This window comes from Tauraco erythrolophus, chromosome 2 (genome assembly GCF_009769465.1).
Source record: "Tauraco erythrolophus isolate bTauEry1 chromosome 2, bTauEry1.pri, whole genome shotgun sequence".
Lineage (NCBI taxonomy): Eukaryota > Metazoa > Chordata > Aves > Musophagiformes > Musophagidae > Tauraco > Tauraco erythrolophus.
In genome coordinates, this window is record NC_141466.1 from 16,049,176 (window position 1) to 16,150,205 (window position 101,030).

Below are 101,030 nucleotides of genomic sequence, written 5' to 3' on the forward strand. Positions count from 1 at the left end.
TCATTTTATGAAAGCTATAAGAGCTTCATTACTAGCATCATAAGATGTCCAGTGGAAGTTGAGGATATTGTGGACAGATAAAGTAAGATTTGTTCATCCCTAAACACGCATGCAGCTCTAGATACATCTTCAATGTAATCACTTAAAACTTTAAATAATAAACTATGCTGTATTGACAATGGCTTTGTAGAAGGCTGAAACTTCCTCTCGCAGCATGCCCTCTCCATTTCTCAGGGACAAATTAATTCATCTCTTAATTTCAACATCCAATCTGTGCAATCTGTGCTACCAGTACCCATCACTTTTCTTCTGTGAGCTTATCCAGTTCACTGAAGGATTTTATGTCAAGTGCCGTTTGAGCTTGGCTTTGGTGTGTGAGCAAGACACAGTAAAGATGGATCCAATAGTGGGCAGGCAAGAAACAGGAGAAGGAGAGCACAGGTGGTCTGGCTGACGAGGGCCTGATCAGTTACTGGCTGCATGGCCACAGTCCCGAACCAGGTGGGCTGAAGTTGGAGCGAGTCTTTCCATTGACTTCATCTCAGAGTGTGGACCGAGACCTGTTGCTGAGGATGTGGCTAGATGTTTCTTGTTGAAATACATTATCTTAATTTCTTAGCAAGAGTTTCACATTAATTTTCATTTGCCACAAAAATGTGTTTTCCTCCTGAGATTAATGCATAATGACATCCATCCAAAGAATGCTTAAGTATTCACACTTCAGAGAAACTGACCTTTAAGCCACACTTAGTGAAAGTAAGCTAAAATCAGTATTGCATTCTTGTTACCAAGGACACTCATAATCATCTTCTTAATTGTCCTTGACAATCTTATCATTAAAGATCTTGGCATTAATTAACTATATAATGTCCTTTGCTTGACAAAATCAGCCTTGCTGGCACAATAGGCATTGTATTCCCCTGGCATTCTTTGCAGGGACTGTATCTATAGCAGAGGTCGTCCGTGCTACTAATGTTGCCCGGATGGCGCACAAACATTTGGAGCACTTAATTGTCTGAGAAGTGAGCTGAATGAAGGCAGCGGTGACGCTGTAAAATATGTTTCAACTCAGTGTTTCTTAAGGGAGCTTTTATGCCAAGATTAGTATCAGTGTTTAATTGACAGCCTCTTCACTTAGTTAATTACCTGGGCTATTGTAGCAGAAAGAGAGAAATGGACAAAGGCATTTGTGATATGAATCACTACCAATACAGAAACAAATCTGTGAGTGCTGTGAAGACCGACAGGAAAAATACTGAGTCTCATCTTTCTCCTGCTGGAGTATGATCTTCTTTCAGCATTTTCAAAGGAAAACCTGAATCACCACAATAACATTGGTAGTTCAAAGGTGGTCAGGTTCAATGCTTTTATAGTTTTCAGGTGACTGTTAGTAAAGATTGCAAGTTGAAGGCTGAAAGTTCAATCTGTGTGTCATATATCAAAACACAGTCAGGCAGAAATTGCATGTAATTCTGTATCTGCACACACACAAAGTAAGTGTAATTAACAATACAGCCCCACTTTCATAAATTGGAATAATCTTTAAATAATAAAAGACTTGGAAGACCTTTTGTGCTTTCTTAAAGCACAATACCTAGCTGAATGATACTCAGGCTATCTCAGATATCAGAAAGATTTTTTTGTAGTATATGGTTGAAGTGTTTATGCAACCACCATTTTCCATTTAAAAAAAATAGGCTAAAATTTTGAATGGGGTCTGTAAATCTCTCACACCTTAATGCACTGACTCTGTTTATGCTTAAAATGTGAGCACGCACAAGATCTTTCAAACGCAAATGTGGAAATACAGCAGTCCTATTGAGAATGCGTTCCGGAAGGTATAGTCACAGTCATCCCTGTGTCTCACCTTAGCCCCTTGGGTGCTCATGCAATAGCCACCTCCAGCTGTGCCACCAGCAGACACCAGCCAAAAGCATATGGCTGCTGAAGGGAAGCAGTTTCTAGGATGGTCTTATACGGGACTGAGACCGCCAGTCCTTAGAAGAACAAATTTCTCCTTCTGTTCTGTAGTCCTAAAATGGATGAATTAGGGACATTGCCCATAAACAGAGGGAACCAACAAACTTATCAGGTTTGGCAGCAGTGATCTTAGGACACTGTGTTGACTTCCTACCAATGGCCATGGCAGAAATCTTCATAACTGCCAGTGAAAAAATCCCTGTCCTCCCCTCTGAGCAGAACTATAGGAGGCAAGACTAGAAATGCTCCTCACATGATTGGATGCCTGGCCTGTTCTGGTTCTTTGTTCTCTGGTGTTCCATAACCTATTTCCTACCCAAAGGTTATATATCACCACAAAACCCCAAAGAACTTAAGAAGTGAGATGGGAAGGGCTGTGAAACCTCCTCCCTCCACCAGTGCCACTATACCTCCACACTGAGCAATGAGGGCATGATGAAACTTTTTGAGCATGAACTCTAAAATCACTTTGGACCATCCTCAAAAGATTGGGGATCCAGTGCTGGGCCACCAAAACAAACAAGATTTTAACAAAGCTAGTTAGCACTAGCAATTCTCTAAATCGTACCAAAAGCAATGGTCGTTATCAATTTTAACTGGCGACCGTGGCATGAACGCTACTGCTGTGAGCAGCTACAGCTCAGTCCCATTACGCGTCTTCTATTTCCAAGCACAAAGTGATCACTTCCCCATATCATGTTATAACGGGTAGCTCTGGGGTGCAGTTTCACTATCAACTTACGTTATGAGCTACTGATGGAGAAAGAGGCCAGCTCTCCTCTCTGGTCCAGATTACATGTCCTCTCTCTGGTGGCCCCTATCTAGCTGCTGCACAGCCAAGCCAAGCCATCTGGTCTGGCTGCTCTGGCTAGAAGCTAGCCATGAAGAAGGGCAAAGCAGTCAATGGATGAAGTGATGTGGCTTGCTGAACCAATATATGGAATGGGGCAGGATGCACAGACAGAGGATCAGAGACAACAAAACTATCCTTCTAAGGGAGAGCCAGCATCTAGGTTGGCCTCAGCACATCATGAATCCATGGGTTTGTGGTGTATGTGATGTGTTGGAATGCAGAAAGGCCCAGTCAGTAGTTTTCATGAGTGTTCAATTGCAAGAATTGTGGTTAATTTTGAGCAGACACCTTTTGACTGTGTGCCTGTCAGACTGTATTTGTCTATCAGCATTTTTCCCATCAAGTTCCTTAGGTACAGTTGTTAATATGGAAAGTAACATTGTTTATGAAAATGAGCAGACCTTTATTGCACACTGTCTCCTTTGATGATTCTTCTGGAAAGATATCATTTCCCACTAAGGAAACTGGGAGCAGGTGCTGGGCAGAGGGAGACGAAGCCCCATTACTGCTGCCACTGGGATTGAACTGGATGCAGAGATCTGCAGGTATATCCTGTGAATCTCTGAAATGCTCATGCCCCTTAAAGCATCAGGACATGCAATTTTTCCATACAGAGTGTTAATTTGCTTTTTCCTGCTCTGATGGAAAAAATCAGAGATTCCTAGGTTCAAACAGATTTTTTCTTACCTGGCTCTGTTTTCACTTTGCACCTTTCTTTTTTTTTTTTCCTAGAGACTTCCTGTCACCTCTCACTAACTGTTTAGCACAACAGATTTCACAAACATTGCGTATTCCAAGGCAAACAAAAAGAGCTGCAAAAATTTGGATTCTCCAGCATTCCCTTCCAGACCCCTGCAAGTGTTTACTTTTCTCTCTCATTCCCATTTTTCACAAGACAATTATGAATGCAGGTGAATGTGTTGGAGAAATCTCATAGCTGAATAGATGTCAAGACTTATGTGCCAGTGAAATTCAGCAGTAGAGTCAAAAGCTCACTCCAAAGCTTCTGCATTCGAATCTGAACAAGGACTGAACAGGGATCCTGAAGGCTGGTGGTGCTTGAACGTTCACTTGCTGTAGGCTGAAACATGCCTTCCAGTTCATTCAGAGGCAGGGCTATATTTCATGGTGTTGGATACAGCTTACAAGCTTCCATCATCCTTAGTCTCTGGTGGATACATAGCTGAGACCAGCTTCCTGTTATTTCAAGTCACTGTCACATCATTGGCCTTTAGATGCTACGTTTTCGTAAGTTTGAGGAATGCTACATTCACTGTCTCAACAGTTAGTTTTGCCCTGACTGCTCATTTTGGAAGTCGTCTCATGTGTCATAAAAGTATATCAAACAAATGGGATGGGGTGGATGAGCTGAAACCAAAGACTGGGTGTATAAGAATGTGACTTTAGACGATTGCACGTGACATGTAGGAGTAAGCACAGCCAACCTAACATCCCATTATGCATCAAGTACATTCAGATTGTTTGTTATATTGTAGTATATAAAGAAACCATTTTTCCTGCCTTTCCTCCTACTATTTACTTTCAAGTTGTAGGGAATGATGAGAGAAGAAACAGGATCAATAAAACGAAGAAACATTCTCCTGGAGAAACTGAATGCTCATGGCTCAGCTGAGCATACGCTTTGATGGGTAAAAAACTTGCTGGATGGCCAGACACAAAGAGTTGTGGTGAATGGGGTCAAATTCAGTTGGCAGCTGGTTACAAGTGGTGTTCCCCAGGGCTCAGTATTGGGGCCAGTTCTGTTTAATATTTTTATCAATGATCTCGATGAGGGGATCAAGTGCACCCTCAGTAAGTTTGCAGACAACATCAACTTGGGTATGAGTGTTGATCTGCTTGAGGGTAGGAAGGCTCCACAGAGGGATCTGGACAGGCTGGATCAACAGGCCAAGGCCAACTGTATGAGGTTCAACAAGGCTAAGTGCCAGGTCCTGCACTTGGGTCACAGCAACCCCACACAAAGCTACAGGCTTGGGGAAGAGTGGCTGGAAAGATGCCTGGTGGAAAAGGTCCTGGATGTCTTGGTCAACAGCTGGCTGAATATGAGCCAGCAGTGTGCCCAGGTGACCAAGAAGGTCAATAGCATCCTGGCTTGTATCAGCAACAGTGTGACCAGCAGGACTAGGGAAGTGATCGTCAGCACTGATAAGGTTACACCTCAAATACTGTGTTCAGTTTTGGGCCCCTCACTACAAGAAAGACATTGAGGTGCTGGAGCATGTCCAAAGAAGGGCAACAAAGCTGGTGAAGGGTCTACAGCACAAGTCTTATGAGGAACAGCTGAGGGATCTGGGGTTGTTTAACTTGGAGAAAAGGAGGCTCAGGGAAGACCTTATCACTCTCTACAACTATCCGAAAGGAGGTTGTCGTCAGGTGAGTGTTGGTCTCTTCTCCCAAGTAACAAGTGATAGGATGAGAGGAAATGGCCTCAAGTTGCACCAGGGGAGGTTTCGACTGGATATTAGGAAGAAATTTCTTGACTGAAAGGGTTGTCAAACATTGGAACAGGCTGCCCAGGAAAGTGGTTGAGATACCATCCCTGTAGGTATTTAAAGACACATAGATGTGATGCTTAGGGACATGGTTTAGTGGTGGACTGGGCAGTGTTAGGTTAACAGTTGGATTTGATGATCTTCAAGGTCTTTTGCACCTACATTATTCAATGATTCTCTTTTAATTTCATAAAAGTTCAAAGACACAAAAATAAACAAAGTATTTTGAAATGACATGCATCCAGGAAAGAAAGAAACTTTGAAAGAAGGAGTCTGAGATAAGAATAAGCTGGGTTTTGGGACTGATGTTCAGACAAGCAAGGCATGATGAGGCAGTCCAAGTCTTCGTTACTTGTTGTCCCTGTAGACACAACCACTGGTAGAACTGAGTGTTCATTTCTCTCCAAAAGCTTGACCTGGTAACTTACTGCAGTTGGATCTTGATTGCCTCAATGCCTACTGACACAGGAAAATCCTGTAAGAAAATCATAGAATCATAGAATCATAGAATCGTTAGGGCTGGAAGGGACCTTCAAAGGTCATCTAGTCCAACCGCCCTGCAAGGATCTCCAACTAGATCAGGTTGCTCAGGGCCTCATCCAACCTGGCCTTGAACGTCTCCAAGGATGGAGCATTCACCACCTCTCTGGGCAACCTGTTCCAGTGTTCTACAACTCTCATGGTAAAAATTTTTTTCCTAATACCCAACCTGAATCTACCTCCCTCTATTTTAAAACCATTACACCTTGTCCTATCACAACTGGCCCTCCTGAACAGCCTCTCCCCATCTTTCTTGTAGGCCCCCTTGAGGTACTGGAAGACCGCTATAAGGTCACCCCGGAGCCTCCTCTTCTCCAGGCTGAACAGCCCCAACTCTTTCAGCCTGTCCCCATAGGAAAGGTTCTCCAGTCCTCTTATCATCTTCGTGGCCCTCCTCTGGACCCTCTCCAACTGGTCCATGTCCTTCTTATGTTGGGGGCTCCAGAACTGGACGCAATACTCCAAGTGAGGTCTCACAAGGGCAGAGTAGAGGGGCAGAATCACCTCTCTCGACCTGCTGGCCACGCTCCTCTTGATGCAGCCCAGGATGCGGTTGGCCTTCTGGGCCGCAAGAGCACATTGCCGGCTCATATTGAGCTTCTCGTCCACCAGTACTCCCAAGTCCTTCTCTTATTGCTCTGTGAGTCAAATTATACCAAACCTTCTGCTTGTTCTCACTGTAGAAGTAAACAAAATGAAGCTTTTTTTGTGAAAACTTGTGACTCGTAGAGAAAAGGTGACAGTATGCCACACCTGGCTGCTGCCTTCACCAAAAAAATCTTTCCTTTGCTTGGTCCTTCTACAAGCATTAGCTCTTCCTGTGTCCTTTTCTTTAGTCCTCCATTCTCCATCTTGCAGAACTTTTGCTGTTATTTCCTCTGGCAACTTACTAGAGACTTGGAGTAACTGAAAAAATTAACACAGGGAAAAGACTAGACTGGAAAAAAACAAACTTTATGGAAAAGTGCATCTATTAGTCTCTGGAATAGTCTTCACAGGCAGACTCTGCGAACTGTATATTTCCAACAGAACCAGTCGCTGGGCAAGAACGGTCCAGAAATTATTGGAAGAAGATAGATAATTTTAAGAGATTTTTCTTCATCTTGTCTAGCCCTGTTTGCAGGCCAGTGTCACTCGAGGCAGTTGCAATGACAGTCACCATTGCATTGCTAGCACTGGGATCCCAGAATTAGTTTCCCATAAGACTAGTCAGTTGGAGCATATATTTTTGGCATGCTAGCTGTAATTTTAAACAAAACAACACAGATACATGTTTTTCAGATTTGTTCTGAAACCTAGACTTTTATAAAAACCGAAATGTACAAATTGCTGAATACGATCAAGTCTCCAAAAGCATACTGGAATTACCTTCTTTGTTTTCTGAATTACTTAAATTGCCCTTCTATAAAATGCTGAAGACATTAATTAAAATTAACTATCATTACCAGGTAAAATGTACACAAAGTCCTTATTTAGTTTCAGATTACGTGTGTCATAATATCATTGAACAGTTTGATGCAATACAGCTCTTTGGGCAGTCACTGCTGCAAGATGAGACTTGGATAAAATAATACACTTTAAAAATAATTTTAAATTAAAATTTGAAACAATAATTTATCATTTGTGCGTTGAAAGCCACAACAGGTACCCACAAGACACTGTATGCTGCCTACATAGGAAAAGCACTATTAGTGCAAGCACCAACATAAAGTGGCATGCAACAAGCCTGGGGGACTGACAGAGGGAGCAGGAAGGGAAAAGGTGAATAAAAGTGCAGCTTTTATTCAGTTTACTTCTGATAGCTATTCTTTGCTAGTTGAATGATATGACTACTTCTCTATGTAAGAGATCTCCTGATGTCCAGTGGACATACTTGGTCCATAGTCAGCACACATGTGTGATGCCAACTGCCCATCTGCAAATAAATGGTCTGCTATGCAGGAGGCTTGAGAGCCACAGCGTAGGGATCGGTGTGCTAATCAAGAGGGAGACTTTTCAAAAGTGGAAAGGACAACAGAGCTTTCAGCTCGCCCTGATGCTTTTAAAAGTCTTCCACAAATCTGGTGTCTTAGAGTGAAGGCATGCCTGCCAGGTTTTGTGCAGTTGCCTGCTCCTTTGCCTTTGCGATGAGCTAAGCAGTCGCAGGCCAGAAGAAGCTGAGATACCGTGTAACTATGTCAATATGCTGTTGAGCATGGTCTAATAAGCCCTGCTGAGAGGTAGCATCTGTTGCCTCAATCTCTGTTTAGTGCTAACAAGGATACATCTGCTGCCTTATATCTGGCTGGCTTGGTACCTGAGATGAATGACTGTCAACGTCTGATCATTTACATCTTGAAGGAGGATTTTATTCAGCCCAAATCTACATTACTAATTCTTTTATAAAGCATTAAGTTGTTTCTCTCATTCTTAAAATAAAGAACTAATTTAGAAAAGTCTTAATATAAGAAAAATGTTTTCATTCAATTTGATGCACTGCAGAACCGGTAGACGTCCCCAGTTACCACATGGTGCTCTATATGAGGATGAAAACTGCTTAGACCTCAAACCCAGCAGCTTCAAATAGGATCAATATAAAGTAGCAGAGACTACTAACCATCTTCTGAAGGCCAAACATTTACGGACGATAGCTGTAAGTGAATGTCATCTACTCCAAGGCAAGCCGAAAGCTTGAACGTCTGCCAAGGATGAGCCAAGCCAAGGGACATGACTTGGCTCTCCCTTTCAGAGTCTTGACAGGGGCCAAGGGAACTTGCTCAACACATATGGCAAAGCATATAAATTAATTTTTTTTTGACGGTGGCCACCAGAAAGCAGTGTCAGCATCCTGTCACTTGGCTCTGCTGTAGCCCTGCCTCACAGGCTGCAGCAAGCAGCTCAGGGTGAAGGGCACAACTGGCTGGATTACGTCTGAATCCACCCACATGTATTGCAGGTCACCAGTCCCCTTTGGTACAGCGAGGGATAAGAACAGAAAAAGCCTTCATTTCTCAGTCCAGGCTTTTATTTTGCCAACTACTGGCAACTAACCACGGAAGAAAACACGATGTCTTTTTTCACTTGTTGCTTTGTTTTCAAAGGAGCAGTTTCCAGTGCAATCGAGAGTGTGTGAGGACGAGAAAAATGAGGTATCAGCATTGGCCTTTGTGAATAACTAGCCACCAGCAGCGCTGTTTAACATTTCACACGACAAATCTGTTTGAATCGGAGACAAGTCTAAATCCCATGGAACAAGAGGCATGATCATGCTGGGATTAGTGAGCACACTCTGTTAATATACATCCGAACTTTTGGAATCCATAGCTTTAATAATATTTACACAAAAAGAAAAATAAATGATACCGCTCATTTGAAACTAATGGCAGCTGAATGTACCATAATTTGTCTCTAAGTTATAGCTGAGCATAAGATTTACAGCACCAAAAATGCAGAGAGATTTCCCAGATATTTACCACCAATGAGAGAAATGTCTGTAATGCCTGATGGTGAAGTCAGCATGCACCGCTGCAGCGCCCACGGCTCTGCTCAGGTTGGGAGGCATGTGCTGGAGGCAAGTGGGTTTGGGATCCGTCAGCCACTGTAGAGATCAGAATACACTTTCACTGCTGAATCACATGGTACTTCTCCACATTTTCTAGCTTATATCGCTCAATAAATAGATTAGGTGAAGGACAAATATGTGAAATAGAGCTATGCTATTTACCTCTAGGTGTAAAAAACAAATGAGTGGAAAGGGGACACATTGTACTAACATTTTAATGCAAGCACTAATGGACACTAATGTGGGCTGGATGCCCACAAGTCTATGGGGCCTGATGGTATCCACCCGAGAGTCCTGAGAGAGCTGGCGGATGTCATTGCCAAACCCCTGTCCATTATCTTTGGGCGGTCTTGGCTCACTGGGGAAGTTCCGCTGGACTGGAGGCTGGCGGATGTTACCCCCATTTACAAAAAAGGGCGGAAGGAGGATCCGGGGAACTACAGGCCTGTCAGTTTGACCTCGGTGACGGGCAAAGTCATGGAACAGGTTATCTTGAGTGCTATTAATGAGCACATACAGGTTAACCGGGTGATCAGGCCCAGTCAACATGGGTTTATGAAAGGCAGGTCTTGCCAATCAAACCTGATCACCTTCTATGACAGGGTGACCCGCCTAGTTGACAAGAGAAGGGCTGTGGATGTAGTTTTCCTAGACCTCAGTAAAGCCTTTGATACAGTTTCTCATAGTGTTCTGGTTGAGAAACTGATAACTGCTGGCCTGGATAGGCACACCCTTCTTTGGGTTAAAAACTGGCTGGACGGCCGGGCCCAAAGAGTGGACGTAAATGGGGCTAAAGCTGGCTGGAGGCCGGTCACCAGTGGGGTTCCCCAGGGCTCAGTGCTGGGTCCAGTTCTGTTTAACATCTTTATCAATGACCTGGATGAGGGAATTGAATGTACCCTCAGTAAATTTGCGGACGACACCAAGCTGGGAGGCTGTGTCGATCTGCTCGAGGGTAGGGAGGCCCTTCAGAGGGATTTGAACAGACTGGATCGTTGGGCTGAGGCCAATGGCATGAGCTTTAATAAGGCCAAGTGCAGAGTCCCTCACTTGGGGTATAAAAACCCCAAGCATCGCTATAGGCTCGGGGAAGAGTGGCTGGAGAGCTGCCTGGCGGAGAAGGACCTGGGGGTGTTGGTTGACTACCGGCTTGATATGAGCCAGCAGTGTGCCCAGGTGGCCAAAAAGGCCAATGGGATACTGGCATGTATCAAGAATAGTGTGACCAGCAGGAGCAGGGAAGTGATCCTGCCCCTGTACTCGGCACTGGTGAGGCCACACCTGGAATATTGTGTCCAGTATAAGAATCCTTGTGATTCTGTATTTGTAGACAATACCACTGTAAAAAAAGAAACTGCTCAAATATTTGCATTTGTAATTTTACCAAAATTATAGGATACGACTTTAACTATTCACCTTGTGTCATAACCTATAAATTGCTACGGTCATACTACACGTCGTATCAAGATATGCTACTTACCCCTATTGGAGTGAACCTCACATCAGTGAGAAAACTATTGCAACACGATGACCTAAATTAATTCCTAAACCAAATTCAAAATAAAGGACAAAAAACCCTGATTACCTTCCATCATGATGCAGAAGAGATACACCATATCCTAGAAAGAGTGAAGAAAGACGCAGAACACCACTGGCGGAAAATCCTTTTTGGATGGTCTCCAATAGCAACTGGGACTCTAAAACTAATGCTACCCGCCATTGTAGTTTTATTGGCTCTTGTTACACTGTGTTTCCTACTGAACATTGTTGTATAGATCAAAGCTTGGAAGATGACAAAACAAATTATGCTATTACAAGAACCTCCTCATGTATATACTGTTATTTAATCCCATTTGATGAAACAACAGATATGTTTTAATGGTTATAGAGGTTAACTTAATGCAAAATTTTCTCTCAAATTACAACAAAATGCCACAAAATATTCTTTCAAACTGAAATGCAGAATTATCTATTGCATAGAGGCAAGAGGTGACCACACCACCACTCTGGAGAAGATAGATTGACTTTGGTCATGGAGTGGAATATGGTGGTGCAGACTCTCCCTGGGCCACATTGCAGTGTCAACACCAGCCAATATTGTTCTTGTTTTAATTGCAAGTGCAGTGGGCTGGGATCATCTGACACTTTCTTTCTCATCTCTTCTACTGGAGCAGTGAGTTGATACAGTCCAGTACTTTCTTGTCCTAGATACAAGTACAGTGACTTGGGACAATTAGGTGCTCCCTGACTCCACCTGGAACTCCTATGGCCTGAGGAATGTACCCAAGACTCCTCCTGCCTGAACCACAGCCCACTGAAAGTTGCCAAGGTTACCCGATAATAATTATGGCCACAATGGCCAAAGGACTGACCAAAGTCAATCACCTTGTGACCCTATAAACACTGATTCTAAAAGAGCCCTTTAGAGCTCTCTGGGATCACAGCAGGCTGCTATCCTGTATCCCTTTTTTTCTGTTACCCACCGCTCCTGCCCCGAGTTGGGACACCTCTCAGGGCAGACTGTCAGCTAACTGAAGCTGACGAAGGGTAGCACCATCCACTAATAAAGCTGATGAAGAGAAAAACCATCTGCTAACCAAAGCCAATGAAGTGAAAGAGTGAGTAATTCACTGTCTTTTGATTTCACAACATTTTAAGATCATTTTGGTATGAAAATTTATTATAATCTGCACAGAAACATCTTGATCATAGGTTAACCTCTATATCTGTGTGTGTGTTTTAAAACTTCGTTGAATCTTTAACTCTGTGTCTTAATTAATCATAATAGATTGTTGATTATGGATTGATTAAGTGTTTTTAGAATATCATGCAATTTAATCTTGTGATTTATTTTAATAGTGTTAATGAATCTGAAGTTGTGGCTACCTCATAGTCACATAAGACTCACAACAACATGTTAAAACACTGCTGCTGAAATCCCTATGCCTAATTCCTTTAGACATAAACCATTGACCAAGTCTGGGACTAGAAGTGGACTCAGCCATGCCTAGACTGCCCTCTGAAAAGGAGTTTAGAAAGCAAGGGGAGTCCTTTCTGAACCTCACGACTCAATGGGAGGGCCTCCATTATCTTTTTTCCCTGATCCCTGTGCAAATCATTCCAACTCAATTCCGGTTTGATTTACTCAAATCTCTGTAAAAATAATTTTCCCCAATCCCTGTGTAAATCATTTAACCTGACTCTGATGTAATTTCTCTTTTGTATACTCCTTCTATGTAATAAGTAATACAGTGAACTTTGCCATGGAACTCTCTTAAGTCACACTTCTACAAATTCATATTAAAATCATGTTTGTTCATATTAAAATCATGTTTAATATCTTTGATGGTGACTCTTTAAGTGACCTAAACTACTCACCTCTGTGTCAACCTAGATCTGGGAGTGAGTATCGATCTCATCCTGCATTTGAAGATGTTTTAATCAGGAATTTTAATGTTGGCCCAAAGAGCTGAGCATCATTTTTACCAAAGTAAGCTATAGCAAGTGATTCAGGTTTAAGAATAAATGACAGTAAGTATTAGTGTTCAGAAAACATCATGGGATCATTTAATCAGCTTTCTTATTCAACTGAGTTATCTTCTTTTCACTCATTTACCTTCTTCACTGAATCTAATATCTTTATAGATAGCCCTAACCTCTCAGAAATAATGTTCAGGAGACTGTGCTTTTTTAGACAAGGAACTTAGATCTTGAAAAAAAAAATCAATAAAACATTTGATCATCCTAGACCACATTAGCATTTGATCTGGAAGCTGAGGATACTAACTCAATCATTTCACATGAAATGCATCTCTTTAAATTAAGGAGACACATCTCACCCCGAGTGGTTGTCTAGAACAGGTCTGACGAATCGACCTCTGGAGGAAGGAGTGCAGGAGGCCTACAAAGGCTAAATAATTAGGATTTCTGACTTTTAAACTTAATGAAATGAATCCTGTGCTGGGCAACTGTAGTTTGTAGCATAGCATGAAAAAGTCCATGCATTAAAGTCTATGTACAAAATTGGGTATTTTAAATGTCCCTTCATCATCTCATCAGGATCAGCTGAAATGCATGTTGGGGCAGGGGTGAGGCAGCTCACGGTGATGTACTTCAAGGCTGTGCTGCAATGCCTAGGTACAATGAAGGAGAGTTAAGATTGTGCAGGCAATTTCATGTTTTAATTGAAAACATGAAGTCATTGGCTTACATTGGATTTCCCCTAGTATAACACTCAGACTGTAGAAGAACTTAAATTATTTTTTAATGAACTCCATCTTCTCTGGTGACCCACGAAACAGTTTGCAGTGTACAAACTGGTGTTACTGACATGCTTAGCAAAGCTGCTATTTTCACAGGCTGCTCAAGAAAACACTTATAGCAGAAAAGGTTGCCACAGAAGATCGCTTCCTCAAACAGTTCACTTACAAAGTACTTTTTCTTCTAGATTTTGCACACTGGATGATATAGCTCAAAAAATCTTACTCTAGTTTCCTCCCCACCCCCACACGGCTTCAGTTCAGGGCAGAAAGCTCTCCCTAAATTGCTAGTGAAGCATATCCCCAAATGTCCTATTTCCTTAACAGGTGATAATGTTCTACTGGAAGTGACAACTAGCTCCAGCTGTTGAAACATTCTGAAGACTGATTGTACTGATGAAGGGTTACTTCATGTGATGAAACTCCCATCAGTAATCCAAATACAAGATTACTTCTAGCCCCTTTGTTTTGAGAACTGCTTCACTTGGGCTTAAGCATACTGAGGGATTTTCCCTTTACAGGCATCAGTTTGGTAGATCATTTGCAGGATTGATAGTTTTGTAAACTCAAAGCAGCAATGGACCTGAAAGGATCAGTGATAGCAGAGCTGCATGCTAAAGGTATGCAAAAATAAAGGCATAACAGGGAAAAATGTCTGTAACTAAGTCTTCATTGTCAAAGAAAAAAAACAGAAATCTGGTGTTTTCCTCTTGCAAGTTCCTTGTCTGAGCCTCTGACTTCTTTATCTTCTCTATCTTATGGAAACTAAATTGTTTTGCTGGAACAGAGGAGGGCCATGAAGATGATCCGAGGGCTGGAGCACCTCTCCTATGGGGACAGGCTGAGAGAGTTGGGGTTGTTCAGCCTGGAGAAGAGAAGGCTCCGGGGTGATCTTCTAGCAGCTTTCCAGTACTTAAAGGGGGCCTACAGGAAGTCTGGAGAGGGACTTTTTACAAGGGCATGTAGTGATAGGACAAGGGGCAATGGATTTAAATGGAAAGAGGGTAGATCTAGATTAGATATAAGGCAGAAATTTTTCACTCAGAGGGTGGTGAGGCACTGGAACAGATTGCCCAGAGAAGTTGTGGATGCCCCATCCCTGGAAGTGTTCAAGGCCAGGTTGGATGAGGCTTTGAGCAACCTGGTGTAGTGGAGGGTGTCCCTGCCCAGGGCAGGGGGATTGGAACTATCTGGTCTTTGAGGTCCCTTCCCACACAAACCATTCTATGATTCTATGATTCTACAAAACAGAAAACCCTTCATGCAAGCAGAATTCTTAGGATTGTTTACAAATACCATATATGCCTGAACTGGTGTGATTAATGTTCTGAGGCCAATTGTATGAGGTTCAACAAGGCTCAGTGCCAAGTCCTGCACTTGGGTCACAACAACCTCAAGCAACACTACAGGCTTGGGGAAGAGTGTCTGGAAAGCTGCCCAGTGGAAAAGGACCTGGGGCTCCTGGTCAGCACCCGGCTGAATATGAGCCAGTAGTGGGCACAGGTGGCCAAGAAGACCAATACCATCCTGGCTTGTATCAGCAATAGTGTGACCAGCAGCATGAGGGAATTGATTGTCCCCCTGTACTGCAGCATCAAAGTTTATGCACTTTATTAATCGAGAGCAGCCCTGAGGAGAAGGACTTGGGAGTACTGGTGGACGAGAAGCTCAATATGAGCCGGCAATGTGCTCTTGCGGCCCAGAAGGCCAACCGCATCTTGGGCTGCATCAAGAGGAGCATGGCCAGCAGGTCGAGAGAGGTGATTCTTCCCCTCTACTCTGCCCTCGTGAGAGACCTCACCTGGAGTACTGCGTCCAGTTCTGGAGCCCCCAACATAAGAAGGACATGGACCAGTTGGAGAGGGTCCAGAGGAGGGCCACGAAGATGATAAGAGGGCTGGAGCACCTTTCCTATGAGGACAGGCTGAAAGAGTTGGGGCTGTTCAGCCTGGAGAAGAGGAGGCTCCGGGGTGACCTTATAGCGGTCTTCCAGTACCTCAATGGGGCCTACAGGAAAGATGGGGAGAGGCTGTTCAGGAGGGCCTGTTGTGACAGGACAAGGGGTAATGGTTTTAAAATAGAGGGAGGTAGATTCAGATTGGATATTAGGAAAAAAATTTTTACCATGAGAGTTGTAGAACACTGGAACAGGTTGCCCAGAGAGGTGGTGGATGCTCCATCCCTGGAGACGTTCAAGGCCAGGTTGGACGAGGCCCTGAGCAACCTGATCTAGTTGGAGATATCCCTGTTCCTTGCAGGGGGGTTGGACTAGATGACCTTTGAAGGTCCCTTCCAGCCCTAACCATTCTATGATTCTATGATTCTATCATTATGTAGCATCAAAATTTTGGCACAGAGAATCATTTATTTAGGTACAACAGCACTTCGCTAACATATTCTGCGTAAAAGAAGAAAGCACAAACATCACACGTGCATGATATGAATGCATATATACATAGCATAAGTTTGTTCATCTGTAAATTACTAGGGAACTAGTAATAAATGCTCTAATTAAAAATGTTTTATATTAGGGTTGCCATAGTGCTTTTAACTCACCCTGCTATGCCATAAGAATTTTAACCTACAGTTTATTAGCTGCTGTATGACTATTGCATTCCTAATTCTTATCTTTGGTTCATATAGGACTGCATAATAAACTTTCTTATAATTCATTTCAGGAAAGACGTTAAGGAGGTGAAAATGCAGTGAATATTTTTTCAAGAGACTTTATGGTTAACTGTTTATTTCCTGTTATCATTTTTTTCTTGATAATAAGTTTCTTTTTGGTTCAGGAGGAGAAGTGATACAAAGGACTGTGGAAAGCATATATGTTACTAGGGATTTTGCATTAAGGTCAGTTTAGCTGGGTTGTCAATTAGAGGCATTGCTAGTTGAAAGTGTGTCTTGAATTTACCCTGAAAGACAGCGAAAATAATATGCATCTTATGACACCTGTGGTTGTAGCATAGATAATCAAAGCACAGGTATGTGAATGCAGAAATCTGAAGTCCTTAATTCTATTACCTCCAATGGTGTTTTTTATTTTCTCTCTGCTTCTGTCATGGTTTGATGTGGAGGGGGGGGTGGTTCTGGTGGCAGGAGAGGGGTTTTGCTCCCTGCGACCTCCCCGGTTTTGGAACCGGGTTAGGCTTAGTTCTGGCCACCAGATCAGACTGCCATCCCCCTCGGGATTGAGCCAATAGGGCACCTCTGCGAATTGCCCTATTTAAGTCAGGACAAAGGAACCGGAAAAGGTGCTTTGCCCAGGAGCGCAGAGAAGGGAGGAGGGCACTGCCCCCGCTCCCTGGCTCCCGGCCGGGCAGCTGCCTGCGTCGGGCCGGCGCCACCCACTGAGAATGGCGGCGGCGGAGCCAGCTGGGGAACTCGGGGGCACCCCACTCCCGGGGTGCCCACTGGGCTGAGTTCACCTGGAGAGGACTGAGATCTGAGAGAAACAGCCGCATCGACAGCAGGTCAGTGAAGATGGAGCGGGAGGAGGTGTGCCGGAGCCAAGTTTCCCCTGCGGCTGATGGTGAGATAGCAGGCGGCCCCCCTGCAACCAGGACGGCCTCGGTGGAGTAGAGACCCACTCGCAGTCTGTGGGGAGAAGATGCCTGAGCCTGAGGATGGTCGTGTTGGGGTGCACGACAAGGCAGAGAGGCATCTGGAGTCTGCGTGACGACCCACGCCGGAGCAAGTGGCTACAACTCCCTAAGTACCCGAGACTGTGGTAAAGCCCACACCGGAGCAATCTGTGGGGAAGGATTGTTTCCAGTGGGCTGGACTCACGCTGGAGAAGTTTGTGGATTTTTCCTCGTGGGTAGGGGATCCATTGGAGCAGGGGAAAAGGGTGTAAGGACTCCTCCTCCTTTAAGAAAGAAGCAGCAGTAACAGCACGGAATGAACTGACCTGCACTCCCCCAGTCCCTGCCCGCTGCGCTGCTGGGGGGAGGAGGTAGAGCCGGGAGGAAAAGGAAGGTGGGGGGGAAGGTGTCGGTTTTAAGATCTGGTTTTGTTTCTTTCTGTCCTCTCGAGTAATCGGTTTTGTTTCCCTTTGTCCTTCTAAGTAATCATTAATAAACTGTTTTGCTTTGAGAAAGCCCTGTCTGTTTTGCCCAGGACCATGGTTGGTGGGTGCTCCCTCTGTTCTTGTCTCAACCCTCAGTCCCTTTGGTTTTTTTCTCTCCTTTCTACTTTACTGGAGAAGGAGAGACTGTGTGAGTTTTAGTTGCTGGATCAGCCTAAAACCACAACAGCCTCCTACAAAGAAGTCTCCTCTGTTGTGTTTGCAGTTTACATTCTTCTTCCGTTCTTTGACTCTGTTCTAGGTAAAATCAAGAACCAGGACGAATAAGGTTTATGTGTACACATCTTTGCTCATCTTCCTCCTACACATTTCAAAAGCGTAAACAAATTTATTGAAAGTGCATGAAAATGTGCCCCAGTTTTTTTCTATTATTTATCTATTCTGCTGTTTTGTAAAAAATGAGGATTTCAGCAGGCAACAAGGGAAGAAAAGATTTTAAGGGAAAGGACCTTGCTAAGTGTCACTGACAAACAGGGAGAAGCGGGGGAGATATACTCCAAGTATATCTTGGAGATTTGGGTTAGGAGATTGGCACTACTGTAACAATGTAATTTGAATGATGAAAAATAACTAATTATGGTTTTTCAAGGTGTTCAAGGAGTTACACTAGAATTCGTTTTTACTTGCATTTCTATCTTAACAAAGGAAACTATCATATGGTATTAGAAGAAATGAGCACAAAATTAAAGTCTTACCATAAATGAGAGAGATGTTAAGATAGGTCTTAGAAACACATTCCTAAATTGAATTTGATCTTAAGTCTATACAGGCAAGAGGGTCACAAGCAAAAAGAACACAAAGCTCAAGCTAAGGTTAGTGAGATACTTTTGAGCTTTGTAGTACATCCCCTAGTAAAAAAATTATGCCTGAAAACATCTCTTCGGTATTACACAGCCCCTGCAAGATAAAGATGTGCTAGCTATTCCATTAACTCTTCCATATTACCTCTATGGCTATTTTAACAAAAACCCTGAAACTGATTAAAAAAAAAGAAAGTTCAAGACTGAAAGTCATCATAAAAAGCTTAATCATTAGGCACGAGCCAGCATGCCCAGAGAACAGCTGACAGTTGCCCATCTCCCTGGAAGGTATTCAGCAGGTAGCGGTCAATCCTTTGCAGACCGGTGAGCCTTGAGGGCAAAATGGGAATCCAGGACCCCGTCCTGCGGAGCGGGCTGGAGGACACACAGACAGTAAGGGAGGCATTGCTGCGATGCTCTGCACCGACATCGTGTGGGATGTTCAGCAGAGGGCGAGAGGAACGTCCTTCTGCAGGGAGAGGTGGAGCGAGCAGGGCAGCTGGGAGGTGGTAGGGCTCCGAGTGGGGGGAGATGAAAGGAGGAGAAACTGAAAACAAGTATGCACGCCTCCGGGTCTCCAAAGGCTAAAGCTGTTAAACTTTGGAACCACACTAGCTCCAGGAAATAGCTGAAGTTCACATCCTATCCCCACAGTCTGCATTTAGCTGCACATTTACTCTAAAGTTTATTTTTAATTTTATGGCCAGTCCACATGCCACTGGTTGGCCTATTCTCCTGGCCCTGCCATATTTACTTGGGAGATTCAAATAATTCTCTTGGTTTTGTGTTTTGTTTTGTTTTGTTTTTTCAGTACAATGCTAAACCAAATGGAAACTAAGTTCCACATTCCCCAACTTTCCTTAACTCTTAATGATAATTTTTTTCAGATTTCCAAAGTAACTTTTACTTTAGGAATATACAAGAAGGCAATCTAAACAAGATGGTTAAAAATTTAATTAAGGTTGTTAAATAACAATAACACAGGAATCCTTTGCATCATTAACAAAATGAAGTGTTTCAAATCATTATGAATCCAGGACCTGAGGAATTAGACACTTGACCAAGTAGTCAAGTCCCAGCCCTTCCTAAACCTCATTTGGCACATGTGGATCCTGCCCACCCTGCATGCAGCAGGGATCCGGCCAGGGCAGGCCAGCGCAGAGGCTTTGTCATCTCCTCTCCTAGGGGCTGAAGGAGGAGGAAGAGGTGGCAGGAGGTGTCCAAGATGTCCAGCCTCTTAGCATTGCACCACAGAAGGATGAAGAGCAAAGGAGAACCCATCAGCGGATGCTCCCTTAGGCTTTCCTGACCCACAATGGGACTAGAGGAGAAAACCCATCACCGAAGGGAACATCTGTAGCAGATGGATTTTCCTCACAAACACTAGAGGAATCTGAAAACCCACAGTAGCTGTAATGATGGCAGTTCTGACAATAATATTCATCTTGGCTGAGGTCAGGGACACACTTCTCTGAATGTGGAACATTCACAAGGAGTTAGTCATATAAACCCAGACGGCAAAGCCAGCCACAGCATGGAAGATTTTGCTATAGATCAAGGTTGGAGCTATGATGAACTCATAATGTGTTCTAAAGAAAATGTCTTTAGAGAAGCTCAGATTAGTACTTACATAATGCTCAAAGCTTTTGCACATTCGGTAGAGGCTTTTTTTCATTTTTAAATTGATAAGTCATGTTTCCATCCAGCAGAAAATTTTGTGATGGTTGGATGTGATTTCAGGAGCAGTTTTAAAAGAAGTGTCCTAGTCCAGCTCTTTCAAGGATCCTGTGTTATGTGTATAGGAAACTCTCACACATTCACCTCTGTCGTTAGCGCTAACACCTCTCGCCAAACCCCTGCATACAGTGCCCTGCCTGTGTGAAATCGACTGTGCCAATTTCTGCTGGATTTTGTAAAGCACCTAAGTATGTGGTAGAAATCTGGCAGATAGCGGGGGAAAATGAAGGTTTAACTGGCACCACAGCAGTGCTAAAAGGGGGATTAGTATTAGCATGTGCTTTGAATTCAGAGTAATAGAAGTAAAACCAGACACGTTTTGTTTGGCATCTATTTCATGTCCCAGTGAAACTGGCATACCAGCATTTGATCAGGCACGAAGCCATCCCAACAGATGGTCCCCAGCAGCAGCAGCCAAGAGACCATGTATGAACATCAAATGTGTTTGCGAAGGGCAGGACTCCAGGCTGCCAATGTCAAAATTGTTTTCCATTCCCAGCTTCCGTGCTGATGGCTAGCGGGGCTACGCAGCCGCTCTGCTGACCCGGGGACCAACTCAGCGCCGTGGGGAGGGTGCACGGTCAGGAGTATGGTCAGACCTTTTGTCCCCACCTACCTCTGGCCTTTTGGAGGAGGCTGTCATCACGTCAGCTTAAAAACACTCCTGGACACACCATTTGGGTTTAAATAAAAAGATGGAAAAAGCGTGGGCTTCTGCTCCATGATTTTCTCAGGACCTGTGTAGGCATAAGGGCACCAAAAGTGCTTACAGAATGGGGGCATCTGGGCAGCAATGAGACATTTCTTTAAGGCTCAAAAGAGCACAGACGAGCACGTTACTGTGCCAGTCACTACGTGTTGCAAGGAGAGATTTTTTCAGTTCCCAATCAGCTGGCTGCTGAGCAAATCTGTTGCTCGTGTTCCTGAGTTGTAGCCTATATAGGTTGTGAGTTTGGTTTGCAGACGTTTAGTTAGTCCACTGAGGATCGGAATGAGTCCCAGCTCTTCCTTCTCCTGGTCATCACACCTTTATGTGCCAGAGTAAATGTCATTCAGGCCCTGCTGAGCCCTTGCAATCACCAAGTACCTTCCCCTTGTAGTATTTGTAGTATTTGTGCAAGCATGTTCTTCAGTTCCCAGAAAAGACTGGAGCACTGACAGCCAAAGTCTCTGCTTCTCCTTCTCTTTTCTCATCCTGCTCCAAAACAGAAGATATTTATGCTGCCAGGCCCATTGATCCCCCTCTATCACACGGCAGAAGGAAGAAGGAGACAAGCAAGCCTAAAACCTCGGAAGAATGACTGTAACGCCAGTTCAGTGTGCTCCCCGCGGTGCCCACCAGTGCCTCGCCTGGGCAGACCCACAGGCACAGAGCAGAGGTGGTGGCAGGACCTGGCTCCTGTCAGCTCCTCGTGATCGTCTCTTGCTGCTCAAAGAGAGGAGACCCCTGAGGTGACTGGGCTCCAAGGGGTGATCCCCGCACCGCACGATATGCGAGGGTCGCTGGCTGTGGAGAGGATTTTTCACCTCTTCTTCATCTTCTACATATTTTTCTGCTCTACAGGAGCCTTTACTCTTTCGAATCACAAAAATACTCTAAAGTTCCTTTGGAGTTCACAGGCCTGAGGATCAACCTCTCTTCACTCAGGTTCATGGCTTAATTGCCATCCACTGTGCATCATGGTGTTGTCCATCAAGGAGCTTCCTAGAGCTTAACAAGCCAGACACGTAAGCTTCACAAGCATGCAAATATAGATATATGTATTCCAAATAACTTCTCTCATTGCTGAAGTGTAGCCACCCCGCCATGAATTGTGGCAAATTTTCAACAATGTGCAGCTGCATTACAAAACCGTGCAGGATAGGAAGCGGAGGATACCTCACTTCAAGGAAACCCAGGAGGAATCTGAGGTTGGCTCCATCAAATTAATCCCATGTGAATTTGTCTCCTGACCAGGTTAAATAGTTGGCAAGTGGAAAGGAAACGAGAACATATTTCATTAATACTGGGGCTTTAATTTGCTTATATTTGAACTCTTTTGTGTGTATGAACCTTGAAAATAGCTTGTGATTCAATATCAAATGCTTTTGTGCAATTGTCCTGCCAAGTGAAACTTGTTTGAGCTCCATTGATGTTCCAATACCAACAATTGATACAATCTGGCTAAACCCTAAATTTCCATTTGTTATGCTCTTTGAATGTTTCCAATGCTAAATAAAGTGTCAAAAAATGAGATGGATCTATGAGTATGTTGGAGAAGAAAAAAAAGGTGTTACATGCACTGATTTGTATATTCAGTGAATATCAAAAGGTCTTGAATACCAAAAGGTCTTGCATCTGGCTAGGGTGCCAGAATTGGTGCCAAACTAACTCCAAACAGCTTTTCCAATAGCATCTCCCCTCATTAAGGTCTCAGGTGGACCAGCTCTAGAAAATGCTGACATGATCAACACGACGGCACTTCCAGCAAAGTCTTTCAGCACTACCTAATGAATTGCAAGGTTTTTTCCTGGCAACACCTGCAGGTCTGTGGGAATTCCTCACTCACAGATTGAGTCTGGGGTAAGAGAGCAAAATACAGGGCTTGAAAATAATACCCCTGCCGGCAGCTTCTGACTGAAAGCTTCATCAAGGAATAAGTCAGAAACAGCCCACTTGTAGTGACTTCAGTTTTGCTCAGGTTTGTGCACGTTAGCAACAGGCTCACTACAGGCACTTTGTGTTTTCTACCGATGTTTTTTGTTTCCCTGTTTTGGAATGAAATAAGCAAAGATTATAGCAAAACTGCATGACCTCTGCGTGCATCAAGCAGTAGATTCTTTGCAGGTCTGACATAAAACCCTGCTTATCACATTGGAAGAAATTTTAAATCATCTTTTTCACCCATTTAAAGCAAATACTGGAACACAGGGAAGAGAAATTTCACAATTTTATCTTTCTATTAAGAATTTTACGGTTCTGTCCATGATACGTGCATACTTCCATATAAACTGGTAGCAGCACTGAAGCAACAAAGTCTCCAGTGGTATCTCCACTCGCTCTTCTCTTGAGGGATTTTTTTCTTTTGTGCCAGATAGATTGCAACATTTAGGAGAAGAGTGTGCTGTCTGCATGGTGCTTAAGGACTCCTATGATGTGCAGCAGCAGTTTCAGTTTTGATCTTTAACTGAGTTCTTTGCAATTCGGTTCCAATACTTACTGGACACATGCGTGGTTTTCCCTTTTAAATTCCTCTTCCAGTGGGCCCAGGGGTGCTCTTTTTCCCTGAGCCTCCTGCGGTTTGCTAACAGGGAGCCTTGATGGGGGAGTTTTTCGAGCTTTCCAAGACTGTGCTGCCATCTCCTGATCAAACCTGAGGCTTCCCCTGATGCAAGGCAGCCGGAACGAAGGCTAGAAACCTTTTTCCTTCTCTTTTCAGGAACGATAGTTTATGGCCTTTGAACTTTAGTCATGCAGGTACCTGCTCTGCAAGGAACTGAGTCCCTTTCCTCCTGCCTGCTCTGTTTGGCAGGATTTTTTTTTTTGCAGAAGACGCCCGGGAGCAGCTCTAACGCTTTGCCCAGTCTGGGAAGGTGAAGAACGTTTTCTGAACTGAAGTTTTTAGGCAATTCAACCTAGATTTTCAGGAAGGCCTTTTTTTTTTCCTTTTTTTTTTTTTTTTTGACACGTCCAAAACGCACCTTTCTTGATGCACTCGCTATTTGCCCACCTCCAGGTACAACTCCAGGGCCTGAGGGTTTTTGTTCAATCTCTTCCCCTCCACTCCAGTGCTGAGATTTTCATCTTTCTCTCTGCGACTTTCGTCGTTCTCTCTTCCCTGCAGCTGCACGACGCTGCACCAGCCGCCTCCCTGCCCCTTGTGCTCCTCTTTCCTTTGCGTAGAGCAACCGCCTCACTGCATCCCTCTTCCCATGACGCCAAAGGCGCTTTTCGAGCTCCCCCCCACCCTGCAGGAACAACACTGGGAGGTCCCTTCGGGGAGATGGCAGGCACCGGCACCCGGGGGCCATAAACGCCTCTCCCGCCAGCGGGGAACCGTTCTCAGAGCGGATTAGACAAACCGCTGCCAACCGTGAGCCCGCCCGCCGCCGCGCCGGCGGCTCCTCCGTGCCCGCCCCGCGCCCGCCGGGGGCCGCCAGCGCCGCGCCGCGCCCGAAGGGGGCGCCCCAGGGCCGAGGCAGCACCGTCCGCCCCGGCGGCCTGCGGGGCCGGCGCTCAGTTGCCTTTAATCGGTTTGCTTTATTTTACCCCTCCTTCCCTTCCCTTCCCTTCCCTTCCCTTCCCTTCCCTTCCCTTCCCTTCCCTTCCCTTCCCTTCCCTTCCCTTCCCTTCCCTTCCCTTCCCTTCCCTTCCCTTCCCTTCCCTTCCCTTCCTTCACCTTCCCTTTCCTTCCCTTTTCCCTTTCCTTTCCCGTTCCCTTCCCTGTTCCCTTTCCCTTTCCCTTTCCCTTCCCTTTCCATTTCCCCTTTCTCCCTTTCCTGATTTTTTTTTCCCTTTCCTTTTTTTCACCTTTCCCTTCTTTTTTACCCTTTCCCTTTTTTTTTTTCCCTTCTTTTCCCCTTTCCCTTCTTTTTTTCCACTTTCCCTTTTTTCCCTTTACCTTTTTTCACTTTCCTTTTTTTTTTCCCTTTCCCTTTTTTCCCTTACCTTTTTTTTCCACCCCCCCCCACTTTCCCTGTTTTCCCCTTTACCTTTTTTTTTCCCTTTCCCTTTTTTCACTTTCCCGTTTTTTTTTTTTTTTTTTCTTTTTTTTTTTTTTTCTTTTTTTTTTTTTTCCCTTTTCCTTTTTTTTTTCCCTTCCCTTTTTTTTCCCTTTCCCTTTTTTTTTTTCCCTTTCCCTTTTTTTTTTCCCTTCCATTTTTTTTTTTTTTCCCTTTCCCTTTTTTTTTTTTCCCCTTCCCTTTTTTTTTTCCCTTTTTTTTTTCCCTTTCCTTTTTTCTTTTCTTTTTTTTGTCCCTTTCCCTTTTTTTTCCCTTTTTTTCCCTTTCCTTTTTTTTTTTTTTTTTTCCCTTTCCCTTTTTTTCCCTTTCCCTTTTTTTTCCCTTTCCCTTTTTTTTTTTTCCCTTATTTTTCCTTCCCTTTTTTTTTTCCTTTCCCTTTTTTTTTTTTTTTTTTTTCCCTTTCCCTTTTTTCTTTTTTTTTTTTTTCCCTTTTTTTTTTCCTTTTTTTTCCCTTTCCTTTTTTTCCCTTTCCCTTTTTTTTCCCTTTCCCTTTTTTCCCTTTCCCTTTTTTTCCCTTTCCCTTTTTTTCCTTTCCCTTTTTTTTCCCTTTCCCTTTTTTCCCTTTCCCTTTTTTTCCCTTTCCCTTTTTTTCCCGGCAAAACACCCCTACCTACATCTAGTAGGTCTAAGAGCGTACTTTGCAGTCATGATTTAAGGGATACACTTATAGCTTGAAAGCAGCAAGTAAAACGTTAACTGCCTCTCTGTACATTTATAATGGCAAAGTATTTCTCTCTCAGATGTTCATTAGCTCTCTTGTATCCAAAATCATAGTGATATTTCTTCTTTAGCCCCTACTGTTCTTATTTATTCAGATTTATTTATCTCAATAAGTAAGCCATTATTGGAAAATCTTTTTAGCAATAAGATATGAATTTGCTACTGTGTTTCTTCTAATACAAGAGTAAAAATTTAACGGTAACATACCACCTCTCTTACAGTATGTTTTCTGTCACTAAAGTAATGGCAAGTGGAATAAGAGACAGGTGGTGGTATCTATAAACTGCTAATGGCCCCATCAACGTATGTTTAATGCGTTCTAAACTATACTTCACATCCTACTGTTGCTAGTACATTTCCTCTGGCACCTCTTCTCAACAAAGAAATTTGGAGAGGAAAGGAAATATTAATAAACCCAAAGTGTTTAATTTAAAAGCGGATATAAAGTTTAACACTGCTCATAAGTAGTCTTATTTGACAAGAGATCAGCTCATTATAGACCTCAATAATTTTGTTGCCAGCATTAGTGAAACGCTCTGACAAAGCAAAGGCTTTTTAGATATAGTTATGGCCTTTCTGCTGCGTTTGGTGTTTGATCATGTCATGAAACAGCATCACTTTCTAATGGATTATGAAAGTCGACCAGTCATGAGACAACCCTGGGTAAATGTTTGTTGGGAGAAAAAAAGGTCAAATCTACAACAAAAGATTTTCCACTGCTTGGCTTTTAAAAATATATCTTTCTCTATTAAAAATGCATGTTATTTTTTAATGCACAGGTATATTTCAGGCTTAATTCAGATCCTGTGCTTTTCAATGAGACCTTGAACAGGACTGTGCTGCTGTTTCACTTCTAAACTTTCAGAGGGTGAGCTTTGGGTGATGACAACTTGCCTTCCTCCTCCTCCTCCCTCACCAGCACAGCAGGGCCGTAATCCCCAGCAGCGTCACTGAGTGCTTTGAGAGCACTGATAACAGTGATGACGGCACTGATAGTCCTTGTGTTGGCAGTACATATCCAAAGCCTTGAGAATGAATTCGGAGTGAAATCAGCTGTCTTCAGAGGGCAGAGCTCCCACAAAGAATTACTGCTGCAGGAACAGTCTCCTGGGAGCATGTGGAAGTCAAGACTCTGGTCATTAGAATCAAATTCTGCCTGACTTACTCATGAAATCCCTACTGAAATCAACATTTAGTGTGGCAGAGAAAGGCAGAATTTGGATGCCGTGGTTTTCAGTTGATCCACAGAGGTTATCCTGAATGCTCACCATGTGAAACAGCTACTGTTGGGCAGCCTGGCCTAATAGCATTATAACACTTGATCACCAGGAGCACTTTCTTCCAAAAAGAGTTTTGTTTCTTGAAAAACATTGTAACTGCTATGTTACAGCACACTTTTCCTGGTGGTGTGCTTATCTAGCCAAAATTCCCAGCTGAACTGCTGTATTCATAGGGTGCCTCTGAATAGCAGTATCTAAGCTGAAATCACTCAAATCAACCAATTTTCTCATATCCTCCTCAGGGTACGAGGCCCTTTTCAAAAAGTGGGCACTTGACGTGATATTGGTGTGAAGAAAGAGTCAGATGTAAAGTGCTAGTGCAGGAGAGATGAGGAGCACTTAGGTACCAAACCCCAGCTAGACTTTTGGTACCCAAACTCCTATGTATCTCTATGTATGTCAACTACCTAACGTACACCTGTAGGAATCGACTCCTCCTCACAGAAGGCAACCTCTATCCTCAGCTTCTGTTGGGGCTCAGGAGGAGAAGAAGGTGGTGCTTTCACTTCACAGCTTCTCCCTCAAGATATCTGCCTGGGCAAGGGGGCCCAGGGTAAACTTCCTCTCCTCGTGGAGAAGAATCTTGCTCCCAGAACTGGGTGCTGAGCATCAGGCCCAGTGGTTCTGGGTGAGAGCAGTCATTAAAGAGTTACTACCATAAATACAGAATTATCCCGAAAGTAGACATGGTAATTGTGTGCCACATGCGCTATGGGGAGAGGCTCAGATCTGACACAAACTTGTGAGTTCTGCCCTGGGCTGAGATTCTCTAAAACGCTGTAACCATGCCTTATTTCTCTGGATTGATTACACAGTTATGAGTACAGGCTTAGGGTAATAAAGGCAGGTAAGCATGAGAAGAAAAGATATTACTAGAAATTCAGAAGACCTCTACAATATGCTCTAAAGGGCTTTTTGTTATTACAGACAATAACAAAACCATTTATTGTCATATTCGGGAAAAGTACAAATATTTTCTATTCATATAAAGAAATAATTCGAATTGCTTTTGTGCTGTCAGTGTTATACCAAAGTCAGGCTATAATTTCCAACAAAATGTTAGTTTATGTTTTGTTCTGTTGTTACAAAGGATCAGTTCCGCACTAATGAAATGAAGCACTTCAGCTTGCACTTAGTCTTAATTGAAAGTCAATAAATCTACTCATATACGTAAAGTTAATTTAATAAAAGCAGGACTGGAACGTGCAGCAATCTGCAGAATCAGGCCCTAGGAATGTTTCTTCTTTTCTCTTATTGATTAAAGAGGATTTTCCTTTAGATTCACTAGGTTGTTCATTCTTCCGCCCCCCGCCGCCCCTTCTTTCAGCCAGTCCTGGATGCTGTTATTTATTAAGAATTCCATGGAAAGAGATCAGCTTCTGGAAACTCTTATTTGACTAAATCTCAGACACTCCAAGTTACTCTTCATCTCTCAAACTCTGTAAAAAAATTATAAAGGAGTAACACAATTGTGAGAACTCCTCCATGTTGTAGTGACACCGTTGGAGCCCATTTTCCCTCTTGCTTTAGGTTCTGATTTCGCTTAGGGGTCAGTGAGGGTCAGTGGTGAAAAGAGGTGTTGAAGACGATCTCCCGTTTGTCTATTTTTGCTTTTACTTTCATGAGTCCGTATCTCTTGCGACCAGGTTGCCAGACCCTGCTTTCTCCCATCCAGCTTTGCAGCAGAGCAGTGCCTCGCAGCGCTTCGTGTGCAGCATGGATGGTGGGTATCTCATGCTGTGTCATGACGGAAGTGGATGGGACTGAGTTTTAGCATACTGCTAATGAGGCAGAGCCAGACTTTCTCTGACTCTTTCAGCTCCATGTTTGACTTGTTCTTTCTAAGGGGTGTAAGTCAACAGAGGGAGGGTTTGTTGCTATTAAAGAATATGTAGAATTCGTACACACTTGGTAAAGACCAAGACTAAGGCTGTCAACTACAAGAGCACAGCTTAGTGACATGTTCCTACAACATGCTGTGTAGACTTGTTGCTCTCCCTGCACGTAAAAGATCAAATTTGTGCCATTTGAAATCATCCCCAAATTTTCCTTTCCCTGTGCCTTCCCATGTCCTGTTATTTTTTTCTACAAAATGCATACTCTAAAATAAAACATAGATTATTTCACCAAATTTTATTTGCATTTTACATATAAAAAACTTTACCTGCTCATCTTTTTTACCTCTGTATTAATTCCTGGTAAGGTACTAATAATTGCCTCAGTTGTGCGCTGCAACATGGGCCTTCACATACACGCCTTGCTGAGCCTCAGCTTGACGTATAGTATTGCAGTTCGTTTGTGGCTCTCTCACAGCCACCCATTGATACTGAAGCAGAGATGGTTAACAAATACAAGCTGGGAAAATCAGTTGATCTTCCGTTTGCTGAAGGCCTGATGGAGAGCTGTACTGCAGTAGCTAATGCAAAGTTCTGGTTAAATATTGTCCCACCGTTTGCACTATACCGTCTGTTGTTTTTACGCTAAAGGCTTAGCAGAGGTTGGAGGCAGTATTGACTTTGTAATTAAACTATTTTAACTTCAGGATTTTGTAATCACTGTACTTAAACCATCTGTTACGGTACATGGGCGATTTCCCCACCCTTCGCTCCACCCCTCCTGTCCGGGAACAAAACTCCATCATGTTTTTAATCGCAAAACCCTTCTCACGATGCGAGTAGAAAGGGAAAATAAGGATAATTTCCTTTTTCTAAGACAATGTGCAAAAGCTCATGGAGCTTTCGCTCCTTGCTAGGAGAGGTGCATGTAGGACTTCCACTCCTGGCTCGTCCTGGCTCCTGGTCCCAGGGACGGAGTAGAAGGTTTCTTAGTGAGGCACCTCCCTGTCTGGACTGACTATTCAGGCCTCACTGGGGACTTCCACTGGGAGAAGTAAGGAAACGGGATGGAGGCTGAGCTCTTCCAGAGTAGAGCCTGGCAAGTGAGCTTTCTCCTCTGGGGAACCACTGAGTTCTTTTTGCCTTCAGGGAAAGAAAACAGAAGAAAGAGTTAAGGTAGAAGGCGGAGCAACAGATTCTGTGAAGCTGTTTGTGTCTGTTGACCTACCTGTGTACCTCCCTTGCTGACCAGGACATCCAACACCTTGTATCTGAAGTTCTCAATGCTGCTCAAACAGTAGCACTGCTGCCTGTATAGTCTTGGACAAATCCCTCAGGATTTGCCTACTCCTGCAACTTGCACAAAGTCAGTATGCAGAAAGTCTTAGCAAATCGTCCTGGGGTATAATGAGTTGGTATTCCCAGCAAAATAAGCATTAGCACTTGGCAAGACCATATTCTAGACTTTCACGTGTAACTAAGTCAATGCAAAAAATATGATTTTAGCTGAAACAGCTATGACAGTAATACTGCTAGGTATTAAAACCTGGGCTGTCTTTCTCTGCATCAGTAAAACAAATTAACAGCATCTTGTCCATTCTCCTAGTTGTGTGGGATTCTTCTGTTTTATTTTGTTTCACTGGGTTGGTTTGGTCTGCAGTTTTAGCAAATCCAAATGCATGCTGAATGTGTGCTGAGACAAAGTAGGGAATTTCCTATTTTACACATATAAAGTCAATCAGAAGTCTGGATTCTTGATTCATAGTTTGCTGCTCTGAATTTAAATCACTAGGTCAGACGTTGTTCACTCCTTAGTTAAAAATATCTCTTAATTTTGCTTCATCTTGCTTCAGATTTGTGTGTTCACTTACGTTTTCTTACTGACAGAGCTCTTTTGACCAGTGCGTGAGAGAAATGCACTCTCACATTTTATCAAGTACACCTGAAGTATTGAAAAAGAAGAGAGATACAAGTGGCACGGAATCTTCCTAGTTGTGTTGAGCAGAATTCACTTTTTTTCTCTGGTTCTAGTTTGCCAAACAAGGAAGAATTTTCTGTCAGGACAGATGAAAGTGCTAAATCAGATGGCAAATGCTCTACATATCTGAATATCAGATCCAATTGTTCTCCCACGTATTGTGCCCGTCACACAAGTTGTGTAGACTTGCGCTTTCATCTTGGTCCAAGTCTATTTGGCATTGTAGCTTCTGAATCTCTTTTTGGGGACAGCAGGTAAAGCCATGCCTGAGAGAGGCAGATTTTTGCTGTTAAGCGGTGTAAGTGCACGACTCCTGAGGCTGCCTTTGCACGCATAGGTAGAGCACGGGTCACCCTTTAGTGTGTCTTATATGGGCTGCCCCACCGACTCGTTTCAGAAGCCTGTCTCAGGAAAATGGCAGTTACTTCAAAACTCCTGGAGGCTGAAAGAAAATTGATCAATGCAGCATGATGGTAGGTGAGTGAGAAATTCCCTTTAATCGAATCCTGTCTGACAGCAATAACCACTGTTACCAGTGATACTGAGTTTTACTAATTTCCATCTCCCCCTTGTAAAGACATGGCATGTTTCTATTTAGTTTCTTTCTTAAACAAGGATCCTTGTACCATGCTGTAGCTGTTGTGAAGAAGTGTAGTATTTTACTCAGTGCTGCTACAGGCCAGTGACATGAGGCAAGACTGGTCCCTCCACCCCCATGCCCACCCCCACTCTGTGAATTTTGTTTGTATCTCTGTGGCTCTTCAGCAGGCACTTGCCTGCCACAGCCATTTCATTAATGCCAGTCAGCAGGAACTGCTGAGTGGACAACACTTCAGAAGAACTGTTTGCTTGCTTGAGAAATTAAATGCAGATGTGGAAGCCTTACCTTACCTTTTGAATTGGCAGTAATCTGAAAGAACAGAGGCTAGCATTTTCAAACATTGGACCTGCAGTCTCCTGGGTTTTTTACATGTTTTCATATGTTGTTCTGCTCAGCATTGCAAGGGTGAAGATCTGTCTCTTCAAATATAGATAGGTAAGAATTGTTACAGAAGTAAGTTTTCCATAAATTAGATGCCTGGATATATTTAGAAGATATCTTCTATTACTTACAAGATCAAGGATTAGATCCTCATATCTATCTAAAGCTCTCTGCACCCATCAGTGTTAATAAAGCTAAACTCCAAACTCCATTTTCAAAAATGCTTAGCCACTTGTTAGCTTATGTGTCCAGTCACCTCTCAGCTTAGTCCCCAGGACATGTGACACATAGCCAGATGTTTATTAAACATACCTTCTTTGCTGCACACTATCTAGATATCATCCAATTTCAGCTGAGATACCGTGTGATGCCCAGTTCAATCTGCTCTACTAAGTGACCAGTATTTCTTGGAGGCTGGTGTTAACTCTCATCAATTGTGTTGCAGCACTGCAGCCAGTCTGGGGCTGGGGCTCACCACATAGCCCAAGCAGGTGGGCAAACATCTCGCTCTGACCTCACAGACTGCACTGAGACTTTCCAGGGCCAATAGCCTTGAAGGGACTTAAAGCTTGTCATGTACCCTACTGCATAACTTCCACCTGTCCTGTTGCCAACCAGTCTTCTCGACCTCAACTGAGGCATCTAGGATCCCCATAGGATGCTTGGAGAGGCTCATGTTTCACATGGAGATCATGTGAGCCACAACTCTAATAATCTGTGTGAGTAACAAGTGCTAAGCAAAGGGATTTGCTGAGCAAAAGCATTCCTCAGAGACAGCTATCTGCCAAACTCTATTTTGCTTGGAGGTAGACAAGAGAGGGACACAGGTCCAGGCCTAAATAGTTCTGCTTTGCTTGTGCCTGAGTTGTCTGGGACTCAGGGGCATGTTACTAACCAATGATAGATCGTGCTTTGACTGCTGGCAGAAGTAGCGTGAACCTTAATCTGAGCTCTTTGAAGAGAGCAGGAGACCTGTGAGGCTACTCTTGGAAGACTGTGAAGGTCTGGGGAGGAAAATCTTGTTCACATCAATGATGTAGAGTAGATGTGAACCTTAGAGTAGACAAACTTTTGAATTATACTATTTTCCTGCAGAGGGAACTGCTTGGCTTGAGGGTGAAGCCAGGGTGTATTCCAGCAATTATACTGGATGGACTATATAATAAAGACCATGCCGCAAAACTGAGGAGCAAACCAAGCTGACTGTATAGATACGTCTTTAGTTTCTTCTGATAACACCATTCCATTTCATGTAATCTCTCAAGCAGGATCAGAGAAGTGATTTTCTTCTAAACGAGCAAACACCATGATCAGCTGAAATAGCTCAATATGAAACTTAATCTGTGGCTTGGTTAATATTTATTTATTTAAGCAAAGTGTTACATCCCCAGTACAATGGACCGAGCCCATTTCAGTCTCATCCTCAATATTCTACTCTTTAAAAGATTAATTTCCATAGAATTTTCCACATACCTTTCATTTAGAATGAAATTCACCTTCAGTTTTAGAAGGAACATAATAATGTGAGTAACTTTATGTATTATCTTCTAAAATTCTTTAAAAATTACCCATACTATCAATGATACAATGACGAGCATGTTGGTAGTTTCAGAAATGAAACTGCAAGAGAACTGTTACATATAAGGAACTGAAGGTAATTCATCAGCTCTTTTTCAGGAGCCAGAAGCTGGATAACTGCTATCTTTAGCATGCCTGGAGATTGGCCATGTGATCTCTCAAATTAGAGTACATACCAAGAAAAGAAAGCTGGGGGCTGTCAGAAACTTGTAGCCTCTGAGGGCATGGAGGAGGACAGATCCAGTATACCAGTCAATGGATGGCACACCTACTTGTGAAAAAAACATGTAGAGTCAAAGTAAAGATGCTGTCAGAGAATGCCGTATGTCTGGGCTAGTTTTTGAAGGCTGATCATACATTGAAGATGAAGCGTGGTATTAACGAGAAAGGAAGGGCTGTTTATTGTCCACCTCTGTATTACATACAGTTGGTATTTTTACTGTAGTGGAGATTCTCTAAAACATGTCATTTTAATTAAATTTTGAGTGATCTTTATGTTTCTTGATGTGAAACAGGTGACTAATCAATAAAGTCAGCTTCAGATCAAAACTGAATGATATGAGAAAATTAAATATGACAAGAATCAAAAAGGCATATAATATCAAACTCTAAATGTACAATTTCACTGTATGTCTCTTTTTACTGTAGCAACCAGGGCACAAGGGCAGTATGAACATGTGGCCCTTTATTTGATCAAGGATAATAATCAACTAAGCCAAAAGGAAGGGAAGTAGGTTTTCCTAGTTCAGCCGCTAATATAATCTTTTACGTGTTTCCAATTGTGTAACCATTGCTCCACGCAGCATTGTAACATGCAGCCATTGTTAAATGGGAAAAAACTGGGCAAATAACAAAGGATCTAAAATGTAGAGAAATGGTATCTAGTGTCACTAATTTGCAACGGGCATAATATTTTGCCTCCATCCATTTTGGATCCCAGTCCTGTTTTACTCCTCTTTCGCCTGCTCATGCCTCCATTGGCAGGCTCAGGTCCTGGTGAGAAGTGATTCTGTTGAGTTTTGTAATTGCTGCAAATGTCTGGTGACCATGGAAGCAGTATAGTCTAGGTAGAATGTCCTGCTTTCCCGAGCTTTCACCATCTTAGTAACGTTGATTACTTGAGGCCTTATCATTAGCAATGATGCAGCATCTCTCTAGAGGCTGCAGATACCAACAGTCCTTCCATTAAGCATATCATTCTCTTCTTAGACTTGAAAGATGCATCTCTTTTCCATCTGAGAAGCTTCACCTCATGACCACTTAGATGTGCATTGATCCTGGTATACACCATTTGTGACCTAGTCCTAGCTTTTTATTCCAACTCTTAGCTGAAGCTAATGACTATGTCAGTGATTCTTACTGATTTCAATAATGAGCACAGATCCTTGCAGGTCTTAAATCCGTAATTAGTTCAGATTCATTGCTTCATGTTGGTCTGAACCCAGCCATGACTTTAAATTCCTCAATGCCAGCCTCAGAAGTATGATTGACAATGTGATCTCCATTACTTAAAACCTGAATTCTCATTCGTTTCTTCTAGACCTGGCTTTAACCTAAATGTCTCATCTTCTTTGATTTCCAAATGTAAATTTCAAAACAATTGTAAGTCTACCCTTAAGGCTAGATCTTGAAGGAATCATATCTAGATCACCTGGACTGGCAGTAGGATTCATATAAGCTCAACAAGCTCTGCTAAATGCAGAAACAACCCACTTTCACCAGTTCCTGCCCAAGTAAATCTTAACTTTGATTCTGACTATAATATTAATCGATATTGGTTTCCCTACATTCTGTTTTATCTATAACTAAGCATAGAAGTAAGCAGCAGCATTAAGCTGAGTTTGACAGCCACTTCTAAATCCAGTATTGACTCACAGTCTCAGCTTCATATTGACCCAACTCTGAAGTTAACCCTAATGAAAAAGCTGACTCAGATTTAAGATTCGCTCTGAGTATATCACTAAGAAGAAAGCAGCAGACTTTCCTGAATTATCTATGTTAAGTTAAACACACCATGCAGGTCCTGCTGGCAAGAGCCATTAAGTCAAGCTCGGGCATTATGCAGGCTCATCCAACATACTAGCCTGAAGCCAGACCTGTAAGCCGAGTTATAACTATTCTCTATTCTCAAATCCTACAGAATTCATCCTAAAAACTAGACCTGTGACTTACTCCAAACAGGCAATTTAGTGTAGCTCTACAGTCCCTTATTTGCAACAATCGTAAGGTCTGTATTAACCAGCCCACCCCTTCCGCACTCTATTCCCAAGGCTAATAAATTTAATCCAATTCTTGAAGTGATTCTAGCTAAACTGTAGCCCAAAACTATTCATATAAAAGGCTGTTACTTACATCCTCGTGCATATCAGCTCTAAAACTAACTCTAAGCTATCTCTTCCCAGTTATCAAAACCAAGCAAGGCCTCCTGCATTACCTAGATTTAATCACTACCAGGCAGGCTCAATAATTTTAAGTTTAACTTGATGGCCCCTTTTATTTTAGCACAGTGCTATTGGCTGCTGTGGGACTCCCTGCACATAGCATTACATCTTTTTCCAAAGGTATGACATCAATGGCCTGTATTGCTACTGTCTGGCTTCTACAGATTCTTGTATTTCTCTGCCTGATCTTTGATTCTCTTTCTAACAAATTTAGTTTCTTTAGCATCAAATATATTTTTTTCCAAGGGTGACAATGTCTCTATAGTTTTTCTTTAAGTGCTCTAAAAGCAAGGGGGTTTGGTCATTGTTTCTCCTCAGGACCACTAGATCCGTAAGCCCGAAGTCCACTCAGTTCTGATCCCACGCTGAGGGAAACAGCACTGTGCTATGTCATAGAAAGCATCTGTTCTCATTCGGCATATCTGCAATGAGTCTGTGATCTTCTAACAGTCTGCCTTAAACACAAGGTTCTTCTAAATGGCTCATCTCTACCCACTGCACTGCAGGCTCCCGTCCTCTCTGTGACCACTGACCACTCATGTACTAGATGGAGACAGCTGGCAGGATGCTGATCAGACCAGTAAGATACATTTGGCATGTGGGATGATTTCATAGATTTCTAGGTTGGAAAAGACCTTAGAGATCATCCAGTCCAACCATCCCTAATCCCCCATTAAACCATATCCCTAAGTAGTTCATCCACCCTTTTCTTAAACACATTCAGGGATGGGGACTCAACCACCTCCCTGGGCAGCCTATTCCAGTGGCTGACAACCGTTTCAGAGAAGATGGTACGACACACAGGTTTACTTTTTACAAGTAATTTCACTACATTTTTTACTACACATTAAAAGTAAAGGCAAACTTTCTTTTGCTGATCTTGAGTCTAGAGCAAAATTCCCATAGTCCTAATTGCCTTCAGAGAGGAAGGACGGCACTTCTCCTCCAGCACAAACTACATAAGTTTCCCTGTTGCTTGCTAGGTACAGGCAATGGAACACAGGACAATCAGTTCTTCTCCAATATTGCTCCATCTTGGCTGATGTAATTTCTTTTAGAATCAGTTTTACTTTAGAAGTAGAAACAGATTTGACCTGTTCATCCACCTCTTTTACCTTTTCTAGCACCAGTGCAAATTCATAGATGTTGGCAAATAGATCAAAAGGATTTAATTTTTCATCTTTCTTTCTCAGAAAAAAATAAAGATTTTTTTCCTTTTCTTTAGACAACATTCATTTGACAATGATTGTACTCAATATCTGCAATTTTTTATCACAGATTTTCTGGAATATATATATTAAAACCAACACATTAATGCATCCACAAAAATGTGACTGAACTGAGTAATACAAGACCACCAAGTGGCGATTCCATTGATTCTTCAAGTTATTCACTGTAATGCTGCTACACTACCAGAGGCAAAAATCTTCCCATGGGCTATCCACAAAAGCCATGAATGATTTCATTTCCCACAGACGAAACTTACTGAATACATCAAACCACATATTTGACTGAACTAATGGGTCATAAAATGGAAATTTCTTATTTGGTTTTGCTAGTTACAATTATGAGTTTGTTTTGTTCTGCAACACTATGAGAGATTCCTCTTAACTGGCTATTTGAATATTAGAATATTTTTTTTTATTGCTCTTTGCTCTTGGCAATGAACTGCAATTTACAACAGTGTGATACTTCATGCTACTCTGCATTTTGCAGTCATCACGAGAATCTGCACATTTAATGATATAATATTGTTTCTTATCTCAGATAAAGTGCAGATAAAGTAATTTACACTAAAAAAAACCCCCAACAATTCAAATGGTTCACATGAAAAAAGAAACTGACTGGAAATGATGCATATAAATCACATATGAGTCACTATGTACCATGAACTGTGCTTTTTATGTAGGGCCTGATGGACTAACACCCTGTCTGCTAGTGGCTGCTTACTTCCTCTAAATTCTACATATTGCTTTCACATAAGTTCAACAATCTGGAAGTTTCCAGCTTAAAGTATTTATTTGTGCCATGCCATTTGTCAGTAGAAGAAGCCAAGCATTTCAGGATAGTGATATATCCCTCACCTTCATACTCTCTTTCCCCATCTTGTTTCACTTGGAATGGAAGGGATCTACCTCTCTTCACTGACTATAGAGGCGACCTGCTCAGATAGAGAATCTGACTTTTATAGGACTAATTTTTGGAGAAAATATATCCTGTCCTGAATAATCATGAAGAAAGAACTCATTTTGCAGTATTTACTTCCCTTGATGTAAAGCATTGCCCCATAAATACTTGTTTGAGCAGCCTGTATTACCACTACAGGTCATCGGGAATTCTTGTTGAATGCAAAACTTTCATGCATCATTATGGCACTTTTGGTCATAACACCAGCCTTCACCCTGAATCAGGAAGCAATTGAGCTGGAGTCTTCTACATCTCAATTACTGAACTACAGTGTCTCAATTCTGAATAAAGCATTTCATATCAGGAATTATTCATGAGCTAGCCCAGTCAATGCTCCTTATTACTTTTCTGCTGCAGTCAGACTTCTCATGATAGAAAACACTAAGGGTAGTTATATAGGATTAGAAATAAAAATTTCATCATATTATCATCCATTTTCTTCCCCCAAATACCCTACTATCTAATTGCATAATATCCAGCCTATATTCAATGAACCGAATGGAAATATGAACAGCGAATAGCCTCAAAAAATTCAGAAAAATGGATTAAAATCTAAATCTGAATCTGATGGTAGGACAATCTGATTATAAAACAACATCTGTTCTTTCATGAATGTGTAGCAAGAAACTTGTTTTGTAAGTGTGTTCTCTTCTCTGTCCTCTTTTTGTCCTCATTAGTGAAAATTCTTCACTTGGTTTCTCCAGAAACACATATAAATGCATATTTACATACTGGATATCATGGCACTTGTAAATATTTTTTTATTATAATTGCTGATTGGGGAGGTTGTAATATTTTTCATCATCTTTACTACTTTTGGTATCAATATATACAGTTGTCCTAAGCCCATGAAAAATGATGGACATCTTTTTTGTGGATTTCCACCAGTAGAAATTTTGGGCTCACACCACAAGTTTCATTTGTTTCAGTTATCCAGCTACAGTAGCAGGCTACTTCCACTATTTAGCTTATGACATTTTCCTCAGAGGCTGGTATTGGGACTGGTGCTGTTTAACATCTTTGGTGATGACACAGACAGTGAGATTTTAGAGCACTCTCAGCAAGTTCGCTGACGACACCAAGCTGTGTGGGGTGGTGGACATGCTGGAGAGAAGGGATGCCATCCAGTGGGACCTTGACAGGCTGGAGAGGTTGGCCTGTGAGAAACTAATGAAGTTCAACAAGGCCAAGTGCAAGGTCCTGCACATGGGTCAGGGCAATCCTAAGCACAAGTACAGGCTGGGCGGTGAATGGATTGAGAGCAGCCCTGAGGAAAAGGACTTGGGGGTGTTGGTTGATGAGAAGCTCAACATCAGCTGGTAATGTGCGCTGGCAGCCCAGAAAGCCAACCGTATCCTGAGCTGTATCAAAAGAAGCGTGGCCAGCAGGTCGAGGGAGGTGATTCTCCCCCTCTACTCTGCCCTTGTGAGACCTCACCTGGAGTATTGCGTCCAGTTCTGGAGTCCCCAACACAACAGGGACATGGACCAGTTGGAGAGGGTCCAGAGGAGGGCCACGAAGATGATAAGAGGGCTGGAGAACCTTTCCTATGAGGACAGGCTGAAAGAGTTGGGGCTATTCAGCCTGGAGAAGAGGAGGCTCCGGGGTGACCTTATAGCGGTCTTCCAGTACCTCAAGGGGGCCTACAAGAAAGATGGGGAGAGGCTGTTCAGGAGGGCCAGTTGTGATAGGACAAGGGGTAATGGTTTTAAAATAGAGGGAGGTAGATTCAGGTTGGATATTAGGAAAAAATTTTTTACCATGAGAGTTGTAGAACACTGGAACAGGTTGCCCAGAGAGGTGGTGGATGCTCCATCCCTGGAGACGTTCAAGGCCAGGTTGGACAAGGCCCTGAGCAACCTGATCTAGTTGGAGATATCCCTGTTCCTTGCAGGGGGGTTGGACTAGATGACCTTTGAAGGTCCCTTCCAGCCCTAACCATTCTATGATTCTATGATTCTATGATTCTATGATTCTGCCCCTCTACTCTGCTCTTGTGAGACCCCACCCAGAATACTGCATTCAGCTCTGAGGCCCTCAACAGAAGAAGGACACAGACCTGTTGGAGAGAGTCCAGAGGAGGGCCACGAAGATGATCCAAAGGCTGGAGCACCTCTCCTATGAAGACAGGCTGAGAGAGTTGGGGTTGTTCAGCCTGGAGAAGAGAAGGCTCCGGGGTGATCTTATTGCAGCCTTCCAGTACCTGAAGGGGACCTACAGGAAAGCTGGAGAGGGACTTTATACAAGAGCGTGTAGTGATAGGACAAGGGGCAATGGCTTTAAACTGAAAGAGGAGAGATTTAGATTAGATATAAGGCAGAAATTCTTCACTCTGAGGGTGTTGAGGCACTGGAACAGGTTTCCCAGAGAAGTTGTGGATGCCCCATCCCTGGAAGTGTTCAAGGCCAGGTTGGATGAGGCTTTGAGCAAGCTGATCTTGTGGAAGGTGTCGTTGCCCATGGCAGGGGAGTTGGAAGTAGATGATCTTTAATGTCCTTTCCAACCCAAGCCATTCTATGATTCTATGATTTGCGTGTTTTGTTGCTTTTATTTTAAGAGAAAGTGGTTTATTTTGAAAGAAAAAAAATCCCCACAATATGTTTTATTTATTTCCTGAGGACTTTCACTTTTGCAAGTAGGCACTAAACATTTGAAATTTACTTTCTAGAGCACAACTGTAAAAAAAAAAAAGTAAGAATTTTGTTTAGTTTCATTTAAAACAGTAAAAATTAACTTTGTAAACATTTCCATAGGAGGTAGGATACATACATTTGACAATCTGTCAATAAGAGAAAGTAAACAGTTACTCTGTGATCCTAATAAATAATGAGCAACACAGATATTAAATAAACATTTTTATACAAAAAGATACACGTGATAGACTAAAATAGCACTTTTAATAATAAATTAGGAATAGATGTAATAATTTCTTTACAACTTAGTCTTGCTTGTGAGAATCACCATCTCTTTCTGCTCAACCTGAATTGCTGACTGAAAAGCCGTAATAGTGAGAACAATCCTGAGTGATTCACAAGCAGGACCCAATCTGAAGATTGCTATTTTTTTGTGTGAAGGGCAGCTAATATCTCTAAAATGGCTCGTTTGGCACCTATTTGTAATACTTTTCTATTCCACCAACTTGAAGGGGATTGTCATCATAGCCTTACTGTCTGGATTTGGAAAGCAAGCTTAAGACACTGACATGTCTCTCCCAGTTCAGGTTCCTCCAGCAGCTGCTCCCATGAAGACAGTGTTGATTGGTGGCAAAGATGACACCATATCTCTACTCGGTGGGTCGTGGGAATCCAGATTTTCCTGAGAAGGGAACTGACCAGATGTTCCATACATACACTGGGAAGAAGATGTGGCTTGCATGGTTGAAGCTGTGGGGAAAAAAAGGTTACCATCATTGCAAGTTTTCTATCTATTGAATTTAACAAAAAACACAACGCAATTTCATCTGATGGAAACCCCTATCTACCAGGCACACCATCTGAAGGACAGAAATGTGAATACTTCTGTACTTCACCCAATTTACCTTTACTTCGATAACTTTTATTCAGTGGCTCCTCATGCCACAGGGAGAATAGGTCAAAACTCATGTATACGTGAACTCTGTTAAAAATCCAGCTATAGGCCTGAAGCTTACAGCTTGTATATGAGCCACCTTCTTGTGCAAAGCTATTTATGTGTGCTACGCTCATCTGTCCATACCTTGCACCACTCAGGTCCATACTCACTGATGGTACCACTGCCACCACCTGGCATATATCAACATATAATACAGAATACACCCTATGGGCATAATCCCTGTGTGGTGGTGCTGTTTTTTTTCCCCCCTCTTTAGCATCCTTTAAATGAGCCTTCTTTAATGAGGCAGGTAATGCCTGATCTTCTGCGTAAGGTTAAAAGGTAAGTAGTAGGAAGAGGTAATCTTGTGAAGAAAAAAACGGTGCCCTAGTTTATATCTTCCATGCAACTCTTTTTACAATGTAAGACTAAACTCAGCTGTCATTTGTTTAATGCGTATACCAAAACGAACCCTTTGAGGTTGGTTAACTTCACTTAAAATTCACTCTTAGTGAGAGTTTTGCCTGGTACACACAGTTGTTGAAGAACAGGACAGGAAGGGACTATACTACAGAAAGTATATATCTAGATACCCCTGACCCGGGATTTATTTGATCTATTTGACAGTGAGGATCCTTAAGAGCACTTAGAAGACCCCAGTCCATTATTAGTTCACTTGACAGATAGATAGGGTTTTATAATAATGTTTTTTTCTGCAATTCAGGCCAGTCATTCCACTCCTCATGGACAATGGATCATAGCCCTCTCATGGGAGCGAAGAGTTATTAAACCCACTCTCCTGCAATTTTAAGGAAAACACATCTTATGATGCATCCTAGGTATTGAGTTATTTTATATTGTATCTCATATACTACATATGTGAGCTACAGTTTAATACTCAGCACTTATTAGGATGCTAAAAAGTTCATAGCTCTTCCTCAGTTGTTGGCTATACTCACGCATAGGAGTCCGACAGACAATTGAAGGTGAGGACTCTGTGTAGTATGACCCTGTTTGTTTTCTTCCACTGTCGTCCAAGATATTCAGTGGATCATGTATCTCACTGTACGATGGCAATGATCGAATGCTGCTTACACTGCTGATTACAGAAACATGTTGATCCACCATTGTTCCAAGTCTGTGAGATTCTGGAAAATTTATGTTGTTTCCATAATATCCTATTGACAGGAGATGGGGAAAAAAGCAGAGTGAAACTACTGTTGAAGAGAAAGGGTAGGGTAGGAGCCTGTGCTAACCTAAGACGAAAGGTAATTGTTACTGGCCAAATCCCTTTAGAAGATTATTTATGAAAGAAGGCAGATTTAGATTAGATATAAGGAAGAAGTTTTTCACTCAGAGGGTGGTGAGGCACTGGAACAGGTTGCCCAGAGAAGTTGTAGATGCCCCATCCCTGGAAGTGTTCAAGGCCAGGTTGGATGAGGCTTTCAGCAACCTGGTGTAGTGGAGGGTTTCCCTGTCTGGAAATCCCCTGGCAGGGGGATTGGAACTAGATGATCTTTGAGGTCCCCTCCAACCCTAACCATTCTATGATTCTATGATTCTATGTACACATACAGCCTAGTAACACTAGTAACATATGCAGTGACTGACTCAAACATGAGTGGTAACAAGGGAGCAAAAAGTTGCTAAGAGTTCAGTCATGCCTTCAGTACTGAACGGCCCTTCCATTCTAAGTTCAGAATCAAACAGTAGTCTGCAATCAGTGGCCATAAGAGACACCATGGGAACTCCTCTCCACAGTTCAGTGCTCCCTTCTGAAGTTCACAATCAAGGAAAGCATACCTGGAAAGAAAATCTGCATGGTAATACATGCTTACTACATACACAAATCCATACAAAATCAAGATTTCCACTGTGTCTTTCCTCCAGAAGAGGGAAATATTTTTGCTAACTATATCTCTGAAGCAAATTGTGACAATAACTTTACGTTTGAAATATGAGAAATATTAGGGTCAAAGTCTCAAACTAACGCTAATGCACATCTTCATACTTTGTTTCACCATCCTGACCCTGTTGACTAGGTGATCACTGTAATGATCCATTATGGTGATCCCAGAGGTAAACTATCTTATGCCTGTTCTATTTCATAGTAGATGCTTTGGGGGCTTTTCAAGAGATCGTTAAGTCACAAAGTCATCCTGGTTTTGCTTCCTTTGTGCAAGACATGGCGACGGTGCCGAAGGAGGATTAGCATAGGCGCAGCAGATGCATTTGAGGTCAACTGAGGATTCACCAGTGGAAAATAAATCCTTAAGTAGCTTGTTAAGCTGTAGAGGTTGTAAAATCTCTGTGTTATCAGAGAAGTGGAAAACAGGAAGGTATAAATAAAAGCTGAAAAACATCTTCTATAGAAAAAAAGCAGAGAAAAAGTGTTTTGCTCCAGAAAGGAAAGACAAACAGAAGGGAAAAAGAAAACATGTATCAATACCGTTGGAAGCATTAGCAGGATATGCTGCTCCTGGGCACGTAGACACTGAGTTGCTCAAGAAATTGAAACTCCCAGTATTCAGAAACTGAATATTATGTGTGTCCTGAGACATGGATGAGGGACCATAGCTGGAAGGGGATCTGGCATTGTATGGAGACACAGCACAACTGTTGCTGAAGTAGTCTCTGGAGAACTGCTGTTCACTCAAGGCATTGAATCGGCTGTGCTCTGCTCTGTGATGGTAAACTCCTGTGGTGGAATGGGCCTGAGTTCTGAACATGGCCTGGTAATTGGAATTGTTTCCGTAGTAATTCTGATTAGTTTGTGACAAAGTCTGATAAAGGGGTTCTGAGTAGGAAGAGCACTGTGAATGTGTGGATAACACTGGACCTACACTTGGAGGTCTCACAGCCATTGGCCCCTGGTTGATAACACTTCCTCGGCTGACCATGGCTGGTGAAATGGGTGGAGTCATCAGATGACCAGTGCTTTGAGACAGCTCCATCTGACCTGAAATAAACAAGCATTAGCCATGATTAGCGTTCATACTGCAGTACTGCTGAATAGAGGAAATCTGTTGAAACACTAACCCCCTAGAGAAGAGTACATCACCATTTGAAACGCTTACAAAGGATATGCCTTGGCGCCACCTACGCAACACACATTATTTAATCCATGGCTTCAGGCTCTAAAGCTTCCCACTTTCACTCTCCAGTTTGGAGGTTGCCACAGTTCAGTGGGAAATTCCAGCAGTTACCAGCCTCGTGTTTCAGGTGTTACCGTCTCCTCACAAGAACCTCACCAAGTCAAGAGATATAGGATAGTTTTACCACTGTTCCAAGAGGATCTATTATTGGCAGGGCTCTACAACTGCTGCCTTCTGTAAACCAGCACAGACAGCGAGCTCATGAAACATTACTTACTAGAGGGCATTATAAATGTATATAGTCACCGTTCCTCTTACAGCAACGTGTTGCTCTAGACTGTGGACTGAAAGACTAACAAGCAAATAAGAGAAGGAGAAACTAGAACTGATACTTACCTGCCAGCTGCATATTCTCACTGTCTCCTGTGGCGAAGGGGTTCAGACCAGAAGGTACACTGCTGGGCTGGCTAGCTGGCAAGGACACGTAGGTTTGCTCTGCTAGACACTCATTTTTGACTGAAGTGTCACTGGGCAGAGGAGCAGCTTTGTTACGATTTGCTAGGAAGCAAGAGCTTGGTGATGCAGTAAAGGTGGCTTTGCTTGCATCTGGAAGATTAAGTGAAAACTCTTGGTGGCTGTTAGGTATGCTCATTACACATAAATTCACCACTAGTATATAGACAGCATATGAGCTGTCTGATTTGTTCATATCTTTGGTTGCTTATTTATAACCCAGTGAAGTCTCTATGTTTTGCATGTAGCCAATGAATACAAATACTGCTCTATGTTTGATCTTCCCAGTGGAACTGTATCATAGTCCCTGACCACAGATCTACATCATAGAGTATCAGCTCCTTAGTGAAACCATCATAGTGAAGGTAAGAATCAGATTTATTCTCTTGAAGTAAATGTCAGCAATGAGGTCCAGTAAATTGCACTAAACGTGAATCAGGCTCATGACACTTCATCCTCAAGAAATAACAACGGGAATTTTAGAATGCTTGAACTCTATTTTCATACTGATATGTAAAGAAAAGCATTTGATATGCTCAGTAGTTCTTCAGTTTCAGCAGACTATTGATAAATTCAGTGGAAGTTTTGCTGTTCTTCAGTGGAAACCATGACTTTACCTTACGGTTTCAAATACTTCACCTAAACATCCAAGGGTAAGGCAACTGTTACCTAGGACAAGTTTTTTTCCTGAAGGCTGAATTTAAAAAAAATCTGCAGCACCTACCAGCAGACAAATTCTATGCAAGTTTCTTGCAGTAAAGTGCAAATTCAGAGTAAGAACAACCGAAAAGTTAAAGATTAATTGCTGGTGCTAATGTTAATAAAAAAATAATTCAGTAGAACCCAGTCAAGTTTCACTGGATTTTTAGGGATTAACTTGGACCAGAATTTGATTCAAATAAATCTGCATTCATTTTATAGCAAAGGACCTGGAAGATACGACTTCAAATTGTCTAACCTTGAAGAAGCCTGGTACATGAAAAATGTTAAGGATATTGTTTTAAATTAATTGTGTTTCTCTTCCACATATTAATACTTCAGCCAGATGCTAAATAGGGCTCCAAACTTGTGTTCCAACCTTGCAAGAATATTTGTATTTTGGTAACATTTAATACATTCTTAGTTCAAGGTGTAACTACATGTCTGAGATTTGGCAGGAAAATCAGATTAGGAATTCCTGCCCTTTCTGCTACTTATACCTCTTTTCACACTTCAGCTTGTGGCCCTTCAGATGCACCTACAAGTGCTTGTTTCATCCAAGATAATTTCAGTGATCCAGTGTATTCATGTTCCCACAAAATGTTATTAAATGAACTATGGTAAGAAGGTGGGAATGAAATGCTGACTGAACGGTCACAAGGTTTTTGGGTGAATTTGACAATGTTGCATATAACTACACCTTCAGGAGAAGACAGTAAACCTGCTTCTGTTTAAACTTAAAAAATATGTAAATTTCTAAAAATACAGGAGTACATTCAAAAGAACCAAGCTCTAGTTACCTAAATTCTTCATGTATTTGTCCAGTAGATTCTGGAGTTCTTGTTCTTTGTCATTGTTGAACTGTGTCTCCATGGCAAGCAGGATGTACTCATCTAGTAGCATGCGGATCAAATGAAAAGAACCTTTTGGAAGAGAAAGAGAGAGAGTAGCTGAGTTATCTTTGTGACCATCTTTCACCACTCTACAAGAAACGAGTGAAACAAACAAATAATTGTGGACTTTAAATGACCTGGCAAGACCAACAAGGCATAGTGCCTAACTTCTGGCTCTAATCTCTCTTTGCACTGGCCCACCTAGCTCAATTGTTTACTGTCCTGTAGGCTATTTGACCACTAATTACATCAAAGAAAAATACTGATGAAAGTGAGACATGCTTTATACTTGAAGAGGGCACACAGTGGAGCTAGATAAGGCTAAAGTCTGCTAGAATGCCTCTGCTCTATTTCTGTTTGCCTTGTGCTAAATAACCAGACAATAACTGGTGAAGTCTTTGACCTTATTTCAAGGATGTATCACATTAAAAACCTGTGTCTCCTCACAGATATTTCAAATACCCTCTGAATTTTAGGTAACAAGGTACCTACAACTAAACTTAGGAAATTATGTACTAGATTTAAAGTGAGTTTCACTTGCTCTACCATCTTCTACTTTATAAAAGGTTCTTTCTGAGAGCTCCCCAAAATGTAAATATTTCTAAAGATGGACATGTGATCCTTAATTTTTAAATCCACAAACACTGTTGAATTGACTGTCTGCTGAACCCAGAATTAAATGAGTGGTGATCTGCCAAATTCCTTTCACTTTTATGAAAACACCCCATGCACAAGAACTTCTACACAGCAGTAATTTTTTACTAAACTGATCGACATGTAAAACTAATAATTTAAGTCTTCTGACTCTTATACTAAGATATGCAGTTACACTTCCATTGTCATATAAAAAACCCAGAGCTTCTAGATCTTAGATGGCAAAGCAGTACCAAAGAGCAATTCAAAAGAAAAAGAACTTTGAAAAATGAACATGTGACACAGGTCACCAACAAAATATTGCTAGCATTTACTGTGAAATGTTAGTTTGAAAAACAAGTTACACAGCATTTGTGGCTTTAATCAAAGAATCTTTAGATTAGGACAGGTTCCTCTGCTGAGGAAATGGCGGAAAGCTGGTAAGTGCTAGCACATATGTACAAAATATGAGTGTTTTTATGAAGTCCAGGTACCAAAACTTGACGCGTTGTTTAGAGTTAGGTTATGCATCACTCGAGCACCAAAAAAACTCCATTTGAGAAGGAAGTCTTGAGCTCTCTTCTTTAAAGACCTCCCATTTTGCTTGCTTGCCTGAAAGAGAATAGTAAGATACTGTTAAGTATGCTAACTTGCTTTCTGCACACAGGAGAAAAGAAAGAAGTGAATATGCTTGAGAGTTCAAGGAGTCCTTGAACTGCCTGATTCAAAGTGTCTTCATAATTTGTATCCTAAAGCGATAAAGAAGAGCAACATTCACCCTTGTCAGCGTGACCAGAGTAGAGCTCTGACAATGTTAGATAAAGCAAACTGCTTACTGCTTGGGCTCTGCTGTGCCCTGAAGGTATATAAATCAGCTCATATTCTAGTATTAAAGGTGCCAAATTATTCTGTAAATATGCAGATGTGCAGGTCAGTAAGGAAAAAAACACACCCTCTGGCATTATGTTATTCCACATAAACTGGGAACAGATACTAGTCTTTGTACTTTAAAGTAATCTGTATAATACTGGCCAGACTTTCTCTTACAAAATGGTATGTTTACTATCGTAACATTGACGCTTTTAATGCTGCTCATTTCATACTGTCAGTTTGCTCTGGCAGTGATTCGTTCGTGTGGTAACGTATGCCCTGTTGCTTTCTCAAACAGCAAGCAGAAAGCAGCTGTTGTGTGAGTTTGACAGTAATCACACTTCAGCATGAACAGAAGGCAGACAGCAAGGGAAGGATTACATGTCCTGTAAATTATTAGCTTCTACTTAGTTGACCTAGCTGCATATCAGCACTTGTAGGTATTTCTTACCTCAAACTAAAGGAAAACAATGCTAGGAACCGTACCTGTTAACTTTAATAATACAGTATCACATAGTAGATGCTGAATGGGAGAGTGCTTCACCTTTTCTGCCTGGCTTGTTTACCAGGAATCGTCTTCTGAAATTGTGGAATCAATTTTAGACCATAATCATTCAGTTCTAAAGTAAGTTGTGACTTCTCAGCTTCAGTGGGAGTTTTGTGTCTAGGTAAGTGTGTATGAGGACTTGCTTTGGCTCTGCTGCCCTGAATCATCCAAAGCTCCTCACTGTGCTGTTCACATATGACAGCAAATGATAGGAAACTTAAATGCTTTAAAAAGAAAGAAATTATGACTATCTCCACTGAAATTTGGGAAAACAAGTGAAGAAAGGAAAAATGACATGCCCATGGTTATTCTGTAAGTGGCAGTCTCCTCTGCAAGCCAGTCAAAGCTAACTGCACTGTCTCCTCCTCTTGCATCCATTCATATCAAGATGCTCCCTTAAATGATGGATAAGATGTTGCATTTTCAGATAGAACATGACCTGATGAGAAGAGCGGTGTTCAGCTACTAGAAAGCAATGTGTAACATTTTGTTCTGACAGTTTGCATTCATTAGAGTCATCAATTGGGTAAATATCTCTTACTTGAGCTACAACTCAGAACTCAATTATTTTGTTCTGAACTATAGTGTAATCATTCCTGTATAACTACCTGTGTATAAAATACTTGTAATTATAAAACATAAATCAAGCAGGGGAGAAATCCATCAAAACCATCAATTACTGAGTTAAGCACATTATAAAGCTATAAAACTGTATTTTCCATCCTGGTCTGTAGAAATCCTTCTACAGGTTAGCTACTTCTGAATCCTACACTAATCTGAATGCTACATTAACTTATACCATAATACAGTACCCTCTGAATACCATGAAAGAAAGAATTGCTTCTCTAAGGAGCAACTTTTGTTCACCTTGCTCACTGGACAATACCCCTGTCATTCTGTATGCACAGATAAGCTGGATGGTTTTCTTTCATGTACAGTTTATGATAGTGATGACTTTTAATGTTGTAGTTAAGACACTTCTTAGTTTGTTGCACACATAATTCTGTTCAACAGCACTCAGCACTCAACATAATTAATTACAACTAATGGCACTGGAACCTTTCACATCCAATGAAGAACTCTCCTGTTACAACAAGCAGCTGTGAGCAGAGATGAGAATCCCATGTGGGAAACCAATGGGACTGCGTAAGTAAGAGACTGTGTAAAGAATATGGGGAGTAGGATTTGGTCTTGAGTCAGGCATAACATTTGAAAGGTACCTTGATAACCCTTTGCTCAACCACAGTATCCAACCATTCAATAAATGATTCCACAGTGGCATTCTTCTTTAGAAGGTCCTTCAGTTCTTGAAACACTGTAATAGAGTCATCTACCATGTAAAAAGGAGAACATATCATTGCATGCTATCCTGAACATGAGAAAAAGCCACTCACCAGCCATATGATAATATTGTAGCATGGAAAGGAAAAGCAAAGAATTAGAGCAGTGAAGAAATGAACAATTCACCAGCAAAGCAAGCAGACACACATCCATCACACATATATTTTAATTACTTAAGCATTACAATGATACAGGTTGTAAGCCAATGAAGTTTGACAAGAAAAAAAATCTGAGATTTTCCATTCATTTTAAGATTCAGCCTTGAAAACCTTTCTATTGCTAAGTTTAGCAGCAAAGCTTTATCTGTAATGTGGCAGACTTAAATACTGCCTTAGGTTTCCCTTATACAAATTTCTCACAATATAATGTAAAGCTAACTTTCTCAATTCCCATTTTTTGAAAAAGTGCCTGAATGAGCATCTATTTCTTTTCTCCTTTTCTTTTTTTAACCAGTGTGAAGGAAGACAAAGAACAAGATGGAAAACAATTACATAAAAAGTAGGAGATGGCAACTCAAATTAAGATGTGAGCAGGATTGTGAACCATTAAAGAGAACAAACTTTCATGATCAAAGTAACAATATTTAAAGAAAAGACATTGCTATTGCTTTCCTCTCAGCTCTCCAAACTCTGATCAACATGATTCCTATGACAAAAGCTCTCTTTTTAATAGAGAAAATGGCTATATCTTTTTTCAACAGGTATGTATATGAAAATTAACACCCTCAAAATCTGTATTTTACTCCACTCTATTCTGTGTATCAAAATAGCTGTTACACTTTATAGAAAATCATGTACTTTTTTAAAGATCAAATTTCAGGAAAAAAAAACCACCTCCAATCACACACACACACACAAAAAGTAAACTAGCTCAAATATCCACTAAATTAAGCCATAATGATATGGAATTTTTGAGGCATCTTTCAAGAACTGATCTGTGTTAATATCTCCATATGTTTAAGATAAAACTTCAAAAGAGATGTTATTACATTTAGCAACTGACATGTAAACTATTTTTTCAACCATTTAAAGTCATCTAGCTGGAATGACTTCCCAGCTCAAGCTTCTGTTCTTGTAGGACATGCTAGGGCAATCATAGAATCATAGAATGGCATAGGCTGGAAGGGACCTCAGAGATCATCTAATCCAACCTCCCTGTCATGGGCAGGGACGCCTCTCAACTAGATCAGGCTACTCAAGGCTCTGTCCAACTTGGCCTTGAACACCTCCAGGGAGGGGACATCCACAACTTCTCTGGGCAATTTATTCAATTGGTTTTCTTAAAGCTACTGAAATTAACATTGAGCTAGATTAAAGAATGTAGTGTCTACTTGTGCCTTTTCTTAGTCCATCTCCAAGTAGACTAGTGTGGCATGGAATGAAAGAGTGAATTACTTCTAATGACACAAATGTATCACCATGGACTTACATTCACTGTAGACCTCCCCTTCAGAGTCTGTGCTCCCTGAGACTGCAAGGAGTGCCTGAGAGCCAATACTATTCAAATCAACTTTTTCAATATCTGACACCATGGAATTGACTACATGCTGATCAAAAAGGGCTGGCCGAGCAATCTGTAAGAGAAGACAAGGTAAAATGCTGAGACCTGTTGTGGTTTACTCCAGCTGGCAACTAAACCCTACACAGCCGCTCATTCACTCCCCAGTCTCCTGTGGGATGAGGGAGAAAATCAGAAGTGTAAAAATAAGAAAACTCACAGGTTGAGATAAAACCGTTTAATAAAAAAAAAAAAATCAATTAATAATAAATTGTAAGTAGAAGGGGAAAAATAACAGATAGAAAAATACAACTGAAGAAAGACAAGTGAAGCAAATGAAAACAATTGCTCACTACCAACTGACCAATGCCCAGGCAGTCCTCGAGCAGTGGCCCCCCTGCCAACCTCCCCCCTACTTTTATTGCTGAGCATGATGTCATACAGTATGGAATATCCCTTTGGTCAGGTGGGATCAGTTGTCCCAGCTGTGTCCCCTCTCAACTTCTTGTGCACCCTGAGCCTACTTGTTGGTGGGCAGTGTGAGAAATAGTAAAAGCCTTGACTCTGTATAAGCGCTGCTCAGCAGTAACAAAAACACTCCTGTGTTATCAACACTGTTTCCAGCACAAATCCAAAACACAGCCACATACTAGCTATTGTGAAGAAAATTTAACTCTATCCCAATGAAAACTAGCACAGACTCACACTTGGGGATCATCTGAATAACTCCTCAGAGAAGAATCATACTAAGCTTAATTTTCTTATCATGGCTGGGTTTTTCATAGATCAGACGAGACAACGTTCCCCTTTCATTAGACTTCTAATGCTCTTCTACTGTGCCTTCCTTTGAGATCATCTTCACAATGTCACCCACGTGCTACTTCTGTCTTAATACTTATGAAAGAGAAAACTAGGTCAAGACTAATGTATGGTGCATCTACAGTTATTCATGAGGACTACCACCTCAAAGCCCAAGCTGTTAGTACTTAAGTTCCCTGAAAGGCATTGTATGCTTTTGTATAATCTACCAGACCATCACATGGAGGTGCCTCCTAATTGCAGATACCTGTATCCTGCCAATACAGCCTTGGAGCCCTCAGCTACCTGTCACTCACATGTTCTCCTTTCAGTCAAAACTCAGAAAGAAATAAGCTCACTAAAGGATATCATGGACGACTAAACAGTGAACCTTTGCTAGGCAAGAAGGAGCATCTGATATTTTCTGTTTTGGAACTAAAATTCCAAAATCCATAAATTCCACTTCATCATTTGATTGCCAAAAGTTCCCATGATAGTAGTTCATTATAATCATGGTCTTTTCTCTCTTTTCTATTATAAAAGTTTAAAGTTTTGGTCAGATTTATTTATGGCTGCTTCCTTCTTGCATGTTTACAACTACAAGATATAAATCTTCCATGGCTGAAGTTGAACCTTGAAAAAATAACGCATTATATCTCATAGCCAGTAAGATGCACTGAATGTAATTGACAATTGTTTGGATGCATAGTCTTATTCTATTTACCTGTGCTAGATGTAGGAATGACGTCTGTCGTTTCAGAGAGGAAACAAATCTTCGTGCAATAGGCAGTTTTTTATCTGTCAAGTTTTCTGGTAGATTTTCCAAAGAGGAAGCAACCCACGGTTCCCAGTTTTTTGCAAAATTTCTTATATCTGCCAGTAAACTATAGGAAAAAAAAAGTGTTTTAGAGAAATATCAATAAAAATTGTCTTGTGTTAGTTTAAATAATTTGATTTCAATCTATGATTAATAGACTCCTGGACATATCTGTGAATTACTTCTCAGGTGTCACCAAAAGGAAAGAGGAAATGGTCGATCATCAAAAAGCTAAAATTGACTATATATTGATCTATCCCTCCCCTGAGAAAAATTTTAAACTATCTGTCAATTGAAATAGGTTGAAAAACAATAGCTTTAAGAAAAACCATAAGAAACCCAAGAACCATTAGACATATCTGAAGCTAAAGGCCTTAGTCAGACATAAAACCCCAAACAAGGTGTCCTTCAAGGGAAAGAAAAAATAAGAAGATTCAGCAGTAACTTATAATAACCCTCCTATTAATGTCCTGGTGAGAAAATTACTAGATATTATGGTGATGCATAGGATACAAACCTGAAAAGTATTTTGTAAAAAGGTAAAAATTCTTTTTCCTGAAACAACACAAGTACATTTTTTTCTTTTTTGATCTTCTAGAGTTTTAGTTTAGAAGAAACCTATTTCAAAATATCCAGTAAGCTAGTAAAATGGGACTTTAAAATACTGCTCAGAACTGCCAGCATTTAGCCTTCATACTCCACTGTTCTAAAAATGAGCACAAATATTGTGAGAAAATGTCTCTAGGATACAGAATTTCTGCTATTTACCTGGAATATGCCTAACAAATAGAATGTGGCATTATTATTAAGTGTCAAATACCTACCTTTCTGGCATTTCTTGCATTGTGGCAGGGATGAGTACATCTGTAAGTACCTTCAAAAAGGTAACAGAAAAGGATATCAAGCTTCCACTAGCCATTTATTCATTTATGTCTGTCTTGTCTACTTAGATTTCAAAATGATGAGGACAGCAAATTTGTACAGAATAAAGCCATTCGGGCTATTGTCCAGATATTTATATACCTAGATTTCTCCCATCACTATTAAATAGGAACATACGAGATATTTATACACCTAGATAGCTCCCACTCTTAATGTATGCCAGCATGCCAGTAAAACAAGAAAGTGCTATCACTCATGTCTTACAGTAGGGAAACTGGTAGAAGTGAGATGCATAAATGCTTTGTCTTTTCTAGAATCACCATGAGTCTCAGTAAAGCAGATACTCAAACGTCTCCCAAGTCCTCAAGTGCTATTGGCCACTTGACTCTTCTTTCTGCCATACTGCATGTGGCACTGAGGGTGTTCAGAGTTTAGGACAAATCTCCTCCAGCTAAGTGTGGTGTGGAACTGTTTTGGCAAAAAACTGTGCCTTCTGGCATGCCTTCTGGGGCATGTTATTGTGGAGAGTAAAGTTGTCAGTCTATATCTCAAAATCTGTTTCCACTACTAATGTAAATGATTTGATAACAAGGCAATAAAATTCCTCCTTCTTTCTGGCAGCTGTGCCAGTTATAATCTAACATGATTATAAGTGAGAAATGGTGAGAGACAAAGAAGAGAAACAACAGTGAATTTATGAACTTTAGAGAAATTCTGTCTTATTCAATTTCTAACTTAGTGCTCCTGTAGTGTTTATTTTTCTGCCACATTAAACATTTATTACAAATAAAATTAACATTGGATCTACTGGGACAGCATGTTTAGAGCAGGAAAAAACTCAGAAACTCAAGGTAACCTCTACAAGTAAATGAGGCTTAATGGCTCATCCCTAGTGTAGTAATTATGATCTTTGATGCTAATCACCCTTACTTCTCTCTGCTAACTAAAAAACCTCTTCTTACTTTACAGCTTGATATGCTTCTAAGAAATACCTATTTTCATTTCTTCTGGATTTTTCCCCATATTTTCGTATGGTAAAGAATGACAAATAGATAACAACAAGGCACTCTGTGCTAAACAGCCCCAAGTCTCTTGCTTTGATCGCTCGGTGTTTACTGTTAATGCCAATAGTTATTTCTTCCCATTGATATGCGGTTGTGGAATGTGTTAGAGAGAGGATGACAATCCTTTTCTATTTATATGGCACATCTTATCAGAGGAACTTAAAGTACTTTGCAGCTGTTAATTAATGATCCAATCCGACTTTCCAAATTAAAAACTCATTAAACTTTGAGGGCATCACTTTTTTTTTTTTTTCTCCAGTGCTCTATTGCTTAATCCTGACCTTGCAATACCCCTTAGTTTCATTTAGTTTCAACTATTTGTGTGATCATGCTGTGAACTAGACCAAAGAACACATATGGCACAAAACCTCTGCAAAACAAATGTTTCTTAGATATTTTCTTAAACCCAAATCAGTTCAGAGTGCAGCAGTTTTGCTGGTACGTCTAGCAGCACAGGAACAGAAATGAAGTGTAGCAGGCAGGAGAGGCAGGAATATCTTAACCCAGTATTGTTCCAGCTCTGTAACATTAAACCATGGCCTGACATAACCTGTGAGTAGCAGATTCGCATGTGGAATCACCTTGCTGATCTGTCACAGACTCTCTTTGCTGGTAGAAATTGCAAAAATCTTTTAAGTAAAAAGAGTTTAAGTAAAAAAAGTTTTTTGGCTTCAGTTTTCATCCAGGCTTAACTTAGCCTTGTCATTCAATCAAGTAAGTCAAGATTTCACCATTAGTGTGCTGCCTATAGTCACACATCAAGCGTGCTGCAGAGTTGAGACTGGAGTTCAGCTGTTGCATGTGTCAGTTTTATGTTCTTGATTTCAATGGAGTCCTTGCTGATTTACGCAGGCAAGAGGCAGAAAGTAGCAATAGCAACCTGTTATTCTAACTTCAGTGTCGTTTTTACATAAGCAAAAGCAGTATCATGGTTGAGATTATCCAGGTAGCTAAAGGCTTAACTTACCTTATACAGTATTGAGTCACAAACACAGAAGATGTCAACAATGATGGGATTTTCAAGCAGGGGAAGAAGATGGTCAGGCATTCCTTGCCAAAAATGTAATAAGAAATGCTGAATCTAAAGGAGTAGGAACCAGATTCATGGACATAAATAATGCTTTCTTGGCTCCCTGTGCATATATACCAAGAGTGTGTGTTCAAACAATCTTACCTCTTCAAAGTTCCCATTAATTGCATTGTCAAGGACACACTGACAGTGTGTTTTGTACATCATGATAAGAGTATCTACCTATTTCGGAAGAAAGAAAGATTAAACAGCGTTTCTTAGCTCTCTCCTTTACTGCTATAGCGATCTAGGTTTCTGCTTTCTGTAGCTAGTATTTAAATATAGAATATAAACACTATTACAATGCATATTTACAAATACGCAGTCTGTATATGCAGAAGTGACAAGGAGGTCACTCATCTCTATTTTTATCGACATCTTTAAGTCTCAATGCTGTTTGTTGTCATAAACGTAGCATCTGAATCTACACGCTGTGAAAATGAGGATGTCAAAGCAAGGCAATAGCTAGGTTAGCCAGGCAGATGGTAAAGTAAATTCACTTTTCTGAAGCTAAGATTAATCCCAAAGAGTGGTGCAAGTTAATCATTAGGCTACTATAGGCGTCTATGAGTGTTCTGAAACATCATCTAGTTGGACAAATGAGAAAATAGCTGCCAGTCATTTGGTCAAAGTTTAATCACAGCCTTACATGAAGTGAACTTTAAAAAGCAGAGCTCCCTTTCATGTCATCGGGTTAATTTATCTGAGTGGAATGTTCCCTTATTTTAATAACTGTGCAGAGGTATTAGAAGACTTTGCAAAAAAAATGGTAGTGAATTTTTAAATTTGTAAATTTAAAATTTTAAATTAAAAAGGAATAATTTTGTAAAGTATTTTAAGGAAAGAAAAATGCTAGCAAAACCATTTCCACGGTCCAGAATCACAGAAAGCTTGTTACAGCTTGTGACCTTCTCCAGCAAACCAATATCAGGTTTCGAATGAATCTAGTGTCACCTTATTGAAATAAGTTTAGCATACAGATTTCTTTGAAAATGGACCTTGTTGTTTTCAGAGCTGCTTCTGTAAGTACATATCTTTGAAAAACAATGGCAAAGGATAAGATTCAAGAACTTTTTAAAGAGTTTGTTTGGAAGAGGTTGATAGAGGTTTAAAGTTTGTGAAAGTTTTCTTCAGAAACATAAAACGCAGAAATTATCAATGTGTTTTAGTGCAGATTTAGTGTGGATTCTACAGAGATTTAAGTTGCATGCAATTTCTTAGGAGTCAAATCACATGTTTGGGCTCTCTTCAACAGAGTACCTAAATATCTTAGGTTCAGTAACCCTTGGCCAGATAAGCTGAAGGAGGGGAAAGGAAAGAAAACGGGAAACAAGAGAACAAGGAAAGGTGAAAGAGCATCAAGGAAAGAGAGAGAAGGACACAAAGAGAAACCAATCTCTCTTCCTACAGTCTTCTCATAATTCCATGAGTCTGTCCCCAGAGTCACTCACAAAGCCCTGCTGGGCCCTCCCATTATCTGGTCCCATCATTAGAGCAATTGTGTGCTCTGACCCAAGAATGAAGAGAAAATGAGTTGCATCTTTTTCTTCATTGTTGGAGTGGTAAAATTCAGGTTTGCTTACACTGCTGTGTTGGATCTGCAAGGAACCTTAAATGCTCTTTAGATTTAAATGTTATGAGAATGCTGTATATATGAGAGACATCAATTCACTGATGGAGGCTATAGCAGCAGGTGATGCGTGCTGCTGAGTACACTAGTTCTTGGGCTTTGCTTAGGAACTGTAAGATTTCCAGCTAAGATCTCTGTACTACAGGTGGCTCCTTTTGTTTAGCTGCTCCCTACAGGAATCCTAGACTGCACTACTTTCCCCTAACAAATTTATGAGGAAGGGCTCGTAAAACAAAAAGCTATAAAGGAACATATCTCAAGACAGCCACCATCATGACCTGTACTGGAGGCAAAACTGGAGAGTGTGTACCAAAAGGTTTCTAGCACAGTTCAGGGATGTAGCAGTCTGTAATGTGATCAGAATCAACACAGGTGTAACACACAAGCAAGTAGTCAAAGACATAAAACATATGCCAGCAATACCTCTAACTGAACAGTTACCCTCAGGATAAGCAATACTGAATGTCGACTCGAGGAATATGATTTTACTAATTTTTTTTTTTTAAAAAAGTTCAAATTTTCACAGTCATTTTCAAATAATTAATGAAAAAGAGTAAAGTTCATCTAATTATTTGTCGTCAATTATTTGTTCTGATCTAATCAGAACAAAATTTACCTTAAATCCAAAGGCATTTGGAAGGAATACAACTCTCAGTTATTTGTTTGGTTTGCTCTCCTCGTCTTACATACCATCAGTTTGTAAAATACTAGGTCAGTTAATAGGTAAATAATTCAACCACCTTTCCAGTGGAAAGCCAGTTAATTGGTGTTAGTAAAGGTTTGCCCTCTCTATAAATCAGTCACCTCTGTTTGATTATGGACATTTCTGGCTCTTTCATGTCAATACCTCAAAGGCTAAGATATGAAGAAACATTCTGTGACAATTTTTGATCTGTAAGTTGGAAGAGAAGTAGCTCACATTTTACCTTGTCTTTAGAAATGCACCCTTGAAGCAAAAGGTGTTGAGCACTTGGAAACTCTGGGAGGAGAGTTCCAGTTTTGGAACTCAGAGAATATTTACGAGTGAAACCACCCTGAAATGAAAGGGAAAAAAACAGGAACATTTAAATAGCTAATATAGATTCAACTTAAACGAACAATTCATGCTAAACTTGTGTATTATCTCATGAGTCTCTCGATGTTTCAGAATATTTACATTCAGATAATCCTTTCAAAATATTGATGCTTATCCAAATCTGGATTCCAGCTCAGGAAGGTAACTAAATATGTGCCTAGATCTAAACTCCACCAAATGCAGTTTTCAGAATCATGCAGCCTTTGAGCCACATTACTTCATGGAATTCTACAAGCTTGGAATCTGAGTTTAAAAACTAAAGTAGAATACCATCTGTTGCTCTCCTCTACAGTGTGGATTGTTATGTCCTCAAGGAGACCCTAAGTTTTATTTACTATGTACCTTTCTAGTGCAAGGATCTGGGGTACTGGCAATATTATTCTTCTCCCTTGCTCTCTTCCTGCTCCGATACTATGGCAATAGTGATTTCTGCTGTTTTATTATGGTAATCGTTATTTTAGTTTATCATAAAGTTTGATAATATTTTATAGCATTATGGATGTCATGGTATGTAGGGTCTATGGACACTTCTGTATGTACTTTTTATATAGTTCTCTGTGACTTTGGCAGACTTGACATGAAGGCCCTGAAAATATTTTCCACTTCTGTGTTCTGCTGTATTAAAGAGGATATGCACATAAACACATAAAACTATGCTGGGTAGCACAGGCACATACAGTCACAGATCTACACAATATAAAAAATCCTGTACAGAAGCTCAGTCCCAAAATTCCAAGTCCAAGATCACAGACTGAGCCTGGAAAAAGGAAATGTAGTTTCAAAGGGACTTACAGGAAGGGAATAAATATTTTTTCTCTTGCTAACTCTTCAGAAAAAAAAAAAAAAGGAAATTAAAATGCATCTATTGATATGATCATAATTTCATATCTCAATAAGAATGATATTCCCAGCCATTTAGGATTCTCTAGTTACTTTGTTGAGACACAGTCAATGATGATCTGGAAGCAAGATGAATTTCTCTTGAATTATACCAAATTCTGCTATTCTGAGAGTTCCTTGCAGTTCTTAGAGTTCTTAAGTCTCTTTAGCTTGAAACACCTGAAATATCGTAGACACAACTTGTACTAGTTACAGACTGAGAACATATATTGAATAATCATTAGATGCTAGCCTTTGGAGTGATGGGACTGAAGGATGAAACAACAAGCAGCCTCATATGTGTGGATAAAGGCCAGGAAGCAATATATGGTAAATCAACCCTTGTTTAAACGTCTAACTTAATACTCTCACAAAATTTGATTTAGTCTACTCATTGAAGCTGAACAGTAACATTCTGTAGTGATACAGTGTTACTATGCTCATATGTATAATGCACACAACATTACGCTTATTAAGCTCTCAAATGATATAACTGAGATGAAATCTTCATCCTCAAGAGAAGCAATAAAACCTGTATTATGATTCTGTCCTTACTGACTGAATTGTACTTATTCTCACAGGATTGCATTCAAACCTAGAGAAGCCTATTTGGCTGAAACCCTTTGTTCCATTTAAGCCCATCCAGTCCTTATGTCAAGGCAGAGTTCAGAGCCTTGAGCAGATCTTCTGCATATTCCTGAGGTAAATCCATTACTTCTGTGCAGATTCTCTTTGTACTAATGGATGGAATTTATGACCATGCACTAGGCATTTGAATGACACTTGAGGTGGCCTTTTCCTACCCTTTTGCACACAGTCAGATACCACTGAAGTGGGAATAGTAAGTATATAGTATAACACATAATGTGAAAGTGTAAAAGGAGTATTTTCCTATATATGTTGCCTCAACAATCGAAGGACACTTTCAAGTGAAATTCTCTCAAATACTGAATTCAGAAAACAACAGCTGCAACTGACTTATTCACCATATATATATATCCCTATTTTTATAGGATGAAATATCTGCCAAAACAGACAACAAGGAATGAAAGCATACATTATGCAAATGCACTTTGCCTGTGTTTTCTACTATTCAAATACATATACACCTCTAAGTTAAAGAAATTACAGAAATTTAGAAACATTAGTACTTCTTTGTGTCAATACTTTTGCGGTTTATAATTGCCTGTCAGTATCAGGAGGTTTGGGGTTTTTTTAATAACAGGAGTAATCTCAATGATTTTATTACGCAATTACCCATGAAATATATTAAAAGCTCTGATTAAAAGGGATTAATTCATTTAAAAGAAGGCAGTGATCGTGGTGGAAGGCTTAAGAGAAGATAATCTGCAATGTTTTTTACCTTGCTAATGGACTTATATGACTGTGCCTCAGTTCTAGACTTAATATTTTAACACACTGCCACTTGCCCTTTCAATTTAATGCCATCTGTTTCTAATGGCCTTTTAACATTAAGATAATGACAGTAATATTATCTGCCTAATTAACCATGCAGACTCTAATGGTGCACTAACTGGTTTAGATAAAAGAATTTGCTGATATCTCCCCCTACAGAGAGAATACTAGAAAATGTGATAAAACATACCAGAAGTAAACAGTGTCCCTGGTACTCAATAAGTGTTCATTCAAATGCCATTTACTCAGTATATTTAGACAATCAGTGCTTTAACATCTTTTCAATGTCTTTATGTTCCTACTGAGAATTACACCTTATGCAATCATTGTAAATCTTTCTGGAATACCTAATTGCGTGTACTTTCAAGCAAATGAACAAGGACATATCACTGGTTCACTTTAATGGAAAGCATGTTGCCAAATTTTCAGTATGCTGAGACTGCTAAAATCCACTAAAATCCAGTTTTGACCATGAAAGCCTTTTTTCTTTTTTTAAGAGTTGCCTGAATAATTTCAGACAACACAGAGCTAGACAATCAAAAACTCATAGTGAGGTGCCCTTTCTCACTTATTTTCATCAACTTCTCTGTGATTCTTTTTCTGGGAGGACCAAGGCATTGAACTTTGTGGCTTTTGACTGTCAATTCCTGAACAGACTGGGAATGCCACATCAGAGATGGAAGTAAATGTGCATTCATTTACATCAAGGGAATCAGAAATTTTCCATTTCAAAACTCTGAAAGAATGAATGCTGTAGTAGTGCTCATGAATCCTTGAATATGTTGGGGATATCCCATGGCATAGCACAATCTTTTTTAAAAAAATAAGATAGCTGATTATCTGAACAAGGAAAATGCAGCAGATCTAATCTATTTGCACCTCACTAAAATACTTGACGTGGTGTCACCATGGGAAATGATTAGTTATGCTGGTGAGAATGGGGATTAGAACAAGAATGTAAAATGTTTAAGAAACTGACTCCAGCTGAAATGCTGACAAGTTGTGTTGACAGGGAAACTATGGGGTTGAAAAGGGATTGAAGTGAAGATTCTCAAAGATTAGACTTGAGGCTGATCTCATTGAATGTTTCATAGATTAAACTGTCTGACATGAGCTAATGAAATCATCAATAAAGAGGAAGACCAAGAGGTCATGTAGAAAGATCTGGATGGCTTTGAGATAATGGCAATAAAGGGGATGAAAATCAATAGAGCAAAGCTACACTCTCAGGAACCAATAAGAATTTCTGCTATCAGCTAGGAGTTGCTTATCTGGAAATGAAAAAAAGGAGAAAGACTTGCTGTGTATCAGTTGATCACAGAGGGTATATTTAGTCTGTTAAATTAAACGGTGTCAGGAAACGTTCCCAGGCAATACTGGAACAGTATTATTCAGAATGACCCCCGGCATTCTTTTGGTCCATGTCAACTAGCGGTCTCCCAGACAATTCCCAGTCATACTTCAACAGTTATTGCATCCTAAGGACTTTTCTCTGTGGCAATGTGGCTGAGATGTGCCTACGTTGTTTTGTAGGTTCAGGAGTTTAATAATATGGACACAGGCTATTCCATGCCAGTTGAACTCAGTGTCAAAGAACAAGAACAATCCTGGGAGCAATCCTTAATCCTTAATGTACAATAATCCGTGATTTCTAGTATTAATACCACGAGAATGACAGTGACTATACCATAGCATGCAATAGTGAAAATGTAGGCAACTTGTGGGAAAAAAAAACACACACCCAAAGAAAAAAATAGTGCTAGGGTTCATAAGAAGGGATATTTTCAATGGAAATTGGAGACATGCGATTTAAAAAACTTTATGATTGTTTTTCTATAAAGATATTCAAACAAGTACAGTGGAAGGCTATAAGGCTGATCAGAAGTGACCAAAAGCTGCTGCTTGCTCCATCTAGCAAGCAAAAGCAGTGAAAAGACATATCACAGGAAAATGACAAGAAGAGTAAAAAATAGAGAAATACAATCCTGACCAGGAGGTATAATATTCAGTTTATTAAAAAAAAAAAAACATCTTTTAAGATTTTTTGCAAAAAATTAAGCTAGAGATCAATCCTTTGCTTAAGATAGTCTATCATGAACCTCTGTGGTTATGAGGAAGTGGACTGGAACAGGAACCCCAGAAGGTGCCTTCCAATCTTACTTTCCTTTGAATATTTAAAGGAGCAAATGCTCAGCTTCATGAAAAAAGGTTATACAGTCTAATCTTTAATGAAAAATATTCCTGTAATTTTCAAAGAAATTAATGTGAAGAAAACCACAGGTCACTGGATTATAACAGAAGTTAAAGGAAAGACTACAGCACTTACCTCGTTCTTTAACTTACTTCCAGAGAACCTTTGAAAATAAACACATTTGATTATTTTTTCATAAGCAGAACATTTTTAGAGTTTGTATATATATAAATATAAAATAAATATATAAAATAGATCAATTAGAAAAAAAATAACATTTCTCCAAATGTAAATACAATTAAAATCATGCTTTTTTCTTAACTTCTTCCATTGGTTTGCAAGTGCCTGAGGATATCAGGAAACCTACTTATGTCTTCTAAAATGTGAAGATTCAGATCATTGACCAAATAAAAAAGTATAAAAATCAGGTTGTCTTTTTCTCTGGATCTTTGCAACTTCACAAATATCAAAAGGGTGCAAATCTATAAGATCTTTACCAAGAAACACATAAAGTTTTTGATACAGCTGAGTAAATTCAGAGTAGAAAAAATACATCTAGGATTTGCACTTCCCAGGAAAATGAAGAAATCATAGTGATTTTCCATTCTTTTTCACCACAGTATTATTTTAATGCAAGTGAAATGCATATCTGAGATCAGAGATTCACTAACTGTCAAAAATGTGTTGCAATATAGTGAATGTCCTATCCAGAGTCCAACTGAGAGATGCCCAGTGAAGTCATTGAACTATCAGGCAACTCTTCAGTGCAGAAATAGAAAGCATACATTTTAAATTATAACTACTAAACTAGAGAATGCTTAGGGATAGAGATCCTAATGGATCACTTAACGATATATGCTGTCTGATTATTGTTATTTCCTGTTCTGCTAGCTGCCAACTGATAAGATACTGTGGGCAACATGAAATCTTTTAATTAGTGGCAATATTGTCATTTCATGCTGTTTAGATGCTCTGCTGGGAGGAAAGAAAACCAGAGGTCGAGGGGTTGTGGAATTCCTCCTGCCCAGGCCAGACACAGGCGCCTGACAGTTCCCATCACATGATGATCCAGCATATATTACCTATAGAGTTCCCTTGGCTGTTGATAGATGAGTATGAAAGAAATCATCACTCAGTTGATTACAATGAGGAGTTAATTAGCTTCGTAGCTGGATGCATTTGTTATGGACTGTGGATTTCCACTTGTGCAGCAAAAAGTACACAGAATGTACAGCAAAAACACGAGGCAGCATCTGCTGGCATTGCTCCTCCAGAGCTTTAATTGTCAGCTAAAGCTACCCTTCACACAGTGCTGCGGATACCAACCATTTGTGGTGTTGGGTATGCTCCTTTCACAGCACCAGGCTTGACACTTAAAGGAACCAGAAGGTCAAATTTACAGTGGAATTTAAGGATTGAGGCACCTGCAACCCTGCATTTAAGGACTATTGGCTCAATTACCTAGATACTAATACATAAATGTCAATTAAGTTTGAAATGGCAGCAGAGGCCTATATTTAGGCAACTAAACTGAGGCCCATTGCCCCTTCTAATCTTTTGACAAGCTGCCATCTAACATGCAAGCCTTGTGGTAAAGGGCTCCATATGCCTATATTTGTGCATGGGCACGGTGTGATCTGATACCGTTATCAACCATATATTTTCCCTGCCTATTTCTGCCCTAAGATTGATCCAGGAACCATTTTTATAGCTCATCTACCAGAACAGACATCAGACAAAGGACAGATTTTATGATGGATCATTATATGCAGCAGCCAGCAACTGGTAGATTCACTCTCAATTTTGAACCCCAACATTGCCTGACTCCTTCCTTACCCAGAAGCTTGTTCTTAATCCCAGGCTACTGTGTCATTCTCTTCATACAGACAAATCCAACCACAGTGATGTCCTAGATTGAGCAGAATGAGCATTTGAGCTTCTATTCTAAATCAGCTAGGGAGGCAATTTGGCTACGGGACCCTGGAAATTCAACATCTCACACATGAGAGCACAAGTCCTAACACAAAGAAAAGGTTCCTAAATAGTGAATCTAGTGAATCCAGTGAGTACTCCTGAAAATCTTAGAGAATATCTATGTCATCTTTATGTGAGCATATACTGTTGAAAATCTGGCCGTGGGGAATTTTGCAGAACCTCAACTTCCTTTGCATTCACTGCTGCTAGATTGTGCAAGGACAGAGCTTTACATGAAAAGGGAACTGTCTGAAGTGCCACAAAGCTGAGGACTAAGAGTATTATATTTCCTTAAATGAAAATAAGTGTCTTTTAGCCAATTAAATAAGCAATTTGTTCAAGATAATTCTGTATTATGAAAGGACCTCGTCTCCCTGTGTACCAGCAACACCTCTGCAGCGCTGGATAAATACTGGACAAGGAAATGGCAGTCCAGTATTATAAGTAAGACTTATTATACCTTAAGTCCTGCAGTGGAGAGACCTCTCCTTTTAAGCATCATTGGCAACATTACGCTCAATTTTTACACTTGTTCTATTGTTTGGAAAAAGTCTCTTCAGATAGAATCTAAATCTGCCAGCGGTTGAATTTTCTATGTGTGATTATAAACTCATTTATTCCTTTCCTTTCTTAGAGTTCCCACTTATACAGGTATACAGCCACAGACAATGAAAGCCGTCATTCAAGCCATATGTGAACAGAGACATTTGTTTTACGAACTATTAATCTTTGGCAAACCAACAGGCAGCTATCGTAACGTATTGATCCTGCTAGCTGTCCCTTAAATAAATATAATTAGAGCTTCCTGGGTTAGGTTTAAACTGATATTAGCCAGTCAAAGGACCTGTAAATATTAATCTACACTGACCCCTCCCTCCTGCCCACAGGTGCCAGCTTCACACCATTCTCCAGACGTTTCATAATGAGAAGCTGTCCTGGGGAAAGAACTCAGAGGGTGACACACAAGCAAACAAAATGAGACAAGTGTTCTGGAAACAGTGTTTTGCTGCCTTACATGAACTTGAACAAATCCTCTGCAGGTACAAGTTGATCCAGCTCTACACTGATTGTGGTGGGGCCGTATTGGAAGACACTAGTAAAAGATCTAGCTCCATCTCTTAAAACAAAATCAGTGTCTTTAGGGAGAAAACTGCTACTTAAATCTAGGGATGCCAGATATTGAGATATGCAGCAATACTAGTTTTGGTATCAACAAAAATTAGTGTCCTACAAATACCTTCCTAAAGGAAGGTCAAATTTAGACCTCCACTGACTAAGTCTCAGAAGTTATGTTACTGTACCTGGTTAAGCCTTTTCCAGAGTATACAGAGTGGTAGTATGCACTGCTTTCTTTAATGCCAATTCCATAATAGTGATACCTGTGGAAATAAAAGAGAAGTGTTTATGAGAGCCATGTCAAGTAAAGCAAACCGTCGAATTGATTTTCAATGCTTTCTGAAAACTTTTCTTTACAGTGTCTATCAATTCCTTCCACTGACATGGAACAAAATCTGGTCTCATAGAAAACAGTGTTGTTATGTTTAGATCCAAAATTGAAGGCTGTGATCTTTAAATTTAAAACACTTTCTCTCCTACAAGAATGTAGCTGGAACAGCAAATCTCCTAGAAACATGTTACATCCCTTTTCCCTAACGTGCATTCTTTCATTTTACTTTGTTTGTTGAAAGGGTGCTGGGTTTGATCTACCAGGTTTATTTTATCAGGCTTACCACTGTTATATTTAGACAGTCCCACAGAGCACTCTTCAGTTGAAAATAACTCACCAGTGAACCCCATAAATTTCTGTTCAGTCTCCTATGACTAAAAATGCTAACATGTCATTCATTCATTCTTCTTTCAGGTCGTAGGCTGATGAACTGTGCTGGATTATTTAGCTGTCTAAGCAGTTCTCATACACATTTGTCGCCCTTGCTGATGTCCTGGAGGTTACTGCTCCCGAACAGAGCTTGAAGAAGGAAACGTGTCTATAGCTCAGCCTCTGCGGTGCTGAGCCCGACACCTTAACCAAAGACGCTAAAGAGGGTGGGTTGGTGCTAAGAAAACTGGATGTGCAGTAGATACTTATTTTTTTTCCACTTTTTTTGCTACAAAAGAAGTGACCTTCAGAAGGGCAGGAGAGCAAGCTGGGGGCAGCTATTTCTTTACCCGTCATAGCACAGTTTGCTTGAGTTCATCTATCAAAGGTAATAGGCCCTGTCTTATAAATTCCACTCAATAGATTTTAAAACTGATTGTGTTAAACCAAATTAGTCTAAGGATGTTATGGACAGTATATGCAGGATCATTTGGTTTTTACTAAAGTTAGCTTGAAAACACCAGGGTAGCTGGTTTAACTGAACTGCTTCAAAGTAACTCCTATAGCTCAAGTACATTGCACACAAACTAAGCCTAACACAGAGGTAACACTTTGCAACACATTGCACCAATTTCACTGAAACTGCTCAAAAGCTAGAAGTGCGCTCTTAAGACACAAAGCCCCCAGCAAATAGTTCACAGAACATATAAATGAAAGTTTACAGCTCATCTCTGCTGTTCCTGGTGATGTCTATTAAAAAAAATAAATCACGATCTTAGTGTTAGTTCTTCTATGGGACAGTCACAGGCAAGAACAAAACCTTCAAGTGCTTTACATTTACCAAGCTGACTAAAGGCATTAGATACAAATGATATTTAAGAAAATGTTCATTGGGGTGATATATTCGTTTAGCCTAGGTAGCTTTGAAAATCTCAGCTGAAATAGTCATTCTCTGTCTGGACAGCCTGTTGTGTGCATTCAGGATTTTACAGCCAAGAAATGTGACAGAAAGTGGCTGCTGTTAAACATCACAGCTTTTACTCTTTGTCTGAAACTGATGAGTCTACATAACACTACTAGATTGTAGTGGTACCTGGCGACCCATAGGAAGGCCAGAAGTTTCTCACCTATTTCTTTACTGTTAGTTTTCTTGCCTTGTAAGTATATTTCTCTGAGAGATGGTGATGTGGTGAACTGACCACTAATATCTGACAGAGTTCTCACATAAATGCCAAAGGCATGAACATTTTTTCTTCTTTCATGAAAATGAAGTAATTTTAGATGTAACAGAAGAGGTATTGAAAATATACATGTATGGATTCTTTGACACAACAGCATTTATTTAGTGTTGACATTGCAAAGGCTGTGCATTCAACAGAATGAAAAACAAAATAGAGCTGTGAATGCTTCCTTAACAATGTTATCTGCACATTTGTCATTGGCCATGTAAGCCAGCAGTTGCCTACACCTCATTTCAACACCCTAAATCTTCGTTTCAATCACGTCATTTTTTAAATTCCAAAAATAAAACTTCACACTTTCACCACAAATTTGGAATTTCCTCCTGCTAAAGTTAGAGTGGGCAAGAGGCCAAGGAAAAGTATTATTTCTTTACAAAGTGAGGATTCGATATCCAGATTATTCAACTTCTAATTCAATATTAACATATCTGGGCTAGAAGTGGGAACTGTTGTACGATTTGGATTCTCAGGTTTTCAGTGGTAGGCAAAAATACTTGTCCTTGCTTTGGAATGCCCCGAGATACCATAATTTACTATTGCCACATTTTGTTATATGGAGAATAGATATTTTCGGTACCTATTCAGTATGTCTTAAAGGCACAGCAGCTATCATTCTAACTTCACTCGGTGAATTGTGTAATTGAATTTTTAGTTCTGAAAAATATAGCTTTCCAGTCATGACATGGAAGCAACTAAAAAAATTATAATCCATACTTTTCAAACTCTATCTGGAATACTTCATAGAGTAATAAGGTATAAAGACTTTTATTCTCTCACAAGCCAAAGTCGTTAGGTAAATAGCTTATTTTGGATTCCCCGTTGAGAGTAGTATACCCATCCCAGACACACTGATAACATACTAAACCTACCACTTCAAGTGCCCTCTTTCTGTCTCTTCATATGCATATTTGTTTGTGTACGTACGGTATAGATGTATTTTACTGTGTTATACTTCTATTGTATAATTGATAAAATGAAACCAATCACCATAAGGAACTTACTCTCAATTTTCTTAAGAAACCTTTTAAAAAACAAACTGAACTGCTTTCCTCTTTTAATTTCAGTGGTTTGTTGTAACATATGTTCCTATGCCACTAGTAGCCCTGATTTTAGCATACACTGACACAAATGATAGCTGATAAGGAAATGATAGGCTTAAGCTGCTCAGGGACTTGCAATAACTTGTTATCACGAGGCCAGCTGCCATATCAGTTTTATTAACCCACTAAATCACTCCTAATAAATAAGATAATAGTTTTCAGACATGATGGATAAAAGCTAAGATTCATCATTGATCAAAGTCTACAAAGAAATTAAATTGTAACTTGAGCTCAAACAGTCTTCTATGTGTATGGTCTGAGCAGTAAGTACGTTTTCCCAAATGGCTCCTCCAGGTAATGCATGTACCATGAAGATTATAACTGAATTCTAGCAGTGACCACAGTATGTTCAACATTACCAGTGCAAAAAGGTGGATTCAGAACCACAGACCACCGTTGCTTATGAAATACTAATTTAAGAGCAGTTTGGCACATTTATTGTGCAGGGTCTTGTCTCACTCAGGAGGGATATAGAAAACTTCCCCAACATTCAGCAATCTGGAGTGATTAGCATGGGCATGAGAGACGAATGATCTTTATTAACAAAATTGTGTCCAATATGTTGTACCTTCTTGGCCAAATGTTCAAATGAGTGTTTTAGTATTGACACTTTTCTACAAATGGATTGTTGGATGTAAACGCAGAGAGACATACTGACTCTGAGGATCAAAGTTCTAGGATTTATTAGACCCATTTTTAAGTCTCTCCTTTGCCCAGAACTGGAGATGACAAATGCTGCTTGGAATCAGAGGAACTAACATCTATCTCACACCTTAGAACAGCACCTGTATCCCACACTTTCGAGCACCAGATATTTCTCAAATACAATTCATGCTCATGAGAACACTAGAAAGAGATTGGCCTTGTTTTGGTGCGGGAGAAAAACAACTTCTGTCACCCTGAAGATGATGAAAAAGGGAATTGATTATCTTTGCTTTCTTCCAACCACAGCCAGGCTGTACTCATGCACTACTGTGTATGCATGCAGTGTCCAGTAAGGCACTTTATTCCTGGGGAGTTAGCTTTTCTTTGCAATATAGGAACAATGATTCCATTGGAGAGGAATTGTCTTTCTCCTTTCATGCTTTTGCAGCCTCTGGCTCAGTAGAGTCCTGGACAATGATCAGAGCTCCTAGGCAACACTAGCATGTGAAACATCACTGTCAGGAATAGTTAGTACTATTACTGCTCTTACTAACATTATCTTGAAATAATGATAACAATAACAGAAATAAAACAATGGCATTTTACTACCATGCTTAAAAAAATAGGATTTAATTGCCAGTAAGAAGTGTCTCTTCCCAGACCAAGTAACCCAGCTTTGTCCCACACTGAAACAGCTTACGACATTTAAAGTCCATGATGACGTAAAAGCAAAGGGTAACTAGTCATATACCGAAACTGATGAACAGTCCATTAATTTGCTTACTGATTTAATGGACATACTTCTGTAAGTTATATTTGTGTGACTAGCTGCTACCTGGTGAAAGCGGAAATGAATTTGCTACTCAGTCAGTCTGTGGTTTTGAGGGGAACATGGTCCACAACATCAGAGACAGATAGATGATCAGAGATGATTATTTATACTGCCACTTTTTGTACAGCAAGAACAATGTAAATGTATCTTAGCGGAAATAAGAATTCTAGAGGAAAAGTCTCTGAGGAAAATGCCAATTAAAAACATGAGAAACAAATGCCAGATGTTCAAACAAAACCTGCTGATGCCTCATCTCCTTGAGGAAATCGGTCAAGAACAGTTAATTCATATGAAAACATGGCACTTAATACCACCAAGGTCAGTAGGGATATGGGATCTGCCGAAGAAATGCTGGGCATGAGGTATTTCTGTGCTAATACTGTTAAATGTCTTAGAGAAAAGGGAATATAGTGACACAATTAATTCTGTAGCTAGATTCCCATGTCAAAAATCAGATTTGAAACATACTCATTTACTTAAGGGATATTAAGTGACTGTGCTTTAAATTATGCAGTCACATGATATGTTGCGGAATTTTGGATCTTGATTGGATCTTGTTTATCAATTCATTAGATATGTCAGATCAAAAATACAATGAGCATTTGGGAGACTTTCACCTTTGTATTATCTCATTCACTATAAATTGAGAGTGGTTCTCCAAATATGTTGGGTTATGAATCTAAGACTTAAGCAAGGCATTGATGAATTAGTAGCTTGTCAAATATTCCTGCACAGATTGTGAATGCCAGATCTACTAAAATCTTAAACACAATACCAGCAGCAAGTGGCCATTTGCAAAGCTAAGTCTACATCAGTTTATGCCTGTAACAATAGCCGAACTTCACCACAGCAGACAATACATTAAATCCCTCTTTTCCCCTATAAATAACCTTTCTAATAGTAACCCTCCTCAGAAACCTTCTATTCAGCATCCGTAGGTCATTTACAAACAGTTCCAGTTTTCCTCTATACAATATAGACGGTGCACTCTCTCCTGAAAAGTCAGTGGATTATGAGTTTGAGAGACTGTGACAGAAACTATGCAAGAACAGCCCTCTGTTAAAAAAGGAAAAATACTCTATGCAGCTTTATTTCCTTTGGATATTATTTTTATTAAAGACTATTTAAAATAAATACTCAAGACATACTCAAGAAATAAAATGTCTTTGTAAAAATTTGGAATTGAAATTCTTCCCCACCTTCATTTATACTGCAACAAACCCTAAAATTCACAAATGACGTTTCCAATGCACTCTTCAGCAAAACTAAGGTGGAATCGACTGGCTATTTCTTGCATTTCTAAGCCAGGAAGAAAATCAAGCGTAACAACATGAAAAAATTCCCAAAATTATAAAAGTAAACAACGCATCTTTCAGACATTCATAACACATTGCAAAGCACTTAAGAAAACCACAGTCTTGTAGAGCTTTTTTCCTTTTCAGTTTGAGTTTCCTTATAAATTACGGAAAGACAAGAGTAACTTTGTCTTTCAAGCCTAAGTCGTTAAAATAAATTTTCCCAAACAAACGATGTTTAAGCTTGTTCTATTACTACAAGTATTATGATTTTCTATCTTACTCATTATCAAAATGTTTCTTTGCTAATTTTTTAGGTTTTAGTTTCATTTCAGTAAACCATCAACTTTTTGTGCTTTCTTCTACAAGTCAAGGATAGTTTCATGAATCTTACTCAGTAAACACATTTGTAATTTTAAGCATGAGAAAAATCCTAGGGATATTCACATATTTAAAGGCAGGCATCTCCTAAAATATAGGCTTTAATAATAAATGTTTAATTTATGTGTATACACAGAAAGCTCGACATAATGTCTATCCTAATTTCCTCCTTGTAGCAATGTCTTATTTTTAGGAAAACCTATTCTGAAACCAATAGAAATATACAGATAATGATCTGGTCTAAATTTGATTTGGGATTGAAAACCATTAATTTTTGGAGAGTTACTGTAAAAGGATAAAATTATTTAATTAGTCCTATTTTATGAAGAAAGGTATGGGCATAGTATTTAGGTTTAAATATTTTTTAAAACCAGATATTGATAAACACTGAAATAACAATTTAAAGCGCAACACTTGGAAAAGCTCAGAGCCAGTCTGAGTCTCAGGAAATACAGCAAATTGTTGTATTTGTGACTACCCAAACAGGGACAGAAGTTCCCTAGAACTACCTAACTCATAGCTTGACACTAGCAATACGCTAGAGCATTATTTTGACTTCTCTACATTCCTTACATCAATACGCCACGCAGTTTTTCATTTCCTTAAGAAGTAGGATTCCTGTATTAAAAAACAAAATCAGACTGGGGACAATTCATCAGTCCTTCTTCAGCAGTCTTAATAGCAGGACATAGAAGAGAAGGTGGATGTAAGGGAATATGTTGTTACCACGGTTCACCACAGTTTTACAATGACTTTATCATCCCCAAAAGTATAATGCCAGAATTAATGAAAATTTCACCACAGGTGATACATAATTATCTGTGACCTATTCCTACAGCCTAATATACCACGGATCAAATATATAAATTAATTGGATACATTATTATTATTTATTAAATGACTGCACTATAGGTTGTGTACTTGTCAGAGTTTTTAAAAATTACTCTCAACGAAGAGCAGACACATACCTTCTTCTTGACTTAAAACAATGCCTTTTTCTAGTGTCTTTAACTTAATCCATATTCTTATGTAGAGAACACAATAAAAGTTGCTAGGTTTGCAAAAGGTAAATAAAAACACAGTTAAATTGCACATTATTTATAGAAAGATGAGGAGTTGTAACAAAGATATATGACTAAACCCAAAACACAGAGCTCTACTAGCAGCTAAAAAGAACTAACTCTCTCTCAGCTGAAACCAGGACAGTATATGTATTATATAATGGGTTTTATATATAACATTTTAACATATATTTGCAACAAATACATGACTCTATAAAGATAAGTTTTAGAATCTTAATCAGTTTAATTTTATAAATTATGCCTGTAGTCATGTTTTCAAACTCTGTATCAGTTTCATCACATACATAAAAGTTAACACTTGCAGCTTGTCATCTGAATAAGCCCCCCTGCCAATTAGTATATATTATGGAGATATGGAAATACATGTCATTCCTAGAACGTATTCTGTAAGTGGATACACAGACAATTGTTCCTTACTTTGAATGGCCCCTCGTTCCAAGCCGCCTTGTGGTAAGGAGAGGGAATTTCTGGCGAATGGTCTAAAGAGAAAATAACTGTATTAATTTCTAACACTGGTATACTTTCTTAGCAATCTGTTTATAGAAAAATCTTAGTGTAAATATACGGTCTAATGTAGTCTATGAATAAATATTTGTGACTTATGTCACAACATAAACAATTAAGCATGTTTTACACTGCAGGGGTCTTTCCATCCTCATTCATCTTGCTATCTCCAGTCTTCCCGCCTGTAAACTCCTTCCCACCTGTTCTTCCCGTCCGTTTTCACTTCTATGATTTAAAATCTAGTTTTCTTCACCAGGATCCTGTTTCATTCAGGTCTCTAAAGTACACCTGTATCTTTTGCTTTAGAGATTTAAACAGAACCAGGGAAAGATCTGCCCTCTAGCTCTTCTGTTTTCAAAGTCAAACAACTAAAAATAATTTTTTTTTTTTATTTGAAAAGTGAGATCTGAAGGCTAAAGCAAGTAAATATTTGTCTCACAGGTTCTTCTGTGTCCTCCACTACCAGAGTGCTGGACAGTCTTAAACTTATTTATGTTCACTGAAACCCTATGAAATTTTCTGTTAGCTCTATGCTGCACATAAAGAATTCATGTTGTGTGATTTACTCCCAGTCCAGCAAAACATTCTGTCACTGGACTCCTGTGATTGAGATTAGTGCCCTAAAACCATCCTACTCTTCCTGTAAAGAATGATGCTTAAGGCAAAAGGTTTATTAAGTAAAAAAGTAATTTGGTAATAGAGGTAGGTCTAATACATACATCTAACAGATAGATCACTGTCAGAACAATGTTTAAATGGAAAGCTACTGTCTTCCTCATTTATAGTGAAACTGTGTAATGAAAATTAGACATATACTTTCTCAGTATATTGAATTCAAGGGGAAAAAATTAGTAAGTGAACATTTTATGAACTGGATTTTAAATCCATTATTATTATTATTTAATTAAATTAATGCATTTTGCTATGTATGAACAATGACTAGATCAGTAGTGTTTAAAAAAAGATGATCCTTGAAGCATTTTTGGTTTCCTGTTTCACTAACTACGCAGGATTTAATCTGGAGAGTTCACATCTCCCTTTCATTAAATGATTTCAGGATTAATTGTAAGGAAGGGTAGAAAAGAGAATGAATCAACAATTTTTGATTCAGGAGCTCTTTGCTCTTTGTGTTATTAATTTTTATGCCTCTTCTTGTATTGCATCTTGTGTCACATCTCACTTTACACTGCCTTTAGTATAATTAAAAGCGTCTTCCATGTCAGATCTTATTTTGTGGAAAGAACCCTATTAATGTCATCATCAAAAAAGAAAAAAAAAAAAGCTCTCAGAGAGAATGCTTTTTGTTTGTATGAGATCACAATAAATCAAAGGGAATTTCAGTTTCATTCTCCTAAAGTTGCTGTCACGAAAACCTTCATATGTAACAGCATATTTGGTCTGATTCTATGTACATTAGCAGTAGAAAATATATGAATTTGTGAGGAATGTTGACACAGGTGTACTAAATTGTGATTCTGTCAACGAATTAATCTAACAAATTATGAAGGCATTTACTCTTTACCTTCCCAAAAGTTGCAGCACAGGCAGGTTCCAGCTTCTCTTTTCTGCAGAAGTCTAAATAATGTGCATAAAGGATGCATCTTGGTAAACAAACTCCTTCACAGACAATGTAGTTTTCTTCCAGCCTGTGTGGAAAAAGAAACTGCCAGAATAAGAAGCAACATGCCATGTCTCCTGACTTTATTTTCCTTCTGGTTTTTGGTACTGCCCTCTTTTTTTTTTTTTTTTTTTTTTTTTAATTTTACCGAAGAATTCCACTAGAGCACACAGACGAGTTTCTCCCGAGCAAGATAGACACTACAGATTGACTCCACACTTGGTGCTTAGGTTAACTGCGGAAAACCTGAGGTCAAGTCCCTTTTCTTAATGAGTCTTTTTCAACGTCTGGACTTTTTTGCTTTATATGACTAACTAAATGATCATCACCTAAGAGGTAGCCTTGCTCTGAAAATAAGAGCACTAACCAGACTACAAAAACGGGTGTAAGTCTGTCATTTGAATAGAGCAGAGGCTTGAACTTGCATCTTCTGTCCCACTGTGTCTTTAACACCTAGGCTCATGTCTCTTTTCTTCCTACTTTCGCTTTTTAATTTCCATACTGTTTCCATAACCTCAAACTGTTTCTTTACCAAATCACACTGAAAAGCAAAGAACTGGCTTTTTCTGATGGAGATGCATTTTTTTATAGCTTCCCAATCAGTTTACAGAATACAAGTGCCTAGATGGTCATTAAACTAAAATTTTAAAAACTGAAGTAAAAAAAAACCTGGCTATCTTCACTTGAACTGAACTCTTGGTAACAGCTGGGTATTTCACTGTTGTCCTGTTTCTTTTCTTTATCAGTTTACATTATTTGCTATTCCTGGGATGATGTGCAATAAATTTATTTCTCAAATTACACAAATCTGTTAGAAAATACTGTGCGGTAAACGCTGCATACTGAATAGTTTTGCATTGACTCACCAGACTCAAATCCTTACAATTTACGCTCAGAAGTCAGATGTAAACTAGACTAAGAAACTGGGTAATTTGGATTACTCTCATTTTTCAGTTACAAGGAAAAAAAATCTAGATTTACAGTCTGCACTTGGTAATTAAGTTCCCATTTAATTCAATAGCTGTCCTCCTAATTTCAAGTATGTTTTAATAGAAACATTTATCAATTAATGTTTGCAAAATTAGACCTCTTATTTGGTTAATATTTGCCCAGATAAAATGAAGTTAGTGCTTCCATAGATGGTAGAATATAATGAAAAAAAATATAAGACAGTGAAAATCTAACGTTCTTAGCATAATTAAAACATCCATTAGCAAGTGTAATTCTTAAGTAATCTTTCATTTCTACATTATTTCGATCCATTTCATCGATAGTCACGTACTGTGAGAATCTGACAGGTTTCTGTTAACCAATAAACTTCAACTAATTTAAAAAGAAAAGAAAAGAAAAGAAAAGAAAAGAAAAGAAAAGAAAAGAAAAGAAAAGAAAAGAAAAGAAAAGAAAAGAAAAGAAAACAAAACAAAACAAAACAAAACAAAACAAAACAAAACAAAACAAAACAAAACAAAACAAAACAAAATAATCAGAAATTTGGGGGTGGATGTTCTTACTTGCAGATGAGCCTTATCTGAAAACAAAAAACCCAACTAGCCAAACACCCCACAACCCCACAAATGCCAAATATTGCTGAAAGAACTGTGAGATGTAACCCTCCTTGCCGGCTCAGCTTTTAAAGAAACGTCCCTTTGGGCCTGGCGGACACACCGGCTCGGTCCTGCCGGTGGCAGCGCAGGGAAGTCGCGGGATGTTCCCGCCGAGCGGCCGAGCCCGCGGCCCCGAGGCCGCTCCGGGCGCGGGGGCTCCGCCACCGCCGGCCCCGCAGCGCGGCAGCCCCGGGGCGGGGGCGGACAGCGGGGGCTCGCCGCCGGAGCCCTACCATTGCAGGGTGAGCTGCGTCTGCTTCTTCTTGTCCTTCATGATCTGCGTGATGCTCTTCTTGGCAGACGGGCTCTGCTCCGCAGTTTTCAGGGCGCCGTCGCAAGTATCTGCATCCTCTTCTTCCGAGGAGAGGGCTTCGCTGTTAAAGCGCGTTTCTGAGCGCCGGGAGGGGAACGAGAAGAGAAACCCGAGGGCGCCGTTACGGCCAGGCGGCACTCCCGGCACTCCCGGCCGCCTCCTCCCGACGCGACTGCGGCCCCGTAGCGCCCGTTTAACCGGCCGCCCTGCCCGCCGCTGCCTGAGGCCAGGCAGCCGCACCCGCCTCACCGCGCGTCCCCGCCGAGTCCCGAGCAGCGGCGACGGTTCGGGCGCCCGCCGCGCCTCGCCCTGGGCTGCCCGCACCGGCCCTGGCCGCGGGCTGGAAAGGGAGCGCTGCCGGCGCCCCACCCCTTACCTGACTTGATGCCGCCGGGCAACGCCGGCTCCGGGAGCTCCCTCTGGGCACCCGCCGCGGCGCACAGCCCCTCCTCGGCGTAGGGCAGCAAACCTCGCCCCACCAAGCCCGCGTAGCAATCGTCCTGCGCGGCGGGGGACACCGTCTGGGCGGCCGGGAGGTGCAGGAAGGCGTCCTCTTGCTCGGGTCCCTTGGCCATGCTCCTCAGCGGCGCCGGCTCTGCCCCGCCGCGGCGCAGGCGGCGCCCATGGGCGGCGGGAGGGAACGGGACGCGACGGGACGCGACGGGGCGGGCGCGGCGGCAGCCTTAGGGCGCAGGGGGCGCCGGCTGGGGCATGGGCCGCGCCGGCCGTTTGTGCGGGGCTCTGGCACCTCGGCGGGAGACGGTGTGAGCCAAGTGCCGACGCCGGCGGCGTGAGGGGAGGAGAAGCGACGCGGGGGCGGCGGCGGCGGCGGGGGACAGGTGTGCCCTACGGCGCCTTCCAGGGGGGCTGCATGGCTGCCGTGCGGGCAGAGGCGGCCGGGCCCGCGGGGGACACTCCCTCCTCACGGCAGCTCCCCCGCGCCCGCGGAGGGGGCTCCTCCTTGGATGGGTTCCTGGAGGTCGCTGTCGGGCCGCAACGGGGAGGTCTCCCTGTCCCTGCCTCCCGCCTCCCCGCCCGCCGCCGTGCTCAGCCAGGCTGGTGGCACCTGGCCGGGAGGGGACGGGGCATGGCGGAGGGCCCGAGAGGTGCAGGGGAGCCGGTCCGGAGCGAATCCGCTGGGGATTTAATGATTAACTCCCGCCGGCGCTGGCTCTCGCTTGTGTCGGGGAGAAGCACTTGGCGGCGAGCACGGGGCGGCCGCGGGGGCTGCCCTCATCCCCTGCGGGCGAGGGCGAGGGCGAGGGGTGGCCGAAGGGCGCCCCGCTCCTGGCAGCAGCCTCTTGGCAGCCACAAGGCCAAGAGGGGGAGCGGGCCGTGGGACCCTCCTGGCACTGTCTGCTCCTGTCACTATTTCTTTATTTCTTACCGTGGGTGTTAGAACAAACATCTTGATTTTGTACCGAGAAATCACATCGATCTGGCAGACGTGTCTTTGCTTCGCTCCCTTTCAGCACGCTGACTGAGAGAGATGGCAGGGGGTAATCGCAGAAAGATGGTCCTGGCTTTTTCCAGAGAGCCAAATTGTCAGTAGGATGGAAAATTGGCATGATCGCTGCAACCCACACTGTTTTAATATGTCCTCGTTAAAGCAAAATCTCGGGCGCTGTGCGCCTCCCAGATAAGGGCTGGGAAATTGTCGTGTGGCTTGTGGTGGCAAGCAGCCCTGAAACGCTGAATCAGATGAATGTTGGAGGTGTTCTTCTAGCCATCAAGTAGTGTTGGGCTGCCACAGACACAAAGCTTGTCAAGAGCTGTTCTTCCTTCTGCTCTCTTCCAATCTTCTGTTGCACCTCAGGTCGTGGATCCCACCAGCAGTACAAAGCAGCAGAATATTACCACTTCCACTCCTGCACAGATACGTTGTCAGACCAGCTATCAGCTATTGCATCCATATTTAACAAAACCCTGGCTATGCTCTTATCTGCCCAAAGGCCCAAAACCACATCATAAATACAAATGACAGATTTCAGGAACAAAAAAGACCTGTGAGATAGTCTCAGAGCCAAAAATGACATTTAGCCTGAACTTTCTGCTGCTTCCACTTACACCTCTTCCCTTAACTGTGTAAAACATATTTCCTTCCTTACTGGTGGCTCTTTTCCAACATTTCTTCACTATTCCACTGCCTCCTTCTTCGCATACAAATACGCGTACATGACTGTCCGTATGCCTATATCCATACATGACTTTCTCAGTGCATCAATTCTCAGCATAAATCACTGAGACAGTTCGACTTCTGGGGATTTTTTGACATTACAGTAAAATCTGATTTGACTCTCTGACTTCTCTGTGACTTTTCGCTGACCTGGATACTTCAGAATTTGGCCAATGAGGATCAGTATTTCTACAGTATAATAAAACCTCCCAGGTAGTAATTGTTGTGTCAAATCTTTTGTGAGACAAATCCAATGTGCCATTGTCTTTTTAGTAATATGGAGCTAAATGTAGTTATTTGTTGTGTAAGGGCAGGATTCTCCTTTGCTATGATGTCAGAATATCCTCAGAGATGCTAACGAATTCTAGCCACCATCAACACAGGGATTAACTGAGTGAGGGGTCCAGTCCAGGGACCAGCTAGTTTCCACCCTGGGGCAACAACCATTTGCAGTCCCTTACTGTTCTTTCTGAGGACCATGCACCAATTCAATTAGATTTTCCTAAAACTGATGATGGTTTTAAGAGCTTTTTCAGTAAACAGAAGTTCTCCTTGGACCTAGTAACCTTTTTCTGACTCATACCAACCATCCTCTACTTGTTTTTTCATAGCCAGGGAAAGATTGTTGTGTGATGTTACCAGCTTTGTAGAAAACTTGCTACATGTAAGCAAACATATCTATTTTATAATTAATAGAAATAAGAGATTTTTTTTAATAAGTAACATACAATAAATTAACTATAAAATATTTTCCTCTAACAGGGGCAGACAGTACTCTTTAACAAACTCAAACTGTTTTAAAAAGATTCCGTATGAAATCACTGGAAATTAAAGTAATGTGTAGAATGTAAAGATTAATCTTGGCAAGCAAAGGGAAATTGTGGTGTTTGAAGTGTTCATTCATGCAGCAATAAAACAGCCAGATTCTTTTGCTTTATAGAAAATATTTTTCTGTAGTTGGAGGTTGATGCTGTGTCTGTTTATGAAGTCCCAGGGACTGCTGCTCCGCTGAACCAGCCTATGACCCTTGTCATTATGGGCCTGTCCCTCCTATTGATACCAGTTCTCTAGGTGTGCTTGGCAATGTGGACATCCAGTCTTCGAGTTCAGTGTCATCCTCTGACACTGAACCCTTCTGATGTTCTTGATATTTTTGCTTATTCTCTCATTCGGTCTCATTTTCACAGTCATGGACTATAGTGCCGAAAGACTTAGCGAACTGAACTTGTCCATCCCATCTCTTCCAGTGGAAACAAGGCAGGATTATGGACAGGTATCGTTACACCTATATGATTCTCAAAACCCTTTGTCTCTTAAATATCTCTGGTGATGGAGAGTCACATCATACCCAGATCATCTGTCAATGAAAAAGGTTTATTAGTGTCAAACAATCTCTCTCTCTTGTTTCCATTGCTTCTTTTTTCTGTCTATTCAAGAACATGATTACTCTTGTTCTATTTCCATCACTTCTTCAGTATTTGAGGACTTTTACCGTGTCTCCTCTCTGACTCTCTGTCATTTCCTTGCTAAAACCAAACCAATTACAATTAAATCGACTGTACCAGTTTCTTGCATCTCCTTGTGTCTTCCAGTGTTGCTCCTGCCTCCCAACTCTTTTCAATATTTTCTTGAACTTATTTTTGCCTTTTTGTATCACCAAGGAAGATTTCTTTCTCATCCCTCAGAGGATACCTACTCAGGAGTTGCCATGTCATGCTTTGCTGTCAGGGAGTTCTCAGAGTAGTCTTAATTGTCATATTTCTGGTACCTGCATGGTATATCTGGTATTTTACTGGCACCATGGAACTCCCACCATGTAATGCCAAACTCAGCCAGAAAGCCCAGGGAGCTGTCCACAGGTTTGCAGTCTCAAGTAATTTTCTTCACCACTTCACAATTTTCTTTGTAACTTCCTTAAAAATCATGATAACTTCACACTCTTAGAACTAAAACAATTGCCCTGGCTTTGGTCTTCATCTTCTGTCTTACTTATTTCACCCCTCATCATCTTCTTTCAGACCATTCTTGCTTCCATCCAGTTCCTACCATTCTCTTTGTACCATGTTGCTTCCATTTTCAAGTCTTTTGGACAGTCTGTTGAGCCAGACTTTAAGCAAAGCTACCTTTGCTACTATTTTTGTTTATTTGCCTGAGTTCCCTTGCACCTTTGCCTCACTAATGCATTCTGAAGAACCTATTCCAGCATAAGCAAGTCATCGCAAGTCCATCGTCTGTTTACTGGACCTTAAATGTGAGAAGTTGTCACACCTGCCTATTGATGGTGTTGATTTCAGGCAACTGAAAGGGTCTCTTACAAAATAACTAGTACACTGTATACTATTATTTTTACCTCAAGCAGCTAATTCCTGGTTTTCTGTTGTTTAGTGTGATCTCAGAAGCATTCATCCTGATGGCAAAGTTGTATTTCATATAAACAAAATATACTGCTTTCATTATTACTTAGCATTCTTATCCTTGTACTTTCTCCCAAGGCTAATATCATGGCTAGAAAAGTGCTCTGAGTCCTTTTTAGCAAACATCTGTGAGCTGCAACTCCAAAATTTTCAAAATTGATTCCATGCTAGAAACAAATCTTTGGGATCTTACTCAAGTTTTAAGCTGTTGTCCATCTATAGCCTCAACGTGCTTAGAGGGACTGAATCTTGGACTAACCATCCTGCAGCAGGGACTGCTTTTCTCCCTGCACTATGTGCAAATCAGCACAGTGACATCTAACAAATACTGCAGCAAATGGGGAGAATATCTTCACATTTCAGTTGATTACTGGTAGATGTTCCTTTTGGTGTCTTAGAAGTCAAAGAAGCGGTAATTTTAAAGCAAGAGATTTCAAATTTTGCTTTAAAAAATAGATATTTAAGCTAGTAATGCTGTAAGACAGAAAAGCCTTTCCCAAAGCCTAAATCTGATTCTCATTTGTGTTTCGAACACTTGCCACAGAGAGAAGAGATAGGTTCGAAGTTTCCCGGGAAGCCGAGAACACAGCTCCCACCCTGCATTAGTCAGGAGGTTGGTTTCTGCTAAGCAATGCCTTAGACATGGGGATGGGAAACACTGATTCAACATTTCCTGACACTAGAATCAAACAGTGCTGTTCCCTGCTGAACCTTTTGGAGATGAGGCCAGGGAAGCTCAGGGTGACTTGTGTTGGACTGGGATATCACTGTCTTTTTCTCATGATTAACTCCACATTTGAGCTCTTCGTGGCTTTATTGTTTGGTACAGGCTGCAGAATAAAGTGCGCCAGAGGGCACTGGGATCACCTTGTCCTCTTCTCCCATTCCCAGGACTAAGAGACTGACTATCCCATCACACCACCACTCCCTTGCTTAATCATCTTTTGAGATCCACACACTCCGAGCAGTCACTCTGTACGCTTCAGCTCTTTGCTGGAATAAAGGAGGGACACCAAAAGCTAAGGCAGGTGGGCAATCCTACCCCACATTTAAGCCCCCTGCTGCTGGAGTGGACAGTTCACCCAAGATTTATGATCTCAGCCTTTGGGAGACAGAAGGAAGGGGGTAGATGCTGAGCTGAGCTAGCTGGAGCCACGAGTACCACAGCCATTACAGCATTGCTAGTGCCTAGAAATTTTTATTGCCATTTAGAGGTGCGTCCATTCAGAATTGGGATCCTGTCAATATTGCTCATTACTAAGTGAAATCTAAATGATTAAGCAAAACTGTTAAAACACGTATCCACATATATGTTTATTATTTTACTATTCAAAAACTGCACTTTATATGTAAATGAATGTATATATGATAATTGCAATTGTGGTATATGTACCTGGACATGAAACATGGGATACCTCTTGTCTCACTTCATCTCAGAGTTATTTTTCTCAGTCTAATCTTGTCACCTCAGTCTCCCTTTATAGTCAATGGAAAAGGCATCTCCCAGGGATAATTCATACCAGGCACATTACTGGTAACAAATCATCCTCTCGCAAATCTGTTTCTCTTCCTTGTCTGTACTCAGCTTAGGAAGTTTTGTTTAGTTTTAGGTGAATTTTGTAACGGTGTAATCCCACAAAAATTCAACAGATTCTTTTATACAGCCTGAATAAAATGCTCAGATACGTGTGTTCTGCAGCACAGTAGAATTATTGTTCATAATTTACATGTGAAATGTCTTTTATATCAGCACTCAGGTATTGCACCATGTCATCTTGCTGCAGTGTTCCTTTTTCTTGTTGCCAACGCAGCACATTGAAACAAAATGTTTTCAACTTTAATTGTATCACCGTGACTTGCCAGTAACAACAATTTACTTGAGGGATTCTGTACGTTGAACTGAAAAAGGTTTGGATGATAAATGCAATAATAGAAACGCAATTTGTTATTGATCTGTTCCTGTGTAATTTCATGATGTTTATGTAAGTGTTGGAAACTATTTCACTTCATATCCTCCTTAGACAAATGAACTACGCAGAAGCTCTGATACGGTGCTGATGTCAAGATTATTTGGTAGACTCTAATATCTATTTCTTTCCAAATATGCTGACAGTACAATAACAGCATAGTATGGTACATAACAGTATTCCACGAGGAAATAATAAAGTAATTTCTCATTATCATCAGCCTTTGTCATTCTCTCTGCCTTGCTGCAGTGTGAATCTAGCTCTTTCTGAAGCTCCGTTTCTCATTTCCTGTGGCTCATTACAAGGAATAATTTTAACTATCAACACTTCAAACAAGACAGCTTTGTTATTTTTTTTTGGTCCTTGCCACATCTCAGTGTCTAATCTAAATCTCCCCTCTTTCAGTTTAAAGCCATTGCCCCTTGTCCTATCACTACACGCCCTTGTAAAAAGTCCCTCTCCAGCTTTCCTGCAGGTCCCCTTTAAGTCCTGGAAGGCTGCAATAAGATCACCCCGGAGCCTTCTCTTCTCCAGGCTTTGTCGCCGACAAAGATGTTAAATAGCATCGGTCCCAAAACTGATCCCTGAGGAACACCACTCGTCACTGGCCTCCACCTGGACATTGAACCATTGACCACAACTCTTTGAGTGCCACCATCCAGCCATTTCCTTATCCACCGAGTGGTCCATCCATCAAAACCATGTCTTTCCAGTTTAGAGACAAGGATGTCATGTGAGACAGTATCAAATGCTTTGGATAAGTCCAGGTAGACGATGTCAGTTGCTCTTCCCCTATCCATCAATGCTGTAACCTCATCATAGAAGGCCACCAAATTAGTTAGGCAGGATTTGCCCTTAGTGAAGCCATGTTGGCTGTCATTAATCACCTCGTTTTCTATGTGCCTTAGCATAGTCACCAGGAGGATCTGCTCCATGATCTTGCCGGGCAGAGAGATGAGACTGACTGGCCTGTAGTTCCCTGGGTCTTCTTTTTCCCCTTTTTAAAGATGGAAGCTATATTTCCCCTTTTCCAGTCAGTGGGAACTTCACCAGACTGTCACAACTTCTGAAATATGATGGATAGCGGCTTAGCAACTTCATCTGCCAGTTCCCTCAAGAACTGCGGATGCACCTCATCAGGTCTCATGGACTTGTCCACCTTCAGGTTCGTTAGATGGTCTTGAACCTGATCTTCTCCTACAGTGGGTGGTTCTTCATTCTCCCAGTCCCTGACTTTGCCTTTTGTGACTTGGGCTGTGCAGCTGGACCTCTTGCCAGTGAAGACTGAGGCAAAGAAGTCATTGAGAACCTATTACCTATTGAGTAATGAGTGCACTAAGCTAAAAGCCCCTGTGCATTTAGCCCTGTCACTGCCAATGCCTTTTGAAAGGACATAATCAGGAAGAAGTTTTTTAATCATACAAATTTCTTTAGGGAAATATCTATCTATGAATTGAAGGGTCAAAGCATTGAAGCATCCTCCATAATCTTAGGTTTATTGATTCCAATACTTATCCAGTCATTCCTTTTGATAAACTAATTGTAAGGATGGATTTAAATCATCACTCACTACAAGAAAAATTTCTTTACCTTTGCGTAATTATTGCAGCTTTTTCCTGAGCCCTTCCCAAGGTGTTTATACGTGGCAATGTTTTCAAAATAATTTCTGTAAATAATTTGTTTAGTTCTGGTGGTGGAGGAGGATGCTTGTATCATTCCTTGCTGCTACTACAATGCTGTGACTTCTGAAGTTTGAGGAAAAAAGGAGATGGGGACAGATGCAAAGAGGGGGCATCAGGCAAAGAAACGGCCATCCTTAACTGTGGGGCCAGGGATTTCTGCCCTCAGTGGGGAAGGAAAGGAGCGTCTTTCAGCCCAGCTGGGCCAGCCCAGCAGCTGCAGCAGGGAGTACAACCTACGCTGGTGTCTTTTGCCCTCAGCAAGTTCTGTGAGCCCCACTGCTAGTCCTGATGCCGTGAAATCACACTGAGGTGTTGAATATTATCCGTGCAGCCAAGAGAGTGAGCAGATAATGTTCAAAACTACTGAACTACCGTCATCATGTGCTACCCAGGGGACAGCCCATGCAGCTCCATGCTATGCACATGTGGATGTGTGTGTCTATGCAAATATATCACAAGTAAACAAACTGATTACCAAAAGGATGCTGTTATCTCCATGCCTGACTACCCTCACCTTCTTTTTTTAAGCTCCCGTTGTGGCTTATTAACAATTTCACAGCCTGTATTATATCACCCTGAAATTTCTGTGTTTGTTTTTATAATGCTGAAAATCTTCTCCCAATGTAGTGCTGAAAACGTCCACAAACCTGGGCTTGCCAATAACTACACAAGCAGTGTCAGATCTGTGAAAGCAGAGGCTTCTCTGACAAGTTAATTCAGCATAGAAGCTTAGGGTTCCCTTTGTAAGGAACGAATGCTGGCATCCAGTAGATGGTGATGTTTAATAGTGTATTTCCTGCTCTGTCTCCAGCTGATGAAACCAGACATCTCTATCTGTCTCTTTATATTCAGGTATTTAACTTATTTCCTGTTCTTACAATCTTTAAATGAAAAACCGTTCTGTTTTGTATAGAAATGGATGATTCCAGTTTTTTCCCTAAAGAACAATCTTCAAAATAAATAAACTAACATTATATATTTGTATTACACTAACCCCTTCATGGTCCACGTGTCACCATCCTCTACAAACACTGGGAGACTCTACAGTCTGTAGGCAGTCGAGGTAAACTGCAGGTGAGGAATTTGTAGTTTGACCTTATGTAGCTACATGGCCGTAAAAATTTCCCATGCTTGCCTCTCTCTCAAGTCGATGTTAGACAGTTATCTCAGGTTGCTTATCTTGATTTTAAAATGCCATTTTTCAGTATGTATTCTTTTTTTCCTTTGCCAAATTGGGAGAAAATGTTTGTATTCATATAAGTACGTGCTCCTACAAGCTCGCAAGCTGAGCAGCCACTTGACTATTCGTGTATTTGCACTGTGCCTTGGTGGGCAGCATGCACGAAAAGAAAAGTAAGGAAGCCAGCTGAGTTTTTCACTGGGCAGCTATACAAACATCTCCAGTTTCCCCGTGTATGATCCAAGACTAGAGCTGAGGTTAGAGAATATGTTCACCCTTGAAGAAGTGGTTTTGAGAGTTTCTGCAGATACTCCAAGCAGCTCCATTAGCAACCCTTGTTCTTGTATACTTACCCTATCTGCAAAGAACTGCTAAATAGGTGTTAACAGAAGCAAACCACTGAAGTCAAGGGAATGTTTTCTTTATGTAAAGCTGAGTGCTAAAGGCTCTACCACCAGTTGGATACAGCTCCCTAAACTGCTGCATTCTCAGGGGCTCATCACTGCTGAAAACAGGTTGGTTTCCCTTTCTGTGTCTCTCTCCCCACTCTGCTCCTGGCCACACACTCCCACTGCTAACCTTGTTCCTGCTTCAACACTTGTCAGACGTGTCTGTGAGCCAGTTTAATTCAACAAAAAAGCAGAAAACAAGATGAGGAAAAAAAAACACTTAGCTTTCTGACATTTTGATGAGTTAAATCAGCCAGGGAGTGTGATGAAAGTCAGAATATGGCTGGGACAGTGGAGATGGGTCTGGGGGAAAGGGAAGGAGGATGGAGTAGGACAAAGGAGGGAGAGGGTATGTGAGAATGGAGGGGAGCACGATTTCCTCACTTCTGCAGCAATAAAATCTGCTGAACTGCCTGTGGAACCACAGACCTATTCATAGTTGTCATAGGTGTTGTGCATCTGACAAAAGGTGCTTTTTAGATTTATGCAACCTTCTTTGAACAAGAGGTCTCACACAGTTACTGTGCAACTTCACAGTTCTGTAATTTATAACTAACCTCTTCCTTTTTTTCTTTTTTCGTTTTTTTTTTAATCTCAGGCTTGACTTTCCATCTTTTATGGAATATTGTCAATGTTCTTCCTGCTAGGTGTGAACAGAAGCAGACTGCATGGGAATCTAGTAAGTGCTTTGACTGGGTGTATCTGAGTTTGGTGTTCTGTTGCCTTTGATAATTCTGTTTTTCACTCCAGAAAATCTTTTTTCTTGAGATTGATTAGCCACAGTCTACACAAAATCTCAGGGACAGACAGTGCCTTCACTTGGAAGTTGCTCAGGACCTCAGTTAACCCGGAAACAATACCACTTCTTGCCTTTTGCATCTTCCCATTTCTAGTGTATGCTCTATAAGGAGATGCAGGAGTGAGGCTTTGAATCTCGGTTACCTGGGCAGAGAAAGACTCATGCACTCACTAGTCTCTGAGTGACAACAATTCCAGCAAGAGTTTTCTAATGTTAGGAACTGAGTGTTTGCAGTCACCTGTCCCTGACTGTCACTAACACAATGGTGCTTGCCAGAAATTGATGTAGCCAGTTATTTCTAAATTCTGGGAAAGAAGAAAAAATTACAGTGTTTTTCTGCATAGTATATTTGGACGATATTTTTGAAAGCATTTTTATATGCATTATGCTTAATGACAATGTCAGAGCAGTTCAATGCCTGATCCAAAGGCAATAGTATTCTGCTCACTGTGCTCAATGGGCTCTTGATTAGGTCCTTATTTGCTAAGTAAACAATAGATAAAAGTTCAGTTTGTCACATCTACACAGTCACAGAAGTATTGTGCTCTAAGTAAAACCACAGGTTCTTGCCGGTAACAGATTCTGGAATCTGCTCAGGAGGAAAATGGACTCTGATACCTGTATCAGAGAGGTGATGTTTATTGTCAAAGATCTCTTATCTCCGACCACAAAGTAGTCACGTTGCTTTCAGAGCTTCTGAGCATAAGTACTAGCCAAAGACAAGATTCTTGGGACACCTGGGACAGTGGACAGAACCCCAGCCGTGCCCTGGGGAGGGTGCAGTGTGAAGCCTCACGTGTTGCAGAGAACTGAGATCTGCGCTGATACAGGCTGCTTGGTAAAGGGATGCTAGATACATTCAGTATGGTCAGGTTCCTGGTGAGCAGGGCACTTTTCAAACCACCAGTGTTAAATAAGCAAGCTTGCTTATTTCCTACTCTGCTTAACACACCAAGTCACAGGAGGCTGAGTACCTCCTCGGCCCCAGCCAGCCTCAGCTAGTCCTTTCCTTCACCCAGAACACCTTCAACAACACCTGTTCAACCTCCTACATGTTTTGGAAACATCAGAAAGGTCTTTACTGTGTCTCTTATCAACAGAATAAGCAAACAGAGCATTTGTGCAGGATTTAGCAGTACATCCTACTGCCATCTGAAGTAATGCGCGCTTGAGCTAATGGCGTACCGAAGTCATGGGTGGGTTATTATGATGGTACTCAGTAAAGGGTGCTATAAGAGACAGGTCTTATTGCTTGTTTCCAGTATCTCTGATTTCCCCTATGAAAAGTTACCTGCTCTATCTGTAAAATAAAGTTAAATGGTTCCCTGGGTTCAGTTAGCCTGTAAATCTTTTCAGGGAATAACTGTTTCTTATTATGCATAGTGCCTAGTGTGCTACGGATGTTTATAGTCTCAAACTACGGAAGTATTACAAGTAATAGGATAGGCTGATATTTATGAAAAGGGCCATTGCAATTATCTCAGACAGGACAAAGTTCTTATTTTTTTATAGGCATAGTTTTTTTCTGACTTTTCCATGCAACCCTCGTATTATTCTTTGTAAGGACTCCACAAAAGATTCTCTCTTAATACTTTTATTTCAACAATAAAGGGAATCCCATGAAGAACTTTGTCAATCTCATAAAACTTTCTTTTTTGGAATGAAAAATGGTAAGACGTGGTAACAAAGATAGCCTTTGGTCTTTATCTAGCTACATTTTTGATTTTTCATATATATGCATACAAACTTGCAGAAGACAGACATGGATTTATATGTTCGTTTATCTAAATTCCAATCAAATGCTACTGCTACACTTCATTAAAAGCAAGGCACTTGGACATGCACTGTTTACAAACGGGAAATAACATAAATAAACCAGACTGAGTAAGGGCTAGACCTGGTGAGAACAGGAAAGCGCTCATGGGAATGAAATTCATGATGAGAAACTCTGGAGATTATGTTTCTTGAAAACATTTTGTGTTAGATCAATGGGATTAAACAATTCTGACCCTAAAATTCTCATATGAACTTTCATTGAACACCTACATATGCATTTAAAAATTATTTTTTTCTCTGATATTTTAAGTAGCTCACAGCAAGCACATTAATGGCTACTGAAACAGCAGCAACTTCCTCAAATCCTCTATTAATGTCGTCCAGGAAAGACAGTTTGAAGAAGTACTTTTAAAATTTCTGTGCCTAAGCTAATCTTCAAACCAAGATATTATCTGTAATGCAAGCATAGAGAAAGCTGTGTACTTTTGTGCAAAAGAGGTTAGGAGACAGATTGCCAGTGATGGTGCATCTGTGTTAAATCCTCCGAAACATAATTTTCCAATTAGTGAACGTGAACTAGAGAGGTTTTTCTTTCACCCTCTTTAGTTATCTCACAGAATAAAAGCATTTTTAAGTGAATATTTGTTTGACTAGATCCCTCTGCTTAAATTTTGAAGGTCTCTTCAATTTGTATTTTCTGATTACTATATGGTTACTATGTTAGAGAATGCAGGATGACACCAAGCCTAGAGAAGGGTAACTATGGGCAACTTCTGGGAGCCAGAGTTTGGGATTTTCTGTGCAAAATTCCTATACATAATTTCAATTTTCTTAGTGTAGATCACTGGCCAGAGCGCTCCTTTTTCTTACCTTATTATAAAGAAGCTTTTCTGCAGTTGAGAAGTGGTAGGGTAGGTGATACAATGATCACCGTCTGGCTCAGTGATACTTAGCATCGTGTTGGGCAACTAGGAAAAAAATAGATCAAGTTTACACGTTCATCCATCTCTTCATTCTGCCTCTCTTCAGAGACTGTGCTATTTAAAAGAGTTCCATCATTAACAAGCCCATTTAATTCTTTAAGCACTTCTTATCAGCAGTGGTAAGGAAGGGGATTCGTTTTGCCTGTTGTTTAACAGTGGACTAGTCATTCATGTATCGAAATAAAGACTGCATAATAATTGCTACGAAGAAGATTCGCTTGTGATTATAGTTAATTTTTTTTTTGTTTTGAGTTTGGCTTTTTCATGCATGAGAAACAATAATGGTGCCATCGTAGTCTGGGAATATTAAATACAACAAAGTAGTCCTTCACTGGCATTCAAACTTAACAACTCATTGTCTACTGCTCTACTACTTTATGTTTTAAATCAGTCCCCCAGCAAACATTGAGCATTGGTCTGTGAGCAAAACGCATGATCTGTGCAAGGACAGAAGATGGGAGGGGTAAGGGACTGTTTGACGTACATATACTGAATGATGTGTCAGGAATACGGTAATATAGACAGTCATACTCATGACAAAATAATTTTGTAATTATTTTCCTTGTTCTAGCTGCTTGCGTTTGCTTCCTGCTTGGATACATATACTAAGCTGGCATTTCTTGAAGATAAGCTATTTCTATTTCCATTTCTATTTCTTTTATTCTTCCATTAGCATTTATGTCTTAATAATGCAATGCATATGTTACATTGCTATATATTAAAAATACTGTCCTCAAAGACCTTGATAGTTAAACAGATTGCATTGTGTTTTGAATTTGAAGGTATGTTAGTGCATTTCTAAACGTTATATTCTCACAGTTAACCTGGAGATCTGTTATGGTTCAGTCATGGAGAGTACAGATCAGTCTAGTGTAGCCAAAACACCTCTGCAGAATTAAGCTGTGAATTACTCTGGTGTAATTCAGAAAATAATTTAGTTTTCTGTTTCCTAATTTCTCACTGAGATAGAGCTAGAGAAGGTACCAGTGCAGAGACCTTTCCTACTGCCTCACTTCTTGGAATCATGTAATTATGAAACACCTTTCACTAACCTGTAGATATATTCACAAACGCTCATGATAACTAAAGGAAATGATACCTACCATCATCCTCCTCATCATCGTCATCATCAATCATGATGGTTTTATTGTGCCTGCTTGATGATTTATGAATGCTTGTATGTGGAAATAATGGCATTACCTTTTAAAAACAAAAACATTGTCTCAAGAACAGTAAGAACCTTTTTGCAGCCTTTCAATATGTAAAGACGGCTTACAAGAAAGACAGAGAAAGACTTTTTACCAAGGCCTGTAGTGACAGGACAAGGGGCAATGGTTTTCAATTGAAAGAGGGTAGACTTACACTGGATATAATGATGAAATTTTTACAATGAGGGTGGTGAGACACTGGAACAGGTTGCTCAGAGCAGTTGTGGCTGCCCCATCCCTGGAAGTGTTCAAGGCCAGGCTGTATGAGGCTTTGAGCAACCTGATCTAGTGGAACGTGTCCCTGCCCATGGCAGAGGGGTTGGAACTAGATGAACTTTAAGGTCCCTTCTGACCTAAGCCATTCTATGTCTCTTCAGAATCTGCTGCCCACACACAACCTCTTAGACAAATATATGTTAAAGAATTCTGCATCCTTGTAAAAAAGAACATATTGTCTGTAGTTTTAGAGAAAGTAATATCTGAATTTTAATGCATTTGAGGTAGGTATTTGAATTTTAATGCATTTTAATGACTTTGGATATTAAAGTTGTTATTAGTTCATAGTACAACTTTGGCAACCATTCATTGTGAAATCACAACTGTAGTTCCCTTAATATCAAGACTTTTTTCAAGTTTATGTTTTGGTTTTGTGAGGTGCCTCATGAATATGATTTTTCTTATCACTAGGTATAAAGTGAATACAGAACTTCTGCAGTGAGTGATGGAAATCTACGTAAACAAGTTGATGTGTGAAAAGAAGTAAACCATACTGATTTTTTTTTAAAAAAAAAAAACACCACCACAGATGGGAAAACACTACATGCACTGAAGTCAAACTATTGAATTTATTTTTTCTCTCTGGATTGAAAAGCTGATATAAAACCTTTTTACTGTTGAAGGAAGGGAGGTCTTTAGAGGAACTTGTACAAAGTTTTTTGCTTATCCTTTCAGATTTTAAAATTGCTCCATTTAACAGACAACACTGGTAAAGGAAGTAACCTTTAAAAAATGCAGACATATAAATACACCTCTGGGAAAATGCTAACATGCCTTTATCGTTTTTAAATAAAACTTCCTTGCTTTTTTATGAAATCACACAATTTCTATATTGTAGTGTAGCAATAACCATTTCATCAACATAGGTCACAATGAGAGTACCTGAAAATTATAGGAAATTAAATTCCTGAAAATCTACTCTGGGAGATGTGAAATAAAAAGCTGAAAATTTCACATAACTAATGTCTTTTTTTTTTTTTTCTGTCTTAGTCAATTCTCACTGTCTTTTGGATAGCTGTTAAAATAACTTGTTTCTTTTTCCAATTAATGAATGCGATGATAGTTGTTCTGCCACCCTCAGCTTTAAAGGCTGAGGAGGTTTAATATAAAACTGAAGATCAATCATGGTTTTATGTACTGTTCACTACTTTGTACCATATTCCTAAAAGATGTGGATAAGCTGAAAGCTTGGGGAAATAACTGCAGATTAATGATTTTATCCATTCTTCTGGTATGTCTTCAAAGACAATTTCTTGTCAGGGAGCAGAAATGATTTAAAGCACAGTCTTGTTTCCTATTTTCTCATTAGTCAAAGTTAGTAATGCAGTACTTTTGTGTATGTGAGCTCTCCTTAACCAACAGTGCACAATATTCTGTAGGAAGCGTGTGGACTGATACATCATTCTGCAAGATTTCGAGTGAACTTTTTAGCAGGAAATATTCCCAATGGCTTTAATTTGTGAAACTTTTTTTTTCTTAGTCTTTAACTCTGAAGATTGAAGTCAATTTCCAGAGTGACTCCTGCAGATTTGCTGTTTGGGGTTCTTTTCTTTATCTCAAAGGAATTTTTACGAGTGTTACCTGTTCTGACTGCACTCTCTTTGCAGATATGTGTTTACTTTTATAACACAATCAGTTAAACCTTGTAAGGTGAGTTGAGATCTTTTAAGATCTCAGAAGAAAACCAAAATAAATAAAAAAGTCCAGAATAAAGGTGACAATGACAACCTTGAATCAATTCTAAAAAAAAAAAAAAAAAAAAAAGACAAAATAAGTTAAGAGCTGAAGTCCTAGCGTCCAAAAAGTTTCAGAGTCTATTTTAAATGTATTTAAGAATTGAACCTGAACTGAGTTAACTAAGGCATAAAACCTACCTACCTTCAGAAATCTTGGCCCTTGTCTGCAGAGCTCCTTACAGCTGGGTAAGGAGCTCCTAACAGCTTACCTCTTGTATGAACATAAGGAGATATAGGTTCTCAAAAACAGAGTCCCCCAAGAACAGCTGACTGAGCTCAGGACTGCCTACAGCAGCCTGTACTGAGAGAAGCCTCAAATCCTACTCAGCTCTTCTACAGTTTGGCACCTATGGACATCAGCCCTTCCACCCAAAACACCACTGGAAGTAGCATTATCACAGAATCACACAATAGTTGAGGTTGGAAAGGACCTCTGGAGATCTTCTAGTCCAATCCTAAATTGTCTTTCTCTGTGTCAAATAGCTCAGTGTTCAGGGAGAAGGTAAACAGATACTATGTTCTCAGATATGTGATTTCAAAACAGTGACAAGACAGGGACTCGTATGAAATCAGAGCAAGTGAAAAATGGCCCTTTCTCTGGTGTGACATTCTAGATCCTGTCAGCCAGCACATTTGGGAGACATGGACTCAATTTTCTCTTTTATCTGAAGAGATTTAAACCCATGTTTTCCAAAGTGTTCTTGATAAAGCATGCTGAGGGAGAGAAACAAGTGAATTCTCATTCTTTCCTATGCTGGCATTTGCACAGAGTAATTGAAGGCTTTGGCCAGAGAGAAAGTGAATATTTCCATGATATCTTTTAGTGATGAAGGCATTCCCTTAAAAGTAGAGTCCACCTGACTTTCAGTCCTTGCTCCCACAATTGACCCTTTTTCATTTCTCATATTCAAATTACTGCTTAATATTTCCCGTTCTGTTTCAGCTCCAAAATGACTGAAGCAAAGTGCTCATATTTTTAAAAAAACTTATGTGGGACAAGTACTGTAAGAGTTAAAAACCCACTAAGTGCTATTTGCAAAAGTGATTTAGTGAGAATAAGCACAAGGTCACCAAGATGGCTATTTGGATTCAGGCAGTTATCTGTCCCTTTAACAGGCTCTATCCAAAACTAACACCCTCAGATCCCCCACAGTCAATTCCCTTGGAGATGCCTAAAAACCTGTAACCACTTATATTTTTAAATCTCTATAAACCTAGTTCTATTTTAAGGTGTGTTCAGTATTAATAATCCTGACAGGTTCAGCATCAACTTCATACCTTCTTGCCATGAGCATTTTCATGTGAAATGATATCCAGTCTGACTTTCTTGCAGATAGGCATTTCCAAAACATGCTGAAGGTACTAGGCAATACATCCCCCAGGAACTTCTGAATATACTGAGAGGAGTTCCTAATGCTCAGGCTAGAAAAGCTTTCTCAAACAAATCGTCAATGACATTTTAGTGAGTAGAGGGTACTGGGAGCAGAAAGACTTGAGTGCCCTCCTTTATGTATCAAAGGTCTCACTGTAGGATCATGAGTAGATCCTGCAAAAAGGCTGGACTCCTGGCCTCCAGCCTCTTGGATGAAAGCCCAAATATCTAAGCTAGAAGTTTTCCTTCCCTCTGGGTGGCACTTTCCCTACAGATTGGACCCAAATGTTTGCGTTGACAGTAGATGAATGACATTTTTGCTCTCTAGTTTTAAAATTACAGAGGAGGAGATGGAACAAAGGAGAGGAATAAAACCAGATGGAGACTTCTGAAAATGGCATCTCAATCAGCTGGGCCATGCCTGCCATGCTAGCTTTTATGAGATACTGTCCTGTATTCATCCTATGCAGCTGATTATCTTCTTGGCTGGGTGGCATAAGAGCGGCCTGGCTTGATTATTTGGAAAAAAAAAAATGAAACAGTTCGTTTATAGAGAAATTCAGTTTTGGAATGGCTAAAAATTCTTGTCCTCAATATCAGAAAAGTCAAATTCATTTGATCTTTCATTTAAAAATTATGTTTTACTGGAAGTTTAATCTAAGTATATTAAAATATTAGAGAAGATAAATGAAACAAAAAACTCTGCTCTCAACTCAGAAAAAAAAAGTAGAAATTAGTTGTATCCACCCCTTCACAACTCTGTTTTTATTTCTTATAGCTCTATTGTAGCACAAAGAGGAAAGGTGCGCTGAACATGCACAACACTGACTATTGACTTACGCACCTTCTGAAAAAAAAATTACTGTGGAGCTGCCCAGGTCTGCCCTGACAATCTGGGCAGGAGGCTGAAGGCACTGGCACAGCCCTCCTCTAGGCAGGCTTGCCAGCATCTCCATTTTCCACCAGAAGTACTCCAACAAGGCCATTTGCAACAGAGCAAAATTCAACTTAGAGAACATCGGGAGGCACATTATAATATTGTGACCTGATAGAGAAAAACAGGACTCGTCCTCCTCATCATGCAGCTCAGCTGACATGCTTTAGAGGACAAACCCAATGAACTTGAAAACTGAGTTTGTTTGTTTTTCAGGAATTAATGTGACTGCTTGGCTTCCATCCAAATTCCATTTCACTATTGGCGTGTTTTTAATTTTTAAGTTTCTTTTTTCACAACAGATCTCAAATCAAAATAATAGGTAATCTCCTTCCCATTCCTTAGTTTTAATATTTAATATTAAGCTATGTAGGGTCCCAGTAAAAAGAAAGATTTTTTAAAAGATAATTAAAATTAAGTAATGGAATACCTGCTGCTTTTTTTTATTGCTCTATTATTTAAACTTCCTTAAAAGAAACTGAGCAATCCAAAATCATTGGGTTAAATGCAATGTTCCTATTGGTCTCCAGAGCTGCCAATCCTAACCAATATTTAGTCTTCTTAATGTTTTGACCTCAGTGCTGTCTACTGTCTTTATTAGTATAGATGCAGCCTATCATATTGAAAGGAAATAGCTCCATAAGCTGAATGCATGGAAAATAAAGTGATTTCACATGGAACAGTTCTTTGGAAGGGCAATACTGTTCTCTGTTATGATATGATATGATATGAATCATATGATTGAATATGATTCTGATGTGAATTAGAAGAAGGTTAAGTCTAGAGTTTCAAGGCATTTTGGCACTATTTCATTTGAGAGAGAGAAGGAGCCTTCCAGAAACCTGGCTGTGAACAACTGACTAGGATTGGGATGTCACGGCAGAAGTCTGTGCAGATCAGGCACAAGAAGTCAGTGGTAGAACTGAGAAAGAACCACTCAGTTCAGGGCTTTAAAATTATGGCTCATCCTTCTTTCTTTATGGCTCCTGTCTTCCCCAGGAACAATCCAAGAGAAGGTGGTCACTCTTCACTTACACAAGCATCAGCTTCCTTACAAATGAGAGGATTTTATTTGAATGCTGCTGGGTTCTCCAGACAGGACAATCTCCCTTGTGACAGGGTAGGTCCTGTCCTGAATGAGGAGGGGTTATCTCACTCTTTTGAATAACACTGAGAACATCCAAAGTCCTCCTGGCTTGTCTCACACATTTTGTATTGTGGAGCTTTTCAACAGGTGTGGCACTGTTGCCAAAAATTTAGCAACTGTAAGTTTACAAGAAATCACCTGCAGAATTAGTGCTGAGCTTGACAAGGTCATCTTCCAAAACTCACCTATTCTGGTCCTTCTCAAAGGGAAGCTGAGGCCCAGGAGGAAGAAGTAGCCATTTTGACATGGCACCAGGTAACTTTGGGGCATACAGAGACACTACAGAGTATCTCTGTCTCCCACCAGATCCTCCAAAGCCTCTTGGATTTCATCTGTGGCTCAGAGTAGGTCCAGGTTTGGTAGGTCATATTTTCTGCCTTTCACAGTCCATTAAAGGCTGCTTTCTAGAGATTACAGTACTTCAAGAATTCCCCTGAATCTTATGCTTGAATCTACCTGCCAGGAAATACTTTTGTGAAGAAGTCTAGCAATGTTATAATAACATGTCACTAAATTTTAAGCAAAGAACATTTTGTACATTTTTTTTATTGGTACTGAAGTGTCAGTGAAAAAGGGTGTTGTGAACACTTCCACTTAATTCTGCAGTACTAGATTAGACTGAGCTGTCTCAGTAACACTTTTAAGTACTTCTCGTCACTAGCAGTAATTATGAGATTTAGGTCTTGAAGGCAAACAGTAACAATAAAAACCCTTCCCTGTGAAAATACTCTACACTGTGACATGAACTCAATGTAGTTGAGTAGGACAAGGAGCAATGGATTTAAACTGAAAGAGGGGAGATTTAGATTAGATATAAGGAAGAAATTTTTTACATTGAGGGTGGTGAGGCAGTGGAACCGGTTGCCCAGAGAAGTTGTGGATGCCCCATCCCTGGAAGTGTTCAAGGTCAGGTTAGATGAGGCTTTGGGCAACCTGGTGTAGTGGAGGATTTCTCTGCCCATGGCAGGGGGTTGGAACTTGATGATCTTTAAGATCCCTTCCAACCCAAACCATTCTATGATTCTATGATTCTATGATTCTATGATTCTATGATTCTAGTTGAATTTGAAGCACATCTCATTTTGTGGTGTTTTTACAAATAACATGAAATTATGCACCAATTATATGTGAGGTTTATTTTGTCAACTTACACTTTCCAAAGTGACGAAGTAATGATTTTTGTTTGTAGGTAAAATCCTCTTCTATAGAAATTGCTAGCTTTTAAGAGTCTGATCAGAGTAGAGCTTCTTTTCTGCTTCTAATCATAAGTTATAAAAAATTAGAAGTTTCAAATTATCAGTACTATACTTCCATTGAGTTCCTAATGCAATACTTAGTGTTAGGTCCTTAAAAGTTACATTTCATACTAGAAGCATATGGCTGAATATTCTTGTGGCTAGCTTAAGGAAATGACTAGCTCCAGTCTTATGCTCTAAAGACGTAAAGTATCATTTGGCAGGAGGTTCATATGCAAAGTCAGGGAAAAGGAAACACCCGAGTCCATGGAGCCAGGCTCTAAGGTGCATTGCCTCAATAGAAAGGAATGGGTACATCAATATTTGCAAGTAAATGTCTCATGACTCAGGGCCAGAGTCTGACTACCCTTACATTGCTATAAGTCCAGAGGAAAACCTTTGGAATACCTGGAATTTATGGAAGTCATTGTTAAAGCAGAATAAACTGGTGTCATCATGTGCCCATAAAAACATGTGATCGGATACATTAAGGAAAATGCAGGCAGCTGTTTACTATATGCCCTGACCCAGCAGTGAGAAAACCACATGGAAAGAAAGAAGGCAGAGGAAAGAAAGGCAAGCTGTTATAACAAAGGAGAAACTGAATGGTGACTTAACAAGGGATTAACATTTGCATTTGCAAGTAATATGTGAGTTGCATTTTCATTTGCAAGAAAAATCTCTGTTGTAAATGAATACTCTAACTATAAAGAGACTAGTGAGAAAAAAAGCAAAGTATAATGATTCAAAGATGTATATAGTATGGATTATGCTTATCAAAAATAATTTGTAACAGACATCTCATTTCTCTTTTTTGCTTGCCAGAAAACAGTCCTTGATTTTAATTTTCTGCGTAAAACCCAGCTTTTTTTATACTATAATCATAGATAATAAACACTATGACTGACTCCATTCTTCAGAGAATGTTTTGGCATACCACCAAAAGAAGCAAAATCTGAAGAAGCCATCATAAGAAAACAGAAATAAGCCAATGTCAAGAATAGAAAGGGATTATTGTCAAATCTGTGTCTCTTATGTAAATTGGTGTTGTTTAGTAACATCAGTCGTGTTTCTGTCCTGAAGAAGTTCACTTTGTGAGGTGTTTATGGTTGGAGTTTATGAAAGCTGAGAGTCCAGCCTCTGCATCTCTTTCCCCCAGTTCTCTTCTGGCACAGCATATGATTCCTGTTAATCTGAGAGGAGCAGTGGCACCAGGCACAGCTACTTCCCGGTCCTCCCACTGCACAGGAGCTGCCACTCCCATACTGGTGTCCTCGGTCAGAGGGGGAAGAGATCATGCTTCCCTCCTGTCAAAAAACTAGAACTAGTATTGTTTCCCACTGTTTGCTGTTTATCAGATTAACCAGCAGCAGCCATGGCCTGACTTGAAATACAGAACCTGATCCAAAGCCCACTGAAGTTCCTAGGAGCTGTGTGTGCATCAGAACCATGGATATTTGCTTATCCAGACCATTTTTATAGAAAGATTTTAAAAATTATAAGAAAAGGGTTGAGACAAAAGCAGTCTTTTGATAGTTTTTGCATGTTTTTTCAGTCTGAGCTAAAGCACGCTGTGGCAAGGGGGTCTTTCAGTACTCTTTGGACCAAACCCTTAAAATACAGTCACAGAAATATCGGTACCATATTACATAATTGCTTCTTCACACCTTGCATTCAGTTGGAAGGTATTCAAGACAAGCCCGAATTTATACCAAAAATATTTGCCATGTGTTTCAGACAAGGTGTAATAAATTTTGAACACAGCAGAACAGATTTTAT

At 40.5% G+C, this 101,030-nt stretch overlaps 1 protein-coding gene across 1 annotated transcript; it reads right to left on the reverse strand.

Moving 5' to 3' along the window:
• Positions 1 to 41,249: 41,249 nt before the first annotated feature.
• Positions 41,250 to 78,492, reverse strand: RFX6 (regulatory factor X6). The gene is made up of 19 exons (XM_086632123.1): positions 78,294 to 78,492; positions 77,838 to 77,994; positions 75,905 to 76,028; positions 74,296 to 74,357; positions 66,788 to 66,865; positions 63,648 to 63,675; positions 58,878 to 58,985; positions 56,427 to 56,504; positions 56,220 to 56,333; positions 54,131 to 54,180; positions 53,214 to 53,373; positions 51,623 to 51,767; positions 50,074 to 50,183; positions 47,931 to 48,048; positions 46,711 to 46,833; positions 45,095 to 45,304; positions 44,053 to 44,562; positions 42,563 to 42,781; positions 41,250 to 41,416 (listed from the first exon to the last, which is right to left on the reverse strand). The coding sequence occupies exons 1-19, from the start codon at positions 78,490 to 78,492 to the stop codon at positions 41,250 to 41,252; spliced, it is 2,760 nt and encodes a 919-aa protein (XP_086488249.1).
• Positions 78,493 to 101,030: the final 22,538 nt, after the last annotated feature.

Coding starts and splice junctions, on each gene's coding strand:
- RFX6 (XM_086632123.1), bottom strand. CDS start 78,492: ATGGCCAAGGGACCCGAGCAAGAGGACGCCTTCCTGCACCTCCCGGCC. Junction 74,358..75,904: donor GTGCTGCAACTTTTGGGAAG/GTAAAGAGTAAA, acceptor TTTTCTCTTTAG/ACCATTCGCCAGAAATTCCC. Junction 48,049..50,073: donor TTGAGCAAAGGGTTATCAAG/GTACCTTTCAAA, acceptor ATTCTCTTTCAG/GCAAGCAAGCAAAATGGGAG.